The sequence below is a fragment of the Rattus norvegicus genome, chromosome 15, assembly GCF_036323735.1.
Source record: "Rattus norvegicus strain BN/NHsdMcwi chromosome 15, GRCr8, whole genome shotgun sequence".
Taxonomy (NCBI): Eukaryota; Metazoa; Chordata; class Mammalia; order Rodentia; family Muridae; genus Rattus; species Rattus norvegicus.
This window is the reverse complement of record NC_086033.1, coordinates 50,172,360-50,316,538: the sequence shown is the minus strand read 5'-3', so window position 1 is coordinate 50,316,538 and position 144,179 is coordinate 50,172,360. Positions and strand designations below refer to the sequence as shown.

General features: G+C 39.0%; 1 protein-coding gene across 4 annotated transcripts; it reads left to right on the top strand.

Annotated features, from left to right (window-relative positions):
- Window positions 1–65,933: 65,933 nt before the first annotated feature.
- Adam28 (ADAM metallopeptidase domain 28) lies at window positions 65,934–132,253 on the top strand. 4 transcript variants are annotated; one of them, NM_001394671.1, is made up of 23 exons: window positions 66,013–66,106; window positions 71,419–71,522; window positions 74,052–74,128; window positions 75,058–75,136; window positions 76,239–76,315; window positions 77,846–78,038; window positions 80,326–80,397; window positions 81,418–81,489; window positions 82,029–82,198; window positions 84,742–84,826; window positions 86,397–86,527; window positions 95,509–95,686; window positions 97,069–97,158; window positions 99,229–99,424; window positions 106,363–106,465; window positions 108,700–108,859; window positions 111,812–111,892; window positions 112,209–112,287; window positions 118,938–119,046; window positions 127,334–127,412; window positions 128,089–128,157; window positions 129,371–129,417; window positions 130,835–131,024. In NM_001394671.1, exons 1-23 carry the CDS (start codon window positions 66,055–66,057, stop codon window positions 130,854–130,856), a joined length of 2,325 nt encoding a protein of 774 aa, NP_001381600.1. In that variant the 5' UTR covers window positions 66,013–66,054; the 3' UTR covers window positions 130,857–131,024. The 4 variants fall into 4 exon arrangements, 3 of the variants coding, with proteins under 3 accessions (XP_038949072.1, XP_017455117.1, NP_001381600.1); XM_039093144.2 differs by lacking the exons at window positions 128,089–128,157; window positions 130,835–131,024 and adding an exon at window positions 131,674–132,253 and having other exon boundaries at window positions 65,934–66,106; XM_017599628.3 differs by lacking the exon at window positions 128,089–128,157 and having other exon boundaries at window positions 65,934–66,106; window positions 130,835–132,253.
- Window positions 132,254–144,179: the final 11,926 nt, after the last annotated feature.

Genomic DNA, 144,179 nt, shown 5'->3' with positions numbered 1-144,179 from the left:
CTCCCTCTCTCTATTTTTTTTCTAAAGTGTATTTTTCATGACATTTCTGCCTCTCAAGTTCTTGTGCTAAGAAATACTGGTTCAGCTTGTAGTGATGTCAGAGGCTAATACTGAGAAGCCTACCTTGTGCACAGTATAAGAAAGGTCTTGAGTTTAACAACATCAATATCAGAGGTGGTTGAGAAGGAGCTCAAACCTGGACTCTGCTCTTTCTGTTACTATAACTGGAATATTAACTATTTTCTCAGATAGGAATGCCCAGATCCATGGCGCTTCTCACCGTTGGGGATCTCAGCCCAAGTAAAGGTTCCACAAAGATCTTCAGCGGCCTTCTGGCAGACCACTCACAGCACAGCATGCGAGAAGGGCATGTGGAATTGTGTAAATGACTGAAGTGGCCACAGCTGTCATCATCTGCTGAGGTCGTCCAGGGCAGACTCACCCATTTGTACTTTTCTGTTTCTTCATGTCTGAGTCATCTCAATGCTAGAAATATGTTTTTAAAAAAGTATTGCTCAAAATTGCAATTACTTTGTGGTAAGGGTGATGGCGAGTGTCTAATAGACTCTTATTAGATTGGTACATCTTGGTCATTTCTTTAAGATGATGCATTCTCCAGGGTCCTAAGACATTTGCCACCTTCTAAAAGAACTCATGATAATTTTAACCACGGGTGGTTATGGTGTATGTATAGGACACGTGTGTATATTCCCTCACTTTGTGAACCATTCTCCATGTTTCTTAGTGTAACCACAGAGAAAATAACACAGTTTTATCACTGTTCTGCTTCTTTATGTGTGGGATGCTTTATTTCTTTGGTAGCTATACTAATTTCTTTAGAAAGACCTCTGAGGATCTAACTCTGGCTGTTAGGCAGCAAGTGCATGTAACAAACCACCCTGATGATCCTGAAATGGATAATAAGACATAAGATCTCTGCTTATGCAGTAAAGCTCGTGTAATAAAGAATAAAAGTTTAAAAGAAAATAGAAAAGAACTATAAAACATTTGTTTTGTGTTTGATGCTCAGCTATACTCTAGCCATTCAGGAGTTAGCAGAGTGATTCACAATAAATTCGTAGCTTGGTGGAGAGTTTGCCACATAGCTACAGGCCGTCAACAGTTCTATTCTATGTTGAGTACACGGTATCTCACTCTGACTTACCTGCGATGACATGTGAAGTGCAATTCGTTATGACACGAATGTGACAATGGAAAGAAGGTGAATACAGGGACAGGAGGTGGCACCTGAAGGGTGAATGGGTTGGGGCCAAGTTATTTGGAATTTGGACACAGCAGGAGAGGGGCATGATACATACAATAACAGTTCACTGCTGTAGAAGAAATAATAAATATAAAAAGGGATTAAGGTATAGGGATTTGGGGGATGGAAAACATCACGTGCCACTTCAGGATGGCTGGGTATTTTTGTCATCTAGCTAAATGGATTTCCACAGATCAGTAACACGACTAGACTTGCTGTTTAGGTAAGATGCCAGAACTTCACTTATACAAATGCAGGCTAGGGTATATTTTCTCCAGTTCTGTAGAGGACCAATGATTGTTGTAAAAATGGCTGAGGTATATAAGTGCAGAAATTCACACAAAAAGAAAAATATTTAACCCTCCATGTGTGTATTAAAATTCAATCTCATTTATAAAGATGAAAAAAAGGAAAGCTAAAATTCCAAAGAATCATTAATTTAACCTGCTGCTATTGATTCTGATACTATCATCTTCCTTTGAGCATAGGAAAATACTAAACTTGTTGCATTGTGATAAATTGGTAAAGTATATGTAGCAAAAGTCGAATCAAAGCAAAACAAACAAATCTAAGTATTTGGATTACATTTATTTTTGAACTAATCTGCAGTGCTTCCATATGCAAAGGTTTACACATTTCCAATTAAGAATATATTAATGATATCAAAAGACCAAAGCATTTAAGAAAAGATGGTGAATAGCAGATGACATGTTTATATAACAGAATAATATATCTTATTTAAACAATTGAAATCTATTTATTGGAAAGGGAAAGTGAATTACCTCCAAAGTAATAGTTTTATTAAAAATATATATTAGAGTATGCTGCACATGCCACTATACCAATGCAGGTACATGAGTACATCAGTGCATATAATATTTTTGGAAGAATACACAGGCTGTAGAAGATAGGGTGACACAAGTGAGAGCCAAGTATGGCATAGCTTTAGTTATGGAGGTGACATTTCTAATGGTAGAGATGGCTCTGGGGGTGAGAGTACTTGCTGTATAAAGGGCCAAGTTCAAATCCTCAGCGCCCCTGGAAGCCTCTAGGTATGGTTGCCTGCACCTGTAACCCCAGGGGTGTGGGGATTGGAATAGTTAGACATCCTATCTTAAGATAATAAGGTGAGATGTAATAGCCAATGTCCTTCTCTGGCCTCCACACACACACAGGTGTGCACACATGTGCATCTACCACACACAAAATAAAAATAGAGAAAAAAAGAGGAATGGTAGATGGTTGTATGAAAAAATAAAACCCAACTACCTATTACCTATAAGAAAACACACTTCACTGGCAAAGAATCAGACTCACTGGGGGTGAAAGGATAGATTCAACATACCAAACACATGAAAACCCAAACAAGCAAGAATAGTTTTATTTATATCTGATAAAGTAGACTTTGAGCCAAAATTAGTTAGAAGAGATAAGGAAGGTCACTACATATTAACCAGTCAGCCAAGTACATGTAACAACTCTGTGTGTGTGTGTGTGTGTGTGTGTGTGTGTGTGTGTGTGTGTGTGTATTTCATCATGATTAGGTTGGTTTCATCAGAAATACAAGGACAGTCTAACATTCCAAATAAATGGATACAATAACAGCAGAAACTCAAGGACAGCAATTCTGTGATAGAAAATTAGCATAAAACTAAGTAACTTCCTGTCCCCAATATATTGCTGTGGGAAAAAGTCAGAAAAAAATTAATTCATAATAGATTCTATAAAAATGTATATATACAAACCAAACCAGGAAGTGAAAAATCTGAGCAGTGAAAACTTCAAAACATTAAAGAAAGGAATTAAAAAAGACTCCAGAAGACTGGAAAACATTCTATGCTCATATATTAGCAAAATTAACATGAAAATGGCTAGATTACCCAAAGCAATAAAATTCAATGTAATCCTCATAAATGTTCATATGACATTCTTTATAGAAATAGAAAAAAATCCTAAAATTTATATTCATATGGAGATACAGAAAGACCCCCCCCCAAAAGCTAAACCAATTCCAATGAAAAAGAACCATGTAGGAACTTAGTAGTTACAGTTAAGCATGGACACCTACAGCCATCTGAATTTTAGCAAAGTTGACCAAAAACTTAACGACAGCCTCATTAACTCTGGATACTGTGAAAACTGGCTAAGCACTGGACTAACTCACCTGAAAATGTACCAAAGAGTTTACTACCTGGCACTCTAAACCCATGGGATAGAACTTCAAGATAGAGCATAGGCAAAGATTTTCTGAAAGAAACTTCAATTGCTAGACTTGATAAATAGGATTGTGACATTCCAAAGGAAACAAAGAGACAGAAGAATGAAGCCAGCCTCCAGAATGCCAGGAATTTTTGCCAAGTTTACATGTGACAGGGCATATGTCTCTAGAAATCAGGAACTAAAATAATTTAACAGCAAGAAGCCAAATCATCCAGTCTAACTTCTATGCAAAATTCTAAACATTGAAAACAAGTAGTCAATAAATATATGAGAAGCATCTGAACATCCCTAGACATCAGAGAAATGGGAAGTTAAATTATATTGGCACACCATCTTACTACAGGCTGGACAGCTATCATTGAGAAAGTAAATGTTGGTGGATATGTGGGTGTGGGAGAACACCTTCCACACTAGGGCTGGGAGCACAAACTATGGAGCCAGTATGGCAGAGCCGCATTAAATGAAAGTACAAGTCCATATGATCCAACTCTATCTTTCCTGGGTATCTATCTACCTGAGGAAATGTAAGTCAACATACTGCAGAGATACATATGAGTCTCTGTGTACTGTGGAACTGGTACAGAAGCCAAAGCATGGAGGTAGCCTAGGTGCTCATCAATGGAGAGAGAATGGAGCAAGTAGCCACACTGGATATGGGAGATTAATGCAGTCTCACGAAAATATCACATGCTTTTATTATTTTGTATACTAACTCACATATTAACTAAAAATACAGGTGTGTGTGTGTGCTTATGCGTGTGTGTGTGTGTGTGTGTGTGTGTGTGTGTGTATAACAAGTCCTAGCTGTCCTGGTCATGTTTTGTAGTCTAGACTGGCCTCAAACTCAGAGATCTGCCTGCCTCTGCTCCCAAGTGCAGTGACTCTAAAGGCACGCACCACCATGCCTGGTTAGATTATTTTTAAATGCAAGAAAGAAACCCATTATTTCATACAATTAATACACAAACCCACATAAATCCATCAGGAGAAAGGAATATATGGGAGTTTAAGAGATGGCTCAGTGGGTAAAGCACTTCCCAGACATTTTCAAGGAGTTGTGTTCAGATCTCCAGCATCCATATAAAGCCAGATGTGAAAGCACCCTTATAATCCCAGAATTCTTAAGGCAAGATGCCAGGTAGAGACATAATAGCATCTGGTAGAAATCTATCTAAGTTCCTCAGACCCCAGCAACAAATCCCCAAGAAGGATTGGGTCCTAGAAGATGTGAGTAAGTCAGCAGATTGGGCTTTTGAAGGTTATGCCAGCCCCACTTAACCTGCTTTCTGATTTCCAGTCTCTAATGAGGTGAACATTAGACACGTCTTCCCGAGTTCACATTACTATGAGCTGTGCTGCTCTGCTATTCCTTTCCAATGATAAACTGGAAGAGTTGGGGGGGGGGATTGAGGGAACTAGAAGGGATAGGGACGCCACAAAAAGACCAACTTGGGACTCTTGGGGTTTCCTAGAGACTGAACCACCAACCGAAGAGGGTACCTGGGTTGAACCTAGATTCCCCACATTATGTAGCAGATGTGTAGCTTGAACTTGATGTTGGTCCACCAACAAGTGGAGCAGGAGCTGTTCCTGACTTTGCTGCCTGCCTGTGGATCCTGTTCCTCTAACTGGACTGACTACCTTGTCTGACCTCAGTGGGAGAGGATATGCCTAGTCCATCAGTGACTTTATGTGCCAGGATGAGTTGGTACCCAGGGAAGACTCTTCCATATCAGTGAATAGAGGGACAGGGGATGGAGAGGAGAGGCTATGTGAGGGGTGGCTTGGAAGAGGAGGGAGCTAGGATCAGGATATAAAGTGAATGTATGTATGTATGTATGTATGTATGTATGTATGTATAGGTAGATAGATAGATAGATAGATAGATAGATAGATAGATAGATAAATGGGATAAAAGAATGCCAACACTGTGGTGCAGGCAAAGGTTGTGCAGCACTTAGGGTGCTGTGCACCAGATACTACCATGTATCACCAAATAGCATGATTCCATTTTGATTTTAATCTTATTGTTTGGCAGGGGTAATTCTCCTACCTACTCAAAATCAGGCTCAAAAGGCATAGCAAACTCGAAATCAACTAGAACTTCTAGATTGAAAAGAAACTGGAATCAATAGAAATATTAGAGCCACAGAGGAGGACAAAAAAAATCTTCTCTTACATCAATACAATCTCCCATTATTTGAAGTTTTGAAGAAGTTCAAAACACTGCTTTGGAAGAACACCAAATAATTATCTTGTTGGCCATGTTTGTGTGGCCCAAAGAATAATATAAGTCAATATGATGAATGTCTAAATACCTTAAAGTTATTAAGCAAGCTAACAGGCTAATTATTAAACAATTTATGATGTTATTTCTGCATAGATAACATCTTTATAACAGTATAAAACATGTAAAGCTATGAGTTTCATAGGACTAAACATTGGCAGATTGTCAAGCATGATGAAAAGGTGTATGATATAAGAATGTATACATGATCTGTGAATTGTAATAGACACACAAATATTTCTCTTTTATTTACTCCAAAACTCACTAATTTATTAATAAGAATAGGACATAAAAGTTTGTTCTTTTGTCAACTCTCCATCTTTAAATATTACTAGGTTTTGAAACAATTATAAAGTTTAGGAACAGAAAACGTCCCATCCTGATAAATTAATAAGCTTATAGTATATTTAGACACATCTATAAGGTCATTCATGACTATTGTAAATAATGTTTAAGCATTTTAATTAAGTTTGATGAATCTCTTTCAGTAAGGAGATTTGCTATTTCTTAGAGTGATTTTTAAATCTGTACTATGATATAAAGGGTTGGTTTATCTACACAAACCAATATAAATTTAAGAATAACACAGTGCTTAGAGGTCTCAATAGAACAAGAATTGATAAGAAGTTGTGGAAGCCTAAACATGAGCATAAACAGAAGAGAGGGTTTACTTACTACTTTGGCTGTGATTATGAAGGCCCCACAGTTCCAGGACATGCTGTTTATTAATTGAAGAACAGTAAAAAAATAGTATAATTTGTTCAAGGGCAGAGGCCTGAGAACCTAGGCCTCCATGAGCTGGGACAGAAGTAACAGTTATAATTTCTAAACACAGATCATGGGCATGAGAAAACAAGAGAAGATGGGTGTTCCAGTTCAGGAGAGTGAGTCTGTCCTTCCTCTATCCTTTGGTACCCACTAACACCAAGACAGGACCTTACTTATTCAATCCATGGATTGTGGTTCTAATGTTTTCTAGAAAACACTCAAAGATACACATAGAAATACTGCATGTCCTGTTGTCTAAGTGCCCTTTATCCCAGTCATGACACTCCATAAAATTAATACCCCCTACATAAATATATTTGTAGGTGTCCTTCTACCAGTGTGTAAATGGCATAGCCTAGGCACTGGTAGCCACCCAGCAACCATGCCAGGAACTGAAAAAGAGAATAGTCTCAACGTGTTAATTGGAAATGTGCTTAGTGATGAGAGAAGCTTTTACCCATCCTTATAGAAAAGGGGCTTGAACAATTACGTAAGTTTTCTGTTATCCCTGTCTTCATGCACATACACTCTGTACTAGTCAGTACCACACATTGTTGATAATGGTGGCCCTGCAACTCCGATACTCATGACAACATTACAACTTAACTCTTGAGAATATTGAATATTACAACTTAATTGCTTTTTCCTAATAATAATGGCATTAATTTTAAGGTCTGATACATAGTTACAGTTATATTGCGTTGACATTGAATATGGAATCCTTGATGACAATAATTCTTTTTTATTGGTTATTTTGTTTATTTACATTTCAAATGTCATCTCCTTTCCCCATTTCTCCTCTGCCACCAACTAATGTGCTTTTTTCTGTGTGTCTGTCTTTGCCTCTGTCATTCTGTCACTCTCTGTCTCTGTCTATCTCTGTCTGTCTCTGTCTGTCTGTCTCCCCCCCCCTCTGTGTGTGTGTGTGTGTGTGTGCACGCACACATGCTTGCATGTACATATGCGTGTGTGTCTCAGTCTGTGTGGGTGTGTGCATGCATGTGCAGAAATATAAGGGACCCTCAAAAGTACACAATCCCAATCTGGAGCTTCTTTTGGCGGTGTCTTCAACTGGGCTGATGATTAGAGTTATGGAAGAGCTGAATAAAGAGAATGGAGAGATGCTTTACTAAGAACATGGAATTGTCTCAGAAATAAAAGATGATAAGAGCGTGTCATATTCAGAAAACCTTTGAAGCCCAGTGAAGGGCACATAAAACAGTATTTAGGTCCACAGAGTATAATGGACTTCAAGACACCAGAATGGAAAATGCTTTCTAAGTATCCAAAAAGGAAAAACAAATTCCCTGCAAAGAATATATTTAACATTAGCATAGATTTGCCACCCTATATATTTCTGAGAGGTTTATTTTTCTGAGAGGAAAAGAAGAGAATTCCCTTTTGAAAATGGAAATATCAAGTCACTATGGTGACCTTGTGAGTATTAAGTATAAGGAAAATATAAATGAGCATTAACTAGACAGAGTAATAATTTTAATAGATAGTGTAGCATTAGTCAGTAATGATATAAAGTAAAGGGTAGATAATTGCAAGAAAAGCAATCTAAGATTTTTAGGTATTTGGGGAGAAGAGTAGAAATTATGATTGACATTAGCCCATTTAGAATATATTGCTACAAATTTGGGGCAATTAGCTAGCAACAGAAATAGAACACCTAAATGTCTAATTGAGTCACTTTTTAGATTAAGTATTTTCAAATTGTTATTTGTGGATTTTTTCATTGATTTTTAATAACTGATTATAGAATTAGAAAATTGGATTTCTGTTTTATTTCTTTCAATTCCAATCTAACAGCAAAAGTTGTTTTTCTTAGTTCCTATGTCAGAATAATTGAATTTATGTTGTAATCACCTCAGCACAGTCAGTGGAGTGAGATAGCTACTATACATTTGTTTTATCTGCTGTATCTGCCCTTGTGTGGGTGACAGTGGACTGTGTCACACCAGATCACGCTTAATCCTAAACCATGTACTATAAACCTTTAGTCAGCATAGCAGAGAGATTTTGAAAAGATTTTCACTGGCCCTCAAAGCCCTCTGTAGGAAATGATACACGTGACTTTCAATTGCATTTCGTTATGCTAAACAAGGCAGGGAGACATGATCTTGAATGTACCCCAGAGCAGAGGGAATGAGCTTGAGTACTTCTGGACCATTCTAATAGCTACCACATTTCCATCATTTTTAACCTTTGCAGTCATGCCAACCCAAACCTCCAAGTATTTTCTTTCTTTTCCACAACACAAAATCCAATGGCTTCTCCTTTTAGCTCAGTGATCGTTTATTGGGCTTTCCCTGAGTCTCCTTTTCATCATGACTTAAGTGTAGTAGATTCTGACATTACCATCCTGGTTCATTCTTTATTTCTTCTTCTCTCTCTGCTCTTAAAGAACGCTATGATTCTACTCAGATATGGACATGTGCTCCCAGTTGTCATTTGCTTAACCCTCCGTGAAGCACCTGTTCTATTTGTTTAATGGAACATGTGACTAAGAACATTCCTACCTTCTGGGAAGTCCCAGATTAGCTGGAAAGAGAAAGGTGAGACAGTGCTAGTCAAATGAGCTGCATGTTCTGACTTGTGTGGTATATGATCGACTGTCTTGGAGCACTGAGGAAGCCGAAGTGGGCACATCAGTGGGAGTCTGCGGCCAATCTGAGCTCACAGTGAGACCCTGTTACCCCAAACCCTTATAATTCCAGTGCATAAAACAAGCAAAGGCTTTGAAACCTGGCCAATACAAAGTTATTCTTATAAAACTCTACTTTAAATATAAAAAGCAATATCATTAGCTCTCAATGAAGCCTTTTGTGTGCTCCTTTTCTGGTGAAATTTGTTCAACAGATGTTCATATATCAGAACTCTCAGAGAGAACCATCTCAAATGACCACAGGGCTGGACATTTTTATTTTGGTTTAAATAGAATGTGGCTATTTCCCAGTTGAGAGAAAATTCAATTCTGGAAATCTAATATGACAGATATCAAGATTTAATTTTTCTTCATTTTCTCCCAATTGATTAAAATGTGATATTTTGTTCTGAGTTATTATATATTAAAAACTCTCAATTTGGAGCAGTGGATCTGGGGCAAAGAGGAGGTGGTAGGGGAACTTGGAGGAATGGAAGGAGGGGATGATGTGGTCAGGATGTATGAGAGAAGAACAAGTAAAAAGAAAAAGAAAAAAATACATATCTGCTAAAAAATAAGAAAAATCCACACAGAGACCATGCATGATGGTACATGCTGGTAATCCCAGAACATGGTCGACAATACAGAGGTTTGCTGTGAGTTTAAAGCCACTCTGATCTATTTAGTAAGTTCCAGGCCAGCCAAGGCTAAGTAGTGCAATCCTATTTCAAAAAAGCGTTTAAAAAAAGAAGCCTGTAATGAATATAAATAAGATGAATAAAGATTATTTAAAAAGATTTGTAGACTGGATTGGTAGCCCAGTGGTCAGGTTGGAGTTATTACTGCTTTTGCAGAAGACTCCAGTTTGGTTCCTAGGAACAAAGTCCAGTGGGAGAGGATGCGCAACAACGTGGTGACTCCAGTTCTAGGGCCTTTACTACCCTCCTCTGACCTCTATGGGCAACTGCACTCATATGCACACATACCAATACAGGCACACACTCATACAAAAATTTGAACTGCTTTAATAAGGAGAGACTCAAATGAGAGATTTGGATCTGTTACTGATTGTGTGTGAACAACCTTTTCTTGCTGCTGAGCAGTTGTCCAGCACTAACACTCATGAACCGTTGATTTAAGTCATGTTTGGGTGGTATGAGATGCCCACACAGGAGCACTTCTGTCTTCAGTTGTCAGGGTCTTCCATTCATAGAAGTCCTGTTCTTCAAAGTTAAACTTCTCATATACATCTGTGTGCAGAAAGGAAAGACACAAAAGGGAGGAGGGAAGGAGGCAGGATCCAGGGAGGGAGGAAGGGAGGAAACAGTTGTTGCTGCCAGCCTCAGTTAGAGTCAGTCTTTGTCTTTTTCTAGGAAATCAGACCAGATATCTTATGTAAATACCCAGATGAATAAAATGAAATCCAATAAAACGTTGTTATTTCTGAAATTCAGTGAACATGAAGGAGGAGAAAAAGATAACTTATAAAGAACAACATGCAGTTCCTGTTTTAGGACTTGGAGTCTCTGAATTATGTATTTTTATAAAACAAAGCTCAGTTCACCTAGGACTCAGATTGTCTACCACTTTTAGACAATCCCCTTTTTGAAGAGACCTATACAAAGAGCCTGTGAACTATTTAGAAACCATATTAAAGTTACCTTCTCAACTTAAAGGAGAGTGGTATTTGGTGAAATCAGAGGGTGATCTATTAGGGTTGAGTGTATAAAGAGGTAGTCATCTTCCAACACCCCAGTTGTGAAGTGGAAGAAACATAGCAAGAAGAAGAAGGAGGAGGAGGGTGAGGAAGAAAGGAAGAGGAGGAGGAGGGGGAGGAGGAGGAGGGGAGAAGGAGGAGGGGAGAAGGAGGAGGAGGAGGGGAGAAGGAGGAGGAGGAGGTAGACTTTATTAGCAGGTGTTACGGCTAATATTGTCAACTGGAAAGTGTCTAGAATCTAGGGAAATAGGACTCTGAGTTGATTGTGAGGGGTTTGCTACAGATTATGAACCACAAGTCTTCCACAATATAATTTGGTCTTCCATGTGAGAACTGTCAATGGCTCAGCCTGGCTCATGGCACATGGCCCAAGCTATAAAACTCAGCAGATACATGATGGTTTGGGAATAGGCTTATACAGTAAATGAAAAGGAATTTAAATAAATCTGAGTAGAGAAAATATTTGATTATTTTATATAAAGAGAAGGAGAATATAAATGTATTTGTCCACAGAGATATTGATCCCCAAAAGAAGGGAGAAAGAGATTGGGATTGATATAAGTATTTTCAAGGGTACATACATACATGAATAAATCCAGGCCTTTGATCTCAATACTTGGGAGACAAAGGTAGGGACAGATAGGTTTTTTGTGAGTTCAAGGCCAGACTGAATCCCAAGTTTTGGCCCAAAGGGCCCTTTGCCTCTCACAGGGATCTCTAGATTAGGTTGAGGTGGGGAGACCATCTTTAAATCTGGGCATCCTCTGTCCACTAGCTGGGGACACAGACTGAGTAAAAAGAGGCGAGCTGAGTGCCAACATTAACTTCTCTGCTTCATGACTGTGGATAAAAGGTGGCCATCCACCTGCCTCCCTTGCTGCCCCACACCTGTGAGCCAAAACAAACCCTTGCTTCCTAACTGTAGGCAGGTGTTTCATATTATAGAAGACACAGCTAATACAGCAGATGAGGTGTCATCTTAACCATGCATCGCACACCATTCCTGATAAATGTTCTCACTGGACACACTGACTAGGCAATACTTCCTCTGTGACTAAGGTACGGATCTATCTGTTCAGTTCATTCATTAGTTCTGGGTTACCTGTCATATCACAATGTTTCTCTACTAAATTATGGTAGAACCTGGCATTTTCTTTCTGCAGTAAAGATTTATTTAGCTTTCAAAATGTAAGTTCAATTCCTGCTAATTTTTTTTGAGGGGGGCTCAGTTTAGAATGGATTTGCTTAAAAATAAAAATTAGCTTAAGAATTTACAGGGATTATTTACACGTTTAAAATGTTCTTTATTGGAAAATGACATGTTCAACTTGACACTTTATTGCCAGACACACAATTTATATAGTTCTATTTTAGTTTTCTCTTGACTCTGAGTCATGGGATTCCCTCCCCCAGTTGGTTGAATTTACGAATCTTTCAATTTAACGCATTTCAGTTTAGGGCTCTTGACCTCTCAGCTTATTGTCTCTAAGGAAGCGACCAGGAAGGATCACGCATCAGCATTTCTGAGTAAGAATAATGAGTGGAATGAGTAAGAATTAGTTTTCTACTCTATCCCACCTAGGCCACGTGTTTGCCTTGTGCTTCATTTCCCACAATTGGAAGCTCCCAGCTGAATAATCACATCCAAACACGCTGAGCTAATTGAAGAAAGGTGCTATGTAAACACTAGGTACTGTTATTATGGTCATTTTCCCAGACCTTAGGCTTCCCACCCACTTCCTCTAAAATGACAAGGGCAACCACAGCATCTTCCTTAATCCTGATTGAGAGCAGTTCCTCTGCTGCCCCCTAGTGGTTTCCTCTCAGTAATCAACAGAGTGCTAGAGCTTGGCGAAATACTCTCCGTAAGCATGCTAGTTTTGAAGGGATAACGATAAACAAAAGTTTTCTAAATCGCTTCTAGATCTCAAGTTTCTACCTCCTCACACCTCCACCTCCAGGGCACCGGAGGCCTCCATGAGCACGCCTTCATACCAGCTTAATATCAGTGAAGATTGGATCCAGTGCTTCAAACCTGACAATCCTTAGTCCTTGATTAATATTTCTATTTTTTAAGGTCTAGTTTTTAATTTTACATATTTGTATGTGTCTGAGTCCGTGTTTGGGGTATGTGCACTTGAGTGTGTATGCCAGATAAGGTCAGAAGGAGTCAATCCCTGGAGGGGAAGGAACAGCCTGTTATGAGCCTTGACTTCAGTTCTCAACCTTGGGTCCCAGAAAAAGCTGCAAGCACTTTTTAACCAGATAATTCAGTACTTTAGATTAATATGCTTTAACAAAATTATTATTCTGTGAGAATGCTGCACTATTTTCAGATTTAAATAGAATGCCAGCCTTGAGCAGTGAAGGTACAGTCTTCCTCCCTCCCTCCCCCCTTCTTTCTTTCTTGTTCCGTTTTTTCTTTTTCTTCTTGTTAATCCAAGCACTCATATAAGTAATGCAAGTGTTTCTGTTCTTACATGAGAGTCTATGTTACATACAGTTTAGGAGATATGGGTGCTTATCAAAGGAAAGATGTTTTCTGGAGTTTTATCTCTAATCCACCAGGATTCAGCTGGATGAGATATAAGCTCTTAACAAGGAAAGCTATTAGTTCTTACTGACCCAAAGATTATTAATTCTTAAAAGGAAAATATTGAAATGAATGATTTTTAAAGCTATTCATTGACTCACAGGCTCTCTCTGTCTCTCTGTCCTTTCTCTGTCTCTCTCTCTCTCTGCCTCTCTCTTTCTCTGTCTCTCTCTCTGTCTCTCCCTCTCTCTCTCTTTGGCGAAGGACAGTGAAACCATTTTGGCTTGGGTCTCAGGAAGCTAAACTTTGCCCTGTTTGTTTGTACTAGTTTCTCCCAAAGGTCTTGATAGCTCTTTGGAGATCACCAGAGCATCAAGGGAAACAGCTTAAAGATCACTGGCCTGGTTATCTTTGGTTTTTGTTTGTTTTGCTTTGTTTTTACTTATAACCCATTAAAATGCTTCATATAAATCTGCCCATCATTACTTAAATCTTATTTTTCTATTATTCATTAATAAACTGATTTCACAGACAATGAAGCAGAAGAACAAACTCTCAAAGTCCCCCTCTTGACTCGCTCTTTTGATGCTGCGTGAGTGTACATCCACCTGTGCTGACAATTAATGTGGTGCCGGATATCAGCAGAGCGAACCAACTAGTTGAAACAAGGCTGTGTAGTACATGCCAGCATAGACAACACACTGGATGATGCTGAAGTACAGCCAACTGCTGAGATCTAACTTTTGGAACCTTATAGCTGTTCAGAGGGAAGAGAATGGCAACATTTACAGGAGACAGAGAAAGGACAATGTGGCATGACCCTTGAAAGCTTTGAATAGACAGTAGGGGCTTGAGGCAGGTAAAGACATTTAATAAACGCAGAGCAGGACTGGACTTGGTGGTGTGTGGCTGGGTGTACAGAGGCTTTAGAACTGTGAACCCTCTGGTGATTCAAAGAAAGACTGTGCAGACACAAATGAGCTGGTGCTCAAACTTCCTTCCTTGATGATATCAAGAAAAAAATAGCCACTCACATTATTTTTAACAAAAGAAAGATGGGAGATAATATTGTTATTATTTAAACTTCAATCTATGAACATATAATTTTTGGAAGATAGTTCTGTTTTAATCGTAGCCATATAATTGGAAGAGCTGATATAATATATTCAAATGTGAGTGAGGTTTTTTTATGAGTACTCTACCCCTGCCAGGTCCACAAACCTAAGGCACTGTGCACTCTAGGTCAGCACTACTCTGTACAAATAGCATCAGTTACCAGATACCAACCACCCAAGAGGTGAAATTCAACCTCTCGAGTGAAAGATGTAAAAGCAACTTGAAAAGAAGTTCATCCCCTGTTACTATCCACGTGCCATCTTCAGGGACAAAGTTCACCTAGGCATGCCCCTGTTACTATCCACGTGCCATCTTCAGGGACAGAGTTCACCTAGGCATGTAAGAAGCAACATAGAAGTGACAGAATCACAACTCTATTGTATTTAGTGAGGGAACACTAAAATGTCCTTTCTCAGATAACATAGTCAATTTAACTGGCTTGCTTGGCTTAAGTTCCCATGGTTACAGTTTTCATTTCATGTCCCGGTCAGTCACATGCCTCTGGCTCTGGATGGGAATGGACGGAGAACAGGAAACACTACTCTGCCCACCCCGTTTCCTTCTAACTCAGCACTAGGAAGTGCTGAAGACACTAAGGCATCCATTTAAGTCAGCTCCTAATATTTGCTTACAGCTGTTAAGTGAGTTCCCTGACTTGCCTTTGCAAAATATCATTCTCCCAAAGGAGAGAAAATCCAGCAGTAGGAGGTCATCAGCTCACGTGTATCCCTGTAGTTAGGCTACTGCTAAGAGTCTCAGCTAGAATCACTCACGTAGACTCCCTGAGCCTCCACCATCAAAGGTCTCTGGTGCATCTGAGAGATGTCCCCCACTGCCCCCCGCAAGTCCTCCACTTGTGTTCACTCTTCTGCCCCTTTCTCCTTGGCTCTCTCCTCTATCCATTCCCCTCCCCATCTCTTCTTCTACTCAGTTCCCTTACTACATCCACTTCAGATGACAACTTTATTTCTCCTTCTGAGAGAGATTCACACAATCTTCCTTGCGCCCTCCTAAACTATGTACCTGGATTCCTACTATGAGCTCAACTTTGATGAATGCACCAGTTAGCCATGTCTCCATGGAGATCTGTATGCAGATGGAGGAGACAGCTACTACTGTGACTGCACCAGTAGTGAATTCACAGGCACACACCGTGATACTGTGATGTCTCTTTGTTGGTCAAAGCCTTGTAACAATGATAAACATGTGACTATATTATTGAAATCTTTATTTGTCACTTCTGGCCTGGATATACAGGTGCCCTGTGTGAGATGAACATAAATGAATACAGTAGCACCCCCTGCCAATTTACGGGGGCACCATGCCAAGCTGTCCTCAGAGGATCAACAGGGACACATTGCAGGCCAGCCTTCCTTCTTCAAATATTTCAGACCCTTAGGCTATGTTTATATCTGTCAACCTGGATTCACAGACAGGAGCCTAGCATAACTGTCTTCTGAGAGGCTCCCCATAGCAACAGATGGAAACAGATGCAAAAACCCACAACCAAACATTAGATAGAACTTGGGAAGTCTTGGGGAAGAGTTGGGGGAAGGATTGATGGACCAGGAGGGGATAGGGACTCCAAAATAGACTACTAGAGTCAACTAACCTGTAGTCTTGGGGGTTCCCAAAGACTGAACCATCAAAGAACATACAAAGGCTGAGCCTATGGACATAGCACATACGTAACAGATGTGCAGCTTTGTCTTCATGCAGGTCCCCCAACAATTGGAGCAGGGCTTACCTTGACTCTGTTGCCTGACTGTGGATCCTTTCCCCCTAACTGGGCTTCCTTGTCTAGCCTCAGTAGGAGAGGGTGTGCCTAGTGCTGCAATGTCTTGAGGCACCCAGGTGAGTTGGTTCCCTGTGGTTAACTCCCCATTCTCAGAGGTGAAGGGGGGGGGATGTGAGGGGGTTTGCTATTGGGATGTAAAGTGAATACATAAGTAAATTAATAGAAAGACATTTAAAAAGATAATTCTGAGTTATTATTACATAGAGATTAAATACATAGCAGGGAAATCAAGAAATTGCAGGAGCCTAATGCGGTAGCTCATGTCTGCAATCTCAGTACTCAGGAGGAAAGGATTGCTAGTAAGTAGCTTAGGACCAGCCTAGGTTACAAAATGCATAAGAGGCTAGCCTGGGATACAGAGTAAGAGTGTCACAAGCAAGAAACAGAAGAGTGAATGAAAAACTGAACTATAGTATCAAAAACACTTGGTGACTGTTTAGAACCAACTTGTTTATAATATTTGTACATGAAAAGTGGTAAATATTCGATATGAAAGCATTAATAAATGCAAATGGAAAAATATCCTGTGAAATCTATTTTAGAAAACTACTTAAAATTGGGACTTACCTTAGAAAAAATAATTTTAAAAGGTAAATAAGAAAATGCCCTTATGGGGCCATGACTTTTTAGAACCTGGAAAACTTATCTCCTTGCCTTTGGGGGTGCAAGTGATAAAGTATTTTAGTAGTATCAAAAACTCCTCCGTTCTCTGTCAGTGCTTAGATTTGAATTTGAGGCTTTTCAGTTGTTACCCTCTGTTTAGACTGCCCACTACCAGAAGAAAGTAGTTACCTCGAAACATGTGAGAATTTCTAGCTTTTACTCCTTCAAATCCACAAATGCTCCACCTCCAAACCGTGATATTCAATGGGTCTTTGTCACTGGGGACCTTAACAGCACATGTACAGCATCTAGCCCTTAACTGTATGGATGATTTTATGAAAAAAAAATCAGCAACAATACTGAGAATGCTACTATATGAATCTTAAATATTACCAACTTCCTTGGTGGGAAAGTTGCTAGCTATAATCATACCCAATGGTAATTTATGTGTTAGCTTAGTTGTAATCTTGAATATCCAGTTGATAACACTGACTATCCAAGCAAGCATTATTCCAAGCAAAAGACTAAAAGAATTTGTTACTTTTTACAAAGGTCGTTAAGGGATGTGGTGATGGAAGGGGCCTGGGAATTATCCTTGCTTCTCAAAAATTACCTCTGTTAGCTCCAGCTTTGTCCAAGGAAAGTCATGTGGGAATGAACATGTTCTACCCCACTCATCTATTCTATTTCTGTAGTTACCTGTAGATGTCATTTTATTGATGTTCTTTATTTATTTGTAAATAATTACTGGTTCCTTTCAATTGTAGAGCTTTTTTCATATATATATATATATATGATATTGTATATGTCTATATGTAATGTATATGGTGCATATGTACACACACAAATGTGTATGTCTGTATATGCCTGTGTGTGTGCAAGTCAGACTTTGTGTGCATGCCAGAGAACAACTTGCAGGAGTCGGTTCGATTATTTCCTTTCACCACAGATCCCAGGTATCAATCTTAGGTCCTCGGTCTCGACAGTAAGTTCCCTTATCCTCTGGGCCATCTTCCCGGGCCCTCCCTCTTTCTGTTTCTGATAGATCATGTCATCCATTGAAAGCATTCTGGTTTTGCTTATTGAGGATGTTTTGGTTTCTCATACATTTTGGATAGGTTTCTCGGGTGCAGGATTGTTGATTGGTGGTCTGTCTTTGTTATTGTTGTTTTGCTTTTGTCTTTTTTCCCCTTTCAGGAATCTGAATGTGCTAGCCTTGTCTTTCAGCTGTCTCTGTTTTAATGAAGGAAAAAAATGGTCATTTTCATTAACAAGTCCTTTTACACAGTTAGTTAAATACAACTTTTCATTCAAATTCAGCTTTTGTCTTGGGTTGACAGCTTATGCTATTTCAAAGTTTGCTCTTGAGAACTGCCTCTATTCTTTTGGATAGTAATATTCATGACTGTTGTAGAGTTTGGAGGGTTTGTACCCTTATATCTTCTACTATAGTTTTGATGAACTTATGAGAGTAAGAATAAAGAATCCTAAAACTGAAATTCAGCTAAAGTCAGAGAGGTGAGTGGATTATTTTTAGGGGAGTTTTGCAAACCAGAATGCAATCTCAACTGTGCACAGAAGGATGGAAGGAAAGCACTAGAGGCCACTCATGTTCTCTTCTGATGGATTCAGTCTGCTCCTTGTCTTTGTCCTGAGAACATATCTGAACATAAATGAAGAAGTAATGGGCTAACTTGTTTGGTGAAGGAAATTTCAAGACAGCACAGCATCCAGGCTGTGGCATGCTTCCTGAATTTACCATTAGATACATATAAAGTATAAAGTGAGGGCATAAAAACGTGCAGTTTGGTGAAGAGAGGCATATGAACCTAGCTAAAGTTAAGGACAAGGGTGTGTTTGAAATAAATTATTATTAAAATACTCACCAGTGTAGTTGTGATTAATAGTTTTCTATCAACTTGACACAAACTAGAATTATCTGAAAGGAAGTGTGGTGGTTTGAATATGCTTGACCCAAGCAGTGGCACTATTTGGAGGTGTGGTCCTGTTAGAGGAAGTATGTCACTGTGGGTGTGGGCTTTAAGGCCCTCCTTCTAGCTGTCTGGAAGCCAGTCTACTCCTAGTAGCCTTCACATGTAGCACTCTCAGCTCTTCCTATACCATGCCTGCCTGAACACTGCATGCTTGATGATACCTTGATGATAATGGACTGAACTTCTGAACCTGAAGGCCAACCCCAATTAAATGTTGTTTTCATAAGACACCATGCCTTGGTCATGAGGTCTATTTATAGCAGTAAAAACCCTAACTAAGAGTACCTCAATTGAGATTTGGGTGTAGGACATTTTCTTAATTAGTGATTTATAGGGAAGGGCCCAACCCATTGTGGATGGTGCCATCTCTGAGCTGGTGGTCCTAGGTTCTAAAAGAAAGCCAGCTGGGCAAGCCATGAGGAGCAAGCTAGTAAGAAGAACTCCTTTCTGGTTTCTGAACCAGATCTTGCCTCCAGGTTCCTGCTCTGTTTGAGTCTCTGTCCTGACTTCCTTCAGTGATGATCAGTGATATAGAAGTGTGAGCTAAGTAATACCTGCTCCCACCGACCCCACCAAGTTGCTTTGTTCATTGTGTTTCATCACAATAGTAACCCTAACCAAAGCAGCAGTATTATTGTTCAAAATATCACAAATTTGAACCCAGTTACCCACTTGAGTCTATATACTATATACAAGTTGTGCTTGTTTTCAGAGAGTTCCAGAAGAATAAAGTTTATCACAGTTAAATATGTAAACAATGTCATACTTTACAAAAAGAAATTATTTTTATTTGCACATATATGTTTGCGTGAGTGAATGCCATAAGTATGCATGCCTATGGAGGAGGGGAGAGGGCATCAGATTCCCCAAACTGTCATTACAGACAGTTGTGAGCCACCTGACCATACTCAGGGCCTCTGGAAAAGGAGAAAGTGCTCTTAACTACTGAGCCATTTTTACAGCCCAATAATGCCTTCCTTCAAAGTGAGATTGAAGATCACAAGTGCCATTTGTCTTAATTACAATGTCCATTGCCTCCCACAATGGAAAATATGCAGATTAATACATGTAATTATATGAAAGCTTCCAAAATATGGTGGAAGTTGCAATAATTTGTGTCCTATTAATACTGCATATAAATTAATTCTTTAATCAATAAATTTCAAGCTTTATTTGGGTAGCATCTCTGTATGTTCCAAAAAACCTGGATGTGTTTCATGTAAACAGTTATTCAACACATTATAATCCTTCCCCACTTGACATAAGCATAAAAGTAAAAGATAACAGTGGTCACATTTCTCTAATCTTGGTGCTTCTCATAAATATTTACACACTAGGTGGCAGCAACATGCAGAAGATCTGACTGGTGCTAGCAAGGTGGCTACTTCTGCCAGTCAGGTTGCCAGCTCCCAGTCCTTGCTATTGGCCCCAGTACTTCGCATCAGTGAGAACGCACTTCCCAGCAGATGTGGACAGAACCTCTCTAACCCCCCAGCAGTGCTGACAGTATGTTATTGGAAATTTCAGACAATTTTAGTATTACATATTACCACATGGGAGACTTGTATAATACTGCATGCTTGTCCTTTGTTGACTTATTTTTATAGTTATAAGCTTTTGATAAGATCTTTCTTATATATTTCATTTTTTTGAGATAGTGCTTTTTGCAAACACTACAAACAACTCACAGTCTCCCCACCTTTACCTCCCATGTGTTGAGATTACACCATCTTTTTCTGATTTAAATAAAATGGCTCTGATGGTTCTGCCATCCCTTATTAAAAAAACATGTGAAGTTTCCACAAATGAAGATTGCATCTCCATCTGACATTCACAGCATACCCTCGTCATGTCCTTGGTCACAAAACATTGAACTAAAAATCCAGGCCACTCTCCATTTCACAGCAGTGAAACTGTAGTGACTCCTAAATAAAATCTCAAATGTGATTTTTCTTTAGAAGATGCTCAATCTGCACATTTTCTGCTACTGTATTTCGTGTGGACATTTCTCTGCTCCAGATGAGCTTATTCCTGCCAATTGTCTTTAACACTATTCTAATTTCCCATTTCATCACATCTGTAACCTGCATAGTTCCAGATGTTCCTAGTACATGCTGTATCATTTGGGTGTGTGCCTCTGGTTTCAGAGTTGCTCAATCTACTCCCTGTCAGTTATTAGTTCTTTATGTTTGTTCGCTCATAGCTAATCTTTCTCCCTTTACATTTTCAGTAGGATTTAAACAATGATTGTTTTCTTAGTGTCAGGACCTTTCATGAGGAATAATACCCAATGTGCTTCCTGGACTTTACTAACTAGAAACTAAGCACATTCACTAAGCATGTGACTACTGAATAAAAGAGTTTTCGTCAGTTCAAATAATGGATCTTAAGTTGCTTGAATTGTGAAGAACTGGGTCAGCAGAGTAAAAGTACCATGTAGGGAATTAAGTGCCAATCTAATCAGAGACTGAACATGATGGACTAGTCAGTGCTGCTCCAGTAGAAATTGCCCTGTGTGTTTTAATGGATTTAAAGCCAAAATTTCTTCCCGGAAAGCACCAAGTCCATTTCAGCTTGTTGTCTTCAATGACTTTCTTAACTTGAAATGGTCCTGCTAGAGTTCTACATTCCTCTACCCAGACATCTATTAATTGGGAATGGAGCCATGGTCTGTATTCTCCTAAGACCAATCAAAATAGCCATGACTCTACTTAAGCCCTTACAAGACAATTTCAAGTACTGCTCCTAGGAGAGCATCTAAGAGCTTTATTGCTCAGTATTGGTTTTATCACTTGGTACTTTCAAGTCTGGGAGAGGTAATTTCTGAAACCTGTGATATGAAGGCTAAGAGCTAAAACCATTATTCAAAGTAATGTAAGGTTGTAAGTCTATAGCAATACTTCCCAAGTGGGAGAACGTTCCTCCATCAGCAGTGTGTGAATCTGTTGATGTTCACAGATGGAGAATGATGGCAGTGCTGACATCTAGAGGCTTAAGGCAAGAGGCGCAGCTAAGTATTCTAAGAAAGATAGACATCTTGTACAAAGAGTAAGTGTATAACTGTGTAGAATATGACACAGAAAGTGCATTTGCCCCTTTTAAGACTTCCCTGGAGTTGTCTATACTCCTGAAAGCAAACCATCACCCATGCTCCTGGGAGTAACCTGGTAAACTGATTAGCTAGAAAAGATAAACTTTGTTGGACTTTGCTCTATGTTCAGTGAGTACATATTTTGCTCATATCTAACTAGGAAAAGTCACACTACAAGCTGATATTTCAAGCAAGCACCACCACACCCAGTTTCTTATGTGTATGCTAAGAATTGAAGTCAGGTCCTTCTGCCTCAGTGAGAAGCACATTCCCAACTGAGCTACCTTCTCAGCCCCTCTTTTGTTCTTTATGTAGCTTTTTACTTTAATTTTGCTTCATATCCTTATGTGTCAGGTTATTCAACCAGTTACTCAGTTTCCTCTTTGGTACATGGGAAAAGTAAAGACAGAGCCTTGTCCATTGTATTTAGGATGCTGGTTGAAAAGAATAATTCTCTTCTGTGAATAGTCTAAGATCTGGAAATAGAGTGAAAATGAAGTTTTTCAGAAAAAAATGTGTTTAATGGAAGTCTACCAGCTGTTACCAGAGAGGAGAAGAAACAAGTAAGTCCAAATAGAGTATGTCTGGAATAAGCTAGGTCCTTCTACTTGGCATCCGATCACCTGGAGAGGTTTATATATAGGGTTATGATTTTAGAAAAGACCATATTGAGACCAAGAAATCTTTTTCAAGTGTCCAATGATGTTGGTTTTCATGTTTGAGAAGCTGGGATCTGGGACTAGTGGTGAATATCTGACCTATAGGTAAACTGTCCATGGGTCCCACCATACCCAGTATACACTTACAGAGCCTAGGAGACTTGAGACACATTGTTGGCCATTGAATTTACACAGGTCCAGGGTAATTTATGTCCATTTCCCTCTGCTCTTCAGCTTGGGGCCAGCTCTTCACCGCTACCATTCCCGGCTCTAAGTAAAGTGCAGTCTTAGTATATCAGTTTTTACTACCCTTTGTTATATGTTCCTTGGGTTATTCTAGAGGCAAGCAAAGGAAGTGATCAATTTTTAAATTTGATACAATAATGTATATACATATGCTCTCTCCATAAAAATTATGTCATAATAACAGCATTTTTCAGCCTGAAAAGCTTCTAATTGTTGACATCTGTGTTGGTGGGATTGAGTAGACTTCCTGCTAATACTACCTACTCACTGCTGGAAGCTTTTGAACTATAAGACTTCACAGTATAATCCTCTGAAGATTGGCTGAAACATACACGACAAGACTTCCATACTCAAAAGGTTTTTGTCTACAATCCATGGACAGCTTGTCTTTTAGTCCTTTCTTTTTTAAAACCCTTTAAGAATTATTTTATTTTATGTGTATCTGTGTTATGCCTGCATATATGTCTGTATTCCCCATGCATGCCTGGTGCCTGAAGAGGCCAGAAGAGAGCATAAGAACCTCTGAAGTTGCAGATGGTTGTGAACTGCAATGTGGGTGCTGAGAAATTGACTTTGGTGCTCTTAAGCCCTGAACCATCTCTTCACCCACATAGTTTTTTTCTCCACAGTTTTCCTAAAAAATAAACATTTTTATTCTGTTTATCATACTTGAAATTTTTATTATTATTATTTTTTTATTAACTTGAGTATTTCTTATATACATTTCTTATATACATTTCCCTTTCCCCGTTTCCGGGCAAACATCCCCCTCCCCCCTCCCCTTCCTTATGGGTGTCCCCCTCCCAACCCTCCCCCCATTGCCGCCCTCCCCCCATAGTCTAGTTCACTGGGGATCATACTTGAAATTTAAAGAAGCCCACATTACAGTATAAAGATGAATTGTTTCATTATTTATGATAATCCCATCTGATTTAGGTAAATTTAATATTTTTTCTTTAATATTCTTCAGGACCCTACTGTGTATAAATATTTATTAAATATTAATACACATATGTAAATATAAGTTTGCAGAGGTTTATAATTTAAAAAGCTAAAAATACAAGCTAATCTCAATCTTGGGTAAACATATGCCTGAAAAATGTACCAGTACTTTTATTACAACACACATAGGTTATTAATTATGAGTGAATGTGCAGAAATATGAACCTCCCCACAAGCACATCATGATTCTCTTTGGGGTTTGGTATGGAAAATATGTAAATGCAGGGCCAGCCATGGTGGCATATGTCTTTAATCTCAGTACTAGAAAGACAAGGGCTACTGTCTCAACAACAACAACAAAACCAGATCTACATAATCAAATACGAATCCAGAAGTAGTAATATTTTTTCATACTGTGAATATCTGGTACCTATCACAGCCTGGCTCTCAACACCACTCTCACCTAGTCATTGTCTTGTTGCAACAGTGAAAACTATTGAGATTCTATTCTCAATCACTGTGGTGGTTTGAATAGAGACAGCCCCCCTACACTCATGGGTTTTACTGTTTGCTTTAAGGGAGTGGCATCACAGGAGGTGTGGTCTTTTTGGAGGAGCTATGACCCTGGGTATGGTCACTGAGGTTTTAGAAAGTAAAGGCAGTTCTCTTCCTGCTGCCTGCCAATTTGAATATAGAACTCTCAGCTCCTTCTCCAGCACCATGTCTGCCTGCATGGGGCCATGCTTCCATGGACTAAGCCTCTGAACCTGATTAAATATTTTCCTTTATAAAAGTTGCTGTCGTCATAGCGTTATTTCATAGTAATGGGAACCCTCACTAAGACAGTCACTTTCACCACCTACTATCCTTACACTTGCAGGCCTAACCAGCCCTGGCCAGCTTGTGAGCTTTAGGGCGGTGCTTCTCAAACTTCCTAATGCTGCAACTCTTTAATACAGTCCCTCATATTGTGGTGACCCCAACCATAAAACTATTTTTGTTGCTACTTCATAACTATTATTTGCTATTGCTATAAATCTTAATGTAAATGTCTGATGTTCAGGATATCTGATATGGAACCCCAAAGGGGTCTTGGTTTATTGATTGAGCACCACTGTCTAGAAAGACAATTTTCTTATTCCCTAGGGAAGCCACAATGCTCAGACTCTCCATTTCTTCGAAAGGGGAACTAAGCTTCTCTTCCTGTTCCTACTATCATCTGGCTCTAGTTAACACTGAACATAAATGGAACATTCTTTCTAGAACTTTGCATAGCAGTATGGGTCCTTTCCATTGACACATATCACCAGCATTTTCAGACACTATATTTTCTATGCTATCTATCTGTGACTATTTCAACTAAATTTGAAAATTTCAAAATTGGATATTAAGCTGGTGAGATGGCTCAGCAGGCTGTTATTTGTAAGCAAGCCTGAAATCCAACTATGATTCCCAGGTTCCATATGTTGGAAGGATAGAATGGAGTCTGTCCAAAAGTCGTCCTATAAATTCTATATGTATGAGCATCCAAAAGTGTGTGTGAATGCACATGTGTATTATCTCTCACACACACACATGCAAATAAATAAATATAAGTGAAAATATTGGGGCAAAGTGAGAGTTGTGTGACCAGAGGAATGAACCTGGAACAAGAGTGAGATCGAGATGTCTCCAAACCCTGAAAATCTCATCTTGAGACTGGCAGGATAAGGATGGCTCCCTCGATATTAATCCTGCCAATCCATGAGCATGGGAGATCTTTCCATCTTCTGAGCTCTTCTTCAATTTCTTTCTTCAGAGGTTTGAAAGTTCTTATCATAAACAGATCTTTCACTTGCTTGGTTAAAGTCACACCAAGGTATTTTATATTATTTGGGACTATTATGAAGGGTGTCGTTTCCCTAATTTCTTTCTCGACTTGTTTCTCTTTTGTGTAGAGGAAGTTGAGTTAATTTTATACCCAGCCACATTTCTGAAGGTGTTAATCAGGTTTAGTAGTTCTCTGGTGGAACTTTTGGGGTCACTTACGTATACAATAATATCATCTGCAAATAGTGATATTTTGACTTCTTCCTTTCCAATCTGTATCCCCTTGACCTCCTTTTGTTGTCAGATTGCTCTGGCTAGGATTTCGAGAACTATATTGAATGAGTAGGGAGAGAGTGGGCAGCCTTGTCTAGTCCCTGATTTTAGTGGGATTGCTTCAAGTTTCTCTCCATTTAGTTTAATATTAGCTACTGGTTTGCTGTATATGGCTTTTACTATGTTTAGGTATGGGCCTTGAATTCCTATTCTTTCCAGGACTTTTATCATGAAGGGGTGTTGAATTTAGTCAAATGCTTTCTCAGCATCTAATGAAATAATCATGTGGTTTTATCTTTCTGTTTGTTTATATAGTGGATTACGTTGATGGTTTTCCATAAATAAACCATTCCTGCATGCCTGGGATGAAGCCTATTTGATCTTGATGGATGATTGTTTTGATGTGCTCTTGAATTCTGTTTGCAAGAATTTTATTGAGTATCTTTGCGTCGATATACATAAGGGAAATTGTTCTGAAGTTCTATTTATTTGTTGGGTCTTTGTGTGGTTTAGGTATAAGAGTAATTGTGGCTTCATAGAAGGAATTCGGTAGCACTCTGTCTGTTTTAATTTCATAGAATAGTTTGGATAGTATTGGTATGAGGTCTTCTATGAAGGTCTGATAGAATTCTGCACAAAACCCATCTAGACCTGGGCACTTTTTGGTTGGGAGATTTTAATGATTGTTTCTATTTCTTTAGGAGTTATGGGGTTGTTTAAATGGTTTATTTGTTCCTGATTTAACTGGAGTAACTGGTATCTGTCTAGGAAATTGTCCATTTCCTGAAGATTTTCAAGTTTTGTTGAATATAGGCTTTTGTAGTAGGATCTGATGTTTTTTTTTAATTTCCTCTGGCTCTGTTGTTATGTCTCCCTTCTCATTTCTGATTTTGTTAATTTGAACACACTCTCTGTGTCCTCTGGTTAGTCTGGCTAAAGGTTTATCTATCTTGTTGATTTTCTCAAAGGACCAGCTTTTGGTTCTGTTGATTCTTTTTATAGTCCTTTTTGTTTCTACTTGGTTGATATCAGCTCTGAGTTTTTTTCCTGCCTTCTACTCCTCCTGGGTGTGTTTTCTTCTTTTTGTTATGTAGCTTTTAGGTGTGCTGTCAAGCTGCTGGTATATGCTCTCTCCTGTTACTTTCTGCAGGCACTCGGAGCTATGAGTTTTCCTCTTAGCACAGTTTTCATCATGTCCCATAAATTTGGGTATGCTGTAACTTCATTTTCATTAAATTCTAAGAAGTCTTTAATTGCTTTCTTTATTTCTTCCTTGACCAGGTTATCATTGAGTAGAGCATTGTTCACCTTCCATGTATATGTGTGCATTTTTTCCTTATTGTTATTGAAGATAACCTTTAGCCCGTGGTGGTCTGATAGGTTGCATGGGATTATTTCTATCTTTCTGTATCTGTTGAGGTCTGTTTTATGACCAATTATCTGGTCAATTTGGGGAAAATACCATGATGTTGTGAGAGGAAGGTAGATCCTTTTGTTTTAGGATAGAATATTCTATAAATATCTGTTAAGTCCATTTGGTTCATGACTTCTCTTAGTCTGTCTATGTCTCTGTTTAATTTCTGTTTCCATGATCTGTCCACCGATGAGAGTGGAGTGTTGAAATCTCCTACTATTATTGTGTGAGGTGCATTGTGTGTTTTGAGCTTTAGTAAGCTTTCTTTTATGTATGTAGGTGCCCTTGTATTTGGAGCATAGATATTTAGGATTGAGAGTTCACCTTGGTGTATTTTTCCTTTGATGAATATGAAGTGTCCTTCCTTATCTTTTTTGATGACTTTTGGTTGAAAATCGATTTTATTCGATATTAGAATGGCTATTCCAGCTTGCTTGTTCCGACCATTTGCTTGGAAAGTTGTTTTCCAGTCTTTTCCTCTGAGGTAGTGTCTGTCTTTGTCTCTGAGGTGTGTTTCCTGTAGGCAGCGAAATGTTAGGTCCTTGCATATCCAGTTTTTTAATCTGTGTCTTTTTATTGGGGGAATTGAGTCCATTGATGTTGAGACATATTAAGGAATAGTGATTGTTGCTTCCTGTTCGTGTTTGGATGTGAGATTATGTTTGTGTGCTTGTCTTCTCTTGTTGCAAAATGATTATTTTACTTTTTCTAGGGTGTAGCTTGCCTCCTTAAGTTGGGCTTTACCATTTATTATCCTTTGTAGGGCTGGATTTGTAGGAAGATATTGTGCAAATTTGGTTTTGTCATGGTATACCTAGTTTTCTCTATCTATGTTAATTGAGAGTTTTGCTGGATACAATAACCTGGGCTGGCATTTGTGTTCTCTTAAGGTCAGTATGACATCTGTCCAGGATCTTCTGGCTCTCATAGTCTCTGGTGAGAAGTCTGGTGAGATTCTGATAGGTCTGCCATTATATGTTACTTGTCTTTTTCCCTTACTGCTTTTAATATTTTTCTTTGTTTTGTGCATTTGGTGTTTTGACTATTATGTGATAGGAGGAGTTTCTTCTTGGTCCAATCTATTTGGAGTTCCGTAGTCTTCTTGTATGCTTATGGGCATCTCTTTCTTTAGGTGGGGGAAGTTTTCTTCTATGATTTTATTGAGGATATTTACTGGTCCTTTGAGTTGGGAGTCTTCACTCTCTTCTATACCTATTATCCTTAGGTTTGATCTTCTCATTGGGTCCTGGATTTCCTGTATGTTTTGGGCCAGTAGCTTTTTCCATTTTACATTATCTTTTTTAATCTTTATTAACTTGATTATTTCTTATTTACATTTCAATTGTTATTCACTTTCCCAGTTTCCGGGCCAAGTCACCCTAAACCTTCCCCCTCCTATTCTGTATTGATGTTCCCCTCCCCATCCTCCCCCCATTACCGCCTTCCCCCCAACAATCACATTCACTGGGGGTTCAGTCTTGCCAGGACCAAGGGCTTCGCCTTCCACTGGTGCTCTTACTAGGCTATTCATTGTTACCTACGAGGTTGGAGCCCAGGTTCAGTCCATGTATTTTCTTTGGGTAGTTGCTTAGTCCCTGGAACCTTTGGTTGGTTGACATTGTTTTTCATATGGGGTCTCGAGCCCCTTCAAGCTCTTCCAGTCTTTTCTCTGATTCCTTCAACGGGGGTCCTGTTCTCAGTTCAGTGGTTTGCTGCTGGCATTCACCTATGTATTTGCTGTATTCTGGCTATGTCTCTCAGGAGAGATCTCCATCCAGTTCCTGTCGGCCTGCACTTATTTGCTTCATCCATCTTATCTCATTGGGTGGCTGTATAAGTATGGGCCACATGTGGGGCAGGCTCTGAATGGGCATTCCTTCTGCCCCTGTTTTAAACTTTGACTCCCTATTCCCTGCCAAGGGTATTCATATTCCCCTTTTAAAGAAGGAGTGAAGCATTTGCATTTTGGTCATCCCTCTTGAGTTTCATGTGTTCTGTGCATCTAGGGCAATTCAAGCATTTGGGTTAATAACCACTTATCAATGAGTGCATACCATGTGTGTTTTTCTGTGATTGTGTTACCTTACTCAGGATGCTATTTTACAGTTCCATCCATTTGCCTTTGAATTTCATAAAGTCATTGTTTTTGATAGCTGAGTAATATTCCATTGTGTAGATGTACCACATTTTCTGTATCCATTCCTCTGTTGAAGGGCATCTGGGTTCTTTCCAGCTTCTGGCTATTATAAGTAAAGCTGCTATGAACATAGTGGAGCATGTGTCTTTTTAATATCTTGGGGCATCTTTTGGGTATATGCCCAAGAGAGGTATAGCTGGGTCTTCAGGTAGGTCAATGTCCAATTTTCTGAGGAACCTCCAGACTGATTTCCAGAATGGTTGTACCAGTCTGCAATTCCACCAACAATGGAGGAGTGTTCCTCTTTCTCCACATCCTCTCCAGCATCTGCTGTCATTTGAGTTTTTTATCTTAGCCATTCTCACTGGTGTGAGGTGAAATCTCAGGGTTGTTTTGATTTGCATTTCCCTTATGACTAAATATGTTGAACATTTCTTTAGGTGTTTCTTGGCCATTCAGCATTCCTCAGCTGTGAATTCTTTGTTTAGCTCTGAACACCATTTTTTTTCCAGAGCTGGGGACCGAACCCAGGGCCTTGCGCTTGCTAGGCAAGTGCTCTACCACTGAGCTAAATTCCCAACCCCAAACTCCATCTTTTAATAGGGTTATTTGTCTCCCTGCAGTCTACCTTCTTGAGTTCTTTGTATATTTTGGATATAAGCCCTCTATCTGTTGTAGGATTGGTAAAGATCTTTTCCCAATCTGTTGGTTGTTGTTTTGTCCTAACCACACTGTCCTTTGCCTTACAGAAGCTTTGCAGTTTTATGAGATCCCATTTTTCGATTCTTGATCTTAAGCATAAGCCATTGGTGTTTTGTTCAGGAAATTTTCTCCAGAACCGATGGGTTTGAGATGCTTCCCTACTTTTTCTTCTTTTAGTATGAGTGCATCTGGTTTGATGTGGAGGTCCTTGATCCACTTGGACTTAAGCTTTGTACAGGGTGATAAGCATGGATCGATCTGCATTCTTCTACATGTTGACCTCCAGTTGAACCAGCACCATTTGCTGAAAATGCTATCTTTTTTCCATTGGAGGGTTTTGGCTCCTTTGTCAAAATTCAAGTGACCATAATTGTGTGGGTTCATATCTGGGTCTTCAATTCTATTCCACTGGTCTATCTGTCTGTCTCTGTACCAATACCATGCAGTTTTCATCCCTATTGCTCTGTAATACTGCTTGAGTTCAGGAATAGTGATTCCCCCTGAAGTCCTTTTTTGTTGAGGATAGTTTTAGCTATCCTGGGTTTTTTGTTATTCCAGATGAATTTGCAGATTGTTCTGTCTAACTCTTTGAAGAATTGGATTGGTATTTTCATGGGTATTGCATTGAATCTATAGATCGCTTTTGGTAAAATGGCCATTTTTACTATATTAATCCTGCCAATCCATGAGCATGGGGGATCTTTCCATCTTCTGAGGTCTTCTTCAATTTCTTTCTTCAGAGGCTTGAAGTTCTTATCATACAATCTTTCACTTGCTTGGTTAAAGTCACACCGAGGTACTTTATATTATTTGGGTCTATTATGAAGGGTGTCATTTCCCTAATTTATTTCTCGGCTTGTTTCTCTTTTGTGTAGAGGAAGGCTACTGATTTATTTGAGTTAATTTTATCCCCAGTCACTTTGCTGAAGTTGTTTATCAGCTTTATTAGTTCTCTGGTGGACCTTTTGGGATCACTTAAATATACTATCATATCATCTGCAAATAGTGATATTTTGACTTCTTCTTTTCCGATCTACATCCACTTGACCTCCTTTTGTTGTCTGATTGCTCTGGCTAGAACTTCAAGACCTATATTGAATAAGTAGGGAGAGAGTGGGCAGCCTTGTCTAGTACCTGATTTTAGTGGGATTGCTTCAAGTTTCTCTCCATTTATATTAATGTTGGCGACTCATTTGCTGTATATGGCTTTTACTATGTTTAGGTATTGGCCTTGAATTCCTATTTTTTCCAAGACCTTTATCATGAAGGGGTATTGAATTTTGTCAACTCCTTTCTCAGCATCTAATGAAATGATCATGTGGTTTTGTTTTTTCAGTTTGTTTATATAATTGATCATGTTGATTGTTTTCCGTATATTAAACTGTCCCTACATGACTGCGATGAAGCCTACTTGATCATGGTGGGTTATTGTTTTGATGTGCTCTTGAATTCTGTTTGCAAGAATTTTATTGAGTGTTTTTGCATCGATATTCATAGGAGAAATTGGTCCAAAGTTCTCTTTCTTTGTTGTGTCTTTGTGTGGTTTAGGAATAAGAGTAATTGTGGCTTCATAGAAGAATTTGGTAGTGCTCCATGTGCTTCAATTTTGTGGAATAGTTTGGATAATATTGGTATGAGGTCTTCTATGAAGGTCTGATAGAATTCTGCAATAAGCCCATATGGACCTGGGCTCTTTTTGTTTGGGAGACCTTTAATGTCTGCTTCTAATTTTTTAGGAGTTATGGGGTTCTTTATATGGTTTATCTGTTCCTTATTTAACTTTGGTACCTGGTATTTGTCCATTTCCTCCAGATTTTCAAGTTTTGTTGAATATAGGCTTTTGTAATAGGATCTGGTGATTTTTTGAATTTCCTCTGATTCTGTAGTTATATGTCCCTTTTCCTTTCTGATTTTGTTAATTTGGACACACTCTCTGTGTCGTCTCGTTAGTCTGGCTAAGGGTTTATGTATCTTGTTGATTTTCTCAAAGGACCAGCTTTTGGTTCTGTTGATTCTTTTTATAGTCCTTTAGTTGCTACTTGGTTGATTTCAGCTCTGAGTTTGATTATTTCCTGCTTTCTACTGCACCTGGGTTTATTTGCTTCTTTTTGTTCTAGAGCCTTTAGGTGTGCTGTCAAGTTGCTGATATATGCTCTCTCCTGTTTCTTTCTTCAGGCATTCCGAGCTATGAGTTTTCCTCTTAGCACAGCATTCATTGTGTCCCATAAGTTTGGGTATGTTGTACCTTCATTTTCATTAAATTCTAAGAAGTCTTTAATTGCTTTCTTTATTTTGTGTTGACCAGGCTATCATTGATTAGAGCACTGTTCAACTTCCATGTATATGTGGGCATTCTTCCCTTATTGTTATTGAAGACCAGCTTTATCCCGTGGTGGACTGATACGATGCATGGGATTATTTCTATCTTTCTGTATCTGTTGAGGCTTGTTTATGACTAATTATATGGTCAATTTTGGAGAAAGTACCATGAAGTGGTGAGAAGAATATATATCCTTTTGCTCTACGATAGAATGTCCTATAAATATCAGTTAAGTGCATTTGGTTCATGACTTCTCTTAGTCTGTCTATGTCTCTGTTTAATTTCTGTTTCCATGACCTGTCCATTGATGAGAGTGGGGTGTTGAAATCTACTATTATTGTGTGATGTGCATTATGTGTTTTGAGCTTTAGTAAGCTTTCTTTTATGTATGTAGGTGCCTTTGTATTTGGAGCAAAAATTTTTAGGATTGAGAGTTCATCTTGGTGGATTTTTCCTTTGATGAATATGAAGTGTCCTTCCTTATCTTTTTTGATGACTTTTAGTTGAAAATCGATTTTATTCGATATTAGAATGGCTACTCCAGCTTGCTTGTCCCAACCATTTTCTTGGAAAGTTTTTTTTCAGCCTTTCACTCTGAGGTAGTGTCTGTCTTTTTCTCTGAGGTGTGTTTCCTGTAGGCAGCAGAATGTGGGGTCCTCATTGTGTATCCAGTTTGTTAATCTATGTCTTTTTATTGGGGAGTTGAGACCATTGATGTTGAGAGATATTAAGGAATAGTGATTATTGCTTACTATTATATTCATATTTGGATGTGAGGTTATGTTTGTGTACTTTTCTTTTGTTTGTTTTGTTGCCAAGATGATTAGTTTCTTGCTTTTTCTAGGGTTTAGCTTGCCTCCTTCTGTTAGGCTTTACCATTTATTATTCTTTGTAGGGCTGGATTTGTAGAAAGCTATTGTGTAAATTTGGTTATGTCATGGAATATCTTGCTTTCTCTATCTATGTTAATTGAGAGTTTTGCAGGATACAGTAATCTGGGATGGCATTTGTGTTCTCTTAGAGTCTATATGACATCTGTCCTGGATCTTCTGGCTTTCAGAGTCTCTGGCAAGAAGTCTGGTGTGATTCTGATAGGTCTGCCTTTATATGTTACTTGACCTTTTATTCTTACTGCTTTTAATATTCTTTCTTTATTTTGTGCATTTGGTGTTTTGACTATTATATGATGGGAGGAGTTTCTTTTCTGGTCCAATCTATTTGGAGTTCTCTAGGTTTCTTGTATGTTTATTTGCATCTCTTTCTTTAGGTTAGGGAAGTTTTCTTCTATGATTTTGATGAAGATATTTACTGGTCCTTTGAGCTGGGAGTCTTCACTTTCTTCTATACCTATTATCCTTAGGTTTGATCTTCTCATTGAGTCCTAGATTTCCTGTATGTTTTGGACCAGTAGCTTTCTCTGTTTTACATTATCTTTGACAGCTGTGTCGATGATTTCTATGGAATCTTCTGTTCCTGAGATTCTCTCTTCTATCTCTTGTATTCTGTTGGTGATGCTTGTATCTACGGTTCCTCGTCTCTTACTTTGGTTTTCTATGTCCAGACTTGTTTCCCTGTGTTCTTTCTTCATTGCTTCTATTTCCATTTTTAATTCCTTCAACTGTTTGATTTTGTTTTCTTGAAATTCTTTCAGGGATTTTTGTGATTCCTCTCTATAGGCTTCTACTTGTTTATGTTTTCCTCATTTCTCTAAGGGAATTCTTCACGTCTTTCTTGAAGTCCTCCAGCATCATGATCAAACATGATTTTAAATCTAGATCTTGCTTTTCTGGTGTGTTTGGATCTTCAGTGTTTGCTTTGGTGGGAGAATTGGGTTCCGATGATGCCATGTAGTCTTGGTTTCTGTTGCTTGAATTCCTGCGCTTGCCTCTCACCATCAGATTGTCTCTGGTGTTACTTTGTTCTGCTATTTCTGACAGTGGCTAGACCGTCCTATAGGCCTGTGTGTCAGGAGTGCTGTAGACCTGTTTTCCTGTTTTCTTTCAGCCAGTTATGGGAACAGAGTGTTCTGCTTTGGGGCGTGTAGTCTTTCCTGTTTACTGGTCTTCAGCTGTTCCTGTGGGCATGTGTCCTGAGTCAACCAGGCAGGTCGCTTGTAGCAGAAAAGTTGGTCTTACCTGTGGTCCCTTGGCACATGTTGCTCTTGGGGGACTGCTTTTGAGCCCTCCGTGAGGGCAGCTACCAGGAGGGCCTGCGCTGCCTTTTCCAGTAACCCCTGTGCACTGGGTTTTCAGATGGCATTAGGTGTTTTCCTCTGGAGTCAGAAATGTGAGCAGAGTGTATTCTCTTCTGGCTTCCCAGGCATGTCTGCCCCTCTGTAGGTTTAGCTCTCCCTCCCACAGGATTTGTGTACAGAGAACTGTTGCTCTGGTTCCTTCAGGTCTGGGCGGTGTCTGGAGTACGGGGGACCTGCAGCTCCAGTGCCCCTATCTTCCGGTTCCCAGAGGCAGTATACAGTTTCCTCTTGGGCCAGCGATGTGGGCAGGAGTGGGCAGTATTGGTGATCTCTCCCGCTCTTCATTCTCAGGAGTGCCCACCTGCACGGGCGGTGAGCTCTCTCTCCCAAGGGGTTTGGGGGCCGTGAGCTGCTGGCTGGAACCAGCGAGGTTGGGGCTCCAGCTCTTACATTATCTTTTACAGTTGTGTCGATGATTTCTATTGAATCGTCTCCTCCTGAGATTCCCTCTTCTACCTCTTGTATTCTGTTGGTGATGCTTGTATCTATGGCTCCTTGTCTCTTCCTTTGGTTTTCTATATCCAGGGTTGTCTCCCTTTGTGCTTTCTTTATTGCTTCTATTTCCATTTTTAATTCCTTCACCTGTTTGATTGTGTTTTCCTGTAATTACTTCAGGGATTTTTGTGTTTCCTCTCTATATGCTTCTGCTTGTTTATTTGTGTTTTCCTGCATTTCTCTAAGAGAGTTCTTTATGTCTTTCTTGAAGTCCTCCATCATCATGATCAAGTGTGATTTTAAATCTAGATCTTGCTTTTCTGGGGTGTTTGGATATTCAGTGTTTGCTTTGTTGGGAGAATTGGGCTCCGATGATGCCATGTAGTCTTGGTTTCTGTTGCTTTGGGTCCTGTGCTTGCCTCTTGCCATCAGATTGTCTCTGGTGTTACCTTGTTCTGCTATCTGACAGTGGTTAGACCGTCCTATAGGCCTGTGTGTCAAGATTGCTGTAGATCTGTTTTCCTGTTTTCTTTCAACCAGTTATGGGAACAGGGTGTTCTGCTTTTGGGCGTGTCTACTGGTCTTCAGGTGTTCCTGTGGGCATATATCCTGAGTCCACCAAGCAGGTTACTTGGAACAGAAAAGTTGGTCTTACCTCTGGTCTTGTGCCTGAAGTCGCTCCTCAGAGCTGGGTTTTAGCTCTCCATGAGTGCAGCAACCAGCAGGGCCTGCTCTGCCTTCTCTTTGGTCCCTGTGCACGTAGCACCCAGATGGCACTAGGCATTTTCCTCTATAGTCAGAAATGTGGGCATAGAGTAGTCTCCTCTGGCTTCCCAGGCATATCTGCCCCTGTGAAGGTCTAGCTCTTCCTACCACAGGATTTGGGTACATGGAGCTCTTTGATTAGGTCCCTTCAGATCCGGGCAGAGTCTGCACTGCAGTGTTCCTGCAGCTTGAGCGCCCCTATCTTCCTGTTCCCTGAGACCCTATACAGTTTCCTCTTGGGCCAGGGATGTGGCCAGTACTGGCGGTCTCTCCTGCCCTGCAGTCTCAGGAGTGCCCACCTCTCTGGACGATGAGCTTTCTCTCCCATGGGGTTTGGGAGCAGGGACCTATGGGCTGGGATCAGTGATGTTTTGGCCCCAGCTAGAAACCAGAAGTGCCCAGTCCCAGAGGAATTTTGCCTTTGTGTGCCTTGAGTCCACCAGGCAGGTCACTTGGAGCAGAAAAGTTGGCCTTACCTCTGGTCTTGGGCCTGAAGTCGCTCCTCAGAGCCGGGTTTCAGCTCTTTGTTGAGGGCAGCAACCAGAAGGGCCTGCCCCACCTTCTCTCAGAACCCTGTGCACAAGGGGGCCCAGATGGCGCTAGGCATTTTCTTCTAGAGTCAGAAATTTGGGCAAGGAGTAATCTCCTCTGACTTCCCAGGCATGTCTGCCCCTCTGAAGGTCTAGCTCTCCCTCCCACGTGATTTGGGTGCAGGGAGCTGTTTTGGTATTGCTTTTTAAAAGACAGTCTCTCTCTCTCTCTCTCTCTCTCTCTCTCTCCTCTCTCTCTCTCTCTCTCTCTCACACACACACACACACACACACACACACACACACAGAGAGAGAGAGAGAGAGAGAGAGAGAGAAAGAGAGAGAAAGAAAGAGAGAGAGAGCTTTTATATATCTATATAAAACTAAACCTGCATTGCTATTCCAGTAATAGTCCGAATGGGTTTCACAAAGCAAACACGTACTAGAACATGATGGTGGAAAGGTGGGGAAAAGGAACCCTTATACACTTCTAGTGGGACTACAAATTAGTCTAACCACTGTGGAATCAGAATGGAGGTTCCTCAGCAAATGTAAAATTTGAACTTTCGAACAGTACAGCTATCCTACTCCAGGGTACATACCTGAAGGACTACATACATAGTTGTACATCACCCTTTACTACTGAACATTCATAATATTCAAGGCATGGAATCATCCACAATGTCTATCAACAGATGGATGGTTAAAGAAAACATGGACTCCTCATCAAGGAAATGGATTTTTGTAACAGATAGACAATTACAGAAATTCACTACCAATCAAAATGGAGAGTCGTGGGACTCCATCCTAATGAATACAAAACATTTCCTGTACTCAAAGAATGTAGCAGAGAATGGGGAAGAAAGATTGAAAATTCAGAAGATCAAGGAGTTTGCTGTGAGATTATGTCTCCTAGTGATATCAAAAGTTATGCCCGAAAGAGAGGAAAACAGGTCTACAGCACTCCTGACACACAGGCTTATAGGACAGTCTAGCCACTGTCAGAAATAGCAGAACAAAGTAACACTAGAGATAATCTGATGGCGAGAGGCAAGCGCAGGAACCCAAGCAACAGAAACCAAGACTACATGCCATCATCGGAGCCCAATTCTCCCACCAAAGCAAACACGGAATATCCAAACACACCAGAAAAGCAAGATCTAGTTTCAAAATCATATTTGATCATGATGCTGGAGGACTTCAAGAAAGACATGAACACACTTAGGGAAGCACAGGAAAACATTAATAAACAAGTAAAAGCCTACAGAGAGGAATCGCAAAAATCCCTGAAAGAATTCCAGGAAAACACAATCAAACAGTTGAAGGAATTAAAAATGGAAATAGAAGCAATCAAGAAAGAACACATGGAAACAACCCTGGATATAGAAAACCAAAAGAAGAGACAAGGAGCTGTAGATACAAGCTTCACCAACAGAATACAAGAGATGGAAGAGAGAATCTCAGGAGCAGAAGATTCCATAGAAATCATTGACTCAACTGTCAAAGATAATGTAAAGCGGAAAAAGCTACTGGTCCAAAACATACAGGAAATCCAGGACTCAATGAGAAGATCAAACCTAAGGATAATAGGTATAGAAGAGAGTGAAGACTCCCAGCTCAAAGGACCAGTAAATATCTTCAACAAAATCATAGAAGAAAACTTCCCTAACCTAAAAAAAGAGATACCCATAGACATACAAGAAGCCTACAGAACTCCAAATAGATTGGACCAGAAAAGAAACACCTCCCGTCACATAATTGTCAAAACACCAAACGCACAAAATAAAGAAAGAATATTAAAAGCAGTAAGGGAAAAAGGTCAAGTAACATATAAAGGGAGACCTATCAGAATCACACCAGACTTCTCGCCAGAAACTATGAAGGCCAGAAGATCCTGGACTGATGTTATACAGACCCTAAGAGAACACAAATGCCAGCCCAGGTTACTGTATCCAGCAAAACTCTCAATTAACATTGATGGAGAAACCAAGATATTCCATGACAAAACCAAATTTACACAATATCTTTCTACAAATCCAGTACTACAAAGGATAATAAATGGTAAAGCCCAACATAAGGAGGCAAGCTATACCCTAGAAGAAGCAAGAAACTAATCGTCTTGGCAACAAAACAAAGAGAATGAAAGCACACAAACATAACCTCACATCCAAATATGAATATAAAGGGAAACAATAATCACTATTCCTTAATATCTCTCAATATCAATGGCCTCAACTCCCCAATAAAAAGACATAGATTAACAAACTGGATACGCAACGAGGACCCTGCATTCTGCTGCCTACAGGAAACACACCTCAGAGACAAAGACCGACACTACCTCAGAGTGAAAGGCTGGAAAACAACTTTCCAAGCAAATGGTCAGAAGAAGCAAGCTGGAGTAGCCATTCTAATATCAAATAAAATCAATTTCCAACTAAAAGTCATCAAAAAAGATAAGGAAGGACACTTCATATTCATCAAAGGAAAAATCCACCAAGATGAACTCTCAATCCTAAATATCTATGCCCCAAATACAAGGGCACCTACATACGTAAAAGAAACCTTACTAAAGCTCAAAACACACATTGCACCTCACACAATAATAGTGGGAGATTTCAACACCCCACTCTCATCAATGGACAGATCAGGGAAACAGAAATTAAACAGTGATGTCGACAGACTAAGAGAAGTCATGAGCCAAATGGACTTAACGGATATTTATAGAACTTTCTATCCTAAAGCAAAAGGATATACCTTCTTCTCAGCTCCTCATGGTACTTTCTCCAAAATTGACCATATAATTGGTCAAAAAATGGGCCTCAACAGGTACAGAAAGATAGAAATAATCCCATGCGTGCTATCGGACCACCACGGCCTAAAACTGGTCTTCAATAACAATAAGGGAAGAATGCCCACATATACGTGGAAATTGAACAATGCTCTACTCAATGATAACCTGGTCAAGGAAGAAATAAAGAAAGAAATTAAAAACTTTTTAGAATTTAATGAAAATGAAGATACAACATACTCAAATTTATGGGACACAATGAAAGCTGTGCTAAGAGGAAAACTCATAGCGCTGAGTGCCTGCAGAAAGAAACAGGAAAGAGCATATGTCAGCAGCTTGACAGCACACCTAAAAGCTCTAGAACAAAAAGAAGCAAATACAGCCAGGAGGAGTAGAAGGCAGGAAATAATCAAACTGAGAGCTGAAATCAACCAAGTAGAAACAAAAAGGACCATAGAAAGAATCAACAGAACCAAAAGTTGGTTCTTTGAGAAAATCAACAAGATAGATAAACCCTTAGCCAGACTAACGAGAGGACACAGAGAGTACGTCCAAATTAACAAAATCAGAAATTAAAAGGGAGACATAACTACAGATTCAGAGGAAATTCAAAAAATCATCAGATCTTACTATAAAAACCTATATTCAACAAAATTTGAAAATCTTCAGGAAATGGACAATTTCCTAGACAGATACCAGGTATCGAAGTTAAATCAGGAACAGATAAACCAGTTAAACAACCCCATAACTCCTAAGGAAATAGAAGCAGTCATTAAAGGTCTCCCAACCAAAAAGAGCCCAGGTCCAGACGGGTTTAGTGCAGAATTCTATCAAACCTTCATAGAAGACCTCATACCAATATTATCCAAACTATTCCACAAAATTGAAACAGATGGAGCCCTACCGAATTCCTTCTATGAAGCCACAATTACTCTTATACCTAAACCACACAAAGACACAACAAAGAAAGAGAACTTCAGACCAATTTCCCTTATGAATATCGACGCAAAAATACTCAATAAAATTCTGGCAAACCGAATTCAAGAGCACATCAAAACAATCATCCACCATGATCAAGTAGGCTTCATCCCAGGCATGCAGGGATGGTTTAATATACGGAAAACCATCAACGTGATCCATTATATAAACAAACTGAAAGAACAGAACCACATGATCATTTCATTAGATGCTGAGAAAGCATTTGACAAAATTCAACACCCCTTCATGATAAAAGTCCTGGAAAGAATAGGAATTCAAGGCCCATACCTAAACATAGTAAAAGCCATATACAGCAAACCAGTTGCTAACATTAAACTAAATGGAGAGAAACTTGAAGCAATCCCACTAAAATCAGGGACTAGACAAGGCTGCCCACTCTCTCCCTACTTATTCAATATAGTTCTTGAAGTTCTAGCCAGAGCAATCAGACAACAAAAGGAGATCAAGGGGATACAGATCGGAAAAGAAGAGGTCAAAATATCACTATTTGCAGATGACATGATAGTATATTTAAGTGATCCCAAAAGTTCCACCAGAGAACTACTAAAGCTGATAAACAACTTCAGCAAAGTGGCTGGGTATAAAATTAACTCAAATAAATCAGTTGCCTTCCTCTATACAAAAGAGAAACAAGCCGAGAAAGAAATTAGGGAAACGACACCCTTCATAATAGACCCAAATAATATAAAGTACCTCGGTGTGACTTTAACCAAGCAAGTAAAAGATCTGTACAATAAGAACTTCAAGACACTGAGGAAAGAAATTGAAGAAGACCTCAGAAGATGGAAAGATCTCCCATGCTCATGGATTGGCAGGATTAATATAGTAAAAATGGCCATTTTACCAAAAGCAATCTACAGATTCAATGCAATCCCCATCAAAATACCAATCCAATTCTTCAAAGAGTTAGACAGAACAATTTGCAAATTCATCTGGAATAACAAAAAACCCAGGATAGCTAAAGCTATCCTCAACAATAAAAGGACTTCAGGGGGAATCACTATCCCTGAACTCAAGCAGTATTACAGAGCAATAGGGATAAAAACTGCATGGTATTGGTACAGAGACAGACAGATAGACCAATGGAATAGAATTGAAGACCCAGAAATGAACCCACACACCTATGGTCACTTGATTTTTGACAAAGGAGCCAAAACCATCCAATGGAAAAAAGATAGCATTTTCAGCAAATGGTGCTGGTTCAACTGGAGGGCAACATGTAGAAGAATGCAGATCGATCCATGCTTATCACCCTGTACAAAGCTTAAGTCCAAGTGGATCAAGGACCTCCACATCAAACCAGACACACTCAAACTAATAGAAGAAAAACTAGGGAAGCATCTGGAACACATGGGCACTGGAAAAAATTTCCTGAACAAAACACCAATGGCTTATGCTCTAAGATCAAGAATCGACAAATGGGATCTCATAAAACTGCAAAGCTTCTGTAAGGCAAAGGACACTGTGGTTAGGACAAAACGGCAACCAACAGATTGGGAAAAGATCTTTACCAATCCTACAACAGATAGAGGCCTTATATCCAAAATATACAAAGAACTCAAGAAGTTAGACCGCAGGGAAACAAATAACCCTATTAAAAAATGGGGTTCAGAGCTAAACAAAGAATTCACAGCTGAGGAATGCCGAATGGCCGAGAAACACCTAAAGAAATGTTCAACATCTTTAGTCATAAGGGAAATGCAAATCAAAACAACCCTGAGATTTCACCTCACACCAGTGAGAATGGCTAAGATCAAAAACTCAGGTGACAGCAGATGCTGGCGAGGATGTGGAGAAAGAGGAACACTCCTCCATTGTTGGTGGGATTGCAGACTGGTAAAACCATTCTGGAAATCAGTCTGGAGGTTCCTCAGAAAATTGGACATTGAACTGCCTGAGGATCCAGCTATACCTCTCTTGGGCATATACCCAAAAGATGCCTCAACATATAAAAGAGACACGTGCTCCACTATGTTCATCGCAGCCTTATTTATAATAGCCAGAAACTGGAAAGAACCCAGATGCCCCTCAACAGAGGAATGGATACAGAAAATGTGGTACATCTACACAATGGAATATTACTCAGCTATCAAAAACAACGAGTTTATGAAATTCGTAGGCAAATGGTTGGAACTGGAAAATATCATCCTGAGTGAGCTAACCCAATCACAGAAAGACATACATGGTATGCACTCATTGATAAGTGGCTATTAGCCCAAATGCTTGAATTACCCTAGATCCCTCGAACAAACGAAACTCAAAACGGATGATCAAAATGTGAATGCTTCACTCCTTCTTTAAATGAGGAAAAAGAATACCCTTGGCAGGGAAGGGAGAGGCAAAGATTAAAACAGAGACTGAAGGAACACCCATTCATAGCCTGCCCCACATGTGGCCCATACATATACAGCCACCCAATTAGACAAGATGGATGAAGCAAAGAAGTGCAGACCGACAGGAGCCGGATGTAGATCTCTCCTGAGAGACACAGCCAGAATACAGCAAATACAGAGGCGAATGCCAGCAGCAAACCACTGAACTGAGAATAGGTCCCCTATTGAAGGAATCAGAGAAAGAACTGGAAGAGCTTGAAGGGGCTCGAGACCCCAAAAGTACAACAATGCCAAGCAATCAGAGCTTCCAGGGACTAAGCCACTACCTAAAGACTATACATGGACTGACCCTGGACTCTGACCCCATAGGTAGCAATGAATATCCTAGTAAGAGCACCAGTGGAAGGGGAAGCCCTGGGTCCTGCTAAGACTGAACCCCCAGTGAACTAGTCTATGGGGGGAGGGCGGCAATGGGGGGAGGGTTGGGAGGGGAACACCCATGAGGAAGGGGAGGGGGGAGGGGGATGTTTGCCCGGAAACCGGGAAAGGGAATAACATTCGAAATGTATATAAGAAATACTCAAGTTAATAAAAAAAAATAATATAAAAAAAAAAGTTATGCCCATAAAGTCTTACCAACATAACTACCTAAAGATGAGATGAGGAAAGACAACAACAATAGACATGCCAAACTGGACTGGGAAACTCACAAGACCTGAGCCCTACTCAGGCAATGAAGAAATATGGAGAATAGGAGAAACAGTCTTGTCCAGAGAAAAGCACATGTCACAACAATTAATGAAAAAACTACTGATGAATTGGAAAGAGAGCAAGGAGGAGCATATGGCAGGCTTTGGACTGAATAACGAGAAGAGGGAAATGATGTTATTATAATCTCAAAAATAAAAGGAAAATGTAGTAAAAAATACACAAAGGGGTTTTATTCAGTTACTTTCTTCAAGGTGGTAATCCAGGCTAAAAATAGCTCTCAATGTCTGTGCCAATTTATGAACTCAAGTTTTCAAAGAAAAATATCAGTATATTTTCTGGAGTTTCTTGACAAAAGAAGATTAGTGAGCACTTTCAGAATTGTGATGAGGCATGGCATACTATGCTTGTTTTCCCAGCAGTCAAAGAAAGTCAAAGAAACATGCTTGTCAAGTCAGATGAGAGGTTGAGGTGGCTATAGGGACATGTGCTAAGTGTTCCAAGGGGATCAGGGAAGAGAGATTAGAGTCTGTCACTGTGGTGGCTTCTTCCACATTTCTTTTTACTCATAACTGTGTTCTTGTTTCTCACCCTAATCATATACAGATATCTATTCTGTAACATTGCATTTCCAATTTGGTAAGAAATCTGGAATAAAATTCCAGAATCATTATAGTATAAGGTGTAAAGACTATAACTTTAGACATTCTGCCTCCTGAATTAATATTCATTAATCATTACTTGCTCCTCTCCATATCTGGATAATTCCAGAAGTGGAACTTTCCAACTCCTTGTCATTTTTCTTAATATCATGAAGGTGGCTTTTCTGCCCAAACTTGTCAGTGAGCAGCTGGGCATTTATTTAAAATGTTTACCCTCCCAGAACTCTATTCCTCAATACAAAAAGAAAGAAGATAAATATTGTACTGAAAAATACACAGAGTCATAAACAATCATTTGAAAGAAGAAAGAGTAAACTCTGAAGTAAGGGCTTGGAACTGAAGTCTTGTTTAGTGTTGGGGGCACTTGTCTGACTGATGTGAAGTCCTGAGTTCACTGTTAACAAAGTTCTATTTAAACATATTTTTCTGGGTACTGGGCCAATGGTTCAGTCATTTAAACACTAGCTGTGCAGGCAGGAGGTCTTCAGCATGTACATTAAAATCCAGATGTGGAAATGTGCTTATACTCCCAGCACTAGAAGGCAGGAACAGAAAGATCTCTGACTGACCAGCCATCTTAGCTGAATTGTCAGGCTTTAGGTTCCATTGAGAGGCCCTGACAGCCAAGGCTGTCTTCTAACCTTCACAAACATGTGCATACTTATGCATGCACTTTTGATATAAGCTTCTTAGAGGAGAAAAGAAGAATTTGACTCCACGCTGGTAGAAGCTTTTCCTATTCAGTTTTAGTTAGTGTAGTAGTTCCCAACATTCCCAACACTTTGACCCTTTAATAGAGTTTCTCATGTTTTGGTGACCCCCGATCATAAAATTATCTTGTTTCTTCATAACTGTAATTGTGATACTTCTATGAATCATAATGTAAATACGTGATAGGCAAGTCTCAACCCACAGGTTGAGAAATGCTAGTTAGATCTTTTTTTGATCCTTACTAAGACATCCATAAAAAACCTCCTAATTCTATGTAAATTCTGAAGAGTCATGCTAATGAGTAATTATGAGTGCAAACTTCTTGAGGGCTCTTTCATTGACTCCTTCTTGCTTTTTTGGGGTGTAGAAAAGGCTAAGATGGGCTTGCGTGAGTATATATTCTGTCATACTTGTGGGAGACATTGGTAGGGCTAAAAGAGGGGAAGGTGTCAAGAGAAGTGAGAGAAATAAATGATAGATATCCTTTATCCTGACATCTTGAAGAATTGTGGCATTTAAAGCGAAGTGAAGAAATTCTGTGACTACATTTTAGAAGAGCAATGCATCAGGGGGTGCCATTGGTGTGTAACCCTTTGGAGGAGGCAGGATGGATGCTCCTAAAGAGTCTTATTGTGCTGAGACACTGAACACTCATGATAGCCTGTGGTTTTCCAGCAGCAACAAAAAAAAAAAAAAAAACCTCATTAAAACTCACTGGAAAAACACAATTTTACCAATTACTTCACAAATGTGGCATACAAATTTTTGTTTTGTTTTTTAATGATTCACTAAATATATACACTGGTCGAATTAATTTGGTGAAGCCTCTTACTAAATTAAAGAGACAAGCAGCATGTTGCCTCTGAGGCAGAGAGGAGTTGCACATTCTAAACAGTCTGCAGTGAGAGCAGCAATGAGATGCATCCATGTTAAGAGCACTCATGTAAAAAGCTTCTGCCAAACTGTTACTAAGGAGGTTATGCCTACTACAGACTCCCTCAAAACTGAAGAACGAGGCTGGGCCTTTATGGTAAGACAACATGTCCTGGGTCTTGGAAGACAGAATAATAGTTTTCAAGTCTGACATAAACTTACTGAAGCATAGTTGAATGAAACAATGTGAGCCTCTGCAGCCTTTCCTAACCAGTTATCTGCAGGATGATTTCAATTATCACAGAATAGAGATGGGGATCTTGGAAGGAAGAAAGCCAGGAGTCTTCTGACCCGAACCTGTACTTCTCATCTATTCTGTAGGAAGACCCCCTAGAACCCTACCAAACTATCCAGGCTATCTCCTTTGCTCTTAGTTGCTGACCATGTGTGGATGGCTCAGACTACTGTGGAAAAGCCCACAAACTTCTGTTATAAGTCAGAAAGAAATCAAAGTAGAAACTTACCTGAAATCTTCCTCCCTTCTGGCTATTTTTCTTAGTGCCAGAGGGTGTTATATAAGCAAAAATTCATCAGTGTTCTTACCTTTGCACAGTCCAGTGTTCTGGACTTTGCATATTATAATACTGATTTGGGCAAAATGTACAATGTTATGGGATAATGAAACACATTTTGGCAGATTTGAGGCATTATTCTTAGGAGAGAATTCATGGTTATTACTATAAACTTGGTCAAAAGATGCTGGCTGGGAAACTATTGGTCTTAGGGGGAAACCTACTATTGTTTTATTAAATGGTTGCATTGTCAGATTAGCACCTTGGTATTTATGTTTATATCTATAAATCTTTGCTACTCCCAACTGTGATCAGCAAATCTCTTTTGTGGGCAGGAGCTTTAATTAATGTGGAGATTGTAACTGCTCAAAATGTTTAGAATAAATGACTGTTGCATGCTCAGCCCTAAATGGGACATCTATTTTATTCAATACTCATAGAACATAGAAAAAGAAAGGGTGAAAATGGAGACAGAGGAGAGAGAAGAGAGATACAAAACACTCTTCTGGATATAGCATGGCCATTGTATTTATGAAGTCACAGTATTTGTGATCAGCTGGAAATGGTCTGTTCAAGATCAATACAGTCAAAATTCCATTGCTGGGGAAGGGCTTATATAGTCTCAACATGAGCTGAGAACCTATTAGTCATAGATCACTGCTGTGAAGGCACAGAAAATTGTTTTGCTTTGGTGATATAGCTCCAGGTTGTCAATGCTCCAATAGATGACCCAATCTCCACAGGCATAGGGGAAGCATTAATTGGTCTCTGGGTTACAAAAGAAAAAAGACTGTGAATTTGGGAGTAAAACATGTTGTAAGGGTCCAGGAGGAATTCCAGAGTGTGAGGCATGAATATCATCAAAATATACTGTATACATGCAAAATAAATAATGCTTAGAAAAACCACCTGTTTTTTGGATTTAAAGGAAAAGAAAGCATTAAACAGGAAACAAGGTAGAGCAGAAATAAACATGGGAGAATGCTGTTTAAGAATCAAATTAGTTTTGCTTCTTTCACTTTCAGTAAGATTAAATAAACATCTCTAACAATTTCCAGTTCTTTAAGAAGGCGTGGGATGGGTTGGGGATTTAGCTCAGTGGTAGAGCGCTTGCCTAGCAAGCACAAGGCCCTGGGTTCGGTCCCCAGCTCCGAAAAAAAAAAAAGAAAAAGAAAAAAAAAGAAGGCTTGGCATTTCTTGAAGTGAGAAAGTCCACAGTGGGCTGTGCATTGCAGGTACCAGGAAACTCTTACCTTGCTAGCTTGTTTGTGCTATTCTTTCTTGGTGCTGTAGCCTCAAGCCCGGTGACCTGGACAGTGATCAATGACAGAAGGCAACACTTGAAGCTTTCTTAATCTTCAAAATGTTAAGTAATTGGGGTATAAAACACCCCAGTCTTTGTCTGGTTGAGGACAGATGTCCTTGCACGTCTGTTTTCCATTTCCACATGGGTGGCTTTCCCAGGCAAGTTTGAAGAGCAGCCTTTCATTCTGTCTCACCCTTGTTGAGTCACATAGCTGTACAATGGGACCAGGCACTTCAGGAAAGAGTGACAGTATGAAACAAGGAAGCACAGCAATGGATTCCACAAGAAGTTAGTGTTTCCAAAATGAGGTGAAGTAGTAGAGAAACAAAGCCATCATCCTAACATTTCCTAAATTGAATACTTTGGCCAAGTAGCCTGATGGGTCAACAGGCTGAGATTAAGCCCCCAAAGTGTTGAACTTACCAGAGGAATCTTAAATACATAGGAAAATGTGATCTTCACTTTTGGGGTTTCCAATTCAGTTGACATGATGATGTCTGGGCTTTGGTATTTTTAAGGGCTCTCCAGAGAAAGTGTTCAGTCAGGAGTGAGGATTACTGGCTTTGATCAATGTCTCAGTTGCTCATGGGAAATAACCATGTGATGTACTCTACTCTCACTGCCCTTCATTTGCATTTTTACTGGAAGTTCAGATTAACTGCTCCATGACTTCCTTCATTCCCAGTAAGCAATGTCATTAAATATACAAACACAGTAAAACTCCAGGATGATTTTGGGCTCTAGCCAAATGTAGAGGATTTGGTCCTTAATACAGTTTTTAATGACTATTGCTCAAATTCTCCACATGGGAACAGTTATTTCAGTAACCAGTGGTCTTTGATAAGTATAGAACTGCAAGGATGTTCTTCCAAAATCAGTAGCTCAAATTCTTGACTGGGGAGCTAGCTATAGGTAAAAACTGGCAACTACTTTATAGGCTGTCAGTGTCCTGTTACTCACTGCCTCTTGAAGGTGAAAACATGAGAAGTAACAGTGAGCCAGTGGGATGAGACTAGCCCTCCCCACTGGGAAGGTGCTACAGCTCAAAGCATTGGGGGCCTGCTGTGGCTTAGAACCTTGGGAGTCAGTCTGTTGACAGCAGATAGGATTAGAATTGTGGTTCAGGATGATGACAGAGAAGTTGGGGTCAAATTTTCAAATATTTCTTTTTAATAATCCTTTGTTCCTTATATTTATTATACTGATCTAGTAATTTACCATTTCTTTAGGACATTAGTTGGCTGTCATTTTTAGATGGGAATGGATCAACATTGTTTCCATCACCATATTAGAAGCTACCTGAAACCCACTGTGTGTGTGTGTGTTTGTATACATACATACATATATGTATATGTTTCATAGAAAAGTAATTTGGAAATAATATAGATATGGTGTAAATATTAGTATGAAATGAATTACAAGGAATAATTTCACTCACCTGCACTATGCTCATAGGAAAAAACATGTGGATTGACTACAGTGTTATATATAATTAGCAAGCAGCTAATCTGGTCAACTACATAATGTGGTACATATTTTGCTTATTATACTATCATATCCAGTCTTTTTAAATAAATTATTTTATTCACATTCCAAATGTTGCCCTCTTCCCAGTCTTCCTCCCAGAGTTTGTCACTCCATCACTTCTCTCTATGCCTCTGAGAGGGTGCTTCCCCCAGCCCCCATCTCACTTCCTTACAGCATCCCCTTTCCTGGGTCATCAAGTTTCTATAGGATTAGATGCATCCTCTCCCACCTTGTATATTTTGAATTTTTTTTAAATGTGAAGGCTCAATAGAAAACTATGGACTGTTTATTTCTAGTTTATCTAAAGTCTCTATTGCATTGCCCATAGATAATAAAATAAAGAGCCACTAAAGTTACAGAGACGTTTATGGACTGAGGAAGAATGAGAATAATAACTTCCCCTCAATTGAGTGGCCAGAGGCAATACTATAAACAGAGTAAATGATTTTGCTTCCTTATGCATTATTCCCAGGCTCCGCCACAACATGATGTCTTTAGCAAGAGGAGAATGAGTTAATGCAAGAGACAAAGCTCTACTATGAGTTTCTACCACACATGTCTCATAGCCTATTGGTTTTCCTCATTATTGGTAAATCATGCTTTTAATTTAATTATTGCTTCTTTCAGAAATATCATAAGTTTCCTTTTGACTTTGAGCAATCTTACTTCACAACTATCAGTACTTCTGTGACTAACTCTGTAACAATGAGAAGCATCAAAACAGGGCAAATCACTTCATAGCATTTTTGGTTGTTGGGAACGAGATGGGTGGTGGTACTGAAAGAGCTTGTGTATAAAGTTTAAAGCAATGGTTCTTCTCAATTTTCCTACTTCTGTGACCCTTCAATACAGTTCCTCATGTGGTGACCCCCAACCATAAAATTATTTTCACTGCTACTTTATAACTGTAACTTTGCTATTGTTATGAACCATAATGCAAATATCTGATATGCAGGATATCTGACATGACCCCTCTGAAAGGGTAACCTGCAGGTTGAAAACCTCTGGCTTAGACATTTTAAAGTTACTTAGGCCAAGAGTAAGATAAACTTAGGGAGTCTAATATCTGGAACTGTAAATTTCATTAAGATTCCATAATTAACTATTAAGACTTTTTAAGGAGAAAAATCTGGCATTTATAGTTTTACATTGGAAGTGGGTTCCTGTGGAATGTGTGGGGTTTGTGGTTGGTTTTCCACAACTTTTCATGGGTTTGCTTGACATTGGCTCTAGTACATGCTTGAAAGTGTCCAGAAAGTTCAGTCTCTTGCTTTAATGTCAGTAACATTTTAAGCACATGAACTCCATCCCTCTCTCTCTTACTTTCACTATGGGAATGAGGCTTACATGGACTTTTACAACTTGCTGAACACAAGTGTGCAGGTGTGGTTACTGCTTACACTCGCTGATAAAAACTTTAAGCATAGTGTAAGAATTTTTAGGAAGACATTATTATCATTGTCATTGTCATCATTGTCATCGTCATCGTCGTCGTCGTCGTCGTCGTCGTCATCATCATCATCATCATCATCATCATCATCATACTTATTCACTATATATCCTGCTCACTGCCTCCCTCCCATCACCCCTCCCACAATCTTTCCTCCCATCTGCACTCCCTTCTCTTTTTAGTGGGTGTTCCCATACCCTGGCACATCAAGTCTTGTGAGGCTAGGCACATCCTCTCCCAGTGAGGCCAGACAAGGCAGCCTATCTAGAAGAACATATCCTGCATACAGGTAACAGTTTTTGGAATAGCCCCTGTTCAAGTTGTTATAGACCCAAATGAAGACCAAGCTGCACATCCACTTCACATGTTTGGAGAGGCCTAGGTTAAACCTGTATATGATCTTTGGTTGGTGGTTCAGTCTCTAAGTGACCCCTGGGTCTAGGTTAGTTAACTCTGTTGGTCTTCCTGTGAAGTTTCTATCCCCTTAGAGGTTGCAATTTATCCTCCTATTCTTCCAATCTCCTTCCAATGTTTGACTATGGGTTTCTGCATCTGTCTGAGTCAGCTGCTGGGTGGAGCCTCTCAGAGGATGCTCATGCTAGACCACAGTCTGTAAGGATAACAGAGTATCATTAATAGTGTCAGGGATTGGTGCTTGCCCATGGGAAGGGTCTCAAGTTGGGTTGGTTATTGGTTGACTATTTCCCCAGTCTCTGCTCCATTCCCTGTTCCTGCATTTCTTGTGGCCAGGGTAAATTTTGGGTTGAAAGTTTTGTGGGTGGATTGGTGTCCCTATTGATTCCTACATGACTGCAGGAGGTGGCCTCTTCATGCTTCATGACCTCAATGCTGTAAGTCACAGCTAAGGATGCCTCCATTGATACTTGGGTTCCTCCCTTATCCCAGGTCTTTATTTTTCCTGGAGATGCCCCCCACCTTTGTGCCCACATCAGTTGCAGATTTTTAAGAATAGTTTTTCATCTTAATTTTGGTGGTTGATGAAGTGTCTCAATAGGTAAAGGTTAATTACCAAGACTGACCACCCTAGTTTGATTTCTGACACCCACATTGTGAGAAGAGAGAGCCAGTTTCCACATGTTGTTCTCTGACTCTCTCTCTCTCTTCCTCTCTCTCTCTCTCTCTCTCTCTCTCTCTCTCTCACACACACACACACACACACACACTACACTTCAATAAATGTGAAAAATTAAATGTAATTCTTTTAATGTAAATCTCATAGAGGTTTTGAATTGATACTTTGAATTTTTATTTCATAGAACTACACATGACACATGAAATACTCTAACAGGTAAGAAATAAAGGTAAAAATAAATGAACAATCAAAGAAATGGAATGATCAGGAATGAGGACTTCTCTCAATTTTAATGATCTTTTAGCTTACACCAGGAGAACAAAATTTAGAATTTACTACCAAGAGTTTATTCTATGAATTTAAGTCCAATTAAATGAAGAATTGTTGGCAATATGCTTTGTAATATTACATATGGCCATGTAAATATGGGAGTTCTAATAATGTATGTGATTTATAGAATTATTGGGTGATATAGACCTGCTCAGGGCATATGTGAATTCTAATACAGACTATTAGCACCTTCTTAGCACTAGGAGGTATGTTTCTATTCATCTTTATGAGGTAATATATTTTATCCTTGGGCCACTGGCTTAAAGACATGGGGTTGACATATTTTAAGCGTGTATTTGTCTATGCATGTATGTATATGTGTACACATATACTAGGTACATACATATATATGTACATATAATATGTGTGTATATCTTACAAGAAGAAGGACTGCCATTAAGTTTATCACCTTACAGTGACAGGTAATTATGTTTATTGCTATTTCTAATTTAGAAATTATTTTTTACTAATTTCTAACTCACTTTTTAAAACAAAACAAAATCTAACAAAAAAATGTACAGTTAGCTAACTCTTATGTTTGTTAATCCTGTCAGACCCTCCAGACTTTGAACTTCCCTCTTCTGGACTCATTTACAGTTTAAAAAGGAAAATGTGAACTCATCTTGAGGCTAGAGACAGCTCAGCATTTAAGACTACTTGTTCTTGCAGAAGACCAATGTTTGATTCCAACACCCACATGTAACTCCAGTTTCAGAGGATCTGATATCTCATTTGACCTTAGTGGCTGCCAGGCACACATGTGGCACACAGACCTATACATAGACAAGACAATCATACACATAAAATAAATACATCTAAAAAGTACCCTGATTTAAGATAATTTTATCTGACTGTATTGATGTCCAGAGAGATTTTAAAGATGAACAGGTTAAGTAAAGTATAAAAATTTATATGGTCACTGTCCTGAATCTCTACATCTTCAAGTCAAAATTTACCCTGAATTCTTGACTTTCTCTGTCTGTGGAGGGCCACCCAGTTTTTGAATATTGCTGAATAAATTCAGTTGAGGAAGAAGATGTTCTAGGAAATGAGTGAAATGATCCAAGACCTCTTCCCTGGACTAGCAGGTCTTCCTGACAGAGGAAGCAGAGTGGGAGAATGGGAATCTTGCTAGAAGCCAGCCTTCACTCTGTCCTGCCTGACTAGTTTGCAGAGGTGAGGGTTTTAATAGTAACCCAGTTGAAGTGGCCTCCTGTTACAGTTTGCCTTTGATACTCAGAGTCAATATGCGTTCCAGAACACTGATTTTGAGATGGGTTCACAGATGAACTTCAGAGATACAGCACTCCCCACATGAAAGTCTACAAAGCCTCCTGTTATATTTTTAGCTTTGCATTAAAGTCCACAACATTCCTATCAATTTTTAAGTGTTTTATAAACCAAGGGAGACTTCAATGTTACTTATTTAATTGGACATTGAGGGAAACTGAGTTGTGTGATAAAACTGAAGTTTATACTTTCATATTTTGATTTGTCCTTATATTATTTTTGTGAATAATACTTCTTCCTTAACCCTGTTCAATTTCAGATTCCCAGTGTTTTGTCATAGTCCCTATTCCCTACCTTCAAAACAATCTCTTCATTGACAGCAGAGATACAGATGCCTGTTGGGGCAGCAGCCTGCCCACTCGTTCCTGCAGAGTTAAGCTGAAGGTCAAAGGCAGAGCAACTGCTCTCCATGTTGGTAATAAAATGTCCTCAGTGTGCCTTGTCTCTTTGCCTCTTCATCTTGAGGATAACTTTAACTATTGTAATTGGGTTTTAGTCTCTTCCTGTATTTGTGCATTAACCTTATATATAATGCGAGAAACTGAGGCACAGTGAAAAGTTTGCCCTTTTCTTCAGTGCTGCATGCATGTGTAACCTGATGGTTGTCATTGGGGCTCAGGCATTTAACTGGAAGTCAGAAGAAGTCTGATATTTGTTTTTCATACATGGAAATAGACATGCAAATAAAGAAAATCCAGAGAAAACATGTATGTCTTTTACATTTCTAGGGAAAGAGCAAGGGATGATGCTTGGTAATTTGAAGAGTTAAACAAGGGAAGTGTCGGCAAAAGTGTGCACAGAGCTTAAGGGAACAAATGTCTGCGCACGAGTTTGATGAAAGTAGAGAAGCTTTATCTGCAGTAAGTTCAGTGTGGAATGGGAGGGGTTCACTGCAGGAATCCACAGAAAAGGATGTTGTCTGGGAAAGACGCCCATATAGGTATTGTCTTTAGAAGGGAAGACAACCAGCTTATAGAGATCTTGCATGGAATGTGCAATGGAAAATGCCCTGGCTATACTCTTACACTCTCACATCTTCCTATCATCTAATTGTGTCCTCTTGGCCAACGCTCTACAAGCCAGGAACAAATCCCATCACTGGTCAGCTTAGGAAACACAGGCAGACTGGAGCAGGTTATTTGGAGGATTGGAACAAACAAGATCTACAGTTCCAGGGGCATTGTGATTATAGAAATAATCTGTTACTGGAAAGGAGTCACCAGGGGCTTCAAGAGCAGAAAAACACAATGAAGGAGCTAGCAAATATAGTATTAATAGGTTCAAAGCAAGCAGAACCAGAATCTCAGCCCAGAAGGTGGGAGTAGAACACAGAAAGTAGACCACAGTCTCAGAGAAACTTTACAGACAAGAAAAAGGTAGGCACAGTGATAGAGAAGAGAGAATCCAACAGTCACACAGAAGGAGCAGTGATTCAGGGTTCCCCTAGTGGGCAAAACTCAAGAATGTTGGGGTAGCACCAGCAGACCTCACCATTCTCCAGCTCTCAGCTCCTCTCTGAAGTCAAAACAGCCATTTTTCACGTTTCTTCTCTATGGGAGACCAATTTCTTCCAAATTGTTCAGAAAGTCTATCTTAGCAAAACTTTTATCAGCGACTTTATAATACACTAAACTATGCATAATATAAACTTGATTGGAGAAATTTGATCTATTAGGGAAGTAAATTTGGCCTCAGTATTGTTTCAGTGATGGAAAGTTTGGGCTATGTGCAATTTGTCAGGTATCTGAAGAGAAATTGTTCACAGTCAAGTCTCTGAAGTAGACAGGTAAAATTCTTCTAGCCTAGCTGTGTGCACAACTGAAAGTCTGTTGGAAAAGTTGAACAAATATCTTGGTGGATTTAAGTTATGATGTTAAGAACAATATAGTAAGAGAAAAAAGAACATAATAAATTTCATATGCATCAAATAGTGTCTTGATCAAATGCAAGAGTGCCACTGTTTAAAAAGAATTCAGTCAAAATATATTTTAATTGTCTTAGTTTGTATGACTTGACTCTGAAATGATCTTTAAGAAGGTAAGACACAATCATTCTCAGTGGGTAACTGAGCAAGCAGGCAAGGGTCAGAGGGAGATGTGCTTTTTAAATATCATGTTTTATTATTTTTTATTTTTTATTACTCACTCCATTCGTTCCCATCTCAAATGATATCCCACTTCCCAGTTACCCCTCCACAAACTCCGCATCCTATATCCACACTCTCACCCCCTCCCCTTTGCTCCACGAGGGTGCTCCCCCACCCACCCACCCACCCTCTCCTGCCCGCCCCACTGTTCCAGTATCCCCCTACTCTGGGCATCAAATCTCCACAGGACCAAGGGTCTACCCTCCTGCTGCTGTCAGGCAAAGCCATCCTCTGCTACATATGTATCTGGAGTCATGAATCCCTCCCTTTACACTCCTTGGTTTGTGGTCTAGTTCCTGGGAGCACTGGGTGGTCTAGCCAGCTGATGTTGTTCTTCCTATGGGGCTGCAATCTCCCTCAGCTCCTCCAGTCCTTCCTCCAGCTCCCTGTGGGGTCCCTGAGTTCAGTCTGATGGTTGGCTCCAAGAATCCTCATCTGCACTGGTCAGTTTCTGGCCATACCTCCCAAGGAGCAGCTATCCCAGTTCCTGTCAGCAAACACCTCTTGACCACAGCAAAAGTGTAAGGTTTGGTGTCTGTAGACAGGTTGAATCCCCAAGCAGTGCAATCCCTGGATGGCCCTTCCTTCAGTGTCTACTCCATTCCCTCCTTTTCTTTCTTTGGACAGGAACACTTCCAGGTTAAAAACTTTGAGATGGGTAGGTGTCCCAATCTCTCCACCAGGGACTGTTCCTATCTGCTGGAGGTGGTCACTGCAGGTTCTGTCTCCCCCTTCTCTGCACATTTTTATGAACAATTTCTGCTCAATGGTGTCTTTTTCTCTCCATGGAAACTCTCTTTGAGAAAGACATCTGTTACTGCCTCATGCTTTGTTGCTGGTTCTATAGTTAATTTGTTTGGGGGACAGAAGGGTTATTTGGTGTTGTTGAACACCTACTCGTGTAGAAATTTCTCTTCTGTAAATGCTCCCTAGCTTCTTATCCCATTGACTTACTTATTCTTAAGTGTTTCTTCAAGGCTGGGTTTCCCCTCCTTGTATTCTTTGGGTGAATGCAGTTGTCTGATGCTCTCATGAGTGTTGTTGTAGTATTCTTACTCTCATACCCTACAGATTGCTGAATGTGGCTGGTGGGAGAATCTTGGTTAAACTATTATGAACATCTGTTCTACTTTTCACCTAAAGTGAAAAAAGTGGAAAAAGGAGCCTGTCAATGTGTAAGGAGAGTATTATAGTCAAGATATACTCTATATCAATAAATACTGCAAAGAAACAAATTCAAAAGTGTGGCACAGGCAGGAGGAGGTGGCATGGATCCCCCATACATAATAATTACAGATGGTTAGGTGCAAAAATCTTATGCAGTTAGCAGAAGACTCGAAAGACTCAAGAAAGGTTGAAAGGCAGTCCATTGGATGTCCTGACTCAGGCGAGTCAGTCTTGTTTGGCTAAACCCTTCAGCTACTTAGATGAGGTTCACTTACAAAAGGAGAGTAATCTGTTTGTTCATAGTCCACTAAGTTAAGTGTTACCCTTGTGTTTAGACACATTCACAGAAATATGCAGAAGAATATTTGAGCATATGTCTGGACATGAAGACTCAAACGAGTTGACATAAGAAACTAAACACCACATGTCAAATTCTAATCTTTAAGTCTTTTCAAACTCTTCTCTCATTTTTTAGTATTCAGTTGTACTCATTTTCTCTGCTATTGAACCACTTTCAAATATGGCTTTCCTATTGCTCAGTTCAAAATGAATAGAATTTATGAATATGTGAATGTCTGTCATTCATGCACAATATTTGCATAAATGATAGTTAAAACTGACTGGAGTGCATGTCAACAACTCTAGGTACCAGGGGTAGAAGGGATAACACTCTTTTCTATTTGAATACTCTTAGCTTTACTAACAGCCCTGCACCCACCTAGACACATAAACAGCTAAGAATAGGATGCAGTGCCTGTGGAGCAAATGCTATGTGCTGACTTTATGATTGGAAGAAGGATAACTGAAAAGAACGTAAAGCTAAAAGGCCACATATCACAAGCTCCTGAGTCTCAAAAGAAATGCAGGGAAAGGGGTGTGAGCCTTTTATTAACAAAAACAATTCAGAGTCTTACAGTTTCTTGTTCAAATACAGGCTCCACCTGTGGTAAGCTGAAACTATTTGATTTTTAGCTTGGTAAATACATTAAAAGAAAGAAAAGCCATGATTGTTTGTTAGCAGCTCAATTACCTGCATTTGCACAAGGTGATACTTTCTTGATTATGACCTGCCAACAAGCCCTCAAGCCCTGGATTTGGGAGGCTAAGTACTTAAGTATGCCATGTCCTATTAGGTTCCCAGTAAGAGGACATGACATCTTTTATTATGTATTATGTTGGTTAAACTGTGATAGTTGATCAGCAGACACGCTCCGGTTTGTGATCCTTATAGCCTAGCAAAATGCTGCTACCTAGAGGGAGGGCAGATGATGCCCATCCACAGAGCTGTGATACATTTGTGCCTTCTCCCTTCACTCCGGGGTGGTGGAAAGACACAATTAAGTGAATTTTTGAGTTTCTTGTTGCTTTTGGTTCTGGAGGCATGATGGTGGCATTCTCTCTCTACTCTGTTCCCACAGATGTGGCTCTCTGGTCAAAGAGCCCTCCTTCTCAGGTCCTATGCATTTAGGAATGCTGTGATTCAGTTCCATGTCATCTACAGAACCACTCAGGTGAGTCAATCACAGGAACTAGGCTTCGTCTCCCTTTCCAATGCCAAAAGTCTTCTTCCCACAGCCCTGGTTGCTGAGCATTTCCATGTAGGCTGTGTGGCCCTAAATAGCATGTGGTGTCCTCTTCCCTAGAAGGTAAGAATATGGGACATGTACTGTGTCATTCTCATCTGCCCATCTGTAGGAGGGCATGTGTTCAACTCTCTCCTTATTCTCCTCCTCACCAACATGGGACACATAAGATGCGAGGTGTTTTCCTGCACTGTGCAACCCTTCATCTGTCAGCTTGTCTGGTTCAGGACATAAAGCAATTGGTCAGAGGACAAGTAAGGTCTTTCATTCATCTGAACTCTTAAGTAATGGATTTTGAAAAGTCTCTTTAAGTCTTGAATAGGGTAAACACACAGAAAACACAGCACAGCATTATGTGTATTTAACCACAGCTAATCTATAAATCTAAAGAAGTCAACCCAAACTGGGTCAGTCTTCCCAGTCTAGATTTTTGGCACTATCACAAATACAATACATCTAACTCTTGTTTGGTTTAATATGAGGTCCTCCCTACAGGCTCATGTGTTTGATTACAAGGTCACAAGCTTGTGCCTTTGCCGTAGAAGTTTAGGGAATATCTAGGAGTTAGGGCTACAAAGTGAACATTAGAGGAGTATAGCCCTGTTTCACTTCCAGCCTGGGCTCACTCTACCACATGTGAACAAACCTCACCACCATCTCTCATTACCATGGCAACTGCAGTTACTACCCCTTTTCCACATGGATGAACTGGACACTAAACTGTGAACAGCAAATGCCCCACTCTTAGGTTGTTTCTGTTGAGGGTTTTATCACTGCAACAGGAAAAGTCAGCAATACAGTCCTGGTGTATCCCTTTGCCCACTTCTCTGGGTCTTTCTCCAGCAGTCATTTTCTTGATATGGCCACCAGAAATGGAAAGGGGTTGGGGAAAGGGACATTGTATCTTACTGCAGATATTTTCCCCATGCCTAAAGTGCAGATTTTTATGTTAGGCAGGTGGCAGAATGAATCCACCACCTCAATTTTTCTCTTCTGCTTTGGTGTTAGAGAGTGTTCTCTCTAGCAAGAATACCGCAGCTAACACTTTGGAATGACAACTTTACATGGAACTCCCAGTGAATTGTGTCTCCTCAGTGAGGGATCAAGAGCTGAACAGATCTACTGGTTAGTGTCCCAAACTCTAACAATGCCAGTGGGTCTTGGTTTCTTCATGTGTCACTGAGGTTTGCAATACCATTAAGCTTTCATAAGCACTGACATGGGACTGGAGAGCTAGCTCAGCATGTAAGTGCTGATCATTGCTCTTGCAAGAGCACCTGAGTTTAGTTCCCAACACCTACACCTGGAAACTCACAACTTCCTTTAACTCAACTCCTGGGGGCATCTAATGACCTCCTTTGGCCTCTGTTGGTATTGTACACACCTTGTATATACACACATATATAAATAAAGCTAAAATTAAAAAATAATTAGTGGAATTACAAAAATGCACTTAAAATGATATTAGACACATATTGGAGGACGTGGTTTTCCCAGCATCCCTTCCACAAATCACAGCAGACAAGAGCCACACAGTTGCATTTGAGGTTTAAAAAGTTGATGAATTTTGCGTCCAGGTCCAGTTTCATCCCACTGTTGGTAATGTGATTATTAAAAAGTGATCATCTCACAGGGATCTTTCTTCCAATGACCTTTAGCTCAGAGAAGCTGCAGTTTATAGGGAACAATGTAGGCACTCTACAAACACATGTACAATGTACACTGTCATTGTTCCCCATGAAGCCATCTTTGAATCAACTGTTGGCTGCTGCTTGTTGTACAACATTAGAACTCACTATTATCCATATGAGATCTGAGACCAAATTGTTCAGTGAGACATGGGAAATGGTACAGTAAGGGGGAACTGGAAGAAATGCAGCTGTGTGTGCAGTCCCATTCAAGAGCCCTGTGCTCCTCCTCTTTTTTTTAATTTATTTAATACTTAATAATAATTCTTTGGTTTCCGGGCAAACATCCCCCTCCTTCCTCCCCTTCCTTATGGGTGTTCCCCTCCCAACCCTCCCCCCATTGCCGCCCTCCCCCCAACAGTCTAGTTCACTGGGGGTTCAGTCTTAGCAGGACCCAGGGCTTCCCCTTCCACTGGTGCTCTTACTAGGATATTCATTGCTACCTATGAGGTCAGAGTCCAGGGTCAGTCCATGTATAGTCTTTAGTTAGTGGCTTAGTCCCTGGAAGCTCTGGTTGCTTGGCATTGTTGTACATATGGGGTCTCGAGCCCCTTCAAGCTCTTCCAGTTCTTTCTCTGATTCCTTCAATGGGGTTCCTATTCTCAGTTCAGTGGTTTGCTGCTGGAATTCGCCTCTGTATTTGCTGTATTCTGGCTGTGTCTCTCAGGAGCGATCTACCTCCGGCTCCTGTCGGTCTGCACTTCTTTGCTTCATCCATCTTGTCTAATTGGGTGGCTGTATATGTATGGGCCACATGTGGGGCAGGCTCTGAATGGGAGTTCCTTCAGTCTCTGTTTTAATCTTTGCCTCTCTCTTCCCTGCCAAGGGTATTCTTGTTCCCCTTTTAGAGAAGGAGTGAAGCATTCACATTTTGATCATCCGTCTTGAGTTTCATTTGTTCTAGGTATCTAGGGTAATTCAAGCATTTGGGCTAATAGCCACTTATCAGTGAGTGCATACCATGTATGTCTTTCTGTGATTGGGTTAGCTCACTCAGGATGATATTTTCCAGTTCCAACCATTTGCCTACGAATTTCATAAAGCCGTTGTTTTTGATAGCTGAGTAATATTCCATTGTGTAGATGTACCACATTTTCTGTATCCATTCCTCTGTTGAAGGGCATCTGGGTTCTTTCCAGCTTCTGGCTATTATAAATAAGGCTGCGATGAACATAGTGGAGCACGTGTCTTTTTTATATGTTGGGGCATCTTTTGGGTATATGCCCAAGAGAGGTATAGCTGGATCCTCAGGCAGTTCAATGTCCAATTTTCTGAGGAACCTCCAGACTGATTTCCAGAATGGTTGTACCAGTCTGCAATCCCACCAACAATGGAGGAGTATTCCTCTTTCTCCACATCCTTGCCAGCATCTGCTGTCCCCTGAGTTTTTGATCTTAGCCATTCTCACTGGTGTGAGGTGAAATCTCAGGGTTGTTTTGATTTGCATTTCCCTTATGAGTAAAGGTGTTGAACATTTCTTTAGGTGTTTCTCAGCCATTCAGCATTCCTCAGCTGTGAATTCTTTGTTTAGCTCTGAACCCCATTTTTTAATAGGGTTATTTGTCTCCCTGTGGTCTAACTTCTTGAGTTCTTTGTATATTTTGGATATAAGGACTCTATCTGTTGTAGGATTGGTAAAGATCTTTTCCCAATCTGTTGGTTGCCGATTTGTCCTAACCACAGTGTCCTTTGCCTTACAGAAGCTTTGCAGTTTTATGAGATCCCATTTGTCGATTCTTGATCTTTGAGCATAAGCCATTGGTGTTTTGTTGAAGAAATTTTTTCCAATGCCCATGTGTTCCAGATGCTTCCCTAGTTTTTCTTCTATTAGTTTGAGTGTATCAGGTTTGATGTGGAGGTCCTTGATCCACTTGGACTTATGTGCTCCTCCTCTTGCTGCAGCTTCTATTTCTGTATCATTCTGGCTTCTGGAGAGGCATGAGAAAGACCCAGGCATTTGCAGCATTCTGGCAATTCTTAGCTTCCCCAAATATTAACGTTGACAGTTTCTGTCTTTATTCTTTTCCCTCACTTCTAGTCTTCATTGGGTTTTTAATTAAACTCTAAATTCAGTTTATTCTGGAATTCAGACATCTTCCACTGCAACTGTGGAACACTTAATCATTGTTCTAAGTAAAACTAGTGTGTCTTATGTCAGAGAAATGCTGGGGAATGTTACCTCTGTGGATGATGGCACCATTCAGAACATGGTTGCGATCTCATATCAGAGGCCTGTGTACTGAGCTAAGAAAGCAATGGTACCCAATACTCCATCCTACATATTCCATTCAAAACATTTGGTGACCAGGTTCCCAAGTCACATGCTTAGGTAAGAGTTATGGTCCCTAGAGTAGTTGTATATTAGAAAATTTCATAAAAATATGCTTAAAACTTTTGTTTCTCTTTCTCCTCCCCTTTCTTCTTCCTTCTCTTTCTTATCACCATCATCATCAGCAGCAGCAGCAGCAGCAGCAGCAGGAGGAGGATGAAGAGGAGGAGGAAGAGGAGGAGAAGAGGAGGAGGAAGAGGATGAAGAGCATTCTATAGCTCAGGCTGGTCAGGAACTCATTATGGAACCCAAATTGGCTTCACATTTACAGCAATCCTTCTTCTTTAGGCTCACAAGTACTGGTGTCATAGGTGGATTGAAAATCTTGAAACATTTAGTAAATAAGACATTACCCAGCTCACAACAGATTATGATCCCAACCAATGATTTTGTAATCTACTAAAGTAACACTTATTTATGTATAAAATAATAGATCAAGACAGCCCATTCAATAAAACTTTAATGTAAAAGGAAAAGTGTCTGTAAGAAAGCTGACAGACAGAGCAGGGTGGAAAATCCTGGCCTCCACTTACGTTGCTGCTACTGGAGGCAAAAGCAGCCCAGAATGATGTATATGGACTATCCTGCCCGTGAAAGTTCATCAACTTATCTTGTTTTCTTTGGAGAGTTTCTTTCACCAGCTGTCTTGTTACAGCCAGATTCTAAGCTTTGACAGTTTCTGAGGTTTTGTCTCTAATGTTTGAAATGTGATCACCAAGGCTGACTGCAGCAGCTGGCTCACAGGAGACACTAAATAAGTATTCAGTGACAAAACTGCATCTTTAAATTACAGCTCTGTTGCTCCTAGTTCCTCACTATTACTGCTTTTGCTCCTTAAACGTGCCCGTTCCTTCCAGCCCCTTTGCTTCTGTCTTTGTTCAGACCTATAGGAAGGCACTCCTTTATACTGACATCTCTCCAGGCCAAAAAGGTGCCTCATATTAAAATTATGCATAACTCACATGATCTAGCTACTTAGGGATTTGTAGTAACAGTTTGTTTTCGGACTATTTCTACTCCATAGGCATCTTATCATTAGCAATAAGACTGCAGGTGAATCAGGTAATCAAGCAAGAAACATGAAGGTGTGTGACCAAGAGCTCAGACAGCATGGCGTTCAAATTCCACCCCTTCTATTTTCTTCATGAGTAATGTGAGTAACCAGCCTAAGCCTCTTAATCTACACAATGGAAACAAGGAGTCTTAATCTTGAGGAGTCTAAATGTTTTTAAACTCCATTTTTCATATACAGAAATGGAGATAAATGGTATTTTAAAGACAAACATGTCAGTAGAACTAATATAGCAAGAATACTAGTTTAGTGCAAAGCTTCTGTAAGGCAAAGGACACTGTGGTTAGGACAAAACGGCAACCAACAGATTGGGAAAAGATCTTTACCAATCCTACAACAGATAGAGGCCTTATATCCAAAATATACAAAGAACTCAAGAAGTTAGACCACAGGGAGACAAATAACCCTATTAAAAAATGGGGTTCAGAGCTAAACAAAGAATTCACAGCTGAGGAATGCCGAATGGCTGAGAAACACCTAAAGAAATGTTCAACATCTTTACTCATAAGGGAAATGCAAATCAAAACAACCCTGAGATTTCACCTCACACCAGTGAGAATGGCTAAGATCAAAAACTCAGGGGACAACAGATGCTGGCGAGGATGTGGAGAAAGAGGAACACTCCTCCATTGTTGGTGGGATTGCAGACTGGTACAACCATTCTGGAAATTAGTCTGGAGGATCCTCAGAAAATTGGACATTGAACTGCCTGAGGATCCAGCTATACCTCTCTTGGGCATATACCCAAAAGATGCCCCAACATATAAAAAAGACACGTGCTCCACTATGTTCATCGCAGCCTTATTTATAATAGCCAGAAGCTGGAAAGAACCCAGATGCCCTTCAACAGAGGAATGGATACAGAAAATGTGGTACATCTACACAATGGAATATTACTCAGCTATCAAAAACAACGACTTTATGAAATTCGTAGGCAAATGGTTGGAACTGGAAAATATCATCCTGAGTGAGCTAACCCAATCACAGAAAGACATACATGGTATGCACTCACTGATAAGTGGCTATTAGCCCAAATGCTTGAATTACCCTAGATGCCTAGAACAAATGAAACTCAAGACGGATGATCAAAATGTGAATGTTTCACTCCTTCTCTAAAAGGGGAACAAGAATACCCTTGGCAGGGAAGAGAGAGGCAAAGATTAAAACAGAGACTGAAGGAACTCCCATTCAGAGCCTGCCCCACATGTGGCCCATACATATACAGCCACCCAATTAGACAAGATGGATGAAGCAAAGAAGTGCAGACCGACAGGAGCCGGAGGTAGATCGCTCCTGAGAGACACAGCCAGAATACAGCAAATACAGAGGCGAATTCCAGCAGCAAACCACTGAACTGAGAATAGGAACCCCATTGAAGGAATCAGAGAAAGAACTGGAAGAGCTTGAAGGGGCTCGAGACCCCATATGTACAACAATGCCAAGCAACCAGAGCTTCCAGGGACTAAGCCACTAACTAAAGACTATACATGGACTACCCTGGACTCTGACCTCATAGGTAGCAATGAATATCCTAGTAAGAGCACCAGTGGAAGGGGAAGCCCTGGGTCCTGCTAAGACTGAACCCCCAGTGAACTAGACGGGGGGGAGGGCGGCAATGGGGGGAGGGTTGGGAGGGGAACACCCATAAGGAAGGTGAGGGGGGAGGGGGATGTTTGCCTGGATACCGGGAAAGGGAATAACACTCGAAATGTATATAAGAAATACTCAAGTTAATAAAAAAAAATAAAATGTAAAAAAAAAAGAATACTAGTTTAGAAGGGCACCTAAAATTTAATAAGCAACTGAATATAATCTTTTGGTTATAGAATATGATTTGTGCACATATCCAATTTAGCCTCATAATAGCAGTAACAGACTCAGAGACTGCCCCTCCACCATCCCTAAGTCATCTTCTCTCATCTTATTCAAGCCTTCAGTTAGGGCATGAACACCTTGGTGATCTGGAAAGCCTTGTACTCGTGCTATTGAAAATTATTATTTCATGGAGAGGAGTGTAGCTCAGCTGACAAAATGCTTGCCAGGCATACATTGAACTCTGTATTTGATCTGCAGCAATGCATAAAAGTCTTGAAGTGTGAAGGTAAACCCAACAAATCCCAGCATGCAGAGGTTAAAGGCAGGTGAATCAAGAGTTCAAGTTCATTGTGAGCTGCACAGCACATTGGAAGCTAGCCTAGAATTTGTGAAATTCTTTAGAAACATCTTAATTCAGGATAGTATAAGCTTCTTGTGAACATCATTGTGGGAGAATACAGTGTAAGGTAATTGAAAATAAGAATTTCACGTATTAGATGTGATTAGAAATCACTTTATAAAACAAATCTACATATGTAGAGAATATTACCCACAACCTTTATTGATTTAGCTGAAAATGATAAATCCATATGATTAAACACACACACACACACACATATATACATATATCACATGTACACATAATAATGCATGTGTGTATATTATATAGCACATACATATTCTAAGAATTTTATGCCATATTATTATGTATATATCAAGAAACATTTATCAAGAAACATATCAAGAAACATCACAGCAGTTACCTCCATGTGACCTATTGAGCTACAATAGAAGAAAACTTACTCTTTTAATTTTGAATGGGTAACACAGAGAAGAAAGAGAGGGAAACAATAGCTCCTAATAGAGGAAATTTTATAGCCAGCCAAGAGGCAGTCAGGACTTCCTCCTGCTATGTCATTGTGGCAGAACCACAGTTCCCAAGTTGTGCAACACCTTTAGTAAATACTTGCTCAAGCGTACACAATGGAGCAGGAAGTTTCATTCTGGCTCCCTTAAGAGGAGACTGGGGCAGAAGCAACCTCACAGGTGTGAGCGGATGCACCCACTGCTCCCAGGATCACAGAATGCAGCAATGGCGACTTCTGGTAGTCTGGTTCCTCCTTTCTCCAGTTCCAGGTAGGCGTTAACCCTTTCAGATTTTTTCAGCATGTCACAGGACTGTATGTCATCTGCTCCTGGTCTTATGGTATATAATATGTTGGCTAGATGTTTTATTTTTTCCCTTTAACCAATTTTTCTAACCATTTGGCATGGTTTTAATCTGCTGTCCCGGAACTGTGATGGATGTGAAGGAGAAAAATTAGAGGTTTTTCTGAAACATTTACATATCAGCTCTGATATCTGTAAAAAAAAGAGAAGCTCTCGTACATTTAAACAATGGATATGATCTTTGAGTCCAAAAGCAATTAATCAGAACTAATTGTGTCAATTTTTATTTCAATAAAACAGATTTGACTGGTTGTGATGGCCAAGACTTGCAGAAAGTATCTCGTAATTTGGGCCAGTTCAGCAACTTGCAAACTTAGGAATGTGCATTGTCATGTTTAGAGAGAATAGATATCGTTAACTGGTAGGGGGCCATAAGCACAAAGTCTCATGAGGTTATTGGTGAGGAGGAGTTTCAGTTCCATGTGGCTTGATAACGCAGTTCCGTTTCACTAGTTAGAGCAATCATCTAAGAATTTAGATGGGGTGACTACTACCCCCTAACAACATGTTATAGCATGCAGCTCTCTCCATTTTGTAAATACTCAGCTTGGTTTCACATGCCTGGGATCTGATGTCATATTTCTCTGGCTTGTTCTGTGTTCAGAGCTTCCATCTGCACACTAGCTGGCAAATATTTTCTTAGGCCATAGAATGTTTGCTGGGACCCAGGAACAAACAAAGGCATCAAGCACAGAAGGGTCTTCCTCCTTCCTAATCCCCTTGGCACTTTCTTACCAAACAGGACTTCTCCATTGTTTTCCAGACTTGTAAAACTTGTGTTAATATCCTTAATATTTAGGGTACTAATATATCCTTAAATACCCCTTGACTTCAAATTTCTAGATTCACAGAAATCAAAGGGTAGGAATTCTTTTTTATTAGGAATTTTTAAAAAAGAGTTATTTATTCATTTTATGTATTTGAGCACACTGTAGCTGTTTTCAGATACACCAGAATAGGGCATCTGACCTCATTACAGATGGTTATGAGCTACCATGTGGTTGCTGGGAATTGAACTCAGGACCTCTGGAAGAGCAGTCACTGCTCTTAACCACTGACCCATTATCTCCAGCTCCAAAAATTTTTTAATAGGAAGTATTTTGTCCCCAGGACTCTTGAGGACTCCACTCTCATTAGATGCTGAAGAACTACTTGGTATCCAGCTCTGTTCAAGGAGGGGAAGTAACTGATCAGGCAGCTCCAGTAACAGAAACCTATGGGTAACAGTGGGGCCTATGTATCCTACTGTCTTTTCAAAGAAATCAGGCACCAAACTATTTCTGCTACCCACAATTCTGTATCAGCAATGTGGCAGCAAGAGATGTAAGCCTTAGAGTCCTGGCTAAAAGTGTGACATCATTCATTCCAAGGATGTGATAATAGGCATTCTGATTGCTCTCCAGCAAGGGGGCATTCATCTTCAGTAGGATGCCACACTACTTCTTTTTATCTTCCATGCTGCCCTTTCCAAGTCATCCCCCTACCTACTGAAGTACCTTTGCTAGATTCTCCATGGGGACTGGTTTCACAGCCAGAATGCAAGTAACAAAGTTTTTTTTTTTTTTTTTTTGGCTTATCTCTTCTTCTGTAGTTCGCCCTCCCCATCATCAGAACTCTTTGCCCGCGCCCTCTGGCTATAACTTGGACCTGCTTCAACGTTTATTTCTAAATAAATGATGGATATGTAAAATAGGGCCTGGTGCTTGTAATGAGCCTCACCATCCCCTAAGAAAAGTGACATTGGATTACATCATAGGGAAAGTAAAAACAAATATTTAAAAGGACATGGCAAGTGTTTAGGGGAAGACAAAATAAATTGATGCATTGACAAAGGCAAGTCTCCATCCTGTTTCAGATGTATGTCTAGGTAGGCACTTTGGCTTAAAAAAGAAAAAAAGAGCAGTTATTTTTAGTGACTGGAAAAAGTAAGCCAGTAAGCACAATTTAACTGTTATAGCCAAGTAATAACCTCATTAGAATATGGGTTCTAGTCTTCCCCATTCTCATTTTCATTGAATAACATTTAGAAGTACTAGTACTAGTTCTAGATTGAGGTCAGCTATATCAATCTCATTAATGAGCTTCATTTTATTTTAAACTAATACGTGGTTAAAAGAATCTAATCCACAATTACACACTCATGCACGCACACGCACCTCTAACTCAAACCAAAATAATTGTTTTTCTCTAGATCCAGTTTTGCCATTCAAAACTTACCCAACACATGAGTTCTGTGGGAGAGAGGAAACAAGCATTAAAATAAATTAATAGAAACATATTGTGTTACATCTTGGATTTGTGTAATCCCTGGATGCCAGTTAGCTCTGTTTATGCTACTGGCTTCTAAAAAATTAACTTGACTTTATTCACCTGGGATGAGGCTGCCCCATCTCCATCAAAGGGGAGTGCATGTGAAGCAAACAATATCTGCCTACTTCATCCCTTTCTGTGCTGTGGAAATCCCTTCATCTCAAATGTCTTAATTCAAGGGCCTTACCGCTTTTGGGAGAACCAGAGCTTTCTAAGAGAAATTCTATCTATTTCTTTATAGAATTGACTGTGTTGTAAGAGTTCAGCATGAACTGGAAACTTATTTCATTTAGCTCAGCGAATTTGCTAAAGACTTTAAGAAGACATATTTTTTGTTTGTTTGTTTTGGTTTCTATTTGAAAGTGTTATCCCATCAAAGAGTGAGCTGGGAATAAATTTTTTAGTTTATGTTTTGACTCAATATTTAAAACTCAGTTGGTAACTTGTAGTTTCATGAAATATTAGGCTTTAGATTAACGAAAATTGCAGGTACAGCACAGAAAACTGCTTACTGTTGGATAGGGCAACCAAGTTTTCTGTTCACTTTTCTTGTCAAAAAGGAGTGGGCTGTGAAAAGCCAGTTGACTTCCTGTTAGGATCACACATGTGGATGAAACCCACAGATGAGGGTATCTTTGGAATTTTAGTAAAAGTAAAAAAAAAAAAGTTTATGCATATGGGTATTTTATATCTGCTTTCTGAGGCCAAGAGAAGGTTTCAGATCTTAAAGAGACATTCTCCATGTGGGTGGTGAGAATCTAGACTGGGTCCTTTGCAAGAGAAACTTAAACCCTGAGCCCTGTCTCCATCCCTCCAATAGGGCATTAAAAATACTGCTATGAGAGTGGGTGTGTGTTCTAATACAGTGTAGGTGCCTGTGCAGACCAGAAGGGGATGTCAGGTGCCCCAGAGATGCAGATTTAGGCAGTTGTGAACCACCTAAAATGTGCTCTAGGAAGTGAACTTTGGGTCCTCTCAAAGTGCAGGAAGTACTTTTAATGACTGAGGCATTTCTGCAGCCCCACTCCTCCTTAGAATGGCATGTAAAGAAGATATTTGTTGAGACTGCAACATCAGTGAGAAATGGCTTCATGACTCAATGTCTATGAGGCTAACTGTGCTGATTAGTCACCAAAGGACACCAGGTAGCGTTCTGGCACCTTAGGGTGTGTTTGCCCTGTGGTAGTGAAAAAGGAGGTGGCAGGGAATTGTGCCCATGTCATTTGCACATTTCTGGCAAGAGCTGTGGTATCTTACTGCTATGAAGTAATCATAAAATCATAAAATTTTAACAGGAGAGAAATGATCATCTCACATTTTAGAACTTCAAACTATTTTGTAAATAATCCGTTTACTTTTCTTCACCAACATTTCAATTGATTGCATTTTTATTTAATAAAAATTTACATTAAATTCCATAAACATAGAGAGAACAAGGATTACCTCTGGACTGCAAAAACACAAGCAACTCAAGAACTTGGTGTACTGGGCTTCCATGCATACCTTAAAGCTCAGTGTTTGGGGTTGAGAAGCAGAATGCTCTTGAATTTGAGGCTAGACTACTGAGCCCTTGACAAAACAAAGAACAAACAAACAAAAAGACAAGAGAGATCAAAGAAAAGAGAAAGAAAACCTTTGTACAATTGTTACAGAGTATGACAGTGACTTATTTGTCACAGCTGACAAGAATGTATCTGAATGACTGTGAATGTATCTGAATGAATGTCTTTTGAAGACACAATAGTAGTTTATGTTTATTTGTATGTTATAAATTACACAACACATCATAGACCCAGCCTAATTGGCCATCACTTTTCAAGCAGTTAAAGTTTCAAATCTAAAATTAAGATATTATAGTATCTGTACTATGTCTTTAAAATATATATATATATATATATAATTTTATGTATGTGAATATTTTGCCTGTATGTATGTCTGTACTCAACTTCCATGCTTGGTGAGCCTCCTTGATTATGTCTGCTGTTAAATGAACCAAAATAGCATAGTATTTTGGTGAGCTAGGATTTCATTCAGAGAAGTTGCAAGTCACAACACAGAGAAGAAGCTTTCCTAAACCCTGCTGCCAGCTTCCTACCTCAGTTCTCTAAGTTTCTCTGTGTCTTCATCCTAAGTGGATCTTTAATCCTGTAGCAGCCAGAGTTCCCTCCACAGCTTCCCACAGGAAAGCTCTGTGGACAACAGAAATAAAACTTAAAATCCAATAAAAAAACATTGGAAAGCCCAGGAAAGACTTGGGCATGAGTACCTTCAATTAATTGGTTGTTTAAGATGAATTTCCACTTTCCTCCTGGTATGACTCCAGCCACCATACATCCTTTCCTTGGTCAGTGACTCTGTACAAACCTTCTATTCTCATTTTCATAATTTTTCTGCCCAAAATGAAGGTTTGTCAGTATTGCTCATGCCAGCCCTCTCTATGAGACTAATGTTGGAGCCTTTTCTTACTGGGACTATGTCTCAAATATTACTATTGAAAATTCCAAGGAACATGTGATCAACCAGAAATAGTGGGTGTCTGCTTCTAGTTTCATAGCAGTGTGGTCTGGACTGATCAACTTCCAGGAGAACTTGATTGTGCCTAGCTTTTACCTTGTTTCATTCTCCTGCTAGGCAGTCACTGTGCAGATCCAAAAGGTTAAAGAGAAATGGGAAAATTGACAAGAAATACTTTCATCAGAAAAGCACTTGTAAATATCTCCCTGAAAAATATTGAAAGTCAGAGATTAAAGATTGGGGATGAGTAGGTGAGTTTCTGGTTGTTACCCACTTCTCATGTCTGAAACTACTGACACAAATCACTGACGGTCTCTGGGGGCCATCAACCAACAGAGTGAGCATGACCAGCATTAATGAAAAGCTATGTCTTCTCTTCCTTCTTTTTCTCCTAGCAAGTGCAATAAAAGAACTCCCTAAAGCCAAGAATTATGAAGTGGTTTATCCCATAAGACTTCATCTGTTGCATAAAAGAGAGACCAAAGAGCCAGAGCCAAAGGTTAGTATGTCTATGATTGTCTTATTTCATGTACATGAGTTTTATGTGTATGCCTGTTTACATGTGAATACATGTGAGGTCATAGGTTATTCTTACACTGTCATGATATCCACTCTGACTGTGGAGACTGAGTCTCTCAATGGACTGGAACACACTCATTCACAACTAGCCTGGCCAGTGATGCAGACTGTAATATTTTATAATTTATGCTGTATGTTTCCAAATAATTACTATAACTTACCTTATATATTATTTGCTTATCTACCATCTATCCACACACACGTAATCGTTGCCTTAAATTAGAACCAGAAAAGAAAACAATGGAAATGAATGCAAATTGGCATTGTTATCTGAAATTTGTATATTTTTCTATGTAGACAGCATTAAAATTTGTACAATTCTTACATTGCAATGAAACAACACATTGCTAGCCAATGCTAGCTTGAAAATTTAATTACTCATTAGAGTAAAGCTAATTGTATGTGCCATGTGTCTCAATATACATGTGCATGTGCAGGAGATAGCTGCAAAAACTATTTATGTGTATTGCCATGTGTATGTATGTATGTATGTATGTATGTATGTATGTATGTATATATGTATGTATGTATATTCATGTACAGTTAGGTAAAGGCAAAAGGAGGTCATCATACTTCTGGAAGATTGAGTGACAGGTGCTTGTGGGTCACCTTTTCTTGGGTATTACGGGTCCAACTAGGGTTCTGTAAAAGAGCATGTGCTCTTAATGAGTGAGCCATTTCTCCAGCTTCACAATGCTGAGTTTTGAGTAAGTTGCAGAGCCGTGTGTTTGTTGCTAAGAGTTTAGGTTTTTTGATTGTTGTTTGTTTTTTGTTTTTGTTTTTTATTGTTGTTGATTCTTGATCTTACATGGTATGCACTCACTGATAAGTGGATATTAGCACAAAAACTCAGATTTCCAAAGATACAATCCACAGACCACATGAAGCTCAAGAAGGATGACCAAAGTGCAGATGCTTCAGTCCTTCTTAGAAGGGGGAACAAAAAAATTCATAGGAGGAGATATGGAGACAAAATTTGGAGCAGAAACTGAAGGAAATGTCATCTAGGGACAGCCCCACCCAGGGATCCAGCCCATATACATACAGTCACCAAACCTAGCTAATATTGCTGATGCCAAGAAGTGCATGCTGACAGGAACCCAATATATCTGTCTCCTGAGATATAGCTGTCTCCTGAGAGGCTCTGCCAGAGCATGACAAATATAGAGGTGGATGCTCACAGCCAACCATTGAACTGAAAACAGGGTCTCCATTGGAGGAGTTAGAGATTGAAGGATTGAAGGAGCCGAAGGGGTTTGCAACCCCATAAGAACAATAATACCAACAACCAGAGCTCCCAGGGACTAAACCACCATCCAAAGAGTACACATGGACTGGCCCATGGCTCCAGCTGCATATATAGCAGAGGATGGCCTTGTGGGGCACCAATGGGGGAAGAAACCCTTGGTCCTGCCAAGGGTGGACCCCCACCCCCAGTGTAGGGGAATGTCAAGGGCGGAAGGCTGGAAGGGGTTGGTGGGGAAACACCCTCATAGAAGAAGGGGAGGGGGCATGGGATAGGGGATTTTGGATGGGAAACTGGGAAGGGGGATAACATTTCAAATGTAAAAGAATAAAAACATATCCAATTTATAATTACAAAATGAGTTTGGTTTTATTGGAGACACCTTGCTTGCCTAGGTTACCTCTCAACAGCTACAGGAGACTTACCCTAGCCTGATATATGATGACCTAATGTAAAGAGTGAATGTGGATGGGCAAGGGTTGCTTTTCACTTCAACCACATGAATCCTAGGGATGGAAGTCAAGTTGCCAGGCAAGTGCCTTCACCCACTAAGCCACCCACTAAACTGGCCCCAGTTAAGGGTTCTTTCTATGTCTTTGACATATCTCTTTTCCCATCTACCCCCACACTCCATCTCCTAACCTACATTTGGAAATATAAATATTTATTTTCATAAACAGCAATCCAAATAAAACCTTGCTAAACATATCAAGGCTGCATATAAAGATATCAGATAAGGAGCCTAGAATGTGGCTTAGAGGTAGAATCCTTAGCCAGCATTTTCAAGATCCTAGGATCAATTCCCAGCACCAACACACTATTCACACACATACAGACACACATACATATTCACACACACACACATATTCAAAGAAATACACATACTCATATACACACATGTACACACATTCATATATATATAGATACACATGTACATGCACACACACAAACACAGACACACACACATATACACATGCACATGTGTGCACATTGGCATGCAAATATATGCACACACATGCACATGCATACACACAAACACAGAGCTACTTTGTCTATATAGTTGACAGAACAATCTGTTGCCTATGGTCTAGACAGATGGCTGGCCTCACAGTCCACTGCTAGAGAAAAGCAGGCATTACTTGCTAAGGATTAAATCAGTAGACATAGCCATCTTTGATTATAAGTCTTTGTGTATTTTTGCAGGAAACATTTGAAACTGAGCTCAGGTACAAAATGACAGTAAACGGAAAGGTTGTGGAGCTATACCTGAAGAAGAACAAGTGAGTGTTTGTCCATCTCTCTTGTCTTCCTCTGCTACAAGTCAAAGTGTGGAAAGTGGCTGGCGAGGCTGCTGTCAGCATTAATGCTCCCAAAACTGACCCAACAATCTTCACTCCTAATGGACCAAGGAATCAGTGAATTTTTTTCTCTTAAAATGAGGGAAACATATTAGGCAAAATAACAGTTTACTAGGCTTTTGACACTTCATAAATAAAAAATGATGAAGTGCTTGTAGGCAGATTTTATTACTTTACCAAATGACTGAGTGGGTCCAATGAAACCTGCTTTAAGTTTTGTTTGTTTGGGGCTTGATAGAGGGTCTCATGGGACTGTTCCCTGGAAAGGGCTCAGGTGGGGCTAATGCTGTGCCTTCTCATCAAACTCGTTGCAAGTTCTTACTTTTGTCACCTTTGACTTCAGCTATGCTTCTTAAGTTTCTTCTGGAAATAGCAACCGTCTCATGTGAACAGGGCTTGCTTCACAGTCCTCTGGAAAACCTCTCTCTCTCTCTCTCTCTCTCTCTGTCTGTGTGTGTGTCTGTCTGTCTGTCACACACACATACACACACACATAAACACAGACACACAAACATAAACACACAGACACACATGCCCAGTAGATGCACAGACACGCAGAAACACAGACAGACAGATGCATAGAAACACAGAGACACACAAACTCACCCACACATAGACAGACACACACAGATACATACAGACACACATAGACACACACACACACACACACACACACACACACACACACACACAGCATCTCTCTGTCCAAAGTTTTCCTGTGTAGACTTGTCTAGAGCACAAGAGAAGCTTAGGAGTTTAAACTTGTCTGGGCAGCCTGGGAACTCTTCATTTGCTGGACTTTGCATTTGACTTGATGTGTGTAACCATGCTCTTCCATTTTCTTTCTCCAGCAAGCTCCTAGCACCTGGCTACTTGGAAACATACTATAATTCCAGTGGAAACAAGGTCACCACAAGCCCGCAAATCATGGTATAACATCTGCTAGGTCTCTTGGTAATAAAATATACCCATTTAGGTCTGTAAGACCTAAATACAATGTCCTTGCCTGGCAAATAAAAAATGAAACTGCTTTTACAGCTTTGGTGCTGATTGTTTTGTTTTATTTTCACAAATAGCAGTAATCACTTAGCAAATTTTTCCCATGGTTGCATTCCATGAAGATTGATGAAAGATGGCCCTACTCACCATTTTTAGCTTTCACAAGAAGCAGGCAGAAGGCAGAAGAAGCAACCTTTAGGGTTGTTTTCTGCAGATGGACTCTGTAACATGAAGAGCTGAGCATGTCTGCTATTTTTAGCTCTTAACTTTCACACCTCCCAATTATGGGGTCTGTTACACTCAAGACTATTTCTTCATCAAATGTAAACCTCCATACTGCCCTAAGTAACTCTACTCTTGATGTGTCCTCCAGACTTCCCCTTGTTCCCATGGGGACCATAACTGTGTGGCCGGGCATCCTCCTCAAGGATCCCTTCTTGTTGCAAACCTTCAGATTTTCAGGGGTTACATAAGGTAATGCCACATCTCTTCCAAGATAGAAGGGCCACATGGAGAAATAACTCTAGTACGTTGAGCATATTCACTTAAATCAAGTTTCACTCTTAGGACAAACCACCTGAATAACCCATAAGTTTAAAGGAGGGGACAAAGGTGATTAGTTCTAATTGGAAAAGTATAATTTTTAAAAAATATAAGTCAGATGTTCGGAGAATTCAATTTTAAACATAGATAACTAAATAATTTTTTTCTAAATAATGCTCAGCTATTGTATACTGTGTCGGCAATACTAATACATTATAATAAAATATAAAATACATTTCATAGTGTATGACATTATATATTAAACTATACTTATGGTAATATAAATATACAGACTGAATAATATAAGCATTTGGGGTTATTAACTACCTTTAAATTTTGAGACAAAATGTATTTAATTTTTTAAAGTCTCTAACTTAACTACTGAGCAGCAGAAAATTGTTCCTGTTCCAAGATTTCAAATTCTAATTGTTTGTAGAGTCTAAGAACTCGCAAGAATTCCCTTTACAAGATGCTTTTTTGTTTCCCTTAGGATAGCTGTTACTACCAAGGACACATCATAAACGAGAAAGATTCAGCAGCCAGCATCAGCATGTGTCAAGGGCTACGGTGGGTGAGACTTGAGGAGTACCCAGTGGTGCACAGTTCATGTTTGATAAGTCTGAAGACCTGCAAGTATAGTTAGTTATATAATATAGTTAAGTGTGATTCCTAACGGCTTCAAAATTTTGAAATTTTGCCTCAAAATGCCATTTCTTTTTGAAGCATGAAATTTAAACTACTGAACTGCCTTCAGTTTTATTTTTATTTTTGTTCATTTAAAAATGAAGATTTTTGAGACACACTTTTATAGTCAGACTCTGTGAGGGAGTGCAGCCCCTCTTCTTTCTCTCCTCACTTTTAATTCTTTTTAGTTTTTATTCTTAAGAATATTATATCCTTCTGCCTACTTTTGACTTTCTGTATGTGTCCTTCTACCATCTGATATTTCATCAATACCAAGAACTGATTAATTTCCTTTTCTATACTTCTAGGTGGATACCTTAAAGAATTCAAATCTCTATGTGTTCTAAGCCAAGCAAACTGTCTTATCAATCCATTATTTTTCCTTTATCTTTGACCCTAGTGACAGAATAATCAAGTAGTAATTTCCTCAGTCAGGCATCAGGAAGTCTTTGAAGAGTCTCTCTCTCATTCCTCCAGCCTCCATTTCCTTACCAAGCCCCAGGGATTGTATTATTTATTTTCTATTATTTCCTGCTTGTCACTACATCTGCCTCTATTGAGACATCTTACTTCAACCACCATGTACTTTAACTAAATCAACTGAAACAATCACCCACACTCACTGTCTTCCAGTACTAGAAACTGTATGCTCATGCATTTCTACTTCATACTAATTAGATATAATTGGATATATGTTCATTTGGTAAATAATTACATATACATTTTAAGAAGTATTTCTACATGCACGTTTTCCTCATTTTTGAATAAAAAGGTTTATGAAGGAAGAGATTGCAGATCTCTTTACCCTCTGCTTTTAGTGCAGTGCTTACTTTAGAGTGAGTCTCATTAAATATGATTCAGACTAATTTTAACTCATTAGAACTCTAGATTAATTAAGGAATGAAAACGCAACTGAAATTACTCATCATTTTTACCAAAGCTAGTAAATCTTAAAAGCAATCTAATGTGCAATCAGCCATTTACAGGGAATAACAGCATAGAGTGGTCAACAAGTCAGCTTAGACGTTAGTACCAGGGTTTGTGAAGAAGTTGGTAATCTTTGCTGACTACATGCTTCCCCTGCTCTCCACCCCATAACACCCTCCTATCACTCATTATGTTCTTCCATCTTACAGATTAAAAGGTGAAGCTACTTAGTTAAACAGCCTTACTTTAGATTCACAGCTATTCGGAAATAGGCTTAGAATTTTAAGACTCCAAAACATCCTTCACTTCCAAGGCCACTGTAGTGCAGGGACAGTATAAAATCCGGGACTGAGTGAGGAAACGTTTCTAGTGCCAGCAACAGGTAAGCTGGGTTATCTTTTGATCATGAGGACTTTGAGAACTCTGGCTGTACAACTCGGAAGCAAGACGATTGTGCTAAGAAATGTGAATGCTCATGTTCCTCAGGGGTTACTTCAGTCAAGCTGATGAAAGGTATTTTATTGAACCTTTGAGCTCGGAGATCTTGGATGAGCAGGCACATGCACTCTTCAAGGATGATCCCAAAGAAGACCAGGAGAACAGTAACTGTGGAGTGGATGATGCGCTATGGCTCCAAGGACTGCATCAGGATGTGGTCCTTCCTGCCACCAGGTTGATTGTGCGTAGGGCTTGTTTTGTGTCCTAACCTGGGTTCTAATCATTTACCTTTTTTTCATATATATATATATGTATATATATACATATATATATTTATATATATATATATATTTCATGCATATGTGTATATATGTGTATACATATATACATATATACATATATGTGTATATATGACCATGTCTCTGTGTCTGTGTCTGTGGAGACTGCAGGTTGCTGTCAAGTGCTTTTCTTAAATGATCCTGATATATTGAGGCACAATTAAAATATTGGCTCTCAATGGGCCTAAATTTTGGATAGTCTGACTAGCCATCTTTTTCTAGGAATTCCAGTCTCTGTCCTTTCTGAACTTGGATTAGAGGTAGGCCACTACACTCATCGATCTTTCACATTGGGTTTGAGCATTTGAATTTCAGAGCTCAAATTTTCACAGGGAGGGTTCTATCTGCTCAGCCACCTTTGAAGCCCTAGGTTCTAATACTAGTAGTAAGCTTGACTCACATTTTGTAGTCACTACTAAAACTAATAGTTATAGTTTATACTCACGATGTAATCTTACATTAATTATTTTCTCATTAAGAATCTGCATGAGCTATTATCAACAATGTACAAGGGCAAAAAAGAAGACTGAAATGTAATATTGGACTGCAGGGAGTAGACAATAGTACCCTCTAAATCTCAAAACAAGGCACATGTGTCGGAACTTTTTTGATTTGGAAACAGGAGAAATTTGTCCTCAGAGATGTTCACTGTACTGGGAATGCAGTATCAAGCAGCATTTATAAACACAGGATCTACCTGTTGGAACACAGAATATTCTTTCTTATATGGAATCCTGTTATGACCACAGAAGGAAATATGAACCCAGCTATTTTCAGCTGTGTGATGTGCACTAAAATGTTTCTGTCATTTCACTTTCATTGCTTGATTATTTCTTCCAAGTGTTCTCAGAATCTGTAAGCACCAGGCAGACTGATTCTAAGTAAAAACATCTAACCATCTAAGTTTAAAAAAACTAAAAGCCAAACCAAACCAAACCAAAACAAAAAGATTGTTTCTCTTTGCCATGGAATTAAATTTCACTAGCCTTATCTAGGAACCCAGATGAAAATGTACATTTTTCTCTCAATATCACTCTGGTTCTGGTTGGCACCAGCCTCTGGTTCCATCTTGAGTCTTTGGGAGCCATGTAGAAATGACCATGCTTTTCCGACAAGCTTTTGTGTTGGCTTTCTGAAGCATTTTTCTGGTCACCCTCTTCTGGTCAGTCACTTGATAAACTGTTTTCTGCTTTTTGCTTTGTAATTCTTCCCATGCACTGGAATTATTGTTGGTTTCTCTTTTCTTTTCTCACATGGTGTCCATCTCTTCACATATTTCAGTTCTTCACTGAGCTCTCAAGTAGTATTTCAAGATCATCATGTCAACTTGATCTGTCCTTTTTATGTCTGTTCTCACCTTAACAGACTCTCCTTGTTCTAGGTTGAGTGATGTTTGATTATAAAATGCATACTGTTAAAACCTATGGATGTCTTTCCAATCATCACATGTGACATAAGAGCCTAAGCACCATTAAGAGTTAACAAATGTCTGTTTGACTCTGCCCAGCATCCACTACATTGTATGTCCCCGGCCTACAAAATTTACATTCCATTTATTCTGACAAAAAACTTTCCCTGTTTTTTTAAACATATCATTGTCAATTAACCAAGATCTTGGTGTTTTAGTTCTTTTCTTTTCTGGATTATATTTCAATGTTTTTCACAATTTTATGGGTATAATATATAGACCAAGGCTCTAAAAATGCTTTTTCTAATTGTCTATTTTGAAATCACTACCTAATAGCACACCTTCAGTAACTCATTGAATCCATCCACAATACTTGTCACACCTGATACTTACATCTATTTCTTTGTCTCTTGTGAACCGCTATGCTGATAGGGCAAATAGATTTATCTATTCCAATATCCAGAGTACGTGAATGCATAAGAAATTGGTAGAAAATATTTTGTTCCTATGGAAAGTGGGAGGTAAGTATACATCTTATTAGGTATTATATGATTCTATATTAGATAATTTGTTTCTGATGATGAAATCATAAAAGATAATCTTTTCCCTTCATTTTCTAACATTTTCTGAGCCTTCTCTGTATGTATGCCTAGATGTTGTAGTAGAGTTAAAATAGTAATCTTGTCTGTCTTGATTCTCAGATGCAATCCAACCTCTTCTAAGACCACACATGATCAACAGCAAAAGGTATTATCTTAGTTATGATTTTCCTTCTATTTCAGAAGCTGAATGATGGGATGGTCCAAGAACCTAAGAAGTACATAGAATATTATGTGGTCCTGGACAATGGTGAGGTAATGACATCAGACTACTGCATCTCACAAAATTATCTTGCTCACAGCTCATTGTGTGAAATAGGAATGTCTAGATCTATGTAGAAAGATCAGTAATATGAACCATATGGAGAAATTATTTTATGAAGTTGATATTTATAATGAAACTGACAGATATTCTCAGAAATAACTGACAAATATGCATAAATCATATTGTTGGCTTTAAAAATCTCTTTTTTTACTATCTTTAGAGATCTGAATTTAGTTTCCATTTAAACTCCTTTGTCATATTGTCGTTGGTAAGGTTGTTGTTCATTTGTAATGTAGGATTTATATTCTAGAGGAAGCAGTCAAATATACAAAGGCCCAGTGGATGGGCTCTTTGGAGAAAGGCAATTCTTAATTTAATTTCTTTTCTAGGAACATATTTTTTTTCTTTTCTTTTCTTATTGGATATTTTTTATTTATATTAATTGTAAGTTTCTAAACAAGTTCTCTTTGTGTTTAATGCCAACAAGAAAAATCTTTGAATCTCTAAATTATTGGGATAATTATCTCAGAACTCAAATCTCTGGGCTTCTTGTGTTGGACTCATCTACTATGCATAGATTTAAAACATGGTTAACCATGCTTTGTACTATTTCTACAAAGTTAGGAAACCATGGAAATTAAGACATATTTAGAATAATTCCTTACTTTATTTTATTGAGGTTATTTTATTGAGACAGTCTTTCTATACAGCCAAGGCTGTCCTTACCCATGGTCCTCTTGCCTTGGCCTTCCAATACTGAGATTGCAGGTGTGCCACCATGCATTCTGCGATTTCCAAGATCTTTATGCTGACCTGTTATTACAAGGGAGAAAGCATAATATTGTTCCCCAAATTCTTTAGTTTACATCAAAAATGACTCAATTTGCTTTTAATTTTTAATCATTAATAATGGATAATTATAATCACTGTAAAATAAGTTAAAGTTTTTAAATCTTCCAATTATATTAATTTCTATCTGCTCCTATTTCTTTCTTTTCATTGTCTTTTAGTTTAAGAAATACAATAAAAATCTTGATGAAATAAGAAAGAGAGTACATGAGATGGCCAATTATGTCAACATGGTATGATATATTTTACTAAATGTAACTTTAAACACTTTGTGAAGGGGTGTTCTTGAATTTTGTTATGGATGAACATGAATCTAGGAAGGAAAGTGAGTCTCCTGGGGCTATGGGTCCCAGCACTTTTGAGGAATAACTTTGAATGTTGCTGCTTCATTAGATATCAATATCACATGTTAGGACCAAAAGATTACAAGTCGAGTTTTGCTTAAAAGAATTTTGTTTCCCAAAATCCACTTAAGGAATTCTAATAACCAAATTCTAGTAGAAAATCATTTCAGGGAGTTAAAGTAAACAAGAAACAAAATAGGCTTTTCATCTCTGGAGCTGTAGAACCTCTCATTTCTCCTTGAAAATAACCCTCAAGAAGAAGTTACTTAAAGTTCAGGAGCATTTTATCTAGATAAGTCCAACAATGCTCAAGGTGATAAAGGGAATGACATATATGTTGACTTTTGAAAAACAAAGTGCATTGGAAATATTAAAAACTGATCTTGCTATCATTATTCTTTGCTTTACAATGTACTCTCTTTGGACAGCTTTACAATAAGCTTGATGCCCATGTGGCCTTAGTTGGAATGGAAATCTGGACTGATGAGGATAAAATAAAGATAACACCAGATGCCAACACCACCCTGGAAAACTTCTCTAAGTGGAGGGGAAATGATCTGCTAAAGCGAAAGCACCATGATGTTGCCCAGCTAATCTCGTATGTACAATTTCTTCTATGCACAATGAGAGCGATATATCAGGGCATAGGTAAGATGTAAGAATCTACACACAGGTTTTTGTTTGTCTTTTTAACATTCTCAGATTGGTCCTTTTTGGCTACAAATAGTGGTTTTATTTTCTTAAATATAGATAAGGCAAACATTTGTCAGAATTCTGTTTTATTGGGTCTACACAAAAGAAGGACAAATGTAGATCATGAAAAGAAGAATTGAGACTCTATGTGTAGAAGAACTGATTGACTTTAGCCTTGAGTTAAGGGAAACTGATAGAATCAAAGTAAGATTGTGTATTATATCAAAACCCCACACTTAAGATTATTCAGCTGAAAGACCATTTAATAAGAAGAGCTGAAATAAATATAGTGAATGAAAAAAGCCTTGTACTTTAGTGTATGAAATCATGGATGTGCCCCCAGCACAGGTTCATTGCTTCAGTGGGCATCAGACAGGAGAAAGCTGCCACTGTGATCTTGAAATGGCTAGAGAGTCTGCTTCCTCAGGAAATAGTCCATGCCATGAATATAGGTATCCTATGTGCTGTAGAATTAATTTATATTTTTGCACAGATCAAATTCAATTCAAAACTTACACGTTTAACATAAGCCTAATTACCATGTATGATAAATATATATTAGATTTCCTCTAGTATATAGGAAGTCTATATAGAATATATACTTCCATTTCAACATAGTAGGATCTTTAAAAAGTTGTTGGCTTCTCTCACACCAGAATTCCATGAAGTTCAGAAGAAATTTGGATCATTGTGACCAAATGCTCAAGTCCACACAGCACTGCAATGGATGTAATACTCTTAACCACAATGGTTTTATGCTCTTAACCACAATGATTTCATGAACATAATTAAAATTCCATACTATAGGGCCCACCTAAAGGTGTTCATCAGACTGTGAGCACTACAAGGATGACTCATTGAAGGACATAGTAAAGGACATAGTAGCAGATGCAACTCCTTCACCTGGAAGAGTGACTTCTAGATTGAGACACACTCTGGTGTGTCTTTAAGGAGGAGCATAGCAAGTTCCCAAGATAGGAACCTAGTAGCTAGAAAACTTGAATGATGTGAGCCCTCCCAAGTCAGTCAAATTGCTGGATATTCATGCACTATAGCACAATGGCATGAAAAGATGCAAACAATAGACAAGATTTAAATGTGTAGTCAAGGTTAATGGAATACTGATAGGAGATTTCTTTTTTTTTTTTTTGGTTCTTTTTTTTTTTTTTTTGGAGCTGGGGACCGAACCCAGGGACTTGTGCTTCCTAGGCAAGTGCTCTACCACTGAGCTAAATCCCCAACCCCGTGAGATTTCTTAAAGAGATGAGCTCAAACAGGAAAAAAAAAGACACCAATTCTCTGGATAGAAGATTTACAGTTCCAACTTTAAATTGTAAGTCTTACCATTTACTAAACAAAGTAACAAGATGCCCATGTGCAGGAATAACCAGATAAGAATATTAATGTCCAGATATACTGTATTAGTGGAAAAAATAGATAATTATAGAATAGAGGAAGGCGTTACTTTAATAAATGGTATCAATGTTGAGAATTGATTTCATACAAAGGTAGAATCAAATATTAAATCATCTATAATATGAATTCAAAATAAGTTACCAACATGATAAATCTTTAAATATGACAAAATGCAGAAGTATAGTTTCCAAATAAAAAGTATGTAAAATCTGATTAAATAAAAAGACAAAATGTACAGGGAATGGAAAGTGAGGGGATAATTCTATTAATTTTCTGATTTTTCATGGCAGAATCAATGTTGTTTAGTTGGAAAAAACAAGTTGAATCAGCTAAAATTTTGACAGTTAAAAATTTAATCAGTTTAATCAGTTAAAAATTTGACAAGTGTTTAAAATTTCTGTAAGTGAACAAGCCTCAAAGCCTTGTGCAGAGAGCAAAAGAACATTGACTAGAAAGGCAGTGTCACCACTGCTAATTAAAAATGAACTCCAAAAGCAAAGTTAAAGTCCATTAGCAAATAAACAGAATTCATCCAAACCTGTTTCTGTTCAGTTCAAAATACTTAATAACATAAATTCTTTTAAAATATTACTCCAACAAAAACATTATAAAAAGAACATAAGAATAAGTATTTAAAATAAAGTATGAGAAAGATACAAATTAAAAAATACATAACACTTAGCTTATAATCAAGCAATTATTTACAGGGGAGCACTTGTTAGGGCTAAAGGCCAAAATGTTTCCTTTTGGAAAGGAAAATTATATTATAAAAAATAGATAGACACAAAAAATTGTATTATCATGAGCACATGGTGAACATTGGATGTTCTTAAATCCAAATGCTTGGATTTCAAGTTTTGCGGTAGACAGTATTGGAAAAATATCTCTTATTATTTCAAAACCCAAGTAAATACTTACGTGATAGTTGGAAACTTAAATTTCTCTAGTATTTGTTTAGAGTTTCAAAGGAATTGTTTATCTCTTAAAAAGCTAGTTTTCTCATTTTCCCTTCTGTTCCTTTCTTCCTAATAGCTCAACAGATTTTTCTGGTTCAACAGTTGGTCTAGCCTTCATGTCTTCAATGTGTTCTCCTTACCATTCTGTTGGCATTGTTCAGGTCAGTTTGAAGATCAAACGCTGGATCTATGCATCTCCCAAATTTTTCTACCCCATCTATAGAGAAGGTCACTAGGGCTGCCTATTGTCTGCTTCAGTAAATACAGTAAATAAATGGCCAATATTGACCTAACCTTGCATTCTTGGATAAAGCCAACATATTCATAAAATACTGTCTTAATTTACAATGGTAATGCAGTTGCAGGTTCTCTGCATCTAGATTCAAGGGCAGTATCCGACTGTAGCTTTATTTTTGTGTAACATGATTTTTAAGGGTTTTGTTTGTATAGTAAATTTGATCACATTAAGGGAGTTGGGATGTACTCTCCACACTGATTTTTTTCACCACTAGAATAGAATTGCATCTATTTCTCCCAAATGTTGAATGAAATTCACCAGTAAAACTGTGTGTTACTGTAGTTTCCTTTTGGAAAGAATTCTGAAATCAAATTTCAGTGATTCATTGATTTATTCATACTGTAGAGATTATCTTTATTTGAGTAAACTTGGTAGTTTCATCTTTCTTGGAAAAAAATGTCCACATATTTCAGGGACAAAATTGACTGATGATATCCAGCACAAGTCACCATATCACTAACTTATAGGCCTATCCCCTATCTGTTTACAACTATTTAAGATATTGATTACATATACTTTTTTTGGTTATCATGGCCAGTTTCCATTGGTGTTTCTTAATTTTCTTTATCTTTACAAAAATCATTGATACTTTCAGTGATTTTTCCTGTAAACTTCAGTGACCTTTGCTCTCATGTTAATAATTCTCTTCTAGTTATACCAGATTGAATTTATTCTTCTTTAACACAATCAGTGCCTCACTATACACCATTTTACCTGCACCAATGCATTGGGCAGATGTTATATTTTTTCACCTTAAATACTTTATAATTTTTCTTTTAGACTTTAGCTCATATATTGTTTATAAGTGTTATATAAAATTTTCTATTATTACTTTTGCATATTGGAGTATACTCTGTACAATTTTGATTTTTTGATATTGTGTCTTTAGTTAGTGGCTCCATATAAATGGACACAAAATTGTCTCCTGTTTGTGTTCTATAAATGTCAATAATATCAAGGTCATCTATAATGCTGTTTGGGTCTGTTGAGTCTTAAAGGAAAGTAGTCACTAAAATATAGAAACATAGTTGCTAGTTTGCTCATTTTTATTTTTCACTTGCTTGTTTATGTTTCATGGGTTCAACGCTTCTTGAGCATTTAAGTAAGTATACTGATTGTCTCTCTGAAGAACTGATCCATTTAATATCTTACCATCCTCACTAATGATCATCCCTGAAGTACTGATTACTCAGAAGTTTGTCTCGTGTTGAAATGGTTACACTGACATTTTGGGATTATTGTTCAAATGATAAATTTATTTCCTTACTTGTTTTCTTCCTATTTGTGTGTGTGTGTGTGTGTGTGTGTGTGAGAGAGAGAGAGAGAGAGAGACAGAGACAGAGACAGAGACAGAGATCTTTAGCTGAATTGGATAAAAGGAAGAGTATGTCTCCATGCAAAGTACATGACATTTCCCCCATTATTGCCCTTAGGACCACAGTAACTACCATCTTCGAGTCGCAGGAACAATGGCACATGAAATGGGTCACAACCTTGGCATGATTCATGACTACTTGAGTTGTAAGTGCCCATCTGAAGTCTGTGTAATGGAGCAGTCACTAAGGTAAGGGTGTTGGGGGTACACTGTGTATCCCTGGTTTGATGTACAGTTGGTGCTATCCTCAAGGTCATGGTCATCAACTTGTTCAAGATTCTAGGTTTTAGAATTGGAAGAATCTTAGTAAAATCAGCAAGCTTATATTTTTTTAACTTGAATATATATAGCACCCAGTAATAACCAAAGGACAATGTCACAGAGACAAAGGTTTACATGGGAAAACATTCAGAAAGAAAGAGAAAACACAGGTTTTCAGGAGGCACCATGGAGAAGTGTGACCACAAAGGCACCAGCTGTGCTCCTGGGGTAGCAAACAACTCATAGATCCTCTCAGCTCTGGACTCAGACACAGTTCTCACAGCCTTGGTGATACTTCTGTAAAAATGTCTAGGCAGATAGAGAATTCTCAAGGTTAAATGGTATTGACAACCCAACCAAACATTACTATAAGTTTTAAAATTTCATTCATTTTACTCAATTCCATTTATTTCATACTATTTCATGATAATTTAATATGTGATTCCTTTCAGGGCAAACCTGTACCACACCCACTGACCTGCACCTATATGTACTTTTAAAATTATTTATTTACATGTGGATAGTGGTTTTGCCTGCATATATGTCTAAGCACCACTTGCATATGGTGCCCTTGGAGGCCAGAAGAGGGCTTCATATCTTCTAAGACTGGAGATACAAACATTGTGGTACTGCCCTATGGGTGTTTGCAGTCAAACTAGGATCCTTTGGAGGAGCAGCCAGTGAGAGCTTTAACTGAAGCCAGCCCAATATGTGATTTAAAAGAAATGTGCCACACTAGAAATACATTCTCTCTTTGGGTTAAGGCAGCTAGTTGTGTTGTTGTTGTTGTTTGTGTTCTCTCTCTCTCTCTCTCTCTCTCTCTCTCTCTTTGTGTGTGTGTGTGTGTGTGTGTGTGTGTGTGTGTGTGTGTTTGTATTAGCTATATGATGTATGGTTCCAAAATATCCTTAGATTTTTGTCAAATTTTCCATAAACTCAGAGTAGGTGTTTACAGGGAAAGAGTTTTTGAAGAAAAAAAATCTCATGATATCCCTCATAAGAAGAATAGAGATAACATGGTACATCTGCACAATGAAGCTGTAAGAAAACAAACAAACAAGATTAAACAATGAAAAAACTGACATCCAGGTGGGCACTCCTGAGGCTGCAGAGCGGAAGAGACCACCAACACTGCCTACCCATGCTCACATCCCTGGCCCAAGAGGAAACTGTATACGGCCTCTGGGTCCCCTTAGAGGAGGGCCCAGGAGCAGCAGATCCACTGTGTCTGAGACACTGCCAGAACCTGAAGGGACCGACCGGATAAACAGTTCTCTGCACCCAAATCCTGTGGGAGGGAGAGCTAAACCTTCAGAGAGGCAGACACGCTTGGGAAAGCAGAAGAGACTGCACTCTGCACTCATCTCTCACGCCAGAGGAAAACACCAAACGCCATCTGGAACCCTGGTGCACGGAAGCTCCCAGAAAGGGTGGTGCAGATCTTCCTGGTTGCTGCTGCTGCGGAGAGCTCGTAAGCAACACCCCACGAGCAAACTTGAGCCTTGGGACCACAGGTAAGACCAACTTTTCTGCTCCAAGCAACCTGCCTGGTTGACTCAGGACACATGCCCACAGGAACAGCTGAAGACCAGTAAACAGGAAAGACTACACGTCCGAAAGCAGAACACTCTGTTTCCATAACTGGCTGAAAGAAAACAGGAAAACAGGTCTACAGCACTCCTGACACACAGGCCTATAGGACGGTCTAGCCACTGTCAGAAATAGCAGAACAAAGTAACACCAGAGACAATCTGATGGCGAGAGGCAAGCGCAGGAAGCCAAGCAACAGAAACCAAGATTACATGGCATCATCGGAGCCCAATTCTCCCACCAAAGCAAACACTGAAGATCCAAACACACCAGAAAAGCAAGATCTAGTTTCAAAATCATATTTGATCATGATGCTGGAGGACTTCAAGAAAGACGTGAAGAACTCCTTTAGAGAACAAGTAGAAGCCTACAGAGAGGAATTGCAAAAATCCCTGAAAGAATTCCAGGAAAACATAAATAAACAAGTAGAAGCCCATAGAGAGGAGTCACAAAAATCCCTAAAAGAATTCCAGGAAAACACAATCAAACAGTTGAAGGAATTAAAAATGGAAATAGAAGCAATCAAGAAAGAACACATGGAAACAACCCTGGATATAGAAAACCAAAAGAAGAGACAAGGAGCTGTAGATATGAGCTTCACGAACAGAATACAAGAGATGGAAGAGAGAATCTCAGGAGCAGAAGATTCCATAGAAATCATTGACTCAACTGTCAAAGATAATGTAAAGCGGAAAAAGCTACTGGTCCAAAAGATACAGGAAATCCAGGACTCAATGAGAAGATCAAACCTAAGGATAATATGTATAGAAGAGAGTGAAGACTCCCAGCTCAAGGGTCCAGTAAATATCTTCAACAAAATCATAGAAGAAAAATTCCCTTACCTAAAAAAAGAGATACCCATAGGCATACAAGAAGCCTACAGAACTCCAAATAGATTGGACCAGAAAAGAAACACCTCCCATCACATAATAGTCAAAACACCAAACGCAAAAAATAAAGAAAGAATATTAAAAGCAGTAAGGGAAAAAGGTCAAGTAACATATCAAGGCAGACCTATCAGAATCACACCAGACTTTTGGCCAGAAACTATGAAGGCCAGAAGATCCTGGACAGATGTCATACAGACCCTAAGAGAACACAAATGCCAGCCCAGGTTACTGTATCCTGCAAAACTCTCAATTAACATAGATGGAGAAACCAAGATATTCCATGACAAAACCAAATTTACACAATATCTTTCTACAAATCCAGCACTACAAAGGATAATAAATGGTAAAGCCCAACATAAGGTATACCATAGAAGAAGCAAGAAACTAATCGTTTTGCAACAAAACAAAGAGAAGAAAGGCACACAAACATAACCTCATATCCAAATATGAATATAACAGGAAGCAATAATCACTATTCCTTAATATCTCTCAACATCAGTGGCCTCAACTCCCCAATAAAAAGACATAGATTAACAAACTGGATACGCAACGAGGACCCTGCATTCTGCTGCCTACAGGAAACACACCTCAGAGAAAAAAACAGACACTCCCTCAGAGTGAAAGGCTGGAAAACAACTTTCCAAGCAAATGGTCAGAAGAAGCAAGCTGGAGTAGCCATTCTAATATCAAATAAAATCAATTTTCAACTAAAAGTCATCAAAAAAGATAAGGAAGGACACTTCATATTCATCAAAGGAAAAATCCACCAAGATGAACTCTCAATCCTAAATATCTATGCCCCAAATACAAGGGCACCTACATACGTAAAAGAAACCTTACTAAAGCTCAAAACACACATTGCACCTCACACAATAATAGTAGGAGATTTCAACACGCCACTCTCCTCAATGGACAGATCATGGAAACAAAAATTAAACAGAGACGTAGACAGACTAAGAGAAGTCATGAGCCAAATGGACTTAACGGATATTTATAGAACATTCTATCCTAAAGCAAAAGGATACACCTTCTTCTCAGCTCCTCATGGTACTTTCTCCAAAACTGACCATATAAGTGGTCAAAAAACAGGCCTCAACAGGTACAGAAAGATAGAAATAATCCCATGCGTGCTATCAGACCACCACAGCCTAAAACTGGTCTTCAATAATAATAAGGGAAGAATGCCCACATATACGTGGAAATTGAACAATGCTCTACTCAATGATAACCTGGTCAAGGAAGAAATAAAGAAAGAAATTAAAGACTTCTTAGAATTTAATGAAAATGGAGGTATAACATACCCAAACTTATGGGACACAATGAAAGCTGTGCTAAGAGGAAAACTCATAGCGCTGAGTGCCTGCAGAAAGAAACAGGAAAGAGCAAATGTCAGCAGCTTGACAGCACACCTAAAAGCTCTAGAACAAAAAGAAGCAAATACACCCAGGAGGAGTAGAAGGCAGGAAATAATCAAACTCAGAGCTGAAATCAACCAAGTAGAAACAAAAAGGACCATAGAAAGAATCAACAGAAGCAAAAGTTGGTTCTTTGAGAAAATCAACAAGATAGATAAACCCTTAGCCAGACTAACGAGAGGACACAGAGAGTGTGTCCAAATTAACAATATCAGAAATGAAAAGGGAGACATAACTGCAGATTCAGAGGAAATTCAAAAAAATCATCAGATCTTACTACAAAGCCTATATTCAACAAAACTTGAAAATCTGCAGGAAATGGACAATTTCCTAGACAGATACCAGGTACCGAAGTTAAATCAGGAACAGATAAACCAGTTAAACAACCCCATAACTCCTAAGGAAATAGAAGCAGTCATTAAAGGTCTCCCAACCAAAAAGAGCCCAGGTCCAGACGGGTTTAGTGCAGAATTCTATCAGACCTTCATGGAAGACCTCATACCAATATTTTCCAAACTATTCCACAAAATTGAAACAGATGGAGCACTAACGAATTCCTTCTATGAAGGCACAATTACTCTTATACCTAAACCACACAAAGACCCAACAAAGAAAGAGAACTTCAGACCAATTTCCTTTATGAATATCGACACAAAAATTCTCAATAAAATTCTGGCAAACCGAATCCAAGAGCACATCAAAACAATCCTCCACCATGATCAAGTAGGCTTCATCCCAGGCATGAAGGGATAGTTTAATATACGGAAAACCATCAACGTGATCCATTATATAAACAAACTGAAAGAAGAAAACCACATGATCATTTCATTAGATCCTGAGAAAGCATTTGACAAAATTCAACACCCCTTCATGATAAAAGTCCTGGAAAGAATTGGAATTCAAGGCCGATACCTAAACATAGTAAAAGCCATATACAGTAAACCAGTTGCTAACATTAAACTAAATGGAGAGAAACTTGAAGCAATCCCACTAAAATCAGGGACTAGCCAAGGCTGCCCACTCTCTCCCTACTTATTCAATATAGTTCTTGAAGTTCTAGCCAGAGCAATCAGACAACAAAAGGAGGTCAAGGGGATACAGATCGGAAAAGAAGAAGTCAAATTATCACTATTTGCAGATGATATGATAGTATATTTAAGTGATCCCAAAAGTTCCACCAGATAACTACTAGACCTGATAAAAAACTTCAGCAAAGTGGCTGTGTATAAAATTAACTCAAATAAATCAGTAGCCTTCCTCTATACAAAAGAGAAACAAGCCGAGAAAGAAATTAGGGAAACGACACCCTTCATAATAGACCCAAATAATATATAGTACCTCGGTGTGACTTTAACCAAGCAAGTAAAAGATTTGTACAATAAGAACTTCAAGACTCTGAAGAAAGAAATTGAAGAAGACCTCAGAAGATGGAAAGATCTCCCATGCTCATGGATTGGCAGGATTAACATTGTAAAAATGGCCATTTTACCAAAGAGATCTACAGATTCAATGCAATCCCCATCAAAATACCAATCCAATTCTTCAAAGAGTTAGACAGAACAATTTGCAAATTCATCTGGAATAACAAAAAACCCAGGATAGCTAAAACTATCCTCAACAATAAAAGGACTTCAGGGGGAATCACTATTCCTGAACTCAAGCAGTATTACAGAGCAATAGTGATAAAAAAAACTGCATGGTATTGGTACAGAGACAGACAGATAGACCAATGGAACCGAATTGAAGACCCAGATATGAACCCACACACCTATGGGCACTTGATTTTTGACAAAGGAGCCAAAACCATCCAATGGTAAAAAGATAGCATTTTCAGCAAATGGTGCTGGTTCAACTGGAGGTCAACATGTAGAAGAATGTAGATCGATCCATGCTTATCACCCTGTACAAAGCTTAAGTCCAAGTGGATCAAGGACCTCCACATCAAACCAGATACACTCAAACTAATAGAAGAAAAACTAGGGCAGCATCTGGAACACATGGGCACTGGAAGAAATTTCTTGAACAAAACACCAATGGCTTATGCTCTAGGATCAAGAATCGACAAATGGGATCTCATAAAACTGCAAAGCTTCTGTAAGGCAAAGGACACTGTGGTTAGGACAAAATGGCAACCAACAGATTGGGAAAAGATCTTTACCAATCCTACAACAGATAGAGGCCTTATATCCAAAATATACAAAGAACTCAAGAAGTTAGCTGGCAGGGAGACAAATAACCCTATTAAAAAATGGGGTTCAGAGCTAAACAAAGAATTCACAGCTGAGGAATGCCGAATGGCTGAGAAACACCTAAAGAAATGTTCAACATCTTTAGTCAAAAGGGAAATGCAAATCAAAACAACCCTGAGATTTCACCTCACACCAGTGAGAATGACTAAGATCAAAAACTCAGATGACTGCAGATGCTGGCGAGGATGCGGAGAAAGAGGAACCCTCCTCCATTGTTGGTGGGATTGCAGACTGGTACAACCATTCAGGAAATCAATCTGGAGGTTCCTCAGAAAATTGGACATTGAACTGCCTGAGGATCCAGCTATACCTCTCTTGGGCATATACCCAAAGGATGCCCCAACATATAAAAAAGACACGTGCTCCACTATGTTCATCACAGCCTTATTTATAATAGCCAGAAGGTGGAAAGAACCCAGATGCCCTTCAACAGAGGAATGGATACAGAAAATGTGGCACATCTACACAATGGAATATTATTCAGCTATCAAAAACAATGACTTTATGAAATTCGTAGGCAAATGGTTGGAACTGGAAAATATCATCCTGAGTGAGGTAACCCAATCACAGGAAAACACACATGGTATGCACTCATTGATAAGTGGCTATTAGCCCAAATGCTTGAATTACCCTAGATGCGTAGAACAAATAAAACTCAAGACGGATGATCAAAATGTGAATGCTTCACTCCTTCTTTAAAAGGGGAGTAAGAATACCCTTGTCACGGAATAGAGAGGCAAAGATTAAAACAGACACCGAAGGAACACCCATTCAGAGCCTGCCCCACATGTGGCCCATACATATACAGCCACCCAATTAACAAGATGGATGAAGCAAAGAAGTGCAGGCTGACAGGAGCCGGATGTAGATCGCTCCTGAGAGACACAGCCAGAATACAGCAAATACAGAGGTGAATGCCAGCAGCAAACCACTGAACTGAGAAGAGGACCCCCATTGAAGGAATCAGAGAAAGAACTGGAAGAGCTTGAAGGGGCTCGAGACCCCATATGTACAACAATGCCAAGCAACCAGAGCTTCCAGGGACTAAACCACTACCTAAAGACTCTACATGGACTGACCCTGGACTCTGACCTCATAGGTAGCATTGAATATCCTAGTAAGAGCACCAGTGGAAGGGGAAGCCCTGGGTCCTGCTAAGACTGAATCCCCAGTGAACTAGATTGTTGGGGGGAGGGGAGCAATGGGGGGAGGATGGGGAGGGGAACACCTATAAAGAAGGGGAGGGGGAGGGACTAGGGGGATGTTTGCCCGGAAACCCGGAAAGGGAATAACACTCGAAATTTATATAAGAAATACTCAAGTTAATGAAAAAAAAAAGAAAGAAAAGAAAAAGAAAAAACTGGCATCACGAAATGTGCAGGCAAATAAATGGGACTAGAAAACAATCAGCCCAAATGAGGTAACTCAGATCCAGAAAGACAATCAAGGTCAGTCAGCATTGGAGATGCTTCCTTCTGCACCACTAGAGGGCAACGTATAAAGAGACCTAAGGTCAGGCATAGAGTGAGAAATTTGAAACAACCAGCCCTAAATGAGATCCTGTTCCTCCTTTTAGAGCTCAGGGAACCAGTAGAGGAAGAGGTGCAAAGAGTGTTAGAGCCAGAGGGGAGAGGGGACACCAAGGGAAAAATGCCTCTAAGTCAACATGAGCAAAGCTTCTATGAACTCGCTCACAAAGACTGAGGCAGCATGCACAGGGCCTGCATGGGTCTGTACCAAGTTGTCTGTTATAGCTTCCTATTTAATGTTTGTATAGGATTCCTTAGTGTTCAAACAAGTGGGTCTCTTATTTCTGTGCCCTCTTGTGTGTTCTTTTCTTCCTGTCTGTTTGTCTTGTTTAAATTCGACGTTATAGTTTTTGTTTTCTCATATTATATTTTATTTTGTTATATTTTAGAATTATCTCTTGGAAGCCCATTCTTTTCTGGGTGGGAGGGGAAGAAATGAGAGGAAAAGAGGGAGGGGAAACCATAATCAGAATATATTATTTGAGGGGGAAAATCTATTTTCAATAAAATGGGAAAAGGAGAAGAAACTTCTCACAGGAAAGAAAATGGAAAAGTTATTTCTATTGCTGTCTTGATAGAAAAAAATTTTGGGGCAGTCTTATCTCAAATGAACTCTCTCTTTACGCGCGCACACACACACACACACACACACTCTCTCTCTCTCTCATACACTCACACACACACACACACACACACACACACACACACACACACATACACTTCCTTTTTGCTGTTCTTATCTTTCTGCCAAGTCTATCATGTTTTTTCCATGTTCCTTCCATGCAGAGGATCTGGCTTTTTTCCAGTTGCACAGTTGTCATTGTTCCCAGATGTTATTGCATATTTAACCCTCACTTTCTTTAATAAGATGAAAATAATGAAACTGATACTTATCTAAGGGAATATGAACCTTAAGGTCTATGCATAAATATGATTCTGTTGTTCCAAAATGATCTAGGGATGAGAATATGTCATAGACAGGCCAAGGCTCATTTTTGTTCTTACTGAAAGATCAGCTACACTTTGAGAATGGTCATATTTTCCCACTAAGTTGAGACGTTTACATTCACACAGGAGGGTGAGTCTAGAAATGCAGCTGTTCTTGTATCTTAGCACCTGGTGTGTTGGATTTGATTGTTGAGGTCATTTGTAAGTATCATTGTAGCTGGTATCAGCCATTGCTTCCCGTATGGAAAGCATAATGGTACTGGTTTTTCTCCTTCTCGATCTGCATAGATTCCACATGCCTACAGACTTCAGCTCCTGCAGTCGTGACAATTACAGACGATTTCTTGAAGAGAAATTATCTCATTGCCTCTTTAATAGTCCTTTGCCTTCAGATATCATATCCACCCCAGTCTGTGGGAACCAGTTATTGGAAATGAATGAGGACTGTGACTGTGGCACTCCCAAGGTACTTCTAGCCCTTTACAATAATCCAGTTTATTTAGCAATTGTTAAGTGAATACATATATTATGGCCCACCATAAAACTGAACTTCTGGGGACTTTTGGATAGATGAGTATTTTTCGGGCTAATATGGGGTTTGCAGAGCTCAATATTTCTTTATCTTCCTCACTAGATCCCTTTCCATCCTTACTTTGCAACAACCCTCACCATTATGGACCTTTTGCCTTCATCCATAGCATTCTGGTTGAAATTCTTCTGGTAGCTCAAATGACTGTATGTCATTGGGCATCACTTTAGGCATAACAATATGGCACTATTTAGAGAGAGTAAATCATTTGCTCCTCGGGGCTCACAGATCTGACTAGAGTAAGAGTCAAGATCTAGTCCTGAGTCTTATTTATTGACTCTCACACCCACTTGCAGCATGAATTGGTGTCACATATCCCACATCTGTCAAGACCCAGACATCACAATCCCTGTCTAGGTCTCATCCTCTTTAAAGAGCAGCCAAAATTGGAAGTAGGATTCTGCCCTAACCCCATTATTGTATTTGACAGGAGTGATGTATGATTTCTTCTGAGGATTAGCTTTAGAGTAACTTCAGAATAAGTTTAAAGATTTATTTATTCTATCTTCAAAGGTCATCTTCCCCTGATGGTGTTTATATTTAAATTAAGGAAAAAGTAGTTTTAACTCTAAAACCATTTCAACAGTTGAGGTCTTACTTTTTGATAGGAAACTTGACAGGTGCAATATAATTTGCCTGAGGTTCTAGGTTCTCTAGCACCTCTGCAGAAAGGGTTTGGAGTTTGGATCTCTCAAAAATACCAAAATCAAAATAAATTATATTGCTTTCATGGGAGTCCAACTATTTGACATTGTCCCTGACAAATCTGTTGGACACCATTAGTGGTTATTCTGGGATATGTACTAGAATTGAATTAATGGACAAAGTATGTATGTCAAAGACTAAATTAACAACATTCAGTATCTATGTTGAGGATGGAATTGACCTGAAGATGAGATAGAAACATAACTGATGAGTTGTGTTTAATTAAGTTGGAATTTTCTGAAAACTATCTTTTTCCTTTTGTTTTCTTCATATTTCATCAAGAAAAAAGAACCCATTGATAGTCATATGAAGGGCTTGAGGGAAATATATTTGTTTAAAAGACTAGAAAGAATATTTTTGTTAAAACATGTAAGAACAAGTCAGGAAAAAAAGAAAAACCAATCCACTAGCTGCTCGGATGCTTTCTAATAATGTCTTGGTTTATTCTTCTTGTACTGAAGGAGAATTTTAAATGATATAAAATAGTCAGTATATGTGACAAATGATCTATATTATGAATTGGACTCAAATCATCTGTGGCTGATATTTCCTAGGAGTGTACCAACAAATGCTGTGATGCAGAGACCTGTAAAATTAAAGCAGGTTTCCAGTGTGCTTTGGGAGAATGCTGCGAGAAATGCCAAGTAAGATCTGGATGTTTCATCTTTTATAATTATGATTATTTTTCTATATTAATGTTTCAGTGATTATGTTAAGTCACATAGGCAAGACAGTGTTCTTCTTTCTTGAAAAACAAAAACTCAATCTCTCACTGGGTACTTTACAAATTCAGCCAGATACCTGATAATGCAAATATCATTAAGATATAATCTCATTTTCTTTTGAGTTAATGGAGTCTTAGGGCAGAAATTGTGAAAAATAGGAAGTTTCCTATTAGTGACAGCCAAGATAACCCATGAGAACATTATGCAAGTAAAAGAAAAGAGAGTCAGTGAGAAATGCTGCATTCAGATGGCAGAGTGCTTGTCTAGCATTAACAAATTATGATGGCTCATGTCTTTAATCTCAACATTCAGGAGGTGGAAGTAAGAGAATTAGAAGTTCAAAACTATTACTAGCTGTGTAAAGGGTTCAAGGCCAGTCTGGAATACATCAGACCCCATTTAACAAAAGAGTTGACTGTGCAGATACAGAATAAAGCCATTGTTATCAGTGGTGGAAAAATGAGGGACTGTTGGCTAATGAATCAACAGGCAGTTATATGGGATTAATAGAGCTGGAGGTCTAATGTACAACAAACATATGTTGCCTACATGTAATATAAAAATAATGGATACTATAGTGGAAGTCTGATGAGAGTGGATTTCAGATGTTCTCTCTATAAACATACACATAAATGCAAAAAGGTAACTATTGGAGATTGGTGTTAATTTGCTGACCATAATAATTGGTTCACTATAGAAATGTGCATACACACACACACACACACACACACACACACACACACACACACACCAAAATGCCATATTGTTCACCTTGAATTCATACAGTATAATCTTTGAGAAACCAACATGAGCAAACATGGCTAGCTCAATGCCAGCCATTGGGAGTTTCTCTTTCTACTGCTTCTCATACTGCACCCAGAGCACATCATCTTACAACTGCTTGTATTGATGGATCTGTTAGAAAAGTATTTTAAATTGCCTGGAGTTTCTCCCATCTTCAATCATAGCTCAAATTCACAAACACATTATTTAAATCTAAATTCAAGTGCTTTCCCTCACAACATGGAGGAAAAGGAAGCAGAGATCTATACTGGAGAGATCAAAGGGCACTTTACATGGAAAAAAAATTTGCCTACCGGGAAGCAAAATGATCTGATTTTAGATATAGATTTCGACACCAAAAGAAAGCATGTCTAAATAATAAGAGAGTGTGGGAAGGGTTGTGTGGTTTGTTGTAAGAGAACCAAGCTGGCTGGAGCTGTGGGAACTATGTTTGGAGGGTTGGTAAACTTTGGCTGCAGTTTTGGTCTGATCTTATAATCAATATTAAAACAGTGAAAGTTGTTTGGTGTGTGTGGTCTGTGACTACTCACACAGCTAGCAAAGAATTGTCCTCCTTTGATTTACTGACATAGAAGAGGAGTTTGTTTTATCAAGGTTTTTCTAAGGAAGTAAGAGCAAAATTGATGGTACTGTTGCAATAGAATTCATATAGTAAAAGGGTACTTGGCTATTTCTCTTTTTTCACAATACAACATTCCATAACAAGAGCTGAGAAGAAATGCACTACTCTGGGATGAAAAGATTGAAGGAAACTTGATGCCTGGGAAAGTTTTGAGGTATGCGGATCTGCTGTTGGCAGATCTGTCTCCCTTTCACTTCACTAGTGAATCCTGAATTTACAGACTTAAATCTTGTAAATCATGACAAAGAAGCATTCAACAAAGGGAGAGAAACAACTCCCCGCATGCCATCTGAAACATTGCCCAGTGTGCCTCTTACATTACTGTAAGTTTCTCTAGTGTCCATATCAGAATAAGACTGCAAAAACTAATTCAAAAATTAATTGTTCGAAGACTCAGAGTATGGCCAACACCAGCACAAGTGACATGACATGGATGTAGTGCAAAAATGAATCACAGTAAAATTATGCCATGGCCCCGAAGACTAAATGGTTGTTTGTATTAATCTAAGGTGTTGGGGCAAAAGGCAGGATGACACATATTCCCTACTTCTGTTTCCTTGCAGCTTAAAAAGCCTGGGGTTGTGTGCAGAGCAGCAAAAGATGAGTGTGATCTGCCTGAAATGTGTGATGGTAAATCCAGCCACTGCCCAGTTGACAGATTCAGAGTCAATGGCTTCCCTTGCCAAAATGGGCATGGCTACTGCTTGAAGGGCAACTGTCCCACCCTGCAGCAGCAGTGCATGGACATGTGGGGCCCAGGTAAGGATCTGTATTTGTTACATCTTTTACTACAGTGATAAAAATGCCTAAGGAAAGAAACTTAACAAAATGAGGGTTAATTTTGACTCTTAGTTCCAGGGGAAGTCCTTCAGGAAGGAGAAGTCAAGGAGGCAGTTGGTTATATTGTATCCCAAATCAGGAAGCAGAGGAAGATGAAATGAGTCCAGCTTTTTCCTTTTATGCAGTCTGGGGCTACAGCTCATGGATGATGCTATCCAGACTCAAGGTGGACTTTCACTCCTTAGTCAAATATTTCTGGAATCATCCTCATCCATATACCCAGAAGTGAGTTTCCATGGCAATCCCAACAGTCATCATGTTAATAAGGATGAGTGTCACAGGGACAAATTCTTCTCTATCAGTCTAGTAACAGGGCTTGACTTTGGCCAAGGAATTATCCCATTCCTCCTAGAAATGGTGTCACTTCTCAAAATTACAAATAAATACCTTTAACATATTTAATTAGAGGTTTTATACACAAGTACACTGTATTTACCTCAATTCCACCTCTTCTTTAATCTAGCTCCTCTCTCACTCTCAACTTGTATTATTCCCCCACCCCCATTTACTGATTCCATTTAGTGCTGCTCATGCATACATGTGTTTAAGGTTAACCACTTGGTATTGCATAACTTATCAGTAATGAAAACTGGTTCTCCCTCCACAGCCTGTAATTCTTTCATCTAGGAATGGTGTCTTGTGGATTCTCTTATTTCCATTGTGTGTTGCATGATGTGGTCATTATGCAGACCTTTTGTAGACAATGGCATTGTTGAGATTTTATGGGGTCTTATCTAGAAGGCACTATCTTGCAGCAAACATCTCAGTCCTTTGGCTCTTGTATTTTTCTGCCCTCTTTTAAACAATGTTCCTAGAGCCTAAAGTGTAGGGATTGTGTTGTAGGTGTGCTAAGGATAGGGATCCCATGGCCATGGTCTTAGTCAGGGTTTGTGTTCTTGCACAAAACATCATGACCAAGAAACAAGTTGTGGAGGAAAGAGTTTATTCAGCTTACACTTCCACATTGCTGTTCATCAGCAAAGGAAGTCAGGACAGAAACTCATACAGGGAAGGAACTTGGAGGCAGGAGCTGGTACAGAGGCCATGGAGGTTGCTGCTTACTGGCTTGCTTCCCCTGGCTTGCTCAGCTTGATTTCCTATAGAACCCAGGACTATTAACCCAGGGATGGCACCACCCACCATGGGCTAGGCCTTCCCAACTTGATCACTAATTGAGAAAATGCCGTACAGCTGGATCTTATGGAGGCATTTCCTCAAGGGAGGCTCCTTTCTCTGTTATAACTCCAGTTGTGTCACGTTGATGCCAGTAAGTCATGCATTCCCTGCATTTTGACCATATTTGTATCTCTGTAGTAGCTTCTGTCTGTTGTAAATTTTTTTAAAGCTTCTTTGATAAGGGGATGAGAGTGAGAGTTGTTAATGAGTATAAGGATAAGTGTTTAGAATCAAGTTAGATGCTGTATTGATTTAGAATAAATAGTAATAGTAATGTCTCCTCTAGTGTGTATAACCTTTCTAGATACAAATTATTGATAGTATCAGGCATGAATTCCCTTGTATTGAACTAGCTATTAAGCCTAACTAGATATTGCTGATTATCCCCAAAATATAAATGCCATTACTGCACCATTGGAAAAATCCCACTGGGCTGGTCATTGTTGTGGTCAAAGGAACAACAGCTCCCTTTGCAGCTTGTAAAGCATCTTCTGATACTTCTGAGGGAAGGATTCTAGGTCACAGGGACACATGTTGTATAATATTGCTTAAGAATGTGTGTGTTGGTATGCACTCATTGATAAGTGGCTATTAGCCCAAATGCTTGAATTACCCTAGATGCAGAGAACACATGAAACTCAAGAAGGATGACCAAAATGTGAATGCTTCACTCCTTCTTTAAAAGGGGAACAAGAACACCCTTGAGAGGGAATAGGGAGGCAAAGTTTAGAACAGAGACAGAAGGAACACCCATTCAGAGCCTGCCCCACATGTGGCCCATATATATACAGCCACCAAACTAAATAAGATGGATGAAGCAAAGAAGTGCAGACCGACAGGAGCCGGATGTAGATCGCTCCTGAGAGACACAGCCAGAATACAGCAAATACAGAGGCGAATGCCAGCAGCAAACCACTGAACTGAGAATGGGACCCCCGTTGAAGGAATCTTAGAAAGGACTGAAAGAGCTTGAAGGGGCTTGAGACCCCATATGAACAACAATACCAACCAACCAGAGCTTCCAGGACTAAGCCACTACCCAAAGACTATACTGGGCTCCAACCTCATAGGTAGCAATGAATAGCTTAATAAGAGCACCAGTGGAAGGGGAAACCCTTGGTCCTGCCAAGACTGAGCTCCCAGTGAATGTGATTGTTGTGGGGAGGGTGGTAATGGGGGGAGGATGGGGAGGGGAACATCCATAGAGAAGGGGAGGGGGAGGAGTTAGGGGGATGTTGGCCCAGAAACTGGGAAGGGGAATAACAATCGAAATGTAAATAAGAAATACTCAAGTTAATAAAGATGGGGGAAAAAAGAATGTGTGTGTGTGTGTGTGTGTGTGTGTGTGTGTGTGTGCTTTTGTAAGAAATTGTGTAACACTGAGCAATAACAGATAATCCAGGAGCCATAGATTATTTATGAAATACTCTAGTGACCAGCAACAGAAATTCTCTTGGAGTTGTAGCTCAGGGTATATCCCATAGAATCCCTTCATTATTACAAGCTATTGACTCTGAGACCTTGAAGGTAAGACTTATTGCTGAGGATTCCATACACTTCAGAACAGGAATGGGAGGAACCAAGCTGGATGAGGGCATCTTTTTAAGACTAAAAAAAAAATTAAATGTAGCAAATAAAGACAAAATTTTACTTTCAGACTGACAACTTTTTATTTTAATATCTGTCTGCCATGCACTCAATGTTTGAGACATACTTTTCAAAAGTCATTATTTAACCTCAAATTCAAATTCTTTTGTGCACCCAGAAGTGACAGTGGTGTTGCTGGATGGGCCATAATCTCAGATGGAAGACAAATGAATAGATGCTGTAGAATGCAGAATAGCAGTGAGGAAACGAGACATTTCCGTGATCACTTCTGTTCACTGGAAGTTTAGTGGCCACACTAAGGGAATGGTAATACTGGCTTTAGAATAAAGTGTTTTATAAAGATAGCTGAAAAGATTAAACCCAAATCTAAACTGAACTCAAAAGCTTCCTCAGAAAACTAACTTTAGATGTACAAATGTGCTCACTTCTAGGTGAAATCTGTAAAGATCTTAACTCCTGGAAGGACATAGTAGCAAATTGCTTATCAAGGTATAGATAGGAAATAAGGAGCCATTGGTCCAAGGTTACAGAATTCTACACAATGAAAAAACACAACATTTAAAAAGAAAACAGCTTCTGGTTTCTGCTTGTGCCCTGAGCTGAACTGGTCCCACAGATCTCTGTATCCAAATCCCCTGGGGGAGAGAGCTGGGCTCTCAGAAGTTTAGACAATCCTGAGAGCTCAGAGGAGATAACAACTTCTGCTCACATTCCTGGCCCGAGAGGAACCCGCCTAGTGCCCTCTGTGCCCTCTGGGCACATGAACCTAGGAGCAGTCAGGGGCAGGAACTTCCCAGTTTCTGCCTGCACCCAGAGCTGAAAGCAGTTGCCAGGAGTACTGACACAACTGAGAGCAGAGGTAAGATCAACTCTTCTGCTCTGAGCAACCCACCTGGTGGCCTCAAGACACACAAACACCGGAGCAGTTGGAACAGGACACTTCTGGTTTCTGCCTGCATCCAGAGCTGAACTGGTCCATCAACTCTCTTTATCCAGATCCTGCTGAAAGAAAACAGGTCTACAGGAGTGTTGACACACAGGCTTACAGGAGGGTCAAACCACTGTCAGAGACTCCAAGACAAGCTAACACCAGAGACAGTCTGATGGCTAGGGCCAATGCAGGAACCTAAGCAATGGAAAACAAGAATACTTGGTATCATTAGAGCCCAGTTCTTTCACCAAAGCAAATACTGGATATCCCAACACACTGGAAAAGCAAGACTTGGATTTAAAATCACATCTCATGATGATGATAGAGGATTTTAAGAAGGACATAAAGAATTCCCTTAAAGAAATACAGGACAGGGGGGTTGGGGATTTAGCTCAGTGGTAGAGCGCTTGCCTAGCAAACGCAAGGCCCTGGGTTCGGTCCCTAGCTCCGAAAAAAAAAAAAAAGAAATACAGGACAACACAGGTAAACAAGTAGAAGCTCTTAATAAGGAAGCACAAAAATCCCTTAAAGAATTACAGGAAAACACAATCAAACAGGTGAAGTAATTGAACAAAACTATCCAGAATCTAAAAATGGAAATAGAAACAATAAAGAAAACACAAATGGAAACAAACCTGGGGATAAAAACCTAGAAAAGACATCAGGAGTCATAGACACAGTATCACCAACAGAATACAAGAGAAAGAAGAGAGAATCTCAGGGGCAGAAGATACCATGGAAAACATCGACACAACAATCAAAGATAGTATAAAATGCAAAAAGCTCCTGACCCAAAACATCCAGAAAATCCAAGACACAACGAGAAAATCAAACAAGGGTAATAGGTATAGAAGACAGTGAAGACTCCCAACTTAAAAAACCAGTGAATATCTTCAACAAAATTATAAAAGAAAACTTCCCTAACCTAAAGAAAGAGATGCCCATAAACATACAAGAAGCCTACAGAATTCTACGTAGATTGGACCAGAAAAGAAATTCCTCCCATCACATAACAGTCAAAACACCAAATGCACAAAACAAAGAAAGAATATTAATAGTAGTAAGGGGAAAATGTCAAGTAACATAGAAAGGCAAACCTAAGTCCAGTCACCTGTTTCTTTCTCTATGGCTATCTGGCTAATCTCTCCCCTCTGATTCTTTCCCTGAACTCCTATCTCTGCCCGGAAGTTCTGCCTGTCTTCTGCTTTTCTATGCACCATTCATATTTTTATTAAACTAGTAAGGAGGTGATGGAGAAGAAATTTACAAAACATTGAGACTAGTGATGCTTCATACAAAGTCACCCTTTATATAGTTCACAAGAGATCATCCCAACTTAGCTTCCTTAGATGGCAGCAATCTAAGGCAAGAAAATCCTACATGCATAAGAGAAGCTCAACATGTCCTCTGTATTACCTAGTAACAGACAAGAATGGTTGTGTTTGGTATTAATTTCTTCTGTCTGACTCTATTTCAAGTCTTGTTACCTCCATATCCAGGGACCTAGTGCATTTTATACATAGTTTTTTTAATCAGGGCCTGACTTTAGTTGATATCAAAATTATTTATTGAATTAATGTTGAATATATTTGTCAGATATTGGATAAAAGACCATTAAATTGCTCATTCAAAGGTAGCCACCATAAAATATGTGAAAATCAGATTTGTCTTCAAATTCCAAATTTTGTGATTCATAAATGATTGTATTTATTTTAAATAATCTGAAAAAGTTCATAACATGATTTCATAATAAAAGTCACAGTTTTATCCAAGATAATCCTGCAGATCAAAACTCATGGTACCAAAATTATTATTATGATATAATAAAATATTTTATAATAGTAAAGAAATGTAAGTGCTCAATTAATAAAGGCTAAAGCTGTCTTTACTCTACAAAACTCTAAAAGAAGTATTAATTAACCTTTAACCTTCTACATTTGTGACCCAGTAAAGAGTTGTGGCAGACATTAGGAAAGAATTATGCAAGGAGAGATGAGAAGGAGGGACAACATTTGGGATATAAATAAAAAATACTTACTAATAAAAAAGAAAGATGGGACAGGATGTTCACTTAACACTGTACCTTACTTGCAAAATATGGAAATGTTTACAGAGACAAAGATTTAGAAAACTAGACACACAGCCAAAGACATTGCTTTGCCCTTCTTTACCCTAGCCATTGAGTTCAGAAATATTTATCAATGAGAATTTTTCTTCCAATGCTGGTTTTTATGGCAATAAATAATTGAAGAGGAATTTTAAAATTCCAAGAATAAAGATGGATCAAACAATTGACAGGGATGTTGAGGAAAGACTGCAATGAAGGTGCTAGGCAGTGGGCATAAAAATGATACTTTCAAAAATATTAGAATCAGTAACTCAGAAGTTATTGATTTTGATTATAATGCTTCCTTTGCTTTTATATGAAGTTATTTGCTTTCAGTATATATCTGTTTAGTTTTAACATGTTCCTAAGATCCAAATAATCCAGGAAATATAGTTACAAGTATTTTTATCATCTTGAATATCAAAATATGAAATTCATTAAAAATGTTGCAAGTTTATAAATCAATATATTTTTCTTGAAAACAAACAAGCTCTTTATAAATTTTTTCTTGTTTTACTTTTGTTAATTATCCACTAAAGATTTGTCTAACAATTACCATTGTATAAGAGTTATTCATCATTGAGTGGGGCAGCTTAGAGTCAGGGTTTGAGGGTTCAACTTGGGGAGAGGTAGGTGAAATTGGCCTCTCGGTCTTCTGTGTTACTTGGAGTGAATATCTACTTCCTTATTTATAATCTGAGACAGCAATAGGAATGGCTAATATTTACTACCCACATACTACTGAATAAGCCTGGTTCTTAGCCATATATATATATATATATATATATATATATATATATGACTGCCTGTAATGACCAGTGGTTATGTCTGTAGCTATCACAAGGTTTACATGAAAATACCTCAAAGCATAAATTATTTGCAACCAAAAACCTTTCTAGTGTCAATGATTTTTGACAAGGGATATTCAATCTGTACTTTTAATTCTAACTTTATGTTTTATTAATACTTTATAGTGTTATATTTCTTACCTATTTTCTCTTCAAATATGTCACTTTCATCTGTGCCTGATTCAAGAAACCAAGGTTGCAAATAAGTCATGTTACAAGCAGAATGAAGGTGGGTCAAAGTACGGATACTGTCACGTGGAGAATGGTACCCACATGCCCTGCAAAGCCAAGTAAGCAGATGTATTGTTTAAATCTTCTCTCCACAGTCCTCACTGGGACAATGACACATTTTCTCCCACATATGTTGTTTTATTCTAGTTCAAGAGAAGGTGATAGGCTAGATAGATAGTTCAGAGGTAAGAGCACTGGCTACTATCACAGAGGACCTGAGTTCAACCCCAGCACCGACATGGAGGCTTCTAACCACCTGTCGCTATAGTTCCAGGGGTACTGAAGCCCTTTTCTGACTTTCCTTAGGCACATGGCATGCAGGTGGTACATATACATACATGCAGACAAAACAGTCATACACACACAATAAATACATTTAGGAAAACACTGAAAAGAAATTGGTGTTCTTTTGGCACTTTTGCAAGCTAGTACTTTTCATTATGAATTTCTGGATAGAAATATTTATTGACACAGAAAATAACCACTACATGATATATATATGTACATATATATAATTACATTTAAATTTATTACATTTGCATGAGACAGATTATAGCAAGGAAATGAAGTACAATTTACCCAAAGAACTCACTTTAATTTCAGTATTGATATCTTGAAAAAAGGATAAAACCCACATCAGATATACCTGAGATTTTTGTTATGATTTTTTTATTCTGCAACTTTAAGACAATCTTTAAAATTCAACTTAAATATGTTACATTATTTTTTCATTTTATTCACATATATTAGGGTGTGAGTGAAACAGTAATGGAAAAGGAAATACACAGGGTTTAGCAAAGCAATACATGGGGTGTATGTGGGAAGGTAGTAGGGCTGGTCCATCCCTCCTCTGTAGCCTGTGAGTATTGGATTAGCCTTTCTAACTGTGTTAACAACAGATAATGAGTGTAACATGATGGCCAGACATTTTGTCCCCCTTCAGACATCACCTGGTCATCTAGTAGTCATTGTCTGTGGTGGGCATTTATTCCACATTTTCTATGCCCAGCACCATCCTTGCAGTTTTGCTATGAATCATTGTCTGTTTCCTGAAAAGCACCAAGCAGAGTGTGGAAGAGCTGTGTCTTCCTGATTCAGCACTCATATTGTCTCTAACCATGAGAAATAGCACAGTCTCATTCTCTCCCTTTTAGAATACTTGTTCACAGTCTTTCTCTAATTTCACATGAAGCAGTTGACTATGGTTTGATTGGCTTGACTTTTCTTACATTTTGTGTTGGTTGTCTGAAGGCTTCTGTATGTGTTGAGCAGTTGAATCTGGATGTTTGGAGGGAGAACTCTGAGTGCCATGCTTAATTCTTTGAAATGTCAAGAGACCTTTGGCTTTGTGCAGACTGCTTTCTTGTGGAAAATTGAGGCACTTAACTTTTACAGCTTATCTGAAGGAAGTAAAATAGTGAAAAATGCATGACTGTCTAGGCACCTTTGTAAGGTCAAGGATCTTTCTTTGGAGCATCTTCTAGCTCCATCCCCAGGCACTTCTCTGTCAGTGATGGCTTCTCCAGCTTCACCCATCACATTCAGTCCTAATTTGCTTTCTGTTTCTGTGATGAAGCACTCTGACCAAAAGCAACTTTTGGAGGAAAGGATTTGAATGATTTTAACTTCCAAATTACAGTCCGTCATTGAGGGAAGCCAGAGCAGGAACTGAAGGCAGGAACTGATGCCAAGGCTCTGGGGGGTTTTGATTACTGCCTCAGTCCCCATGGTTTACTCAGCTTGTTTCTTACACAGCCCACCCAGTACTGTCTGCCTCAGGATGGTACTATCCATAGTGAAGCTAGGCCCTCCTACATCAGTAATTATGCCAGAAACTGCCAAACAGATATGTCCACAAACCAATCTGATGAAGATAGATCCTCAATTAAGGTTTTCTCTTCCTAGGTGACTCCAGTTTGAGTCAAGTTGATAAAAATAAACCAGCATACATTTCATCATCAAATCTGATGGAAAAAAATGCCCAGAAATGGGGCATGCTCCCTTATTCAAAACCACCTTCTAGAATTTAGGTTTACAATCCAGCCCTTCCCCCATTAGCAATAACTTAGCCAACTGGCAAAAATTACTTGTAAAGGGGTCTGTCTATATTTGAGAAACAACATATTTTACTAACATCTAAGGGTCTTATTAATACACTGTGCATGGGTACAACTAGAAGCTATAAGGGAGATATTATTCATTAAATAGCGAAGGTTGGTTTACATTTCTATAAAACTGAAATTCAAATCCTGGGATAAAGTTTGTAATGTGTTGTTGTTGTTGTTGTTTGTAGAGATGCCATGTGTGGGAAGTTGTTCTGTGAGGGTGGGTCAGGTGATCTGCCCTGGAAAGGACTTACAATAGCTTTCCTGACATGTAAATTATTTGATCCTGAAGACATCAATCAAGGAGTAGACATGGTGGCCAATGGAACCAAATGTGGAAATAACAAGGTAAGTCAAAATTGTGCCTTGACAGTACATTATTCCACATTTGTACCTTGATTTTAACTCAATGCTGTTTATTATGAACCTGGGATCTCAGTCCACATGCAGATGAACAAAAGAGGAACTAAAGGAGACTGAAACAATACAGACAATTGTTAACTCACACAGCAGTAAGTTCAGAGATGTAAGAACCTGCGTGCTAAACTCGCCGACACAGTGCTACCACCAAGGACCAATGCTGTCTCTCCTTGCTTCCTGCCATTTCTAGCATGCTATTGTATTCATTCATGCCCCATGCTCATTACCCAGCAATGCAGAAGCAGGAAACAAAAACCTGTCCCTTGTGCACTTTTTTTCCTTTTTTTTATATTTTTTAAGATTTATTTATTTTATGTATGGGAGTACACTGTCACTGTATTCAGATACACCAGAAGAGGGCATTTGTAATTGGATCCCATTACAGATGGTTATGAACTCCCATGTGGATGCTGGAAATTGAAAGTAGGACCTCTGTAAGAGCAGTCAGTGCTCTTAACTGTTGAGCCATCACTCCAGCTAGTGTATCTTTTCTTAACAAGAGGGTGTTTGTCCCTGAAGCATAATATGACCACCAACATGACATGAGTTTTCATTGTCAGAGTTTTATCACCCAATTGCTTGTAGCATCAACTTGTAGTATAGTAGTCAGCTGCCCTGACAAAGGACAGGGAAGTACCAAAGTTGACCTATGTTTGTTTAAACTCATTCATAGGACTAAAGAAGGCCAGAAAGCACATAGATTCTTACCCTATTAATACCCAGGTGTCAACTTCCATGCCTGTCAAACAATTCAAATTAACAACCACCATTGAACTCTACTTCAATACATTAGGTCTTTACTTGAATGTTTCCCACGTGTTTTTAACAGAGCATTTTATTCAAATGCAATCATGCAAAGGAAGCTCAAATGTAAAAAAAGAATGAGAGTAGTGCCACACTCCATACCTGTGACCATCTCCTGTCTCCCTCAGAACACCACGCTCATAATATTTTTTTGACTTTGTTTTATGCAAGTCTGCACCCATCCCTTCAATAACATTTAATAAGGACCCACCATGTCTTTAGGATCATGTTATAAAATTTCATAAATATCTGGGTAGGGCATCTTTTCTTTTTATTATTCTTTGAGATTTCAAGATGTGTATGTGTATGCTCAGATATATCTTATTTCTCCCTTCAACTCTCCCAGCATCCTCTCCACCTCTTTTTCCTAATAATTTCATTATTATTCCCACCAACCCTCGCTATCCTCCTCATCGTGCTCATAATTGCCAGGATGTAGGAACATTCACAGGAACATTAAACCTACCAGTTGTCACACACTCAAAGAAGATCAATGCTCTCATCTCCAGCAGATATAAATTGTCAAAATAGCTCCTTAATAAAGGGTAGGGCCTGGAGATCATCTATTGCCTCTGTGCAGAAATTGTGGCTGGCTTGATCTTCTGAAGGTCTTGTTTAGGCACTTGAACCTACCATACTACTTCTAGACATAAACAAAAGAAATTTATATGGTATTATAGACACCAGTGCTAATCACCACTCTATGCACAACAGCTAGGAAATGGAATCAACCTAGATGTCCATCAAGAGATGGGTGGCTAAAAAATACAGTATGTATACAAAATGGATTATTAACTGTAAAGATAAATGGAAGCACAACATTTATAGGTCACTGGAAAGAACTAAAACAAATTATCCTGAGTGAGGTGATTCAGGCTCAGAAAGGCAAAGTGTGTTAATTTCAGTGCTTCAAACCTGGTGGGTGCTCAGTGGATGACAGCTCCTCTGATAATGATAAAGAACAAAGGAGAATGCCATTTACTTCCTCCTCATGGTAGTTACTGTAGCATCACGTGTGGTTTAATTCCAGCACTTACTTCTAGATGTCAGTTACAGCTATGCTTGGTTCTATGATCAGCATTTAGCTCTATATGTGAGAAGCTGTTAGAGTAAATGAGGTACCTATCAGAAAGAAGCAAAGCTATTTTAAGGAGGGCTTTTTAAATATTTTATTATATAGTAGAAATTAGAGTTTGATTTGTCTCTTTCAAAGCATGATAGTGTTTACCTAATAAGATGTTTCAGTTTAGTCACCGAGAGATGACTACATGATTAAGACCACATGCTGCTCTTCCATAGAACTAACCTTTGGGTCCCAGCGCACATATAGCTCACAACATCATGTAACTCCATTCCCATGGGACCTCACACTTCCTTCTGGCCTTTACAGGCACCAACATATACATGCCATTCACTCAAAGACACCTGGATAAATAATAACAAATCTTAAACAAACACATCAAGACATCTGCAATGGGTACTCAAAGATATTGTGACAGCATGAGTAAGACCTGTGTAAGCTCAAGCCATTGAAAATCCCAAAAGATGGGGGTTGGGGATTTAGCTCAGTAGTAGAGCACTTGCCTAGCAAGCTCAAGGCCCTGAGTTCGGTCCCCAGCTCCGGAAAAAAAAGGAAATCCCAAAAGATGGAGAGAAGGTAAGCACAAAGCCCCATGCCTACTTGAGGTCCCATTGGAATTTAGTTGCGGCTGGCTGAAAGAGTATCAGTTTTCTCTAAAAGCATACCCCAACCACCAGAAAGTAGACCATATTCCAATGGAAAGCTACACATCCAAGAATATTCAGACAACACAAACTGGTCCTAATTTTTGTTTTGTTTTGTTTTAAAGAGACAAAGTTGAGTGGATAGGAAAAAGGCTGAATACAGGAAGAGTTAGGGGAATAAACATGATCAAAACATATTGTAGAAAGTTCTCAATAATAAAAAGTCCTTTTAAAAAAAGTGTGTTTGAAGACAGAGTTGATGAAAAATTAAGACTCAATCCCATTTAGTTGTTGACTGAGATAGAAGCTTTGGGAATGTTTCATAAAGCTCACATTTCCACATCATTTCAGGTGTGCATTAATGCAGAGTGTGTGGACATGGAGAAGACATACAAGTCAGCCAACTGCTCCTCCAAGTGCAAAGGCCACGCAGTAAGTTTGGAAAGCCAGCATCTCCAGTTTGCTGAGCCTTATGTAGTCTTAGATCTATTGTGATGAAGCAGAAACAATACCCTCAGCACTTAGTGATCACAGTTGTTATGCTTATCTGACACTCCAGAGCATGGGAGACTACCTCTGAGCACTTATTATTGGCATCCTTATGTGTCATTCATACTTCACCTTGGCAGACGAAAGCCAGCAGAGCAGGGGTCTCTTTCATGTCAAAATCAACTTCATGTGGGAGAATGGGGCCTTGAAGGGTGCACTAAGTCTCATGGTGACACTCACAGTATTTATCTTCCACTAGGTGTGTGACCATGAGCTTCAGTGTCAGTGCAAGGAAGGATGGGCCCCTCCTGACTGTGAGGATTCTGCCACAGTCTTCCGTAGGTAACACTGCATATCCTGTCTGAGAAAACTGTCTCTGCCATGCTCTTCCTATCTGTTTGTATTAGTTATTTTCCTGCTGCTGTGATTAAAAATACCCAACAAAAGTTACTCAAGACACGACAGGCTTATTTGGGGTCACAGTTTATGGGTAGCATCTATTATGGGGTAAAGTCATGGTGGCAGGGGAAGCATGAGACAGCTGATTATATTGACTCCACAATCAGAAAACAGATGAATTCTAGTGCTCACCTCTTTGCTGTTTTTATAAATATTATTTTTTTACAATTCCTTACATAGAATATATTTTGGTTATACTCTTTAACCTTCCCAAACTTTTTACCTCCTTACTCACCATTTCATACTCTCTCTCTCTCTCTCTCTCTCTCTCTCTCTCTCTCTCTCTCTCTCTGTGTGTGTGTGTGTGTGTGTGTGTGTGTGTGTGTGTGTGTGTGTCAAAAAACTAAAGAATAGAACAAAACAGAAAGAATACAAAACTTCACAGAAACACATGGACTTCATCTTGTGTTGACCAACTGGACAAGTGGAGTCAGTCCTGGAGTGTAATTAGCATACCCAGTGAGACTGCATTTATGAAAACTGACTTCCCTTTCCAAGTAGATGTCAATTACAAACAGCTTCTTGTGTAGGAGTGGGATATTGTGTCTACTTTCTTTTCTCCCTGCTGGGATTTTGTCTCATGAATTTATTCAGGTCTTGTGAATGCTGTCACCCTCTTGTTGAGTTCATTTGTGTCTGGATCATGGTGTCTCCCTGGAGTCATCCACTATGGCTACGGAACATGTGATATCCATCCCCAAGATCTCTTTTTGCAACATTCTAATCATATTTTAAGGATTCTTGCATTGTCAGTCTTCATACAGAAAGATATCTTCCACTCTTCATGTGTAATATGACTTTAATATACCACATTTTCTTGCTTTTGGCTTTTTTCCACTTCCATGGTAGACAATATGTTAGCCAATATTAACTCATGGGACTCCTTGAGAACATGACTTGGATTATGATGGTAACCCTGGGTTCTGTTCTCTGAGTTATTTTCTTGTATTTTGTAGTATGCTCTTCTGTTCATTCACAAGCTGCCTATAGGTTGGTTGTCCTGTTCACTCACATGGTTCCTACATTTGGGCTGTTCTATTCATTCACATGCTGCCTGCATTTCATTGGACTCACTTTCTTTGGGACATGTAATCTTTTTTTAGACCAAGAGATAAGCTGATTCAAACTGGCCAACATGGTTTTTCCTTGCATTTTGAATTGCCTGATGCTCCCACTGACACATCTTTGGGTAGAAGATAAGGCTGTAAGTAGGAGGCAGGCTTCCTTCTAGGTCATAAATGAGGGGATTTGCCAAACTGGGAACTTTGGCTCCCACTTGCCATCATGAATAATATTCCACATAGAGAAGAGAGTTCTATGAATCCTCCTCCTCCTCCTCCTCCTCCTCCTCCTCCTCCTCCTCCTCCTCCTCCTCCTCCTCCTCCTCCTCCTCCTCCTCCTCCTCCTCCTCCTCCTCCAATTGAGTGCCCTCCCTTAACTCCTCTCTCTGCATGGTTCCAGGTGATAGTCTGGAGCCAGGTAAGAACAGCTTTGGTTACTTGTGTATCAAGCCCCAGTGTGTATAGGGAGAGACTCCTGGAATACTGTCCCTGTGGTTTATGAACCAATATTGTCCTATGTTCACAGGGGATAGAAATGAAGATCATAGAAATAGGCCCAAATGAACTGTTTGTCCCAAGTTCAACTGCTTTTGTAAGATTTTCAAACAAAAGAATAACATTTAATTTTAATGTTTACACTTCAACTTACTCTTTCTTTTTATCCAAATTCCTTTACTTTCTATCTTCACGGAGATTCTAAACGTCATTAGTTTTTAAAGTTATATAATATATTATACAATATATTATTATCTTCAGTTTATCATGATTGGGGTGTGGTTGCAGGGTACATTCAGAACAGACTCAACAATTTAATTAGAAAACTCTTAGATGATTCTGTCTTTTACTAAAATAACCTTGCATCTTGACTTTGCTCTCCCTGAAACATTTATTTATGTGTATTTATTAATCTATTGGAGTTCTTTATCTTTACTGAGTTGGTAAAGACTCCATACTGATTTGATACTATCCTCATTGACCCATTCCATAAAGTTCAGAAGAAATATTGACACCCAGTAGATCACCAAAAACACTCCACAAGCACAGAGAAATGGTGGGCTGGCATCAAGACTTATGACCTTAGAAAAAAGCCCCAAGTTCTACCCTTCAGTGGGTGGTGGTTACTGTTAAGTCTAAAAAAGAAATAGCATTATTAGGGCCCATTGCCACCCTTAACATACATGATGTTTATGGTAAAATTCATACCTAATAAACAATTTAGGACAATAAAATTTGCTAAGTAATGAGTAATCTTTCAGAAAGATTTCTTCACCCAACTATCTAAAATGCATTTAAAAGCATTTATTTATGTTACTAAATATTTCTATGTAGGTATGAGATACCATGTGATATTTTGGTACATTTTACATTATATAACTTTGGAGTCAGTTTAAACACATTTTCTTCTTCAAACATTTAACATTCCTTTTGCTGTTATATTTCCTGGTTTCTGTTGAAATATTTGAAATTTATTCAGGGAAGTTTGTAAAGTCATTGTACATGATTTTTTTCTAATGAATTATTTTGTGTCCACTAATTGAAAACATATATATAATTATTTTTCCAGTTACTTACAGCTTTTAAATCGATATATGATATACAAATCACCACTTTTAATCTGACTCTCATCTTGTAGTAGTCTCTGAACAGACTTGTTTCTATAAACAATGGTTGCCATGTTTTAACTTCACTACCCAGTGACTTGATAACAGACTCTGAAAGCCAAAGTAAACCTTTTAATACATGCCAAGTGAGCTATATTTTATGTGCAAAAAATCCTCATGGTACATATATACATTATCAAAAAGTACTTGAAGAATATTCATCATTTCTCTATGGTAACAGGGGCCAATAAATCCCTTTGCTAGATTTTCAGATGAACAGTGAAATTCTTTCTATATTAGCCCTAGTATGTAATATAACTGAGCTCATTTGTAGTTGACTACAACATATCCCATTATTCCCCTGACTCTCCCCACCAGCATCCTACTACCACCTGCTTCCTACCATGAAAGAAAATGTGGATTTTTCTAGTTATTTAGTTAATACCAAGAATGATTACATGGTAATCAGAGAACATATAAAACATATGGTAAAATTCATTGACAATTACCTTATGGCCTAGCATGTAATCACATGTGCAGGTGTTCTGGGTATGAACAGGAAAAGTATTAACATGTGCTTTGTACTGTGACCTTCTGTGGCTACCGATGTTCAGGTTGGTCAGTACCATTGCCTGTTTTAATCCCAACTAATAGTTTTTTTTTTGTTATACCAGTTGCTGTGTAGAATTCTTAAAAATAACCACTCTATTTGGGGGTTAGTTATATGGGTTAGCAATTAAGAGCACGTGCTGCTTTTGTGAAGGATGCTGGCTGGATTCCCAGAACTCACCTGACAGCTCACAGTCATCAGTAACTCCATTTCTAGGGGATCTGTCAAGCTCTCCTGGACTCTTCAGCGCTATATTCCCATGATGCCCATGCATACATGCATTCAAACTCTCAAACATAAATAAAATATAATAAAATAATATAAAATAAATAAACCTTTGACTGATTTTTTTATATTATAAGATGGTACTGTCAGTGACAATCTAATTAGAAACCAAGATTTTGTTTGTATACACATTTAGAATGGCTATGTAGTCTCAGTAAATTCACATGGTTATCAATGTGAACTTAATGCTGTCCATCTTTATGGCTTTTTGTCTTTCAAAGTCTACAGTTCCAAGAGACCAAGATGGCTGGTCCACAATCTTTTGTGTTTGTGTTGCTATAACATTTTCACATTTACATTCGTCCTTCCTGAGTCATCTTGAAACTTGCATATTTTGAGAAAATCATGCAGTATTAAAATCTTTGCTCTCTCATAAACCATTAGGTTTAGCTTTACTTTTCAAAGTTTAATTGGAGAACATATTACTAATATTCTGGGACACAAATCCTCATTTATATTGTGCAGTTTCTATGTATTTTGCCTCACCTAAGCTTCTTTTACTCATTTTTATTTCATTTTGTGCTATATTATAAACCAGTTGGCCATTTTAGTAACCATTATTTTATTAATTTGGAGGATGTGCAGTTTTTAATTCCTTTACTAGTTGTCCCAAAATTTTTCACTTACCTTAATTTGCTTAACTAGATTTTGTTTTTAGAGTAGTTGTGGATCCACAGCAACATTGAGTCAATGTCCAAGGGTTCTCTTATGCCCCTGCATCCCTACTGTAGAGCAGTACATTTCAGAGTCAATAAACCTTTATTGACAGCACAATTTCATCCAAAGCATAGCTCCTTTGGGTTTAACTTGTTCATTTGTGCTCTCTGCTTTTCTGTGATTCTAAACTATCCCTCCTTTCTTCCTTCTCATTTTTTGTTGTCAGTCTTGGAGATTGCACCTGGGACCTTGTGCATGCTAGGCAAGCATTTTCCCACCAAGGTACAACTGAACCTGCTTTCCCCAATCATCTTCCTCTTTGTCTGCTCTATAAATAATGTTTGTATTAATGTGGTGAGAGTCTCATACAATGCATTTTGATCATCTGTATCCATCTCTCCCAACTCCTCCCAGTTACACCTTCCCTGCCCTTCCTTCCTTCCCAACTCAATTTCCAGGCACTGTCTTCTCTTCTTCTCCCATCCAGTCCATCTTGAGCCTGTAGGTAGGGCCTGCCCTGGAATGTGCTGACCTTTGAGGTGTCACATGTTAAAGGAAACTGACTCTGTTTCCTTTGTGTTTGTCTAAATGCTTACTCCCTCATTAATGTCCACAAATAAAATTTTCCTATGTTTTAGTGATTTACTGGATTGAGGGTATTTTTTGTTTTGTAAAAGTTTCATGCTGTATGCAGATCAAGACCACCATTATTAGCAATATAAAAAGCTAGCATTTCTCTTTAATTAGTTTTATCCTAAAATACACACTTACTATCTGGCTTTTTTTCCCCAAGCCACAACTTTGTTTTCTCTGATTTGGAGTGTTTGTAAGCACTCCATTTAGGTCCTTTGTGTTCTTAAAATACTTACTATTCTAATGTTAGTCCAAATACATCCATTTATACTCCCATTCTGAAGCTAAGTTGTACCTAGCAGAAATGCCAGTTTTATTTTCCTTTGACTTCAGTGAATAATAATTTTATGGAAGTTGAAGAGAATTACATATTCAAATGCACACTATTCTCTTCTATTGAATTCTGCTTTCTGTAGTGTCTACCTCCACCTGTGTAATATGTCTTCACATGTGTAACTTTTTTTGCATTTTTCTCTTGTGACTAGATTGCTAATCTATGTACTAGGAGGAGTGGTTAATCTGTTCTTCAGATGTGTGAACTTTCTGGTCTCTGATGGTTTCAGATAAGTGTAAAACAAATGAACAGATGAGATGTCAGTGCATCCAGGTTGAATTAATTGCTTAGGCTGGTAGGTTAGGAACAAAGATGAAACAGGAACTACATCTCCATCAGCTTTTTGCTCATGGCTTAGCTCCTTATTTGTCAGTGAGAGCAATGCTATCTCAAGGCTTTAATTTCTTTCTCTTCTCATTCCAAGGCTGGATTTAAAATGTGTTTGCTTCCTGCTTTGCCATCCTCTTAGTCTATACTCTCTTTTAGACTCCGAGGCTTCACCCTCCTCCTACTGCAGCCTCCCTTCTTCTCTGCTAAGACTTCTCAGTAAGAAGACATTTAGCCCAACTTTTCTGGAAGGTGTCCTGTGGATTTCTGTTTTACTTGTTCTTTATAAACTGTAATCATCACCAACACTAATTTCATTCTTCCAATTCTGCTAGTTTTCTTGTTTCTTTGACAAAATAATTGATTGTCTTTAGGAAGGGAGGGCTTGCTTTAGCTTCCAGTTTTGAAATAATGTCCATCATGGTGGGGAATACATAGTGGGAGAAGGAGATAGTAGGTCACATGATTCCTACAGTCGGAAAGCAGAAAGAAATACAGTGTCCATAGGTATTTCTTCTCATTCCCTCTTCAGCTCAGCCTGGAAACCCAGCCCATGTTCAAGAGTTCTTCCCTCTTCCTATTCCACAGATATTGTGACAGTGAAGGTTAACCATTACATTAGTTGTGAGAAACTTTCCATGCAGACAGATTCACTTGGCAAAAGCTATATAAAATTTGTGACAAATAGAAATGTCAGGACAGGTACAAAGCATTCAATTTTATTACATGGGAGCTGGAGTTATGAGGATAACAGCAAATTTGAGAATAGCCTTAGCTATATAATCTGTATAATGCTAGCCTAGGTTACATGACTGTGTCATTACAGGGGAAAAAAGGAAAGAAGAAAGGGAGGGAAGGAAAAAAAGAGAATGGAAAAGAGGGAAGAAAGAAAAGCAAAGGGTGAGGATAGAGGAAGACAGGGAAAGAATGAATTGAGGAAAAAGGAATGGAAGAAAAGAGGCAGACTAGTGGGAGGTAAGATTCTGGGTCCTCAACAGAGTTCTTGTGCTCTTTGTTATAGGCGTCTCCATCATGGTTGGCGTGCTCTTTCCTCTGGCAGCCATATTTGTGGTGATTGCTATAGTGATCCATCATCAAAGTGCCAGAAGAAAGCAAAGGAGAGTTCAGAGGTATGCCTTCATGTGCTTTGGGGACCCTCTGATATCTGCTTCATTTGACAGTACAGTCTATGATTTAATTCTTCAGATTTTATTTTATTTCAAATATTAATAAAACCATACATATGCTTTTGGGGGGGTTGTATTCATTTTTGCCTTCTTTTATTTTGTTTTCTTGTTTGGTTGTTTGGTTGGTTTGGTTTGGAGTTTTTTGTTTGTTCGGTTGGTTTTTTTGTTTTATTGCTGCTGTTTTGTTTTGTTTGCAGAGCAGAAACTAGGCATTCCTTTTCCCAGGCAATCATTTTTTTTTATCTTTATTAACTTGAGTATTTCTTACATACATTTGGATTGTTATTCCCCTTCCCAGTTTCTGGGCCAACATCCCCCTAATCCGTCCCCTTCCCTTCTATATGGGCTTCCCCTCTCCATCCTCCCCCCATCACCACCCTCCCCCAACAATCACATTCACTAGGTGTTCAGTCTTGGCAGAACCAAGGGCTTCCCCTTCCACTGGTGCTCTTACTACGTTATTCATTGCTACCTATGAGGTTGGAGCCCAGGGTCAGTCCATGTATAGTCTTTGGGTAGTGGCTTAGTCCTGGAAACTCTGGTTGGTTGACATTGTTGTTCATATGAGGTCTCAAGCCCCTTCAAGCTCTTCCAGATCTTTCTCTGAGTCCTTCAATGTGGGTCCCGTTCTCAGTTCAGTGGTTTGCTGCTGGCGTTCGCCTATGTATTTGCTGTATTCTGGCTGTGTTTCATAGGAGAGATCTACATCCGGTTCCTGTCAGCCTGCACTTCTTTGCTTCATCAATCTTATCTAACTGGGTGGCTGTATACGTATGGGCCACATGTGGGGCAGGCTCTGGATGGGTGTTCCTTCTGCCTCTGTTCGAAACTGTACCACTCTATTCCCTCGCAGGGGTATTCTTGTTCCTCTTTTAAAGAAGGAGTGAAGCATTCACATTTTGGTCATCCTTTTTGAGTTTCATGTGTTCTGTGCATCTAGGGTAATTCAAGCATTTGGGCTAATAGTGACTTATCAATGACTGCGTACCATGTGTGTTTTTCTGTGATTGGGTTACCTCATTCAGGATGATATTTTCCAGTTCTATCCATTTGCCTATGAATTTCATAAAGTCATTGTTTTTGATAGCTGAGTAATATTCCATTGTGTAGATGTACCACATTTCCTGTATCCATTCCTCTGCTGAAGGGCATCTGGATTCTTTCCAGCTTCTGGCTATTATAAAGAAGGCTCCTATGAACATAGTGGAGCATGTGTCTTGGTTATATGTTGGGGCATCTTTTGGGTATAAGCCCAAGAGTGGTATAGCTGGGTCCTCATGTAGTTCAATGTCCAATTTTCTGAGGAACCTCCAGACTGATTTCCTGAATGGTTGTACCAGTCTGCTATCCCACCAACAATGGAGGAGTGTTCCTCTTTCTCCACATCCTTGCCAGCATTTGTTGTCACCTGCCATCTTAGCCATTCTCACTGGAGTGAGGTGAAATCTCAGGGTTGTTTTGATTTGCATTTCCCTTATGACTAAAGATGTTGAACATTTCTTTAGGTGTTTCTCAGCCATTCGGCACTCCTTAGCTTTGTTTAGCCCTGAACCCCATTTTTATTAGGGATATTTGTCTCCCTGCGGTCTACCTTCTTGAGTTCTTTGTATATTTTGCGTATAAGCCCTCTATCTGTTGGAGGATTGGTAAAGATCTTTTCCCAGTCTGTTAGTTGCCATTTTGTCCTAACAACAGTGGACTTTGGCTTACAGAAGCTTTCCTGTTTTAAGAGATCCCATTTGTTGATTCTTGATCTTAGAGCATAAGCCATTGGTGTTTTGTTCAGGAAATTTTCTCCAGTGCCCATGTGTTCGAGATGCTTCCCCACTTTTTCTTCTATTAGTTTGAGTGTATCTGCTTTTATGTGGAGGTCATTGATCCACTTGGACTTAAGCTTTGTACAGGGTGATAAGCATGGATCAATCTGCATTCTTCCACATGTTGACCTCCAGTTGAACCAGCACCATTTGCTGAAAATGCTATTTTTACCTCATTGGATGGTTTTGGCTCCTTTGTCAAAAATCAAGTGACCATAGGTGTGTGTGGCTTCATTTCTGGATCTTCAATTCTATTCCTCTGGTCTGTCTGTCTCTCTCTGTACCAATACCATTCAGTTTTTTATCACTATTGCTCTGTAATACTGTTTGAGTTCAGGGATAGTGATTCCCCCAGAAGTCCTTTTATTGTTGAGGATAGTTTTAGCCATCCTGGGTATTTTGTTATTCCAAATGAATTTGCAAATTTTTCTGTCTAACTCTCTGAAGAATTGGATTGGTATTTTGATAGGAATTGCATTGAATCTATAGATCGCTTTTGGTAAAATGGCCATTTTTACTATAGTAATCCTGCCAATCCCTGAGCATGGGAGATCTTTCCATCTTCTGAGGTCTTCTTCAATTTCAATCTTCAGAGGCTTAAAGTTCTTATCATAAAGATCTTTTATTTGCTTGGTTAAAGTCACACCGAGGTATTTTATATTATTTGGGTCTATTATGAAGGGTGTCGTTTCCCTAATTTCTTTCTCGGCTTGTTTCTCTTTTGTGTAGAGGAAGGCTACTGATTTATTTGAGTTAATTTTATACCCAGCCACTTTGCTGAAGTTGTTTATCAGCTTTAGTAGATCTCTGGTAAAACTTTTGGGATCACTTAAATATACTATCATATCATCTGCAAATAGTGATATTTTGACTTCTTCTTTTCCAATCTGTATCCCCTTGATCTCCTTTTCTTGGCTGATTGCTCTGGCTAGGACTTCAATAACTATATTAAATAAGTAGGAAGAGAGTGGGCAGCCTAGCCTAGTCCCTGATTTTAGTGGGATTGCTTCAAGTTTCTCTCCATTTAGTTTAATGTTAGCTACTGGTTTGCTGTATATGCCTTTTACTATGTTTAGGTATGGGCCTTGAATTCCTATTTTTTCCAGGACTTTTATCATGAAGGGGTGTTAAATTTAGTCAAATGCTTTCTCAGGATCTAATGAAATGATCATGTGATTTTGTTCTTTCAGTTTGTTTATATAATAGATCAGGTTGACAGTTTTCCATATATTAAACCATCCCTTCATGCCTGGGATGAAGCCTACTTGATCATGGTGGAGGATTGTTTGGATGTGCTCTTGGATTCGGTTTGCCAGAATTTTATTGAGTATTTTTGCGTCGATATTCTTAAGAGAAATTGGTCTGAAGTTCTCTTTCTTTGTTGGATCTTTGTGTGCATTACATACAAGAGTATGTGGCTTCATAGAAGGAATTCCATAGCGCTCCATCTGTTTCAATTTTGTGGAATAGTTTGGATAGTATTGGTATGAGGACTTTTATGAAGGTCTGATAGAATTCTGCACTGAACCCGTGTGGACCTGGGCTCTTTTTGGTTGGGAGACCTTTAAAGTCTGCTTCTATTTCGTTAGGAGTTATGGGGTTGTTGAAATGGTTCATCTGTTCCTGATTTAACTTCGGTACCTGGTATCTGTCTAGGAAATTGTCTATTTCCTGCAGATTTTCAAGTTTTGTTGAATATAGGCTTTTGTAGTAGGATCTGATGATTTTATGAATTTCCTCTGATTCTGTAGTTATATCTCCCTTTGCATTTCTGATTTTGGTGATTTGGACACACTTTCTGTGTCCTCTCCTTAGTCTGGTTAAGGGTTTATCTATCTTGTTGATTTTCTCAAAGAACCAATTTTTGGTTCTGTTGATTCTTTGTATGGTCCTTTTTGTTTTCTACTTGGTTGATTTCAGCTCTGAGTTTGATTATTTCATGCCTTCTATTCCTCTTGGGTGTATTTGCTTCTTTTTCTTCTAGAGCTTTTAGGTGTGCTGTCAACTTGCTGATATATGCTCTCTCCTGTTTCTTTCTGCAGGCACTCAGAGCTATTAGTGTTCCTCTTAGCACAGCTTTCATTGTGTCCCATGAGTTTGGGTATGTTGTACCTTCATTTTCATTAAGTTCTAAGAAATCTTTAATTTCTTTCTTTATTTCTTCCTTGACCGGGTTATCATTGGGTAGAGCATTGTTCAACTTCAATGTATATGTGGGCCTGTTTTATGACCAATTATATGGACAGTTTTGTAGAAAGTATCATGAGGTGGTGAGAAGAAGGTATATCCTTTTATTTTAGGATAGAATGTTCTATAAATATCTGTTTAGTCCATTTGGTTCATGACTTCTCTTAGTCTGTTTATGTCTCTGTTTAATTTCTGTTTCCATGATCTGTGCATTGATGAGAGTGGGGAGTTGAAATCTCCTATTATTATGTAAGGTGCAATGTGTGCTTTGAGCTTTAGCAAGGTTTCTTTTATGTATGTAGGTGCCCTTGTATTTGGAGCATAGATATTTAGGATTGAGAGTTCATCTTGGTGGATTTTTCCTTTGATGAATATGAAGTGTCCTTCCTTATCTTTTTTGATGACTTTTAGTTGAAAATCGATTTTATTCGATATTAGAATGGCTACTCCAGCTTGCTTCTTCAGACCATTTGCTTGGAGAGTTTTTTTCCAGCCTTCACTCTGAGGTAGTGTCTGTCTTTTTCTCTGAGGTGTGTTTCCTGTATGCAGCAGAATGCAGGGTCCTCATTGCATATCAAGTTTGTTAATCTATGTCTTCTTATTGGGGAGTTGAGACCATTGATGTTGAGAGATATTAAGGAATAGTGGTTATTGCTTCCTGTTTTATTCATATTTGGATGTGAGATTATGTTTGTGTGCTTTTCTTCTCTTTGTTTCGTTGCCAAGATGATTAGTTTCTTGCTTTTTCTAGGGTGTAGCTTGCCTCTTTATGTTGGGATTTACCATTTATTATTCTTTGTATGGTTGGATTTGTAGAAAGATATTGTGTAAATTTGGTTTTGTCATGGAGTATCTTGGTTTCTCCACCTATGTTAATTGAGAGTTTTATTGGATACAGTGACCTGAGCTGACATCTGTGCTCTCTTAGAATGTGTATGTGACATCTGTGCAAGATCTTCTGGCTTTAATAGTCTCTGGTGAGAAGTCTGGTGTGATTCTGATAGGTCTGCCTTCATATGTTACTTGACCTTTTCCCCTTACTGCTTTTAATATTCTTTCTTTGCTTTGTGCATTTGGTGTTTTGACTATTATGTGATGGGAGGAGTTTCTTTTCTGGTCCAATCTATTTGGAGTTCTGTAGGCTTCTTGTATGTTTATGGGCATCTCTTTCTTTAGGTTAGGGAAGTTTTCTTCTATGATTTTGTTGAAGATATTTACTGGTCCCTTGAGCTGGGAGTCTTCACTCTCTTCTATACCTATTATCCCTAGGTTTGATCTCATTGTGGCCTGCATTTCCTGTATGTTTAAGACAAGAAGCTTTTTCTGTTTTACATTATCTTTGACTGTTGTGTCAATGATTTCTATGGAATCTTCTGCTCCTGAGATTCTCTCTTCTATTTCTTCTCTTCTGTTGGTGATGCTCGTATCAGTGGCTCCTTGTTTCTTCCTTTGGTTTTCTATATCCAGGTTTGTTTCCTTTTGTGCTTTCTTTACTGCTTCTATTTCCTGTTGTTGTAATAATATAAATATAAAAGAAGTAGTAGTCTTTTACCCTGCTAGGTCCGTGCCACGGTGTCCCAAGATATCTGTTAGATATCTTGTTGGAAACACAACCCAGCCGCACACTTTCCTACACTCAAACCCTAACATGAAAGAACACACAACACAATAATCTTAGATCCAATTGGTAAGATATAATTGCCCACTTATACATACAAAGCCCAGTACCATCCATCCCTTGAGAACATTAAGAACAACCTGTAAATACACAGAGCAGAATCTTAACATCACCTGCCATGGCTTCTCCCCTCTCTCCAACTCCTCTTCTCCTCTCTCCCCTTAATCTCCTCCTCTTCCTTCAAACTTCTCTCCTGCCCATCCTTCCTTCTCCTCCAATGACAGGCCTCCTTCTATCCTGTACCTGCCTCACCTGTGACATCATCCTACAATTTCCATTTTTAATTCCTTTACCTGTTTGATTGTGTTTTCTTGGAATTCTTTCAGGGATTTTTGTGATAACCTATAGCCTTCTACTTGTTTATTAATGTTTTCCTGCGTTTCTCTTCATGTCTTTCTTGAAGTCCTCCAGCATCTTGATCAATTGTGATTTTAAATCTAGATCTTGCTCTTCTGGTGTGTTTGGATATTCAGTGTTTGCTTTGGTGGGAGAATTGGGCTCCGATGATGCCATGTAGTCTTGGTTTCTGTTGCTTGGGTTCCTGTGCTTGCCTCTCGCCATCAGGTTGTCTCTGGTGTTACTTTGTTCTGCTATTTCTGACAGTGGCTAGACCGACCTATAGGCCTGTGTATCAGGAGTGCTGTAGACCTGTTTTCCTGTTTTCTTTCAGACAGTTGTGGGAACAGAGTGTTCTGCTTTTGGGCGTGTAGTCTTTCCTGACTACTGGTCTTCAGCTATTCTTGTGGGACTGTGTCCTGAGTCCACCAGGCAGGTCACTTGGAGCAGAAAAGTTGGTCTCACATGTCGTCCCTTGGCTGAAGTTGCTCGTGGGGGGCTGCTTTTGAGCTCTCTGTGAGGGCGGCAAACAGGAGGGCCTGTGCCGCCTTTTCCCAGAGCCCCCGTGCACCAGCATCCCAGATGGCATTAGGTGTTTTCCTCTGGAGTCAGAAATGTTGGCAGAGTGTAGTCTCTGGCTTCCCAGGCGTGTCTTCCCCTCTGAAGGTTTAGCTCCCCCTCCCATGGGATTTGGGTGCAGAGAGCTGTTGATTGGTCCCTTCAGGTCCAGGCAGTGTCTGGACTGTGGGGGACCTGCCGCTCCAGTGCTCCTGTCTTAAGGTTCCCAGAGGCCCTATACAGTTTCCTCTTTGGCCAGGGATGTGGGCAGGAGTGGGCAGTATTTGTGGTTTCTACTGTTCTGCAGTTTCAGGAGTGCCCACCTGTCTGGGCGGTAAGCTCTGTTTCCCACAGTGTTTGGGAACAGGGAGCTGTGGGCTGGGATCAGCGAGTTTCGGGCTCCAGCTAAAAACTGGAAGTGTCCAGTCCCAGAGGAATTTTGCCTCTGTGTGTCCTGAGTCCACCAGGCAGGTTGCTTGGAGCAGAAAAAGTTGGTCTTATCTGTGGTCCTGTGGCTCAAGTTGCTCGTGGGGAGGCTGCTTTTGATTTCTACATGAAGGTGGCAACCAGGAGGGCCTGCTCTGCCTTTTCCTGGAGCCCCCATGTACCGGGGTCCCAGATGGGGTCAGGTGTTTTCCTCTGGAGTCAGAAATATGGGCAGAGTGTAGTCTCTTCTGGCTTCCCAGGCGTGTCTTCCCCCCTGAAGGTTTAGCTCTCCCTCCCATGGGATTTGGGTGCAGAGAACTGTTGATCGGTCCCTTCAGGTCTGGGCAATGTCTGGACTGCAGGGAACCTGCCACTCCAGTGCCTCTGTCTTCCGGTTCCCAGAGGCCCATACAGTTTCTTTTTGGGCCAGGGATGCAGGCAGGGGTAAGTAGTATTGGTGGTCTCTCCCACTCTGCAGTCTCAGGAGTGCCCACCTGTCCGGGCTATGAGCTCTCCCCCAGGCAATCTTTTACAGCAAGATATGCATCCTTTTCTCCCTGTGGCTATTTTTGTAATTTATGACAAGAGTTGACATTAGCTCTCATTACTATGTACTTTTGCATTTTATTATTAGCAGAGAACACATTTATTTTCTAGTAGACATCGTGCAAAAGATTCTCTATGAGTAAGCTGCAATATTCCCACTTTCTGCATGAATATGATTTATGTCTCCTAAGGGTATAGAAATCACTTTCAATGAGTGTGGGGAAAGGGAAAATGTTCATAAAGCCTGTTGTTTACCTCTAAAGTGAGAAGCAGCAGCTTCAGTGTATGGAGATCATTTCTCTTGCAAACATCATCTTAGCATAGCAAGATCTTTTTTCATCTCTTTCCAAGACTGACTTATTTTGGTGGAACTTATTCAAAAAAAATAACTCTTAGGTAAATACTTGATGAATTAAGAATAATTAAATATCATGATTTAGACAAAGGTTGACTTAACACCATTATTATTAGTGATCAGGGTTCTGCCAAGAAATAAAGAAAATGTCTAGTCATGGTTATGAATCACAGGATAGTAGTGGTGCCTAACTTGCAACTAAAAGCTGAGGGATCATCTGTGAGGGAGCAGAAGGAACACTGGTAGCAGAAGTTGTTCATCCTCTGTTGGATCTCTCTGGCATGGTAAAAGTGGTGTTTTGTTCACAGGATTTGTTTTCTTTTACAGGCTACCACCCATCAAGGATGCCAAGCTACACAAGCAGAAGTGTAGACCCCAAAAGGTGAAGGATATTCAACCCCAGGAGGTGAATTCTAGTTTGGCCTGAGTCTGTCATTTCCATCCTTCTTACAATATGACCATGTCTGTCAGTTGTGTATAGTAGTACATAGAAATCAACCACACAACAACAAATAGTAAGAATTGTGAACTCTGCACACCCACATTGTCAATCTTCCCTTGTGTTTTGTTAACACAAAAGAGAATCCTAAAATAAAAAATCCCTTGTAGAAAGAGCTCATGAAATACAAAAAGAATAAAGGAGGAAATGTTACAGGTTCTCTCCCTCTCCTTCTCCCTCCTCCACCCGCACCCCGTCCTCTCCCCTCTCTAACCGCTCTCATTCTGTCCACTTTAAACTCTAAGTTTATTCTTACTTCAGGTAAGTTTTTCTCTCTATAATGTGATGCATATATTTGTATGCTTACCCATGTAATATGTAACATTATGACACAGCCTTTGCCATGTCTTACATGTTTAGGGCTTTCATCTGAAGTAAATCTATAGGACAGCATCAATGGTAATGTTTGTGATGGAAGTTATTCCTGGTATCCCTGGGGACATCCTGCTGTAAATGGTCGAACTTTGCTACTGAGATCTTACCTGTCTTATTTCCTGAAATAAGCTGGGAAAGGGTCACTTACCTTCAAGCTGTATTTGGGCACTTGATGGTTTCATTGTAAAGTTTGACATTTTCCTTTTAGATGAGTCAGATGAAAAAGCTCCATGTGTCTGATCTGCCCACTGAAAAGCAGGAGCCTCCACCTGATGTCGTGCGTTAACAACTTCCCTTCTCTTCCATCCAGTCCAACCTCAATGAAATGCTCCCAAAAGACAGAGACCACATTACTGATTCAGAATTTATGTTTATTCAGAGATTTATGTTCATATTAACTTAAAACACAATCTCTTCCACTAATCTTTTTTAAAATGCTAAATGTGAGAATATATCTGTACAATTTTACCTCTGAGCTTATCTCCCAAATTAAGAACCTAGATCTGGAAGTTGATAATAACAGAATGTTCATGTCCTAGTTGGTGTTTCTATTGTTGAATTAAAACATTGTGACTAGTCAACTTGAAGAGGAAAAGGTTTATTCCAGCTTCTATCTTATAAGTCTATCATTGAGGGAAGCCAGGGTAAACATTGGAGCAGAAACCAAGGAGGAATAATGCTAACTGAATTGCTTTTCTTGGCTTGATTAGCCTGATTTCTTATACAACTCAGGACTACCTCTCCAGTCTGGCGTCACCCATAATGAGCTAGTCTGTACCACATCAATCATAGATCAAGATGATATTACTGAGACCTGCCTTCATTTCAATCCTGTAAAGGCATATTCTTAATTGATATTTTCTCTTCTCAGATACAACTAGGTTTGTGTTAAGTTGGCAACTAGTACAATTCACCCTCTATATTATCCATTATTAATAAGTTTGGCATAGGTTATACAGATTAGACGACATTTATTTCTGCCCATTCTTGAGTTTGGGAATTCTAAAATTGAGAAGCTGGAAGTTCCTGGTGTCTGGTGAGGGCTGCTTCCTGGCTTTTAATTGAGGGGACAGGAGAAGAAAAAAATAGAAGGGGAGGAGAGAAAGATTAGGGAAAGAAGAGATACAATCATCTTTTTGTATCTTTCCACATAAAGACATGGATCCAATTCTTAGAATTCCATCTCAAGCTGTGAATGCCCCAAACTTAGTCATTACACCAGGGCTTAGGTCTTTAACATGGTATTTTTGTGGATACACAAAATTAAGTCCAAAGTAGCCCTTATCATCACGTAGGTGTTGACACTGTGGTTATATCTGGATTAGAGGCTCAGAACTAATTGAAAGTGTCAAACTCATGGGTATAGAAATATTCTTGTGGGTGAGTTTATAAAGTCTCTGTCCCTGAAAACTGTTAACCATTTCAGCATGCATATAACATTTTTGAAGAAACTACTCCAAGCTGATTTTCCCTTTTTATCTTCTTACTAGCTAATCACAAAGCCAAATTTCCCACCGCCACCAATTCCTGTTTCCTGGTAAGTATCCAATTCTCACTGGTGGATTTTCTGTCAACTGGCTCTAATTCACAGTGTTTTTGTCAATTCTCCCTAGTCTAGTATAACCCTATCATAGCACATTTGTTCTGGGGAACATTGGAAGGCAAGGCCTTCTTCTTTACTGATTTCCTATGGCTACTGAATCTTTACTGTAAAAACAATAGTTCTTTTATAAATGTTAAAAGTACTTAATATATCTACTGTATAAGGCAAATGTCTTCCAAAAAATTGTTTCTGGATGTTCATTCCAGAGGATATAAAATTAGATATTTATGAAGTTATTGCTAATTTTGTAAGAAGTAGAATGTGCAAAGCAGACATATGAAGGGAAGCTTGAATAAAAGTAAAGTCCTTTTTAATCTTTAGTAAATGGCAGAATCCATTTACTCATGTGTAGTTCCTTTATGCCTAGCTCTTTGTTGTATATAGAAGAGGAAGGGCCAAAGCTCCTTTTGTCAAGATGTCTCAGATTTAGTGAGCAAATTGGTCACACATGCCCGGTGTACCTAGCTCCTCAAATGCTATTAGTGCCGAAGTGTGTGATGCTAATGCAAAAACACTTGATGTCAACATGTGAAGCTGGTGAAGCCAAAGACCATTGACAGGGTATTTGGAATGTGAACTAGCCCCTGGAAAGTGGATTATACTTAAGTGACGAGGTGAGCAGTAATCCCACAAAGGAAGTAAACTTGGCTAAAGAAGGGAAAATGTGCCATTTATACTGACTGACTTAATTTTCTGTTTTATCCTAGCAACACAAAAGCACCTCCTCCACTATTTTTAGAGCAAGACCACTTCTGCACCCACATAAGCTATCTATAATGAAATTATTATTGTCTTCCCTTTTTCACTGCTAGGGCCAAGGAGAAAAGTCTCAACCATGTCACGTAAGGTGTTTACTGTGAGGCAGGGACTGGCATAAGTGCCTTGACTCTGAGTTTCCTTCATAACCTAAGTAAGGGAGACTGAAACAAATTCTCAGCTACAAAATCATGGTGACCCCAGTTTCTCATTTTTTCATAATAGTGCACAAGGATGGTGGAAATAAATGCAATACCCCATGTCAACCTCCCATCCATAACTGTCTTTGCACCTCATCCTTTGGTCAGGCTACTTGTCCTGGACTATTTCTCTATACTCATAACTCCCCCTCCCTTCCTCTGTTCTTATTCTGCAAATTACCTGCACCAACATTAGAATTGTAGAGTCAGAGTCTCACCTTCCATTCTGACGTTCTGATGCTTCTAATTCTTCATTGCTAAGTCATTACATAGTTTATACACTAGAGAGTAAGTTTTCATGGAATTCTTTTAAATTTTTATTAGTGTCAACTTATATCTACTTATTTAATTTTTTAGGATGCTTTGATCATCTGAGAGGTTTTTCTTTCTTTAAGGGACGCGAATGCAAAAGTATGAAGCAACAACTAAACCAGGGTCGATGATCAGATGGTCAGAGTGGAAGCGTTGATGTTTTGGAAGGAAAGGACATGTGCTTACTTCGTTCTTACTAGTGCTCTTGACCCTCAGAGATTAACATGTTCTGGTTTGTGCTATATTTTGAAGATTAAAACATTTAAGAAACACACATTTGAAAATATCCATGCTAATTTAAATGATCTCCTTTCCATACTCCTAGGGAGATGGCTAAAGGAATACATAAACTGTAAAACTCTAGTTGATCCCCTTTCCCCTTTATTTTTACTATAATGTTGACTGATAGCATGAATATCTTGAAGACCTTAATTTCCTCATTTGGATAGGAATGATGTACTCTCTAATGAAAATTAAACAGAACAGAAAGGACAAACAAAATCATAAGACACTGGGGGTGCATTCATTGCTAACTAAGTAGCAATGTATTGATTCTTTTTACTTGTCAAATTAGAACATCCGGTTTAAAAAATATATGTAAGCACCCTGTTCTATGTGTCCGTGCTACCCTTTCTCCTGACGTTTGTAGTAACCTTGTTATTTGGGAGTATTCTACAATCCAGTAAAATGTGTTTATTAGAAAAAATTGGTCACAGATATTTGTATGCTAACTACTGGCATGGTTAGAGGGAACCTCCCTTTCTAAATAGATAATGTTTCAGCTAAAGAAATGAACATAAACCAGAAGTCACAAACTAGGGACCTGCTGGCTTGGTTTGGATTACAGATGTATTTTATTTAGTCTAAATTAAAGATGTTGACCACACAGAGTTTATTTTTTAAACTGTTTTTGGTTTCTTAGGAATAAATTTTAACTTGCGAGATCGTGCATAAACATCTAAATTCCTGGATTGCAAGAAAAAAGTCAGATCGTCTGTCAACAACAGAACCATGTTGTCTTTAACATCTTCAGCTTCATTGACAGATAGTAGAACCAACATGGTTGGTTGGGTACCAAATACCCCCTTCCTTGTTTTAGGAACTCTAATTTAGTCTTGCTGTCCAGTTTTAGAATGATGGGCACAACTCATAACAATGCTAGCCCACTCAAAACAATCACAATTTTGTTTTTGCCAGAGATTTGTAAGTAGATGGGTAACTCCCCATTTTGTTCCTGTGGATGAGAGAGGAGACACGTTGGGAAATTTCTGAGGGATATTTCTCCATTCATCCTTTCTTCTGGTTGTTGACATCTGATACTTCTGCAGCTGTGCTGTGATCTGAAGACAAAGATGATGTGAACAAGATAGAGCCGGGAGATAAACAAAATTCAACTGCACTTCCTAAGATGTTATTGAACTGGTAGATTAACAATTATTGGAGTGGGTCCACTTTTTGCTAGGACTTCTTGTACAATCAATAAATTTTCCTTGTTGTCCAAAGCATGTCGAGCTGGGTTTTCTCTCACATGAAGCTGTGTTCACTCTAATGAGTGAAATAGCTTTAGCACTGCCAAGGTGCTGCTCCCCTATTATCTTGGTGGCATTCCCCTTTGTTATGTTTGGGCCATTGCATCTATTGCCAACACCCCTTGCCTCTGACAATCTTTTTATTCTGTATCTCAAGGGCAGACTTCCAGACTCAGTAATTCTAGAGTTCACCTACCAACTCTCAATGTCAGATGCTTGCTTTCCATGTGGGAGCTTTTGTGATTGGGTTTCTTAAGTACAGAGCTACTTTCATATGATTGAGTCTTGAGGTTAAGATGATAAACTTAGAACACTTTCTCCTGACCTGGAAATACATTCCAATTTCACATGAAGACTTAATTGGCTCTTGAGTAACCTTTAAGCCTCTGCCATTTTTGTTTGCTTGCTTGCCTATTTCCTGGCATTAATAACTATCTGAGACACAATTTACATTATCATTTTGTTTTGTTTTGCTTTTGAAACAACTACACTTACTTGCTATGTATGTCTGTGCTGGTCAGAGGACAAGAAGCAGGAGTTAGTTGTCTCCATTCAGGATGTGGGTCCTTTACCTACTGAGACATTTCACTGGCCCTCATATCATATAGAGTATGCATGAGGTGTGTGTGTGTGTGTGTGTGTGTGTGTGTGTGTGTGTATGTGTGTGTTCACACACCCATGCATACATGCATGTGGAGCTCAGAAAAATTTTTTAGTAGTGTCTGTTCTTTCCATCCATCTTTATGTGGGTTCCAGGGATTGAACTCAAGTCACTAGGCTTGCTCTGAAAGCACCTTACCTTCCAAACCATCCTTTTTTCCTTAGATCTTTTTCTATTTACATGTCAAATATTATCTTCTTTCCCTGTTTCCTGTCCAAAAACCCCCTATCCCATGCCCCACCCCCTTCTTCTATGAGGGTGTTTCCCCACCCACCCATTCCATCCAGCCTCCCTGACCTGACATTCCCCTACATTGGGGGGCTCCAGCCTTGGCAGAACCAAGGGCTTCTTCTCCCATTGTTGCCCAACAAGGCCATCCTCTGTTACATATGCAGCTGGAGCCATGGGGTCTGTTCATGTGTACTCTTTGGATAGTGGTTTAGTCCCAGGGAGCTCTGGTTGATTGGTACTGTTGTTCTTAATGGGTTGCAAGTCCCTTTAGCCATTTCAATCCTTTCTCTGACTCCTCCAATGGGGACTCTGTTCTCAGTTCAATGGTTTGCTGCTAGCATCCACCTCTGTATTTGTCATGCTCTGGCAGAGCCTCTCAGGAGACAGCTATATCAGGCTCCTCTCAGCATGTACTTCTCGGCACCAGCAATATTGTCTGAGTTTGGTGTCTGTATTTATATGGGCTGGGGCAGTCTCTGAATGGCCATTCCTTCAGTCGCTGCTCCAAACTTTGTCTCCATATCCTGTCCTGTGATTATTTTTGTTCCCCTTTTAAGAAGGATTGAAGCATCTCCATTTTGGTCATCCTTCTTCTTGAGCTTCATGTGGTCTGTGGATTGTATCTTGAGTAATCTGAGCTTTGGGGCTAATATCCACTTATCAGTGAGTACATTCCATGGGTTTTTTTTTTTTTGTGATTTGGTTACCTCACTCAGGATATTTTCTAGTTCCATCCATTTGCCTATGAATTTCTTGACTTCATTGTTTTTGATAGCTGAGTAGTACTCCATTGTGTAGATGAACCACATTTTCTGTATCCATTACTCTGTTGAAAGGCATTTGGGTTCTTTCCCGCTTCTAGCTATTATAAATAAGGCTGCTATGAACATAGTGGAACATATGTCCTTGTTATATGTTGCAGCATCATTCTTCTAAACCACCTTACCAGCCCTCACTTTATCTTTTTTAATGTTGAATATTAAAGTATCTTGAGCCTAGAACTCTCAAGTAGCCATTTATTTCATGCCTAGAGCATGAAAAATTAGTCATTTAATTATATATATATTATATATATATATATATATACATAAGAATGGTGTTTGAACATACTGTGATTTAATAAATGATGTTACTTTGTTCTTGACTAACCAAATAGTTCAAAAGTTCTTAATATATTTAATGGGCACTAATCACATCATCATCATCATCTTCATCATCATCATCATCATCATCATCATCATCATCATCTCTCTGTCTTTGTTTCTCTCTCTCTGTCTGTCTCTGTGTGGGTCTGTCTGTCTTTCTGTCTGTCTCCTTTATTATCTCTTTTTAAAAAAATAGCACAATCCACTTGAGCTTGACAACATCCTGTTCCTTCATTTATCTCACACACACTGTCTCTCCTGGTGTTTGTCTGAGTCCTTGGTCAGTTTAGAGAACTTCAGTTTGTTTTCACAGTTACTGATTTTATGTTGTCAATCTTCTTCCTTAATTCTAGTTTGTGTTGTCAGTGTTGCTCCCATTTGCTTGGTTGGCAGCGAGAGTCCTTTTCAAAACCTCTTTTGTACCAAAATTAATGCAGTATAACTTGTTAGCTAAGGTTAAGGGCAAAGTTCATGCAGTGATGGACAATCATGCAGATGTCATCTTCCTGAAGTTCCTTGTGTTGAACTCTGTGCTACTGGAGGAGCAGATCCTGAGAAGGACTGTAAGCAAACTGATTTTGAAGTGTGTTCATGCTATCATTGATGTAATGGGAAGTGAGAAATCAGGATTGGGAACCTTGAGAGGGCGGTTTAGTATGTCTCAGTGAAGGCTTCAACTAGCCACACTCCAGATTTGACCATGGCAGGAGTATTAAAATGGAGAAAAGTCATAATAAAAAAGAAAAAGACTTTATTGTTTAATGGCAACCAACCATAAATAACAGTTCTTCCAAGAGAGATGAGACCTTGGGTAGGATTACTTTTATAAATGGTCATAATTTCCAAAACAAAACAAAACAAACAAAAACAAAAACAAAAACAACAACAAAAAAAAAAAAAACACTGAAGGCTCTTTGCAGGCAACACTGGCAACCACATGGGGATTCTTTTAAAGCTAGGTGGGTATCTTGGCATAGACCCTAGGTTAGTTTATTATTCCTACACTTTTTCTTTGTGTGTTACTTACCTACTGTGTAGTTTTCTTGAAATCTGAAGGCTTTGGCATATATTGAACAGTTATAACAGTCTCCCTGAACAAGTATCACACTAGATCACAAGGTCCTCTAGTATGTGAGGGCAAGTTTAACCTCAAGAATTCTATGAGGGATAAGTCATTCTGTTCTTTAAAACATTATAATCTACTTCAAGGAGCTCGCATCTTGGAGAATAAATTCCAAGATGAGTACAGGCAAGAAATAAAACAATACATATCTATTCCTACAGCAGGGAGGAGAACCTGAAATTGTATCTAAAGCAATAACTCTACATTCCAAACAAAATACATATGGGAATTTTATTTATAATTTCTATACATAATGATATTGAAAGTTGTGGGTGACTTTCTCCCTAAGCATGTTCAACTTAATATCATCATTAAATCAAGATGACAGACACATATTTGATCATGCTTAGCTCAAGGTAATAGAACATATATTCCAAAAGGTCAAATGAACTCTTTGAACATGTTCAATTTAAATTATACTGATGGCATACAAAATGGCTCTAAGCATGCTCAGCTAATGTCATAAAAAATGACAGGCAGGGATGTTTCTGTATACTCTTATCTCCTGTTTCAGCAGAGAAACATTCAAAGATACTTCAAAGGTGGGTTAATATATAAGTTTTCATCTAAATGTCTGCCTCACCTAGAAGATAATGACTAATAAAACAAAGATGGTGCCCAAACAGTCCAGTTTATCATAACTCACACAGAAAAAGAAAAAGTAAAGACAGAAAAAGGAATATATGAAGACACAAGACAATGAAAACTGGTTGGTTACAAAATGCTAGTGACAGATGAAGTACTTCTCTGTAAGAGAAATTCCTTGAATGGCTTATAACATGGTGGTTTTCACCCTGATCCAGCATGCCACCAGGGGCCTCAGCAATAAGTCAAAGAACTGTTTACTTGAACTTCCAGAACTGCTATATTTTAAACTGAGGACTAGTAAAAAGTAGGATCACAGAAATGGTGGTGTCAAATGCCCAGTCTGAGGGGCCTGGGATTGTGAGTCCTGAGAGATGCACTACCTCAGCTCCAGAGGCCAGGTGTACAAGTCAACTTCATGGAAATCATTCCATTTTCATTTCAATGAAGACTTTTCACTGTCAGAACATCCCCAGGGTTGACTATCAGGCAATCACTTGGTTTAAACATGGCTTAAGCCACAAGAGAAAGCCCCAAATGGAGTAGTGCGCAATTACCTAAGCATAGTTCATTGTAATCACCAGAATTCACAAGAGTCAGAACACTACAAAGAACAAAACAACAACATCATCATAGGATCAGGTATTTCCCTTCTTTTTTTATCTTGATTAACTTGAGTATTTCTTATTTACATTTCGATTTTTATTCCCCTTCCCGGTTTCCCGGCCAACATCCCCCTAACCCCTCCCTGTCCCCTTCTATACCTATGTTTCCATTCCCATCCTTCCCCACTACTGCCCTTCCCCCAACAATCACCTTCACTGGGGATTCAGTCTTGGCAAGAACAAGGGCATCCCCTTCCACTGGTGCTCTTACTAGGCTATTCATTGCTACCTACGAGGTTGGATCCCAGGGTCAGTCCATGTATAGTCTTTGGGTAGTGGCTTAGTCCCTGGAATCTCTGGTTGGTTGGCATTGTTGTTCATATGGGGTCTCAAGCCCCTTCAAGCTCTTTCACTCCTTTCTCTGATTCCTTCAACGGAAGTTCTGTTCTCAGTTAAGTGGTTTGCTGCTGGCATTCGCCTATGTATTTGCTGTATTCTTGCTGTGTCTCTCATGAGAGTTCTACATCTGGTTCCTGTCAGCCTGCACTTCTTTGCTTCATCCATCTTATCTAATTTTGTGGCTGTATATGTATGGGCCACATGTGGGGCAGACTCTGAATGGGTGTTCCTTCTGCCTCTGTTCTACTTTGCCTCCCTATTCCCTCCCAAGGGTATTCTGGTTCCCCTTTTAAAGAAGGAGTGAAGCATTCACATTTTGGTCATCCTTTTTGAGTTTCATGTGTTCTGTGCATCTAGGGTAATTCAAGCATTTGGGCTAATAGCCACTTATCAATGACTGCACACCATATGTGTTTTTCTGTAATTCGGTTACCTCGCTCAGGATGATATTTTCCAGTTCCATCCATTTGCCTATGAATTTCATAAAGTCATTGTTTTTGATAGCTGAGTAATATTCCATTGTGTAGATGTACCACATTTTCTGTATCTATTCCTCTGTTGAAGGGCATCTGGGTTCTTTCCAGCTTCTGGCTATTATAAAGAAGCCTGCTATGAACATAGTGGAGCACGTAATCCACTATGTCTTTGTAATATGTTGGGGCATCTTTTGGGTATATGCCCAAGAGTGGTATAGCTGGGTCCTCAGGTAGTTCAATGTCCAATTTTCTGAGGAACCTCCAGACTGATTTCCTGAATGGTTGTGCCAGTCTGCAATCCCACCAACAATGGATGAGTGTTCCTCTTTCTCCACATCCTTGCCAGCATTTGCTGTCACCTGAGTTTTTGATCTTAGCCATTCTCACTGGTGTGAGGTAAAATCTCAGGGTTGTTTTGATTTGCATTTCCCTTATAACTAAAGATGTTGAACGTTTCTTTAGGTCTTTCTCAGCCATTCAGCATTCCTCGGCTATCAATTCTTTGTTTAGCTCTGAACTCCATTTTTATTAGGGTTATTTGTCTCCCTGCAGTCTAACTTCTTGAGTTCTAATCTGTTGGTTGTCATTTTGTCCTAACAACAGTATCCCTTGCCTTACAGAAGCTTTGTAGTTTTATGAGATCCCATTTGTCGATTCTTGATCTTAGAGCATAAGACATTGGTGTTTTTTTCAAGAAATTTTCTCCAATGCCTGTGTGTTCGAGATTCTTCCCCACTTTTTCTTCTATTAGGTTGAGTGTATCTGGTTTGATGTGGAGGTCCTTGATCCACTTGGGCTTAAGCTTTGTACAGGTTGATAAGAATGGATCGATCTGCATATGTCTACATGGTGACCTCCAGCTGAACCAGCATCATTTGCTGAAAAATGTAATCTTTCTTACATTGGATGGTTTTGGCTCCTTTGTCAAAAATCAAGAGACCATAGGTGTGTGGGTTCATTTCTGGGTCTTCAATTCTATTCTATTGGTCTATTTGCCTGTCTCTGTATCAATCCCATACAGTTTTTATCACTATTGCTCTGTAATACTGCTTGAGTTCAGGGATAGTGATTCCCCTGGAAGTCCTTTTATTGTTGAGGATAGTTTTAGCTATCCTGGGTTTTTTGTTATCCCAGATGAATTTGCAAATTGTTCTAACTCTCTGAAGAATTGGATTGGTGTTTTGATGGGGATTGCATTGAATCTGTATATCGCTTTTGGCAAAATGGCCATTTTTACTATATTAATCCTGCCAATCCATGAGTATGGGAGATCTTTCCATCTGCTGAGGTCTTCTTCAATTTCTTTCTTCAGAGGCTTGAAGTTCTTATCATATAGACCTTTTACTTGCTTGGTTAAAGTCACACCGAGGTATTTTATATTATTTGGGACTATATTATTTGGGACTATTATGAATGGTGTCATTTCCTAATTTCTTTCTCAACTTTTACTCTTTTGTGTAGAGGAAGGCTACTGATTTATTTGAGTTATTTTTATACACAGCTACTTTGCTGAAGGTGTTTATCAGATTTAGTAGTTCTCAGGTGGAACTTTTGGGATCACTTAAATATACTATCATATCATCTACAAATAGTGATATTTTGACTTCTTCCTTTCCAACATGTATCCCTTTGATCTCTTTTTGTTGTCTGATTGCTCTGGCTAGGACTTAAAGAACTATATTGAATAAGTAGGGAGAGATTGGGCAGCCTTGTCTAGTCCCTGATTTTAGTGGGATTGCTTCAAGTTTCTCTCCATTTAGTTTAATGTTAGCTACTGGTTTGCTGTATATGTGTTTTACTATGTTTAGGTTTGGAGCTTGAATTCCTCCTCTTTCCAGGTCTTTTATCATGAAGGGGTGTTGAATTTTGTCAAATGCTTTCTCAGCATATAATGAAATGATCTTGTGTTTTTTATCTTTCAGTTTATTTATATAGTGGATTACATTGATGGTTTTCCATACATTGAACCATCCCTGCGTACTTGGGATGAAGCCTACTTAATCATGATGGATGATTGTTTTGATGTGTTCTTGGATTTAGTTTGCAAGAACTTTATTGAGTATTTTTGCGTTGATATTCATAAGGGAAATTGGTCTGAAGTTCTCATTCTTTGTTGTGTCTTTGGGTGGTTTAGGTATAAGAGTAATTGTGACTTCATAGAAGCAATTCAGTAGCACTCTGTCTGTTTCAATTTTGTGGAATATTTTGGATAGTATTGGTATGAGGTCTTCTATGAAGGTCAGATAAAATACTCCACTGAACCCAGATTTCAAGAGTGGTTTTCAATCCCACCAACAATGCAGGAGTGTTCCTCTTTCTAAAGAATATTTAAATAAGAAATCAACAACAGATGATGTAGGGGACAATGCATTTATTAGACCCTATAATATGAAGTGGACTTTGTTAGAAGTATTCACATACTTATACATGTATATTCACCAACAGTGCTAAGCATTAAGCATCAGGTTTTACTACATACTATGTGTCACACTCTATTATAATACTTCTTATAGTGTAAAAACCTAAAAATCCACTCACTCCCAGTGACAAATTTTCGTAGCAGTGCCACACCTCCCAAACTTACTCAAAGAGCACAGCACAATGGTGACCATTCAAACATTTCAGCCTATGAGGACATGTCCTGTCAAATTAGCATGGCCATGCCTTCTTGTAAATTGTGTTCCTTATTCATCTCACCTTCTCACCTTTCAGAAACTTAGCATGGATACTCTTTACCTCTCTTTTAATTTTCAGAGTTTCAAGACCAGCTCTTTTCCAAGAAACACCTCTTAGAGAGGAGAATTTTATACCGTGTCATCTGTTTCATGTAGCTTGTGGAGCTTTAGAGCATTAGGAAGAAATGTATCATAGGACAATATCATATTTACTGTTTTGTCTAGTTAGAGGTTAAACAGAAGTAGCCTGCTATGTTTCAATCTACAACAAAACATAGTATTACTATATGGTTTAATGAAAGATTAAATTTATGATGAGGTTGATATTTTTGACAACTTGACACAAGTTGGAGTTTATGGGGAGGTAATCAAAATTATGAAAATGCTCCCATAAGTTTGGCTTGTAGACAAGTCATTGGAGGCATTATCAGAATTAACAATTTAGGAGGGCACAGATCATGGTGGGTAGTGCTACCCTTGACCTTGTAATCCTGAAATATATGAGAAAACAGTTTGTGAGAGCTATGCTGAGCAAGCAAGTAAGCTGTACTCATGTATGGCTTCTGCTTTATTTCTTAACTCCAGCTTTTTGTCCTGATTCATTTTCTAAGATGTCTTCCATCTGTGATGTCCTGTTACCTGGAGTTTTAAGCGAAAATAAACCCTATCCTCCCCACATTGCTTTTTCTAGTGCTGTTTCGTCATAGCAATATAAACTTAGTTTAAAAAAAAGTTAAATGATTACTGCTCTGGTCAATCTTAAATATTAAATATATATTGTAAATATATAAATATATTTACATGTATATATAAATAATTTAAATAGATAAAGTATATATAAATTTAATATTAATTAATACTGAAATATATTATTAAATAAATAATAATCTTCAATGATGATATATGATCACATGTTTCTGTTTTCCCTGTTTATTTCTTAATAAGAGCACATTTGTGTGCAACTTATTTTAATGTAGCAATTCTCAAAATAGAACTATGGCCAGAATGGGCTGGGTAATGATTTTTTTGGGTGCTCTTGTGTGCATTACAGAAGAGTTAACACTATCCCTGAGCTCTTTCTACTAGATATCAGTGAATATGTCCAGTTCCAACTATTACAAGGTGCAAAGTTCAAAAGACACTGATATCATGAAAACATTTTAATTGGAAACAATCTTTCTATTCATTTATTGCTGCAGAAAGCAAAGAAATCAATATTCAATGAGCTCTCATGAAATAATTTCTATGTACAATTTTCTATATTTTTTGAAAATGTATCAAATAAAGTTTACATTCAGATGGCAAATTTGTGACTGAAAAGATGGTTCATCAGTTAAGAGGGCTGGTTTCTTTTGAATAGACCCAGTTTCAGTGCCTATATCCCACATGGCTACTCACAGTCATATATAAAACTCCAGTTCCATGTGGCAGCTCTAATGCACTCTTATAGACTCCATATATTCCCGCACACACGTGGTGCATATAAAATCCTGAAAGATTACACAGAAACACACAAGTGAAAATAAATAAATATTTTAACAATACCAAATATACCCAAAATTTAAGACTATTATTGAAATATAAAATACTGTCTAAATCAAATTATCTTCTAAGCATTTGTGAATATGCCCATATGTTACAGTTGCTTTGAAGTTTGATTAGAGAAACTTATTTTTGACATTGACAGAAATTACTGCAGAAACTTTTAACTCATCAAAGTATTGAGAACAAATGACTATTGAATGTTCAACCTTAAGTAAGACATCATTTCCCTGTCTTCAAATGTCATTTAACATTGTGGGAGAGGGAGTGAAATGAATATGAGAGCTGGAGGAAAAGTGTAGTTGTATGGGCCAATCTTTAAGGCAGAACATGCCCAAAACCACCTGTAACAGCAGTTGGTTGTCAATATGGCAATGTTGTTCACATTATTATGGCTTTACAGTCATGAAAAATATAGGAGTACAGGCTTTATGGAACCTCTTTTGTTGATAAAGAAAGTCACTACAGTGAAGCCCATGACAGGAGAGCATGTTGTTTCCTGCAACAATAAATGAATAGAAATGTGGTTTCTAATTAAAATGTTTTCCCTACATCCCTGTCTTTGTGACTTAAACTTTTTCACAGTTAGGATCAGTCATATTTCACTGATATTGAGGGTAGATAGAGCTTAGGAATGCTGCTAAGTCTTTTGTAATTCACACAAGAGCACCCATAAAAACCATTTCCCACCCCATTCTGGCTATAGTTCTATCTTTTTTTAAATATCCAAACAATAGTACTTTATTGAAAAAAGGTTATTTTAAATGGATACAAAGTTGAAGTGTGAAATGTTTTCAAAATACATTTCTACAAGTACAAGTTACTTCTTAGTGAAAGAGCAAGTATTTGTTAGCAAAAGCAGTAAAACTGAAGGGGATTAGAATTGTGGCTGCAAGACCTCACATGTACACTGCCATCCTTAAATGTCAGCTGGTCCTAAGTGGCACCCTTAACTCACAAACAGGGAACTCAGACTGAATGCTTGGGAATTCCTTCCTTTTTGTTGGTTTGCTTTTGTTTTTAAATCTTTCTCCAACAAAACTAATATCAAAATAAGCCAAAGGACCGCATGGGTCCACTTTAAAGTCACTGACACTTTTCCTTGTAGGAACTTCACACAATGAACTTCCCTGACTGCTCACAGTGATGCGATGTGAAGAGGTAAAGTGAGCAAATGCATTTCCTTTGTAATTGATAAATAACCATTCTTTTTTTTTTCCAGAGCTGAGAACCCAGAGCCTTGTGCTTGCTAGGCAAGTGCTCTACCACTGAGCTAAATCCCCAACCATAAATAACCATTCTTAAGCTTCACTTTATTCATCCTATTGATTTTTGGCCTGAATTAAATGTAAATCCCTGCCTCATCATCAATCAAGCACTTCCTCCTGCAGCAAATGAAAGAAAGCACACAGCTAGCACCGGCTCTGCTTCTCCACACCTCTGCCTCCTTTATTCACCTGCCTCTTCCTGTCTAAGACCACTAACTGACAGAAAAGTAGAAAAGGGAAGTGCTGGAATGTAAACCAGGCCTGACTCTGCTCACTTGCTTGGGGCACAGATCTGAAAAGCCTTTCATTCATGTCATGAAGACATTTATATTACACAAACTGAAGAAAATGACAGTGGCGGAAAACAGATGAGACAGTCTGCATGTTAAAAAACAAAAAACAAAACAAACAAACCAAACCAAAAAAAAACCCACAGCACTGTTATTTCTCTTTCAATAGGAGAATCACTGAAAAGGGGAAGAGTTAGAGGAAAACCTGGCAGACATTTTGGGCTTCAAGTGGCTTTTTGTGCAAGAGCACACCCAATCCCAAGCCTGGGTTTGGACCCATGCCAGCCAAAGACTATGATTTCCACTGCCGTGGCTGATCTTTTGCACCTAGTTATAGAAAGTACATTAAAGTGCAGTATAAAATATAAAAATTTTGGTTTCTTTAAAAAAAAAGTATTGCCTTTTTAGTTGAGTAAAAAGTTTACTGACTCTTCCTTATAAAGAGTCTTGTTACAACTGAAGCTGGAGCTCATAGCTGCTTTGGTTCTCTCCACAGCACAGCATAATCACCACCCACAGTATAAAAAGTCCTTGTAGTGAGTTTTCTCTACAGGGGTTTGAAAATGATCTGACACTAGAATCCGGAGCTGTTAAAATTCAACCCTGAAATCCTGCTTTTTAAAAGCTATTCAAGTATAAACATGTATCTCATTAGATAATGCTCTTCAGGTCTACTGGTTAACAGATAATGGTGCAGATGAATTAACCAAATGAACTTCAGCAGCAAAATTGGTTTTAGGTGTTCTGTACAAATATAAAGTTAACAGTGTGACTTCATTCTAATAAGCAAACATCTTGCCACCAAGTATGCACAGCCACTTCTCTCACAGGTACAGCATGTCCACCACACAGGGACATTCTGAGCAAACAAAAATGGCTGGATAGAAATCAAGAGTACT

What these genes read in the sequence shown, in the direction of transcription:
- Adam28 (NM_001394671.1), top strand. Translation starts at nt 66,055, where the DNA reads ATGCAGCAATGGCGACTTCTGGTAGTCTGGTTCCTCCTTTCTCCAGTT. An exon ending in CCAAAGAGCCAGAGCCAAAG is followed by an intron (nt 71,523 to 74,051) that starts GTTAGTATGTCT and finishes GTATTTTTGCAG; the next exon opens with GAAACATTTGAAACTGAGCT. An exon ending in TGGCCAATTATGTCAACATG is followed by an intron (nt 81,490 to 82,028) that starts GTATGATATATT and finishes CTCTTTGGACAG; the next exon opens with CTTTACAATAAGCTTGATGC.